The sequence below is a fragment of the Corvus kubaryi genome, unplaced genomic scaffold (genome assembly GCF_017639235.1).
Source record: "Corvus kubaryi isolate FWS band 111438036 unplaced genomic scaffold, C.kubaryi_AGA036_p1.0 split1-131, whole genome shotgun sequence".
NCBI classification, from domain to species: domain Eukaryota; kingdom Metazoa; phylum Chordata; class Aves; order Passeriformes; family Corvidae; genus Corvus; species Corvus kubaryi.
This window is the reverse complement of record NW_024582073.1, coordinates 15,616,052-15,760,230: the sequence shown is the minus strand read 5'-3', so window position 1 is coordinate 15,760,230 and position 144,179 is coordinate 15,616,052.

The following is a 144,179-nucleotide window of genomic DNA, read 5'->3' as shown; positions in this document are numbered from 1 at the left end:
TGTATAAAGGGGACAAATTTAGTGTATAATACCACTGAGAAAAATGAAGCTGAGATGACATGAGCATGCTTATCTGAAAATGCAACTAATTTTTTTTTTTTTTTAAAGCATAATAAGGAGGTTTTTCCTTTTTCCATGCATTTCTGCATACATTTCTGAATGAGAGTATGGTATCATATTGAATTAATCAAATATAATTTACACTGAGGATCTTATCTCTTTCTTTTGTTGTGTAATCTATTTATGAACTACTGAGGCAGTGCAAGACCAGCAGGATTACATAGCACAAAGCTACTGTGGAGATAGCTGGCATATGAACAGCAGTCAGGCTTAAATTGTGTTTGAATCTGTCAAATGAAGATACAATCAAAGAAGAAAAATTAATAGACTGTTATTCAACTCTGATTCATATTCATCATGTATAGTATCATGAATCAGTTGTACAGGTAACATGAACCTAAAACATGCTCAAAACATTAAGATATAATATAATTGTAGAGCTGTTTTGATACATCATGAACTATACATTTTTCATTGCTGTTCAGATTTTTTATAATAACAAAAGTTCCTTCTTTTGAAGGAATATATCATATCACACATACAGTAAATTATAATTACCCTTTTATTACACTAATTTGTCCACCCACCCTTGGTATCTCCTTTCACATAAGAACTTCATTCTTCATAAAAGCATTATGAAGCACTGCAGACATCATCTGAGATGTATTAGCTTTAACTTGCGGGTGGTTCCAATAGGAAGAAATAGATACAAACACTTTGCCTGGTTTTGTCCCATTCCTCTGGGATATAAGGACTGATAAGATCAGTAGCAAAACACTACAACATGTGAGTCTGAACATATGCTGCTTGTTTCTGATTAAGGCACAAAGTATTGGGAAGAGAGCAAATATCACTCATCAGCAGTCTGCATATACTTGTATGTGCAAAAACCTCTCTGTATGGATGTATGTAAAACATATGTGAATCCTGTATGGTGATTAAGGTGAAATCCTTGTACTACCTAAATATGATTCACAAAATCATTATGCAGGAACTTTCTCACATGCATATGAGAAAGGATATTAAAGAAATAATGTGCACCTTTGGCCATGGTACTTGTGATGCTTCCTAGCAAATAACTCCGTCCAAATATTCTTTAATTTAGGTCTCTGATGTTCAAGGTGATTGAGTCTGAAGTGGATTTACATTTTGAGAGCTTGACTGAACTAATCCCTCATTTGTTCTGCACTATGCAACAGCTTACACAGTGAAGGTTTTTGGGAGTCTTAATAAGAGCCCACTGTTATCTCTCATATATGAGCAATAAAGGGGAAACACCCTGGGTTTGTGTCCAGTTCCTCGGCAAATAACTGGAATGTTGTCATCTATATCCAACCTTGAGGCAAGATTTGCAGATGAATGATAGTTTTTTCTGTTTGAGGATTTCAGGCCAGATCTGACACACCAAAAGCACAGTGCAACTCATGCTGAGGAAGACAGACAAGGAAAAGGATAGTTCCTACCCTGTACTTCTCAATGTGAGAACTCTGAGTTGAATCTGGGGATAACTCCTCTTACAACAGAGACAAAAATCAGATCTAAATTTGTTCAATGCAGTTGGATCTGGTAATTTGAAAATTATTGCTATCTAATGCTAAAATGCATTGCATTTTCTATGACCTTTTTTTCTTTCAAGCCTGCCAAAGTCCATGGAATCTGAATCCCTGTAAACAAATTAACGGAAACCAGAGACTATGAAAATTAGTTACTATCCAGATTCCACGCAAGATTTTTTTCAAAAGGCCAGGTAGGTGAGGACTATTTCTCAAGAAGTAGAATATGGGAGTAGGTGAATTCCAGGAAAATCAGTTATACCGAGATTATAAATACTTCTTAAATAAACATAAGTAGCACTGGAGTGACTGCTGAACACAACAGTCTGAAGGATCACTTGCCTGAAGAAAAAGCTCACACAGTTTGTAGAAGTCAAATGAAAACATTTCTTAATACATTCTAGGTCCTCTGTCAAACTACAGGATCCCTGTTCTTATCAGCATAGATCTTGTAGTGTATCATGAAAAGCGCGAGAAGTGGAATGTGATTCTTATCTCTATTTGTGATAGAAAACCCAATAAATCTCAGAGAAAAGACTACAAATGAATTATGAGGGCCTTACTGTCCTATCTATACAATGCATTTTCTTCTTGTAAGAACGATGGTGTTGATATAAAAGTGTGAAGAGAAAAGAAACAGAAAATAGGAAAAGGGAAGTGTTTTTATCTTCTACCACAAAAAGTATGCTTACTGTTTTCACCTTTCAAGGAAAATTACAAAAGCACAGTTTTCTCATTTGTGGAAATTATGACTGTGGTAGAGCAGGCAATGTTTTTTATGGGTTTTTTCAGCTTTTAGCTATATAGTCATTAAGATATACAATCCCGTGTCTAAACTGTGAGCTTTCTGAGCTCCCCGTGCTTGCCACTGTTACAGACATGCTGTATCTTGCGCATGAGAATCCCTAAACTCTAGTTGTCCACAAGCAACTTGATTATGAAACACTTTGATTCTTCCCAGTCTAGCCAGGCAGCTTAAGTGTCCTGCAATGAGATACTTCTCACCTTGGCCAATAGGAAAAAGGCAGACCTTCCTAAAAAAGGAAAACTTTAAAGAGTAGCATTCTTTTATAATTGCCGCATATAAACTTACTTTCCTTTAAAAATGCCTAAGTTTCTCATAATTTATTATCAATTCAAATATGGAGAATAATCACAGCTGAAATAATATGATATAACTGGTACCTACTAAAGTTCTGAGCAATGTAGCTACCTATTGAATTCCAGAGCCATCTATGTAATATCTGGGATACCTACAGCCTTGCTGCCATAAACTTGGGTGTCTGCACAATTATGTAACCCCTTCTGCCAAATTTCTTCCTTAACAAGGTCCAGTATTAATTTCTGAGCACAACAAGGATGAGGAGCACAGGTAGTAATTTCCTAGATTCTTCTGGTAACAAGGAATAATATTGATAGGAATAGGCAGATTGATGGAGTCAATGCATGGCTCCGAGGCTGGTGTAAGGGAGGCCCTGCAGAGAGACCTGGACAAATCAGAGGGCTGGGCAATCACCAACAATGTGAAGTTCAACAAGGGAAAGTGAGGGGTTCTGATCCTGCAATGGGGTAATCCTGGATGTATGGACAGACTGGGGAATGAGGTGCTGGAAAGCAGTGCAGCAGAAAGGGACCTGGGGGTCCTGGTCAATGGAAAGCTGAAGATGAGTCAGCAGTGTCCTGGCATCGAGCAGGGCCAACCCTGTCCTGGGGGCCATCAGGCACAGCATTGCCAGCTGGGCAAGGGAGGGGATTGTCCCGCTCTGCTCTGCTCTGCACTGGGGCGGCCTCACCTTGAGTCCTGGGGACAGCTTTGGGCACTGCAATAAAAGAAAAACAACAGATTATTAGAGAACATCCAAAGGAGGGCAAGCAAGGTGGTGAAGGGCCTTCAGGGGAAGCTGTATGAGGAGCAGCCGAGTTGTCTTGATCTGTTCAATCTGGAGGAGACTGAGAGGAGACCTCACTGCATTTTACAACTTCCTCGTGAGGGGAAGAGGAGAGGCAGGCACTGATCTCTTCTCTCTGGTGACCATTGATAGGACCCGAGGGAATGGCCTGAGGCTGTGTCAAGGGAGGTTTAACTTTGATACTAGGAAAAGTTTTTTCCCCCAGAGGGGCTTTGGGCACTGGAACAGGCTCCCCAGGGAAGTGGTCACAGCACCAAGCCTGACAGAGCTCAAAAAGTGTTTGGACAATCTCTCGCCAGCACATGGTAGGATCCTTGGGGTGGTCCTGCACAGGACTAAGAGTTGGACTCAGTGACCCCTTCCACTTCAGCATATTCTGTGATTCTGTGAACTACAGTACTCGAATGCTTAGGTGACATTAATGTTTCATTTACAAAATTTTACATTTCTGTTAAATGTGACACTGTAGCTTGTTTTAGTTTAGTAAAAAGCCTGACAAATATTTTTCCAAAGGATTCAACTTTCTTATCAACAATAAAGTACTCTAGAGATGTCCCACAACAACCTATCATGTTACTAAAATTGCATATTTTAATATTGGGATTGGTTCACTTTAGCCTTTGGACTGCAGCTCCAGGATGGGTAAAAGGATTCTGAGATCTTATTTCCATTATTCTCTGTCCAAGCTCTTGGGAAATATGCTTAATTTGCAACTTTCAACCAACCTTTCATAGATGCCAGGAACCACAGCAGGATGTTTTTAGGGGGCATGTGAGGAAGGGCTGGTTGAATGTGAGGTCATGATATGAAATATGTAAGCAACTCCTTTCCAACTAGAACTCTATCCATTTAAAACATAAAACCTGTGGTTCTTACTATTGCTTTATTTTTTATTTTAAATGCATCCTTTGCTGCAAAGCCAAGTTGTCTCTCTCTCTCCTACTAAAACACTCCCCTAGAACAAATGAGCATTTTTGTTAAAGCATGAGGATAGTGGAAGAGTTATGATTCTCTTGGATAAAATCTCTTTGTTTAAAATAGTTGCCATTTTTCTACAGAGAAATAAGACACCTTGTTGGTGCTTTCTTATAGTAAACATAAGGTCACTGAGAGGAAACAGGCTAGATGGAAGATCATCACAGTATTAAATTACTTCTCTCTGCAAACGCTGTAAATTATGTAGACATAAAAAGAGAAGTTATGATAAGAACTCTGAAGTGTTGTGTATCTGGACTTTAAAATGTTATTCTGCTAAGGACTTTATTCTACTGCCAAGATTAAGAAACATGAAGTAATGATTCAGGACTTGGGCCCTGTCAAATGAATTCTCTAAAAATGTGCTCCTTCCTCTTCGATTTTTTTTTTTCATTCTCTATAGGAAAGATGATCTTGGATTATTGACTGTTTATTACGATCTTGTATATACACATTTTCTTAGCTCTTAGTTTGACACTAGTTCTAAGATCAAGGCTGATGGAAGTGTTAGAAAAGTACAAGCTTACTTGCTTTTTCTGTTTGTTAATTGTCTCTAAAGGGACATAGCCTTTTTTTTTTCAAATATATCTGAGGCTATGGACCCAAACAATCTGTTTCCTATATACACATTTCTGCACATACCAAGTACTCATATGAGCAACTTTGGCACCTAATTACTTTATAACATTTACTTTAAAAATTTAGTTTTTTAAATTTTCTCGCTGTCTCATCAGAGCTCTTTTGGTCACTCATTTCACATGGCATTGTCTTGCTTGATGGCTGTGTTTCTAAAACTGTATCTTTCAAAATTTTCTGGAAGAACTTTTACTCATGAAAATAATTGTTAATTATAGCTCTTTCAAAATTTTAATGACATACAAACACATGAATGAAATTAATGCAGTTCAAAAATTTTGTAATTCCTGTAGTATTTCTTGGAAAAAATTATATACAGATCAATAAATAACCACCATTATAAAAAAAATATTTAATCTCAACTGTAACTTTTTCTTTCTTCTTTGCTTCCTTTGAGGAAATTTACTTACAATTCTTCAAAGGTGTCTTTTTATACAAAAGGATTCTTGTGTTTTTTGGATTTTTATCAGTTTAGAACAGCATGTTCGTTGCAGTTCATTACATACCCTGAGAAAAGTTGATATGTGAATTAAAGTTTTTTCTCAAGGAGGTCCTGCATACTTGCCTAACAAAATACATTACAAGTATAACAAAAACATATATGCACAGACTAGAGATATAAACATTTTACAAGGGTAACTCCCATTCCCGTCTGTCTTCTCCTTGTGTATCAAACAAATTACTGTAATATAACAAAGGAAAGGCTGTTCTTTAAGTTGCTTTTCAACTGGAGCCTTGTCTTTATCTATGCACAGAGAGAACAAAAATGTTTATTTATACATGTGGCTCTTTATAGTTGTTACTAAAAAAGTGCTGCGTACAAACATCTAGGATTTCTCCAGCGAAAGTTACACAAATGCACACATTGAAGATAATGTCTATAGGTGAAAGTTCCATTTGGCAGTTGTCCACACAGCCTGAAGATACTAACAAGGAGACTTTAGAGAGAGATGCCAGATTTCTCTTCATCACTACCCAAAGCATTGTTACAGGGATGTCTGGCTCCAGGTCCAAGAATTTCCAGCTAAAAAGAACTCCAGGAGTTTTCTTTGATTCTGCTTTGGATGGGCCCCCAGTAGCCCTCCCGAGGAGATGATGATGAAAGACAGTGATGAAGAAGGTTAGATTTTTTTTAAGGAAAATCCTCTCTAAAACCTTCAGTCTTGAAGACTAAGCTAAAAAAAGAGGAAAAAATATGTAGACCCAAGGGGCCTTAAAACTGGTGGCTCTGCTGTGTTGGGAGACCAGCAGAATTACACAGTAGGAACAGAACCATGCTTTTTAGTCATACTCTTTCATTCAAATCTGGGCTTCGTCCTGAAGTATTTTAGCAATATAGAAGATACATTCTCTCTTCTGATTGAATTGTTTTATTCTGTCAAACTTTTCTCTACACTGATCTACTGAACAGTTGATTAGATTATAACATTTGAAAAAGGTTTACAAGAGAGGATCACTGAATCTTAGAATTTCCATGTAATCTGAAATAATTGGAAACAATGAAATTTTCTTTCATTCTACTTGAAAGGTCTTCTTCTTTCTACCTGAAAGGTTCTTCTTCTTTCATTTACCTGAAAGGTCTGTCTACCTTCTCATTCAATACAAGAATGTTTTTTAGTCAGCTAAAATTGTACACTGAAAGGTAGTGAAAGTTATTTCATTTTGTTGCTTGCAGAAAAATAAGCTGGTTTTTGGTGCTTGCAGGAGATATAGTGGAATATTTCCATGGCAAAATAGCAGCTGAGATATTAATATAAAATCTGATGTAAGTGGATCATGAAGGCAAACAGCAAAGTATTTTAGAAGCGGCCAGGCAAAGATCTGTTCTTTTATTTATAATTTCTGAAGTTTGTTCCAGCTATAAAACAGTTGAAATATTTATTTCAACTTCTACACCAACTCTTAAAACATCTCTGTTTCCAGCTGGTCAGTTACCTACCTATAACAGGAGTTATAACACTACAGAAATTATAGGGTAAAATACATCTCCTGCTCCCTGGATGAAATGCAGCTGGCATGCTCAAAACCTATTCCATGATGATTCCCCATACACAAGTTCTGCAACTGTAAGCACCAGCTAGAGGGAATGGAATGGAGGTGGAGTGGAGTGGAGACACCACAGCCAGGCTCTGTTGAAATCCTTGCGAGGAGGGGAACTCAATGGTACTTTGCAGCTGATAAACCACATAGTGCCTGTCAACCAGGGGAGATAGGGGAAGATGTCCTGCTGCTGAGCCAACAGCTGTGGCAAAATCACTCACCTCAGATGAACTTGGTTCATTATAGCCTAATTGTAATATTAACACACACCTCCATCCCAAATTTATCTGTCTGCAAGTTATTATCACCCCTCACCAGGCATGTGCTCTATATTCTTTTTGACTGTATCTTAAAAGCAAAGTGAGACAATATTACAACAATCAGTAGCAAAGATATGTATGACTAGAGTCAATCAAGTTCCGCCTAAACACAAAGAAATAGTATAAAAGTTGAGAATGGGGGAAAAGGTAGGGAAGACTCAACTGTAACTGCTGGGATCTGTTGATGGGCTGAATCTGTCTTCTCCCCAGTAGCATGTTGGGAAAGAATCATACTCTGTGAGGGCTGAATATTTTATTGTGGATTAGAGCTTGTCTGTACATTTCTTTGAATACATTTTTGCAATCAGGTACTATCACCAACAATCCTCGAATCTTAACCTGCCAAATTTTATATTAATGAGGAATGTTATTCCATAAACTGTTAGTGTGAGTCCTTCATGGGCATTAACAGCTGCTAGCAGCAGATAACATACTCAAATGAAGAGGAAGACCTGTTGAGGGTTGTTCCTTATCCTGTTGGCATATTTTCCTGACTAAGTCAGTCGAACCACCCCCAATCCCACAGGACTGCTCAGGGCAGAGCCCCCCCCCCAACAGAATGCTGACACTCCAGTTGGGTGCAAGGGTCTCAGCTTATCTTGGGGCATGGACAGACAAATTAAACACTAAGGGTCAAGGAAACCTCCCCTCTTCACATGCCAAAGTATAAAGTGAAAATGTATATACTTAACAAACTTACACACATAATTAACTACTTCTCAGAACAATGATCTCTGTATTTCTTTTATCTTTCCAGTATTTAATTAATTAGTACAGCTTTTTAAATTACTCAGCTTTCTTATATTCTCCTTCAAATATTTCTTAAAGACATTTCCTCAAGAATAACCTAATTATTGATTGGCACTCAGCAACTGACAGGCATCAGCTATCCCTTTGCGGTGTTTGTTTCCCTTACTCTTCTCACTCTTACAATTAAAAATGTTCTTGAATCTTCTTCAAAACAAAAAAAAAGTATATAAACAAGAACTAAAATGTATAAACAAAACACTAAATATACACAGAACTGTTCCTCTTTTTCCTCATACCTGCCTTCATATTTATACCCTCATCATCTAGACCTTATTTCATTTTTATCTTCTGAACTTCTTGCTGCACAAGACAGAGGACAACTTCTCATCCAGCTCTTGGAGTTACCAAGTTTTTATTGCAGTCCTCACTCGCTATTATGATATGAGCATTTAGTATTAACATTTCTTTAATGATTGAACAGCAATTTTAGTCTCCAGTCAGATAGAGAACTTTGTTATCCAGAGTTCTCAATACAGTATCCTAAGTAAAAAGTTAACTATCAGTAAATTAATCAATCAATAACAAGTAATCAACACCCTAAATAAACAATTAAAATAAATATTTTCTTTCTCCCTTAATATCTTAGGCACATGAATACCATAGTGAAGGCATGCAAGGGCAATAAAAGTTTATTATTAATATTCATGGATTGAAGGGGATTAGAAAGAAAATGAATGAAAGACATGAAGTGTTTTCATTGTGCCTGCTCCAAGTCACTGCAGAATTTCACTTTCTGTCTTATTTATTAAGCAAAAGATAAATTACCCTGATGTTAAAGAAATATAGCAGGGAGGAAAATGAAACAAGCGGCCAGTGTATTTAAGTATTTAATGTTGTTTCCCTGTAGATACAATTTTCATTCAAGTTTTGCTATCACATTTCTTTAATAAATAAATAAGTAATTAAGCAAGGAAGACTTTGTGGAATCGCTTCAGCAATTAAAACTCCTCTTTTTCCTGTCATCTTTAACAATAAAAGTTTACAGCAGCACTAATGTCAGTTCAGTCTTATCACACCTTTGGCAACCTGTACTTCTTGACTTCAGAGAAATGTAATAAAATGGATGGTTATTACATTTTCTTCATTTTTTTCATAGATCCTAGATTCTAATACTAGTAGAAATCAAAAGATCATCTTGTCTGACCTGCTTTATATCATAAGCCATTACCTTTCATATAGGTACTGTATTTTCAACCCTGCTGCTTCACTTTGGTTAAAGTGCATTTTCATGAAGCATCTCATCCAGAAACACATCCTCCCTTGATCTGAAGACAATAAAGAAGTCCTATGCAGAATCCACTGTTTCTTTTGTCAATTTGTTTATATGTAACCCCAATTTTTAAAATGGACCACTCAGGCTCACCTTGGGGCCCGGCAAGATCATGGAGCAAACAGATCCTACTGGAAACTGTGCTAAGGCACATGGGAAATAGGGAGATGGTTGGTGACAGCCAAAATGGCTTCACTAAGGGCAATTTATGCCTGACACACATGACAGTTTGTCACCCTTCTTCAACGTGGTTACAGTGTTGTTTGGTAAGGGAAGAGCAACTGATGCCATCTGCTTGGATTTGTCCAAAGCATTTGACACTGTCTTGTGTGACATCTTTGTCTCTAAACTGGAAAGACAGAGATTTGATTGATGGACCACTCAGTGGATACAGAACTGGCTGGATGTTCCCAGTTAAAGTCGTGAGGTCAACAGCTTGATATCCAAGTGGAGAACAGTGATGAGAGGTGTTCCTCAGGGGCTAGTATGGGATTAAAACTGTTTGACATCTTTGTTGGTGACACGTACAGTAGCACTGAGTGCACCCTGAGGCAGTTTGCTAATGATACCAGGTGGTGTGGTGTGGTGTGGTGTGGTGAACACTTTGGAAAGAAGGAATGCCATCTAAAGGGCAGGCTTGAGAGGTGGGCTTCTGCAAACCTCATGATGTTCTACAAGGCGAAGTGCAAGGTCCTGAACCTGGGACAGGGCAATAAAAGGCATAAATACAGGCTGGGGTGGAGAATGGATTGAGAGCAGCCTGAGGAGAAGGACTTGGAGGTGTTGGTTGACAAGTTCAGCCTGACCTGGCAATGTGTAGTCACAGCCCACAAAGCCAACCACGACCTGGGCTGCATCAAAAGCAGTGTGGCCAGGAGGTTGACGGAGGTTTTCCTATCCCTTTATTCTGCTGTCATCAGAACTCAGAATACTGCATCCAGGTCTGGGGGTCTCAACATAAGAAGAATGTGGACCTGTTGGAACAAGCCCAGAGGAGGGCCACAAAGATGATCAGAAGGCTTGAGTACCTCTCCTATGAAAACTAGCCGAGCGAGTTGCGTTGCTCAGCCTGGACAAGAGAAGGCTCCAGGTAGACCTTTTAATCTACCAGTATGATGCAAGCCACTGTATCTGGGAGAGGACCAGTGCTACGCCTTCCCCGAGTGTCCGCCGCAGATCTGGAGACCTCTGGAGTCCCTATCCGCAGTTGGCAACCCTCAGGAGGGGCTGTAGAGCCACCACGTAAACACCCACTGACCCAGGAGCGATGACAGGCCCAAATGCAAGCGGCTATTTCCAAGCGTACACACTGAAGATGAAGAGACAGAGAGGGGTCTTTTGTATGGGTTCTGAAGGGTTTGTTCCAGCAGAGGGTCCAGTGACAAAAGATATTAATGGGGAGGATCCAGGGGTTTTATAGGGGTGCAATTAACCAATCAGGTTTAGGCAAAGGGGAGGGGAGAGTACAAACGGACCAACCAGAGACAAGGTGGGAGGGAGAAGTGGGGGGGGAACCAATGGGGTATTGAACAGAGAACTTTCTAGAACTTATACATATTCAATAGGGTGATGCATATTCAAGAGGTCGTACATAAAATGGGGTGGGGAAATGATGAACCAATTGTAACTGAGTGGTTAGCACAAGGGCCTGTGGGTGCTTACTTTAACCATCAAGGGAGATGCCAAACCTCTGAGCCGGCCCACCATGAGTTTAATGCTGCAGTTCGGCCCTGTGGCTTGCCAACAACTTGGGCAGCAGCAGCCACCACTGCAACACCAGTACCTAAAGGAGACTGACAAGAATGATGGAGTGGGATTTTTTACAGGGGCCTGAAGTGATAGGCCAAGGGGTAATGGCTTTAAACTGGCAGAGGATAGATTTAGATTAGAATTTGTAAAGAAATTCTTCACTGTGAGGGTGGTGAGGCACTGGAACAGGATGCCCAGAGAAGTTGTAGATGCCCCATTCCTGGAAGTGTTCAAGACCAAATTGGAGGTGGTGTTGAGTAACCTGGTCTAACAGAGAGTGTCCCTGCCCATGGCTGAGGGGTCAGAACTAGATGATTTAAGAACCCTTCCACCCAAAATCATTCTGTGATTCTTCTCTACCTCCTTTCTGATAGAGAGACCACATCACCCCTCAGCAGATCAGGTTTTTCAAAGCAAGTCCCATGGTCTAAGTAGCTGAACTCCTGGTTGTGGCAACAGTCCTATAACCATTTGTTGATTTGCCAGATTTGTTTGGCCCTTTCAACCCTTATCTATGACTGGGAGGATTGATGAAAACACTTCCTACATCCCAGAGTCCCTTGTCCCACCCAGGGCTCTGTAATCTTTCTTGCTATACCTCAGATTCTTCCTGGCACCAGCATCTATGTGAAACTACAGCAGCGGATAATAATCAGCAAACTGTGTGACACTTCATACTCTCTCAGCAACATCTCTGAAACAGACCCCTGGTGAACAGCACACCTCTCTAGAGAGTGTGGCATGTCAACAAATGGGGACTTTCATACCTCTCAGAAAAGAGCTGTCTACAGCTATCACCCATTGCCTTTTCTTTGTGCTACCTGTTATGTGGGGAGCAGATGGGGCTGCTCCAGCATCTCTCCTGAAGTGATAAGCCTTTCCTCTTCGTTCTGCAGGACAGTAAAGTGAGTCTGCAAGGGCATCTCAGGCTTTGGGAGGGAGTCTCTTCCTCCTGAAGGTCCTTGCCATTGCAAGTTCCATTCTGCAGGTTATTGTCCTGTCTCCCTTCTGTGTGTGCTGGTGGGTGAGTTTTTGGAACTGCAGGTTCCATGAGGTTGGAACCTGCTATCTCATTCCTTTTCAGCCTCCCTATTGCTACAGTCTTCTCACTGCCTCCTGCAGCTTAGCCACCTGCATGTCCTCCATGTTTCCCTGACCCAAGAGAAAGGTTTTGGCACAGGTCATCCTATCTGGCTGTCATAGGAAGATGATGGGCACTCGTCTGAGATCAAAGGCTGCTGTTCCCTCTAGGGACTTTGCACCATCTGTCCTGGCAGTGATCCTCCACCCAGATAGATCTGCTGAAGGAAGAAGCTGAAGGTCACACCTCAGACTGCAGAAGTGCCCTTGAGCTGTGCGGATGGTCACAGACTGGTGTCCAGTTACTGGGCTGTATGTACTTCAAGTCTCTCCCATTGCACCTGGACCGTGGAATGTCCCTCCTTCAAAGGGGCTCCCTCTTGCTCAAACTGCTGTCTGAACCTCCCTGGCTGATGTGTCACACCGTTTGCTCACTCTGGTCATCTGGTTGCTCGTGCTCCTCAGGGCTGCCTCTGTAGGAGTGAGGGGCAGCCACCAATCACTCTTGGCCCCACAGCTTGACAGCTTCTCTTGTGTAAGCTGCCAACTCCTGGCAGGTCTTGGCACTCACCTGGCATTTCCCTGGCTCAGGGAACCTGCCCTGGATTCCCAGTTCTGCTGCAAAACATTCCTGCATTGAAATTAAATAACTTGAAATTCATCTTGAAATCATATTGAAAAATTCCTACTTCTTATTCACGCTTCTCCATTTAAGTGTTCCTCTGCATCAATTATATTCCTGATTTTCATCAGATGTGAGAATCTGCCTTCTTTGAATCATGGCCTGTTTCTGTTATTTCTGCTGATTTTCTTTTATTTGCTTACATCGAGTAGAAGTTTTGACCACTATTCAACCATCATTTTCTATCTGAGTGATTACTACATCGTCATTATCTCTTGTGATGAAATTCAATGCAGCATGATCCATGCAAATACCTTACAATACCTTTTGTGTTAAAAAATCATCCTGTATGATTACTTAAATACTTTAATGCTGTTTTACTACTGCCTGCCTCAAACCTGCAACATTTCTCTGAATGTGAGTTCTCCATTATACATTTTTTTCTTTCTGCACAGTCTGGACAGACAATGAACATATCATGGTTTCCATATGAGTGTATAGTCTGTCACAAACTCCTACAGATCTTCCTTTCCAGGCAATGATCATGAGTGTGCTTATCTGCAATTATTCTGGGATCCAACCGTCCAAACTATTCATAGTTTCACAATAGGGAATGCCTGTCATAAGTAATGCCATCTGTTATGCCCTCTGCATGCTCCATTTTTTTCTATAAAACTCACATGATTTTTGGGATAACAACTGAATGAGCCCCTCCAACTGATTTCACTGGCTCCATTCACTTAACATCTTTCTTGCCAACAAGAATTGCAGTTTTTCTTGTTTATTACCCATTTTCCTACTATCTGGAGGCTAATATCTACCCTTTTCTTTATGTCCATCATTGTTCATGATGATCCACATCTCATTTTGCATGTTGCCTGCTTTGCTCTCAATTTCATAGTATGTAGCTAGGTCTTCGTGGAGTTTACAGCATAATGCTGCTGGAAGGTAACCACAGCAAAAGCTGTGAGATTAATAAGGATGTCCTGAAAACATTCTTTCTCTATTCTCTGGTAGCAATGCCCACCTTTTGGGTATGAGACTACCAGACGGCCCCTGCTAGACAGGAGAATGAGGCAGTTTACTTAAGTCAGAAATCTTGCAAAACATCTCAAAAAAGTAAAGCCATTTGACAGCTCAGGGCACTAAAGAGAAACAAATTGTCTCTGACACACACACAAAAAAAAAAAAAAAAAGAACTTTTAAAGTTCTGCTGATGTGGAGGGAAAAAACTAGTACTCTGAAGCCCAGTCTTAGACTAATATGAGTCAGCACTGTGCCCAGGTAGCAAGAAGGCCAAGGGCATTCTGGCCAGTGTGAGGCTAGTGTGGCTAGTGTGGCCAGCATGAGGAGGAAAGTGATTGTCCCTCTGTACTTGGCACTGGTGAGGCCACACCTCAAGTGCCATGTCCAGTTCTGGGCACCTCAGATCAAGAAAGACATTGAGGTGCTGAAGTCCAGAAACAGAGCTGGTGAAGGGTCTGCAGCACAAGTCTTATGAGGAGAGGCTGAAGGAGCTGGGGGTGTTTTAGCTTGGAGGAGACTCAAGGGGGCTGTTACCACTCTCTATAAATACCTGAAAGGAGGTTGTAGCCAGGTGGTCAGTCTCTTCTTCCAGGCAACTGTGACAGGACAAGAAGAGAGAGCCACATGCTGTTCCAGGGGAGGCTTAGGTTGGACATTAAGAAAAAAATTTTCACCAAAAAGGTGGTTAACACTGGAAAGGGCTGGCCAAGGGAGTGGTGGAGTCACTGTCCCTGGAAGTGCTCAAGAAATGACTGGATGTGGCACTTAGTGCAATGGTCTACTTGACATGGTGGTGTTTGGTCAAAGGTTGGACTCAATGTTCACAGAGGTCTTTTCCAGCTTTAATGATTATATGTTTCTATGATTTTATATACCATTTTCTACCTTCATCACTTTAAAATAAAACAAATGCTGGTAAGTGAGATTCAGTGCCTGAGGACCTCTATCAATGTGTTTTTATGTAAAGATTTTTCTTGTATTCTACACTGGATTTCTTATCTCACTACATACATTGTGTGTTTTTGTCTATTGCTTACAAGGGTCTGGGGCATGGGGAGGGTGAGAAGATAGAAGTGATAAGAGAGATAGGATGTTTCCTCATGAACTGCTTAACAGATTACTTGTCTTTCAGTAGCCACTGTCAGAACCTGGCAAAAACATGCTTTTGATTTGTCTTTTCTAACATGAAACATGAAATGCTGCCAGCGTATATTTTTCTCTGCCAAATATCTAACATATTTTGCCTCATGTGGAACGACTGAAAGTGAAATTATCTCCTTGTATGACTAGGATGATGTCCCCTACATTTTTCAAGTCATATTTGGACCCATAAAGATGTTTTCTGATCAAGGATTGTCTGGATGCAATCCTGTGCAATGTGCTCTAGGATGATCCTGCTTGAGCAGGGAGGTTGGACCAGATGATGCATTGTGGTGCCTTCTATCTTTACCCATTTTGTGATTCATGGCAGAACCTGCTCTGATGCAGTTTGGCACTGGCTGCCCACCTGACCATTACCAACATCTGCAGAGAAGTAACAAAACTGGGAATGTAATTCCAGTGAGTGGGAGGTCAATGCAACACCTTTCTTAACTTCTGCTCATTGCACATTTTTTTTTTTTTTTTTTTTGCATTGGTCAAACAGTCTCTCAAGCATTTCAGTAATGCTTGCTTCACTGCACGTTTTGTTAGGTTGTCAGATTTCTGCAACTCATTTAGAAATTGTTTTATTTTAAACAAAGTGGATAAAGTGAATGCTGACTTTTCAGCTTATGTATTTCTTCTATATCTTCTGGAGTTTAGACTGTGAGGATCAAACAGGTAGGAAGCAGGTTTATGCAATTCATGAGTATCAAAATATAGGTCAATGTAGTTTCTGCTTCTACATAGTTGAAAACATATCTAATACAACATTAACAACACTAAGAAAGAGAAGAGTATGTAAGTGTTAGGCTTCATTGATACTATCCTGGTATCTTTTTCCCTAAAGCTTTATACTCTGTCATTGCTATGAACTAATAAATTAGCATTTGATAAATAACACTATATTAGAGGAACCTGGGTAATATTGCTCACATCTCACCATTAAAGGGTAGCCTAGTTACCCAGTGTTAGAACACAAAACCGCTTCTGAAGACGATTTCTGAATCCTCTATGTTCATTAGAATATGAATTGAAATTGTTGAAGTTCAGATATTAATAAGTTTAATTACCATTGTTGGTGCTTTAAGCTGTGAAAAAAATCTACCATTCTCTGCCTTTATATTGCCCGCACAAAGCACAGTTGCAAGGATGTGGTAAGTGCTAGATGTACGTCTCTCTCTGTGAAGCATTCAATGTCACTGCTCCTCAGTGGCCTCTCAGAGCAGGCTCAGATGTGGGTACTTGGGGCCATCATATTCACAAGACAGCTCATGAGGCAGCAAAATGAGCAGAAACCGGGGATGAGGACATGCTGAGGACTTGCTTCTCTGCAGGCAGACACATGCATTGCCTTGCAAACGTACTTGGTGATACTGATTATTCAGTGAATTAATGTGACCCCTTGATCTTAAACTTATACATTTGTGGGTGACAGAGCTGTGAGATAAAGTTGTAAAGAAAAGGTGGAATAATATGTGATTATTTTTTTTAAGTGTCAGCCCAATATATATAATACTTTGCATTATATTATCAAATCAGCAACAACTAAAATTAAACTATTATATTTTTCAAATAGTAATTAAAAAAGCCTTAATTTTATATAGCCAAAACATTTCACACATGCCAAAAATTTTTTAGTGTGCTTCAATTTACAGTCATTACATAATACCAGAAAGAGGGGAAACACTACAGATGAAATTAATTGGAATTGGAATGGCAAAAGATGGTAGAAAATAAAGACTTCTTGGGAAAAAAAAAGAACGTCTGTGAACAGAATGATAAAAGAGTAAGGAATGAATGGAATTTCCCAAAAACAAAAGAAGGTATTTGAAATTATTTTGACTGAAAAGTAAAAAGAAAGAGTTATTCTACTGAGATTGCTTAAAGGAACCAAAACAGCTTTCAATTAAAAGTCAGAACAGATAGGAATTTCTCTACTAAACATTAACCTTCTATTTCTTTTCAAAACAGGTCAATATTGGCAGGCAAGGGAATCCACAAGAGGCACAGTACAAGACATGTTAGAAATATGGTTGTGGATGATGTGCAGAACCTACTTTTCCAATGAGAAAAAAGAAGACAAATGCAGAAAACAAAAATTTATTCTCAATGCCTGGGAAATATGCAAGCATGATGTGTTTCTTTAGTTGCGGAAAACAGTCCACCTGAGAAAGGAATTCAAAATTCAAATGAAAATAAGAACAGAGAAGTTTTGCCCAAGCATAGGTAAATACAAATACCTGTAAGGAAGAAAGAAAAGTGAAAAGTAGTAAGATATCTAGAGATCTGTGCAGAAAGTAGAGGTTTATGTACAGGAATATGTAGCCTAAAAAAGTCAAGCAGAAAGGCAAAGAGCATAGCATGAAGTAGGATAGGCATGTATTTAAGATTTTTATTAATTTGTCTGTAATAACACAGAAATTGTTGTAACTAACAAAATTATAGTTTTGGTGAAATATTTGCTAAAATAAGTGGTCTAGTAAGGCTGGCTGAAGGACAAGATAGCAGAAATATTTTGGAGAGAATGGAACCAAAAGACAGTGCTACTCTAGATGAGAACTAAGTTTGACTGGCTTGAACTAATGAACTAACTTGAAAAACTAAGATTGATCTTGCTGAAATAATTAAGAGGTTTATGATTAATTCTAACGAGTTTTGGATATGTTTTAAGCAGGATTTTTTATATGTTAATAAGCAGGTAAAAATTTACATGACAGGAAATATGTCCAACACAAAGTAGGACAGAAACTAACTCCAAATTAGCTTAGGGTGTATAGGAACAGAAAATTGTCTTGCACAACAGTCTGCATGAGAGGGTAAATGAAGGAAGAAACAATTCTTTCAATGGTCACCCAAGATGTAGAGCAGAGACCAGGCACACTCCAGTCGATGCACTTTCTTTAGGGCTGCAGATTTCCAAGGTACTATATAAGACTGATAGAAGCGAATGATGTGAATTTCTCTGTAATTTGCTTCACAGAAACATCAATGTTAAACTTTGTTTAAACCACATCCAATAAAGACTTGTGGAAACTAATCGACTGTGAGGAGAAGGTTGTAAGATTTTACTGAGGTGCCAGGATACAGCTTTGATTAATTGGATATTAAATGACACTCAGTAATTTGACTGGTCATGAATTAATCTCTTTTCTTCCTGTTGATAGGTCTCATACCTCACTTATCACTATGTCAGACATTTGATATAAGGTATTAAATAATTTTGAACATTTTTTAGATTACTCAGTTATAAGACTTGTGACTGTTTAATCTCATATCATTTGTTTGATGACAGCCCATTACATTAAAAAGTCTAGAGGAATCTAATGACTCAGTTATGAAAATTTTGCACTTAGCAGCAATTAGCAGGAACACCTGGTTGCAAGACAGAAAAGCAGTTTCTTAGAGATGCCCTCATTGCAGAATAGAAGAAACATCAGGATTTACAGCGGGCAAAAAAAAAAGGTGCAAATCTAGAGAGACCAATGAAAAAAGTGGAAAGACACATTGGAGGACAGATCGTATTTTATCCTGCAGTGCTTTGTTATGACAAACCATGAACAGAAATAGTAAAATGACAAAACTCTGTGTCCATGGAAATGTCTAGAATTTGTCAGAGTGGATACATTCCCATTTTAAAACTAGTCCAAAAGAAAGGTATTTAATGGAGGGGTAAAACCAGCAGTGAATATTCATACTGAACAGCTTATGTGAACACACTAATTTTTCAAGTGGGTAGAAAATTTTCAGCTGTATTAAGGTTCACAGAATTTTGCTTCAGTTTGGGAATACTGTTCTTAAGTACAGATTAGAAACGCAACCTCTAACCTTGCATTTTAATTTGCTTAAATTGACTATCTGTGTCCTTACAGATCACCACTGATATCAGTTGGGCCTGCAAATATTTATGTAGAATGAATTGAAGTACCATGGCTTTTCTGCCCCAAGATGAAAGGCAGGAGAGGAGAAAGAGAGGAGAAGTGTGGTAAGTCCTCCTTATTTGTATTGCATTGCATTGCTTCTGCAAGGGGATCCGCATGGGATCTAGTGTTGCTCCCAGAGAGAGAAATGAGACAAGGAGACCCACACTCATCTGTTGTCCCCTTAGGCCCAGGATCAAGATGTCATGGTATTAATTGCCAGTAAGGAGAATGAAAACATGTAAGAACGTAATTAAATAGGAAAAGTGAAGTAAAATACTTTTTAAAAGTCCGTAATAATAATGACTAATGTAATTGACATCTGGCACCAATTTACATTTATATAGAGTAATTAAGATGACTAATTGAACTTTTGTTTCTTAAACTTTATGACAAGTTAAAAAGTTTGCTTAGTAAGTAAAATGCAAGCAAAAGAGGTTTGGGTTTTTTTAATATAAATATATCCATTATTTATATTGTGATTTTCAGGAACTGCTGGAATGATTTATGACCTCATGAGCTTAGTAGTCTCAAAATATATAATTTGACCACAAGGACAGTAAAATTGCAGACCAAAATTGTCCCTGATTTTATCCCATTTCACCATGCAAACTCAGAAACTTTGTTTCCTTTTTTTTTTCTCCTTTTTTGCTGCCATGGGGATGATTTTGCTTTGGGAAGTAAAGCCAAAGAGACTATCTAGGTCTGAGAAAGTATTATGTTAGAGCATAGTGTCCAAATTTAATTTCCTTACGTAGTGTCAACACAGAACTATGTTGTACTATTTTAGAGGCAGACTCTGATTTTGAGCTTTTAATTTCCAGCTGTTCTACATTTACTCAAGAGAAAAGGTGGTAATCCACATTGGTGTGTGTCATTTGAAACAGTTTGAGTCACACCACTATAATGATAATCAGAATCTGAAATTAAAAGTTTAATATGTTAGGATAGTAGATGTGAATGTAGTTTAATAGTGCATTACATACATGATCTTCATCCAAGCTGAAGAGGAAATCTACTGCAAATACCATTTACAATTCCAGCAAATCATGGCTGACCCTGTTTGGGGAAACCCATAACTACTAAATTCACAGATAGCTTCCTGGAGTATCTTTCATGCATACAGCTTTGTCTCTGTTAAGATAATTAGGCCAGGCTAGTAATTTTTGCAATAAAACATTTACCTCCATATAAATAATGCTAAAAATACAGCTACACAAGACTTGAAGATTTTTAGCATGCAGCCAGTGGTGAAAAAACACTCAGTAGCACTTAAACTGTAATTCAAAGAGATGCTTCATTCAGCAAACACCTGCAAACAAAGTGTCCATTGCTTCCCTCAGATCTAATAGGAGAATTACTCTCATTCATTTCCAAACTTCCAGACAACACACATCTTGCACTATCTCAGAAGATTCCTTTGGAACCATGTAGGAACAAAAATGGCCCAAATATGGGAACCAATATTCAGGGAGAACTGATAAAGTTTTGTTGTTTAAGGCTCTGTACCACTACAGTAGTATGGCAACAGGAGAAAGTCTAGTCCTTAGTCAGGTATACTTTATACATCATAACAAGAACAGCTGTTGACAAAAGGATACCCACTTTGGATACCAAAATATTTTGTTACATGGTCACATAGGAGCGCTTAGCTCAAGCTCAAGATGGTGCACTGTGGAAGAGCATAAAGCTGGGAATGTTCTGAAAACTATATCCCCGTGTTGATTTTTTATAGTCTGACAATAAGGAAGTCAAAGATAATGTTGAAAAGTTATGTGACAGACTGTAATTTCCAGTTAGAAGCTCCAAAAGCTATGAAGATGTATTGCACTATATCTTCATTGAAAGCAGCAAAGCCAAAGAGCTGTCCTGAGTTAAAATTCTTTATAAAGGTCGAAGTGAAACCATTTTTTCTCCTTCCTGGACCACTAATGGGAGACTATATTGATCTTTGTCCCAGCAATCCCTGATACAAAGAGATGACAAGGTAAGCCAAGGTAAGCCTTCATGAAATGATAAACAAAAGGGTCCCAAGTCTTCTATCTGGTGTGCACTTACAAGGCATAATACTGGAAATAGGGCCAAATTTGGTGCGCATGATACCCATGGCAGCATTTAACAGATAGAATGCAGCTGGAAATAACAGAATATAATGGACTGGCAGGCCATATTCCAAACAATGCAAAATCTTAAGCCTGTTACAAAGAAAAGTGTTTGACATAAGGTTGTGATGTACGCATGGCTTTGTAGCAATACAATTTAGTGAGGCTTGTGACAATTTCTCAACTGAAGTTTATACAGTTTGTTTCAAATTATTGTAGGTACTTATATGCAACTCCACATTTAAGAGATGGTTCACATTATAGTATCATTACATTAAGAAGAAAAGCAATTAATTTTAAAATAGTCATGCAGAGCACATAATTTTCACTCCAGTTGAATCAACACCACCTTAGTATAGTCCTCAAATCCCATTTAAACCCTCGGAGCCATAGTACCCACTGTGAAGCATTTATAGACTGACTGTCCCTGCCCAGCCTCACCTCGGCCTCCCATGCCACCCTGCCATGGCCCCATCTCAGCCCAGATGAGGCCATCAGTCCCTGCCCTAGTGATGCTGGTGGAATGTTAGTGTTTGGTTCTTTTTTTCTGCTTCTCCTGGACACACCCTGAGCCTGGTTTCTCCCCTTGCTGGTTCTGCTGTGGGACCTTGTGCCTGGCACCCTTCTCTATCCATCACTCTCAGATGCTTCTTGGAGTGGGCATCACTTTGGTGGATCACCCTTGGCTTCTGGCCCATCCTCCCTTACTGAGCAGCCTGGAACTCATTTGCCCTGGCACACTAGTCAGAGTCCTTTGAAGCTACCAGGAGCATAAATGTTCATCCATTTCAATTCAAACTGCCTCTGTGGGAACTTAAAAAAATATTTTGAGTTCAGGACTGGGTATGTATCCATCCAACCTCACCTTTTAGTCCTGTAGAATTTTTAATTTCATTTTGGTCTTCTGGGGTCATTTAACTACCAATTCTTTTATTAGAAAGGGAAGTAGGACCGTTTGGTATTTTTAACACTTTTCTTATGTTTCATTAACAAATTTATGCTTTAGGAAATTATGTTATTTACAATGTGTTTACTCCTCCACCCAAGATGCATATTCTCTGCACAACAATTCACAATAAAAACATTATAAACTGAAAAAATGCAGATCTGATGGGGTAGGTTATTGCTGAAGTGAAGGAAATATTTGTCACAAGTGTTTCTGCTATACTTGTGAGAAGCCTTGCAGGATATTTTCTTAAATGGGGTTAAACTACAGCATGATTAAGATGAACTTTTACTTCATAAATATTAGATGTAAAAAGTGTTGCTTGATTAGAAGGTCCAAATGTATGCCAGAGAAACGATGAGAGAAAAAGGAATGTCCTTACTTCAAACAGCTTCCAGCAGCTGCTGAACAATGAGCACCCTGATGCTTTGTCCTTCAGCAGACCCTCAAATGTGTATCTTGTAGAGTTAGAAATAGGAAAGGCCTCAAAAAGAAGAGTGAATGAGACGTCCCTTCAGCCAAGAATAACAGAGGCAATGTACAGCAGTATCACTGGATTCTGGATAATTAAGCACCAAGACACTTCTTTCCACTTCGCTGAATGAATGGAAAAAGAGAAGAAACTTCTGCTCACCTTGCAGAGCAAGGATAAGAGCTCCTAAAAAAGCCAAGCCATCTCCTGACCTGACCTCTATGCCATTACACTCACTGAGATGAACAGAGGACATTCCTACTTTGAGAAGGGAATATTTCTCCACTGCTGTGTCACCTTTGGGTCAGCAGTAGGGCAAGTGTTCGTGCACTGCCACTGAAGATTGCTTCAGAAGGGGTGCAACTTCCTACAAGTGCCATAGAGCTTCCTACTTTTTCTCCCTATACCTTCTCTTCTTAATGGCTAGAATACAGGACAAGGAGATAAAAACACACGTATTTTTTTAAAAAAATGTTACTTCAGCAATCCCTTTTTTGTGTGTGTTTATCTAGCTGACTCCTTTTACTCCAAACTCTCTCCTTTAGTTCTTGAAAAACAGCATTAGCTGCAAATGTATCATCAAATGGTGTATCAAATGGAACAACAGAATGATGTGTTTGGCAGGGTTATAATGGTGAAGGGGGATCATTTAAATGTCCTGTACATGTTTCCTTTCCTCTCTTAGTGCTAAGATTCAGAAATTAAAACCTTGGCTTGATGATACAGAAACAAGAACAAGTAAACAAGATAAAAAGGGAAAAGGAAAGAGGAGAACTGCGAAAAAGCTTGTTGGCATTACAATGAATGATATTACAGTTTTGTGATCCAGTCATGTTTGTTATTTATAAAGTATAGTTTTAACGAAGTGTTTTAGAAATAAGCACAACTGTTGCATTAAAAACAGATACCCTTTTTGTCTTCTAGTTGACTCCACAAGATTTCTTAAACTTGAGGGAAAATATATTATGCCTACTCTTTACTATACGAAGGTGAAATTTAAAAAGAACAAATTAATGCCATCTGTTTACAGTGTATCACAGTTTGTGTTACTATCTCTTGGTTTATTGTCATAACAGAATGTTAAATACTCATAGAATGATGGACTTAACATCTGTGCCTATTAGCGGCTACACCTTTTAATATACTTGACTTTGTTGTAGATTTTTAGGAAACATTTTGTTGCCTGTAAGGCAGGAATATGAAATATTTACTGTTTGAATTTTTGTGAACTATTAATATAATGTGACATAAATGTGGCTACCAGTGAGTGTTGTAAATATCAATTGCATTTGATATTCCTATATTCTCTTCCTTTCTTGTGTTTCCGTTTGTTGTTTTGGTACACCAATAGAGATAAGACAGGTTTAGTGAAGTCAAAACACATTTTCACTAAATGCCATTTTGACATTTAGTAATGTCAAAAAACCAGAATCACTCATTTGTTGATGCATCTCAGAAAGAAAACACTACATTTCCTCTTCAAGGCATCGAAGATTAAAAACGAATTCCATTCATGAAGTAATTAAATAATTTTGGGGAATTGTTATTGTATAATATGGTTGATATTAGTCTGTCTGTTTTCATAGTGGGAACAGGCAGGGATATTTTGAAAGTTCCTCTAATGGAAATCAGCTATAATTTATTGTTAAGACCAAAATCAATTACGTACTTTACCAGAGACAAAATATCCATAAAGAGAAAATAACTCCTTCCTTCTGCATAACAGTAACAACAGCACCCCAAGGTCATTTCTACTACTAAATTCACAGGGGGACACACTGATAGTTTTAATTCAGAGAGGGATTTTCGTCATTAGAAAATGCAATAGCACAAATGGCTGCCTTGTCCTACTCACACTGAACCCAATGGCTATAAGATGGTTTGGACTGGATTTATAATTTAAAATCATTCTACTAGTTATGGGTTTTACAGTAGTATCTTTTGATCTTTTACCACATTGGTTTTGTTCATTTGTTTGGATTTTTCCTGAACTGGTGTGTTTATTTAAAAGTAGTATTGCTAGTAATATTAATACTTTAGTTTTTAAAGAGGCTTCTTTCAGCACTGTGCTGCCGAAGATGCCAAAACATAACAAAAGTTTGCTTAGTAGTTGTTCAATTTATGTAGGAACACAAGATTCTTTCTATACCCTGGAATTCAAATTTAAAGTTCTTGGTCCTCTTTATGTCACAATTTCACAACCTCTCCCATGAACAGAGTCTTTTGAGCCTGATGACTTAAAAAAAGAGACAAGCTCTTTCTACAGAGGAAAGAAAATATGCCTACTCAAAACAACAAAGACATTTTTATGGATTTTTTTTTTACTAATAACCTTGTATATATTTGAAGGACTGTGTGTTGAATAAATAGGAATAGACATAATGCTAAACCTCCCAAGAACATGCCCTGCCCTTGTAAAAAATACTAGGTTAGGTCCTGTGACAAACATTATTTATTGTTAAAATATTTATTATTTTATTAATATTATTAAGTCACATGGATATGAAAAGTTAAGATATGCATCTATGAATTTATCATATTATTCTCAAAGTAGCTTTAAATTTATTTTTTAAATGCTATAGCATTTTTCCTTCTTTGGTAACAATTTTGCATGTTTGTTTTGGAAGTTAATGGTGTAACATATGCTTCTGTCAGTGATATATCAAAAAACTGTATTTATATTGAATTGTATGTTCTCCTAGCCCACCACAGCTGAGGTCTGATTGAGACTATAGCCTCAAGTGACTATAAACCAAACAATTATTTTTGAGACTAATGTGTATGCTTCCTAATGATTCACAACATTAAACTCTCACTTGGAAAGACAGCCAAAACTCCCTTTTTGTTGCTCAAGGCACAGAAATTCTGTGGAACATATTTTAAAATGGTCGTGGGTGACCAAAATGCAATTTAAAACTTCGATGGTCTTTGCTCAGGGTTGCTTGCTTACTTGTAATTGTTTCCAGAATGTTTGTTTGGAAATTTGTTAGATTATATATCACATGCAATAACTCTATATGCCAAATTCACTGCTGTAATACTTGGCACAGCAGTTGGTTATGCTTATTTCAACACCACTTAAAATAGCTAGTTCTTTATGTAAGCAAGAATGAAGGTGATTTCAACCTATGGTTCTCTTTTCCACATGTAATAGCATTAAATGAGTTGTAGCAAGAGATATTTCCAACAATATGTTTTGCAATTTATTGTGGTCACTTTTCCTCCTTGCTAACAAAAGTAAACATCTTTCTTTTCATTTTGCCTTCCTTTCTTTCTTTTTTTTTAAATTTTTTTTATACTTGCAATTGACTTCAGATTGTTTAAACAGAAAAACCATTTACACATAGAATATATCTCAAATCTAAAGCAAGTTTTCTAACACCTTAAGCTAATATAGCTCAGATGCTATTGTAAAGTATTTGATTTTAGAGAACAACAACATAAGCATTGAATTTTAATATTAATTTATTAAATAAAAAAATATGTTCTCTATTACTGTTCTGAGCAGCAATTACATGTCTGTGGTAATTCCTTCTAATATCTGAATTTATAGAATCAGACAGTCATTTAGATTTGTAGGTACCTCTTGAGCTCATGTAGTCCAAACCTTCTGTTCAAACAAGGACAACTAAAGCAGGCTGTCCATGACTGTGTCCGGATGGATTATGAATATCTTCATGGATGAAAACTCCCCAACATCTCTGGGCGACTTGTGCCAGTTGTAACAGCTCTCTCCATTAAAAAAAAAAAAAAATTCCTAGTGCACAGATGGAATTTCATCTCTTTTAATCCGTGTTGCTTGATACTTGTCCCATCAGTGGACACTACTGAGAGGAGTGCAGGCTGAACTCTCAGTACTCTAAACCAGGCCCAGTATCAGTCCCATTATTCTCAACCTCTCCATGTCTGACAGATGCTTCAGTCTTTAACCACATGAGCGGCCCTGCACTGGACTGCAGTCAAGTCAAATCTTTCTTGTCCTGGGGACTCCAGAAATGGGCACAGCACTACAAATGTTTTTCAGCAATGCTGAGCAGATCACCTCCATCAACCTACTGATAACTTTTTCCTCAAGCTGCCCAAGATACTGTTGGCGTTTTTTGCCATGAGGGTGAAATGCTGGCTAATGATTAGCTTGTTGACAAACTGGATTGTGAAAACTAGATATCTATGGATGACATAGTTTTCTTTGGGGAATATTTTTCATCTCAGCCTGAGAAGAGATCTAAAGAAGTATAGATGCAGTATGTTTACAGGGGTTTATTTTCCCTATGTAGAAAGCGACTAGACAGATAAGCCAGGTTGTAAGGAGGGATTGTAAGCCAGATTTGGCTCAGAGGTAGTTATTATATTTTCATGGGAGCCCATAGGGTGCTGTGTTTTGGGTATGTGTCTAAAACAGTCTTAATGAGCCATTAGTGTTTTGGTTATTGTTGAGCAGTACTTGTACAGCAACAAAATTTTCCCTTTTTGCCACACTGACATCATAGTGAGTAGGCCAAGAGTGGACAAAAAGTTCAGAGGGGACACAACCTGGAGAACTGACCTAAAAATATTCCATGCCATATAATTTCATGGTCAGCAATAAACACTGAGGGGTGGTGGTTTTGGTGTAGGTAAAAATTGCTTGGAGGCTGTCTGTGTGTCCGTCTGCTTATGGAAGTGACTACCTTTGCACAACTTTTTTCCTTCCTCTTTCCTTCATATATTGAACTATCTTTATCTTGACTTACTCTGTCTTGCTCTTCCTGTCCCACTGGGGCTGGGGGTGTGAGCAAATAGCTATGTTGGGCTTAGCTTGTTGGCCTGACTTCTGAACGCATCACAGATGTCCACACTGTAAGTCTGCATTTCCCATCCCTGCTACTGTTCTGATTTCCAGGTAGCAGAAGGTTTAGATAGTTTGGCTCAGTAGTTTTCTGATACTCTGAAAACATACTGCTAAGAGCATGGAGTTTCCAATTGTATAAGCATTTTGTATGAAAATACCTTTCAATAAGGAAGATCCAGATCTTTTAATTAAAAATAATCATAAAGATTTAGTGTGAGCAAACTGCATATCAATTTTGTGCAGTATCAGCTAAGATAACTTACCTTCTCTGTCAAAACAACTAAAATGGTAGGCAATTTACTAATGTGATTTGCATAACTTTTCAGACTATGCAAAATAAGTTAAATATGTATTATTCATAATAATCTACTGCAGAAACATTATTGTCATGAAGACACTTTGTTGATCTAGCACTGTCATATTCACTTCCAATCTAATATTTCTAATACAAACATCAGAAATTCTTGGTTCAGAAAGAAGTTATAAAAGGAGCCAGAATGGGGTACTTGCCTTTAGAAATCTAGAACTTCAGTAACCTGGAGACACAAATTTAATTAAATAGTATTACTATTCCCAAAGCTGTGCAATAAAAGTTAGGAAGAAAATAAACAAAAAGTATGTGTTTTAATACAAGAGAAATCTACAATACTTTTTATCACTTTATTGCTGTTATATATTTGAAGGAGTTTTTAGCTGAAGGGAAGTAAAGCCTGTTAAATACAGAATTCTGTATGTGTAGCCTATCAGGTCAGGAAAGAAAGACAAGTCTTGAATGTTGTACTCAGGGCAGCTCACCTGAGAGTGGCCATTTTTGAACAACAGGTAAACAACACTTTTCTCAGTTTCTTTTTTTTAACTTTTAGATAATTTTAGAGATATCTACGCCTTAAACTAAGGGAATTCAACATAAAAATTAACACATTTTTACAAAAACACAGATGAAACATGAAAGAAGCATAAGCCAAGTGAGAGTTTAAGTAGTGCAAAATCCTTATTGTGAAATAAGGTTTAACAGAAGTAAAGTTCAGAGTAGAAAAGATTTGATAAATATTCCTCTGAATACCAAAGGTGAAGGTAACAGTTCTTTTGATGTATTTTATTTCATGAGATATTCACTCTAAAGAAGTTCTGATCTGATATTACAAGTTACATTTGTGTAAAAGACTTGGTTTCAAAAATCATCTATAAATGAGGCTACATTTATTCATACAGGGTATTTCTTTATTAATTGGTACAGAGAAGGAAATAGGTGACAGTTTTTATAATTTTGGACCATACTGGTTAGGAGTTTCTGCTAATACAGAAGATGACAGGGTCATTGTGTAGGACGAATTAAATGACAGTGTTGACTAGTGCAAAATAGAATGAAATTTAATAGTACAAAGTGAAAAGATGTGCATTTTTTCTATTTTGTGGAGAGAGGTTTACAAGCTTCCATAGGTTTGCTTCTCATTTGAAGGCAATATGATGGCATTTCAAACAGTTTTGGAGGATAAATACCGAGATACAGATGAACTTCTTAGGTTAAAATAACAGCAATACAAGATCAAAAATTATAAATTAGTCGTGAATATATTTTGATGACAAATTGGAAGACAGTTTCTAATGGTGTTGAGTGATATTCTGTAAGTGTTTCAATTATATAAGAGAAATCTTAATGAGTTCAAGATGGAGTTTGATATGCTTATGAAAAGGATGAAAAGAGGTAAGAAATAAAGTGTGCAGAGTCTTCAGATAGCAAATCTAAGTCAAGAGGTTTGATTTAAAGTGTGGGACATTGGTGTCACAGTAAAGAAATATTAGAAGATGGTATAAATCTGAGTGTAGAGCATAGTCTACTTCCTCAGTTACCCTGGAAGATATGTTAGCAAATTCTTCACCTTTGTTGGGATATAGAACATAAATGAAAACTGTCATCTACTTCGTCTTCCCATGATACATTAGAGTTGTGACTTTGGTCTTTTATTGCAGGTTTAAATTTGTTATAGGATATTCAGCCAGGCTTCATGGCCACTCTGATGCTAAGTGAAGTAGATGTTTTGTAGTTCTTTTTAAGTTAGACGTATTTTACTGTTGTTGTCTATGCCTGATAAGTTAATTGATGCAGGTTGTCTCTTGCACTCTTTACCACCAAAGTTCATTGTCTTGGGGTGACTTTATGATGTGTATCCCCTATCACCTGTTCTATGCCCATACATGAATCCTGTGCCTTTTCTGTAGCTTTAAGGCAGACCTTGGCGGGGGGAAGCCAGTGGAATTCCTTCAGCGCTGTGTTCAAAAACACAGATCAGCTCGCTGGCTTCTTCTGCCCAGCTGCTCTGCTTCTGCAGCAGGGAAGAGAGTGGCATTGCTTTTGCTTTTTAGCTAGTTTCTTGTTTGTTAGCTAAAGTAGGGAGCCCTGGGACTCTGGCTTCTTCTTTTCTTGTGGACTGTTCAACAACACCAGAACATCGGCCAGGAGACCTTACACCTCGGCCCAGAGGGGCCCAAGCCGACCCAGCTCCAGGGAGGAGAAAGCCACACCCATAAAGGACTCTCAAATCTACCCAGGTTCTCTCCACAGACAGAGGTTTTATTATTTAGCATTATTCTTTTCCCATGACTGCATGCATTGTATTTATTAAATAAATAACTTTTTTTCCTTTTTCACTTTCCTCTGAGGAGTTTTCTTTCCAAACCTGGTGGCAGAGGGGTGGATGGAACCTGACTTCTTTGGAGGGGATGTTCCTTCCAGAGCATTTCCCTTAATTTGTCTCAAACCGGGACATTCATCAACTCCATAACGTTCATCATCTATCAAATATAGTGTCATGTCAAGGAATTGTTTTCCAGATAAAAGTAAATTACATATGAAATAAAAATATTGTCTGTTTATCCAAGATGAGATTTTATTAAATACTCATCAATATAATACTTTATAGACATTATTAATATTTTTACTGTGGTACTAAGGAGGTGAGAGGAAGTATCAGGAATTCACTTTACATATGGACTAAGAGCCTAACCTAGTATTTTTTCAAAGTTTTAAGAAAAATAAAAAATGTGAGGACAAGCATATGAAAAAGTGGTTCTGTGAGATATTGCCTAGTTCGGCTTTGTTTTGTTTTTAGGTTTCCCAGAATAGATGTCTCTTTGGAAATCCTTACCCAGTTGTTACCTAAGGGATGAGTAGATTTTGGAGTTTCAGTATAACAGATGATTTTACTCATAGTCTAAACAGTTTAAAAAATGCTGTAATCACTCAGAATGGTTACATATTTAAATACATGAAAGGTAAATCATCTCTGAGAGATAGAAGCTATTAATTTCATTGAACACTTCTTGCCAACACTTTCATACAGATAAGGAAATATGTTAGTCTTACTTGAACTTAACATTCCAGTAAGAATATCTGCTTAAGAGTGAAGCCAAAAAGGAAAAAGTACATCCTTATGACTAGAGAAGCATTCACAAAAGTAAATATCTCTTTGTAATGCTATGCAGAAATGGAAAAAAAGTTTTACTTACCTTTTCTGAATTTCCTTTTTGTTCCTAAAATATTCCATTTTGTACTATTTAAGGGCGAATAAAATGTATACACCTTTAAATGTTACCAGTCATAAAAAACCCCACAAATACCTGTATTGGGTCTGACTGAGATAGAGTTCATTTTCCCTTAGCAGCCCTCACAGTACTGCTCAAACCCAATATCCCCGCAACACGCGACACAAACAAACCAACAAACCAAATCAACCAAACAAAAAAAAGCATTAAAAAATCTGTTATCAATTAAACACAATTTAAAAACTTTTAAAAGACATTTTTTGTTTATAAGCTCAAATTTACAAAGGGAAGTATTTGGGGTTCATAAAAAAATCTGCCTCAGATGTCTACTATCCAGCAGGAATATTCAAACAACTATACAGTAATTACTAAATTTGTGAGCATGTGCATCACTGGTCTCAGGACTGCTCAAGTATAACTCTTAGACTTGTCAATAGTTTGAAATTTTCTGAGACCAGTGCTGTAGATCTGTGGTTTAGAAGATATTATCTACCTTCTGGTCTAGCTTATGACATTAAATTCCCTGTGTCCCTGCACTTCTCAGGGCAGCAGTGGAGTTGAGAATGAAGGAATGAAGAACAAAAGCAAAGGATGGGGGAAGGTGTTTTAAATTTTGTCTTTCATTTCTCACTATTTTCTTCTATTTTAAATGGCAATAAATTAAATTAATAAGGCAAGTCTGTTTTGCCCATGACAGTAATTGGTAGGTGATATTCCTTTCTTTATCCTGACCCACAAGTTTTTTCATGTTATTTTCTCCCCCTGCCCTGTTGAGGAGGGGAAGTGAGAGAGCAGCTAGGTGGGCATCTGGCAGCCAGCCAGGGACAATCCACTTGAAACTTAAACTCAGATATGAGTGATTTGTGAAACTCACGAGTGTTGTGGGTTTTGGGGAGTTTTTCCAAGGCTGGACAGACCAGAGGCCATAAAACTGTTAAACACTATAGATCTAACAAACTTTGCACAGGATTCCCACGCCGGGGTTTATCAAACATATTCCATAGACTGTTAATTGTATTCTGGAATAGTGAACATGCTGATACTGACTGTCCTAAATATGCTTTTCCTAAAATAAGAAATTCACACTCATGGCATAATAAAAAGAACCTGAAATGTGTACTTAATATTTATATTTGATTTAGCCCTTGGTTTCACTTAAAGACACATAAATTTTTATTTAAATAGAGATATAAAAATTTAAGTTCTTTTGGAAGAAAAAACATGGCAATCAAAGATAATTTTCCACAGCAGGCAGATCTTTCACTATGTGAAATAAATGGGAAAACTGGTATCTCTTTAGGTGAATCGCCACTTAGGCCCAAATCTGTAACAGTATATGAGAATAAATTCAATATATTTTGTTTAATACTCAGTAGACCCTGAAAAATTGTGCTCATCCATGAGGCATAAAGATAAAAATATACATTTTAAATTAAAATATAGATGCCTTAATTAGAAAAGGCATTTTCATGGACCCAGAGCTTGTTATCTAAAAAGGATATCAATTCTCCTTAGCTAGAATTTCAGGATAGGTGTGGCAAGACACTAAGTGAAAATGAGGGGTGAAATAAAAAGGAAAAATGCTCGCATAGCAAACTTTGTCACCCTAAGAAAAACATGAGAAGTCCAAGTGTCACTTTAATACTTGTGTTTCTTCAGATAAATTGATTTGTCTTTCACACAGCTTTCAGTGCAACAAAATATACTTTTTAAAATATGTAATATCTTATTTGTGTCATCATGGTTAGCCCAATTTTGGAAAAGTACTGGGTTTTACATTTTTACCTTATCACTCATAAAACAGGTTTGGGTTGAGTATAATTTTTTTTGAAGTAACACCCTCAATGACTCAAAATGGTAGTGTACCTGCATTCATTTGAGCTTTTGCTTCCATGTCTTAATCTTGTTCTTTCCCAGCACAATATCAATAACTTGGAAGGGAGGCAAAAGTTATGCCCTTGGCTTTAACAAAATGAAGTAATTGGAGTATTAAAAGCACAACACTGGAATAACAAGATAACCTGTGTTAATTTTTCTAGTTCAGTTAAAGCTTGGTAGCAAAACTAAGGTGTTGCAGTATATCACACCAATCTTCCCCTGATCAAAAGAAGTTTCTAAGCTTTCTGTGTAATCAGGTTTTTGTGGCTTTTAGTCTTAGAAGAATATTAATGTGAATCCTGGGAACTCTCCATTATCCTGAGTTCAGGGAGATCTCCACTTCTGTTAATTTCTTTGCTGCCTTTCTCTTCTTAATCTGTTAGCCACCAAAAAAAATTCCATATGCTGGGTTAAATTCAAAACTTCTGGTAAGAAAGTTTAAAATTCACTATATTCACCTGTATCCCATTGAAAAGTCTACTCATGTATTGTTACCCTGCATTGTAAAGCTACCCTGAAGGGCAGGTGGAGTAGGCTGGAAAAGAAAACCATTAACAGAAGAAAGGAAGACAGGAAGAAAATGAGAAAATCGTAATTTGGACAACAGAAAAAACAGTTTTTCTTTTTGTTTTTATTGTATGTTCTAATCCACACAATGATTATCTTGAGCACTCAGCACTGGAGAAAATCCAGATTCAAAATCAGCCTTGGAGTTTTATCCCAAGCCCATCTCTAGTCCAAATAGAGACTTCAGTGACCCTTCTGTGCCATCCTGGATCCTCCCACTATTCTTACAGATGCAGAGAGTACAAAAATAAATTTTAATTTTCAGTCCTGAAAAGCCTGCCAGAACTAATACAACAAATTACGGGGTTAACAGCTGTTGTGCTCCTCACCATGGCACGCAGGAGTGACATGACTGCTGACTTCCCCAAGGCATGCTGCCGTTCTCTGAATGATAACTAACAGCACTGGGGGGAGGACAGTTGCCCAGGCTGTCAGCAGGCTTTGACCACTCAGCCCAAACCCAATACAATCATTTGAGTGAAACATCAGTGATCTAAGAAACACATCTGTGTCTTTAATTACTAGCTTGGATAAAAACAATAGAGACCATATTAGTATGCTGGCTGTGGAGACATAAATGCTCATTATAAAATGTTAAAATGTAATAGAAAAAAAAGAAGAAATGGCTTGTGGTTAACAGGATTCCTCCGGGCGATTGAAATCAAAAATTAATTATTTACCTTGGTGGAATTAATTACTTTCTTCCCTCCTTTTAACTGAAATGCTTCTTTTTAATTTATTAATCATTAATTAATTAATTTTGGGGTAATAGATGTTTAATATCTTTCCAAAGAGTGCAATTAAACATAAACGAGAGGATTTCAGTTTGTATTTGTGCATCTGTTTTTCTCTTCACCAAGATGTTGAAGCACACTTTTGCAATTTTGTTGGTATTATCATCATCCTTTTTGCTTTCTTTTTATTGTCTAGTGATGCTGCTCCTCTGTGTTCGAGGCAATGAATGTCTATAGCAAAAAAATATGGACTTTGCCTTCAGAAGAAAATTTAAATAAAGATGAAGAACCCAAGTGGAAGGCTTTCCTAAGGTACAACTTCTGTGAACTTCTGAGTGGTTAAAAATGAAACTTTCAGAATGAAACACATATGATCCTACAAATGCTGGAATTTCAAGGGAAGAAGACAGCAGGACTGATATTGAGTCAATGCAATTTAATTTTTTTTCATAACTCCTGCACCCCTCATTGTCTTCCACGAGTCATGTAGTTCTACTGATTTCTTTCATGTCTTCGTTTTTCCCTGCTACGCCCTCATCTGTTCATTTGAAAGATCATCCTAAACTAGACTCAGTAAAGAACACAGCCAAAATATATGAAGCTTTAACTACCACAAGTCCTCAATAGGATTAGAATACTTTAACTGTCACAGCTATGCAACACAGGATATGGAATATTCAACTCTCTCCAACTTCAACACACATATATATAGATTTACTTTGACAGTATTCATAATAATATATTTAAAATATTACTCATGTTACTCAGGAGGCCCATAGAATTAGGGGATTTATTAATATATAGCTCTATCAGACACATTGTTGATCATAAAAATCCCATATGAATAATATCTTGCTTTCTTGAAGGATAGTATCATTTATATTATCATGTTCACATAATTGCTATACTATATGGTGAGCAAGACAATGTATATATTTGTGTGCACACGAGTAAGTATGTAGACAGATATATACACATAGGAGCTTTTCACAGCTCCCCAGAAAATACCTGATCATCATCTCTAGCCTCTAGACACCATTTTTAGATCCTTCTTCACTGTCAAGTCTGAACAATGTCTGTCTAAAATCATTATCAAAAACCAGTATGACACAAATCTTCGCTCAAACCATTTCATTATGCTACATAATTAGACAGCATTATGTGAATCCTGTCATATTTATTATGAATAGTATTAGACATTCAAAATAGGCATCTGAATGTTCTTATGACACCTAGCACCTTTCCCTTCAATGAGTGTGCAACTGTAACTTCCTTTTCATAAGCACAGTGCACTCAGAGAGTATCCAAGAAATGCCTAATTTTAACCTGTCAAAGAAAGAGATCAGTTGAGTGAAATGCTGAATTGATACCAATATTACCTGAAAGTTTCATTCAATTAAAAGATTTAGAGGGAAAAATATCAAATTACTTTTTTGTTTTAAATTATTAATATCTAGATAATTTATTCAGTTCTGGCTTCATCTTGCTCTGTAAATAAATGAGAAAAGACTCTAGTTCATTAGTCAATCCAAGAAAGTCACATTTTTTTGTCTTTTAACTGTACAATTCACTGCTTCACCACAAATCTGTGCTTCATTAAGATCAAGTTGTAGAGCATGTGATTTTTTTCCAGTAATGGTGTCATTTGCCAGCCCACAAAGGAGATGTTGTGCACAAAGCAGAACTAAAGAGACTAAATCTGAATCCTTGAGTTGCTTTTTTTTGTTCTTTACTAAACTAGAAGTAATCCAGTGTAACAAGCCAATCTGCTTCCTCTTCATGGATACTTTAGCAATGAATGATTGATGTTATTTTCCTCAACCTTTTTGGGAATTTCAGGCAACTGAAGGGTATGATCTACCTTGTCATATGTCACAGGCAGGTAAAATAGCAATATTGTATTATATCCCATTGGGGGTGCTATTAGAGAGAAAATGAGAAATTATATATGTGCTGTAATATATGCCAAGGTAGCATTTGCAGCAGTTAATAGACAGAAGATTAAAGTATAGAGAGCTGGAAAGATACCAGCTTTCACAGGTCCTGTTAATAATTCTTGCTTCTTGTCACAGCATTATCACTCTGCAAGAATTCCAGGATATGACTGCTCTAAGACCTTGTCCTCCCCCTTAAGATACAGATTACATAATAACACTCTTTCCAGCTCAGCTTGATGGACAAATTTCGACTCTATCTCTTTTTCTTTAACTTGCCCTAACTTGTGCCAGCCTTATAAATATTGAAGGAATTGGTAGACCTAAAATGAAATCTACCAACTTCATCTGGTTTGCAAGCATGAGAGAGTGCCCCTCTTCTCTGTCTGCTTTGTTGCTGTGAACAAAACCAAAAACCAGTGTGAATTGCAAGCACACCTCTCTTGAAATTCAGTGGTGTCAGTGTGGGTGCCAATGCAATCTGCATATTTGAACAACTTCAAAGGATTAAAAAGCGAATAGGGTGTCTTTTAGTCTTAAATCAGTCACATTATCATCAGTCTGCTTTAGGTTCCCATCTTTGCCTGCTTTTTCATTGAATTCCAGGTAGGACACTTCCTATTCTTTCCTCTTTTTCCTAAAAGCAGCTGCATGAACATTGAAACATATGAGGAAAACATCCCCTTTCTTGTACCCAGAACAAAAGCAACCTCTAAAAGCATGAAAAATCACTACAGTGAAAGTCTTGACCAAAGTCTACATGTCTGGTACAGCGCACATTAAATTTCCCAGAAGAAAGAAAACTGTTTATATTCTTATTGCCATACAGATAAACACACAACAGAGAACCTAGGTGTAAATACTCCATTGAGGAAAATTTAGTCATCAGATTTGAAGAAAACTCTGTTTACTAAGTGTGACCTGAGATGCCTCAGGGCCTGCCATTTCAGCAAAATTTTGTTGCATTTTCTTGAAGATGCTAGCAAGGCCAAAGGTGTTCTCTGGCATCAGAATAAAACCAGTATCAAATCCCTGTGCTGTGGCACAAATTGATGCTGGAGTGTCTCCATAGAACTGCTGCAGTAACAGCCACATAATGTAATAAGCATGTAACAAATATTTTATAAATAATACTACTTTAGATACTCCCTCCCCCCCAAATCTTCTCACTTAAAACTTTCTCTAGGGTATTTATTCTTCTGCTTTATTAAAAATCACCACATCTCACAGAATGCTGCAAAAATTGGAAAAGTTCCAAAATATTTATTAAAATGTCCTGTATTGGACAGCTTTATGCAAGCTGGTTTTAATACAACTTAGAATAGAGGGACTTGTCTATAAAAAATCTTCATGATGTATACTATGGAAAAAAATGACCTTCCCCTTGAATGAATCCATGTTGTCAGTCTTCCCAGCAAACTTCACTCCTTCCATACATATGTGTGGGGGTATGTGTTTAGAACAATGTACAAAAAGTGGTCCCTAAGCAAGGCAATGTCAACTCAAAATAAAATAAAAATATAAAAGTAGCAAGGTTCCTGTAAATGATAAATTAAAAAAAAAAACCAAAACTGAACAAACAACAAAACCAAAAAGAGGTTGCATTGAAGAAATTTAGGTCATTAAAAGCAAAAAGTAGCTTAATAAAGAGCTGTATGCAATAAATTTAAAGTAAATGAATGTCAGGTTTTTTATGTGAAAGCCCCAAGATATATTTGTGAACTTGGAAATTTCGTGATATTTGATAATCCTGTTTTGTAAACCAGAGGATATTTTTAAATTTATTAATCTTCTTTCAGAAGTTCTACATAAAGCTAGAAGCAGGATTTCTTATAGATGTTAAAACTAGGTTGCTGCAAATTCTAACCAGAAGTTTTCTGGGTAGTTGGAGCACTTCTAAGCAGTATGTTCTGTGTAGATTCTCTAGTTTTTAATAATACTTGAGTTATAATGCTGGTTTTGCTTCAATTTGGAAAGTTGTGTTGGAGATTTACAGAGTATTCCCAAACACAAGCATCTAATGCTTTGTGGGATATCCTTATACCTGATACAGTCAGAGAGGGCCCTTCTGTTATGGTAGCTGGAGACTAGGCAGGAAACTAGGATAGCACAAATATTAGTACAGTCCATGCTCAGGCAAGTAAATCATGCAAAAATCTCCCTCCTACTTCTAACCAAGTTTTTATGAAACTTAAAGAAACCTAATATATCTGAAACTTTTGTCTGTCAAATTTTGTTTAAATCTGTCAACACTTTCAAATACATAGTTTTTGAAAACACAGGCATGATGGTGTCCCAAGACTCATTTTCTTATGAAATCATGTTCAAATGCCACACTGAAATAAAGTGTAAACGCTCCAACCCACAAATGTTAGATTAGGAACAAGCATGAGGAAATAAGCTCCATTGAACTTCTAGGGGTTCTCCATGAACTGCAGATGCCCCTCGAACATCTGAATAGTCTTAGCAAACTCCAGATGCTCACATAGAACTGCAACAGCAGCCCAAGAACCAGTTGGAGTCTCATGGGTCTTTGCTTGGTTTTCTTTTTCATTTTCTTTACAAAACAGCGAATATCTCACATTCAGTGTCTATCCTCACACCGCTTGTTGCTCAGACAAGACTGCCTGAACTATTAGTATAAAAAAATACCCTTTAAGGGTGCTTGCTCCTGAAAAGCTTATGCCACATGTCTTTTGATCTATTGCTTAAGTATGGAAAATACACCTTCACTTTTGTTAGGTTCCCAGGTGGACAGAACATCCTACAAAATGTGATGGTTATGTTATCATCAATGACTTTATTTTCACAAGGGATCCATGCCTCCTGTTCACTAACACCTTGTAACGTAAATAACAGCTGACATCCACTGCTGACTCTCCATGATCCCCAGCAATACTGTGTAGCTTTGTTAACTCAGCTATGTTATTTGCTATTTTATTTTGACGAATTCTTTTTAAAGGAGATGTTGTTAACCTACCTTGGTGTGTGACTCACTTGTTACCCTGACCTAGACAGCATTACTGGTGTATGTATGTGCTGGCTTTTTCAGAGCATTGACACAGAAAGAGGCAATTATCTCTGTACACCACCAATTAATTGATTAGCAAGATATATTGCAATATGAAAAAAACAAAAAACAAATAAAACCACAAAAGTCAAACCAAACAAAAAACCAAACTAAACCAACCAACCAAAAACAACAAAAAACAAACAGAGAAAACACACACACACACACACAAAAAAAAAGCCCAACCACTAAAATAGTCATTTTGCCATAGTTCCAGTTCTCTTCCTATGGTTTGGAAGGTGAAACTAAATAACACACAAAAAACCTGATTGCTTCTGAAGCAAGAAGCTGCAGGCTGTTTTATGGGAATCTTTAACCATAAACCACATACCGAGCCCTGTAATTTGCTTACACTGCTTACTGGGAAGATGGTGTCCCAGGGAGTTTACCCTGACATTCAAAGGGTTCCAAAGACTCCTAATTATTTCCAGAATATTGACAAAGTATATGTATAGAAGCAAATTGAATAGGAAAAACAGAATTCCCAAAACCACTATTTACTTTACCAGAAGGAGAAAGGATTACTTTTTTTTGCTTATCACTGTTTTACAAGATGTGAGTACAACTCATTTTCATCAGACTTTCTGAATTTTAGACTGGGCTGACAAAGTGGAAAAGGAAAAGAAAAATCTCTGAATCTTACTGCTATACATGAGAGACTTAAATTTTTAGTCTTAAGTTTTACTCACTATAACAAGAAAGAAAATAAAAGACAAAAAGCCACTGTTTTCTTTACTTCCTTGTGCCAGTAATAGCAGCTTCTGTTTTCTACACAGCAGATGATTGTTAATTTCTTCCATTTTTCTTATGTTTTGCTGTTAACAAATCCCCTTTATACTCCTCCCAGACTTAAAGATCCTATATTTTATTTTAAAACTTCCAGTCTTACTAATATTTGTTTTAAACAAAATCATATCTCATTTCCTTTTAAAACTCTGAAAAGTCATCAACACTCATTCTGTTTTTCCCAGGCTGTGGCTTCAGACCATTCCACAAGAATGAGGGCTTGGTAACCAACTTTATAGAGAGTAATTTGGATAATTAATGTAAACAGACATAAATATTATGTAATGTTTAAAAACATTATAATAACAGTAGAACTATAGAGAGAGATCCTAAGTCAACTGAATTGCCCTCTGGAGATGCCTATCTCTTTCATGGAACCTTGGATAACTGGAAACAACTCCAGCTGCCCCAGTTAAGTGCTTAAGAGTTAAGTGGGATGAATCCTGTCCCTGTCCTAAGGGTTTCCTACTGAAACACAAATGTTTTTCAAATGGTCTATAAAAGTAGAGGTATATAACAAAATCTTTCTTACTTGATCTTTGCTGGAAAAAAAACCATTACCAGGTTGGAAAACAGGTTAGGGCATGTGATTAATGGGGCACAATGAGGTCCCAAGTCTTCAATGACCAATTTACATAGCTGAAGACTGGGTCTTTTGTCATTAGATGTTTCCCGCATTGATATTTCTCAAGAATAAATTATTTTAGCAACTTTTCCCTGATATTTGTCAGATAATAATTTATCTGGTTTTTTTGGACATGCAAAAGAAAAAAACATTTTTGAAAACAATAAAGTACTAATCTCTGAAATTCTCTGCAAATTAAAGCCTTATTGTGATGTGTCTCAGTTGATGCTCAGAAGAACATAGAACACTGATTTAAAATATTCTGACTCTACCAACCCAAGGGGTTTTTTTTGCATCTGATTGTCTGCAGCACTTTGGTCAGTTGTATGTAAGAAAATGTTTTCTGGAGAGACTTCTTATGCACAGATTCTAAGCTACAGACTTACTCTGCAGTCAAGACAACACTGCATGAATCACCTTTTCTTCCTACTTCTTTTTTTCTCTGGCTCTCCAAAAAGATCTGTTTCTCTCACAGACCCAGAGCTTGGGAATTCACATTCTTTACTCTAGTTCTGTTTTCTTATGTATTGAATTTCTTTACTTCTATTGCCGTCACATGAAAGTTTGGTGACATACAACTATTTTTAAGAATATACTGGATGACCAGACATTAGTACTAATGCTACATTCAGAGATTTTGTATCATTTTCATAAGGATGATGAGAACCCATGAATAGGCTAATCTAAATACACATATGCTATATTCTGATAAACATTTCATGAGTTTCAAAGATGAGAGATCTCTCAGTTATCCTACTGGTAATGCTACAGTTAAATTTCAGACGGAGATGACAAGATCATGCAAGACAACTTTTGTTCCCCAAAGCTGTGACTAATTCACTTCAACTCAGGTAGCTGCATTCCAGATCAGTAATTAGTACTCTGGTTTGGGGTTTTTTTGGGTGGAGAAGTTTTTTCAATTTTTATCAGTATTTTGAACTGTTGGCAAAGGCAAAATAAAAATTCAAATTTCAAGGGAAACATACTTATTAGTATTCCCATTTTAATATAGCTACACCATTTAAATAGTCACAGTCTACCTAAATGCTATCTGAAAACCTATGCAAAACATAGGTTTTTTTCAAGGTATAATTAACTCCCATGCCTGTATTTGACATTGTGGTTGAATTTTAATTAAATCTGAACAAAGCAAACAAACAAACCAACCAAAAAAAAGAGGAAAGGTTTAGGTTTTGGTGGAGAGAAACAGTTCAGTGAAAAGTTACTCTCATCCACTAGAACTTTATTTATACCAGTAAGGGTTCGCAAGATGCCCATTAGCAGAGAGGGCTTCAATCACACAGTCTCCCCCTCCCCTCCACACCCTGTGCTGTACAAGCCTTTACTTCTGCACTGGGAGATCTTCTGTACAGGCTGCCCCACCCCAACAAGGATCTGCTTGGCACAAAGACTGAGGTCTGCCTGGAAAAAGCTCTAGGTAAAATGACTAAGGAAAGGGTCTTATTAGGCTTTTCATTATTAGAATGTGTATTAAAATGCACCATGATGTCAGGGTCTTATAGCCTTGTGATATAAGGCTGCATCATTATTCTAATTTCAAAATAAAAGGTTACTCTGCTGTCCTCCTTATTGGGCTTTGTACATTCTGTCTATGCATAAGGTCTGAAATTGCTCATTTGATATTGTTGGTATTTGCTTTTAGAAATCTACTGAAGGCACAACAACTACAAATATCCTATTAGGCAAGGAATGAGTTAAATACTGTGTTGGACTCAAAGTAGAAATGATTGTATCAGCTGAAGTCTATGTCAAATATGATGTGATTTGCAGAGCTGCACGTGAGAATGTCAACCTTCTTTGTTCCGCTTTGTAGTTTAGTGACAGTGACTTTATACCGTCTAGCAGCAGTGTCATGAATATTCTCAGGAGTAGGTGGATGGCATATTCATTGAGAGCTGTACAGTGGATTGCATACAAAACCAACAATATTTTTGAATAATGTTAGTAAAACTGTGATATATCTGCCACTACTTTCCATATTTTAAACTCATTTGTCTCCATTTGAATCTTAGCTATGTTTATCAGAAGCTCTTCTTTTAGCTATGATAGCATTATTTTCCCAGCAAAAATCTCTGAATTTGTTGAAAGAAATATATTTTAACCTGAAATAACCCCATTGCTATATAAACAAGTGACATAGCAGCAAAAAAGCTTAATTGCTCTTACATATATTTTTGTTCAAAATAAGTGTCCTTTGGGTCAATTAGCAACCTTAAATGTAGCATCCACAGGAACTCTGAAAAAAGCAGGTTCCGTCTAAAGAAGACATGAATTGTCTGTCCAATCTGGCAATCTATATAAAAACCATTTAGCAAAACCAAAATGATCCAGTTCTGGTTTACTCTGTAATTTAAGACATTATAACGAGAAATCACCCCAGAAGTGGTTTGGCAGATAAATACGAGGAATGCACTTGTGGTTTTAATGTAAACCTATAACACAGGAAAAGTGTTTTCTATTTTTGGTCTGGGCACTGACTTCTTCAGTACCCATGGGTGACTTACAGTTCCTGAAAGGTGAGTGTCCAGGGATCCCAGCAAGCTCATCTGAGATGTGGTCGCTCACCCTTTGTGAAAAAAATCCCTCGCCTTCTCTATAATTTAGTTTTTCTGTCTATGAAATGATGCTTTGAGATGGTCGCTTTGGGGTTGAGCACCCATTATTTTATCTTTTTTAACAGTTCACCCAGGGCACACGAGTAGAATAAAATGGGCACAATAGTAAATAAAATCTTCACACAAATTCTCACTATCTATTAATATCACTACAAACATAAGATGTGCTGTTGATTCCCCCCTAAAAACTTTGGTGTTATTTTCAATCATTGCTCATAGCAGTGGGTTTATGTCCTTTCAGCAAGCTTGTACTTCAGGAATAAAGCTCTTCTCCCAACTCCTCAGAAGAGCAATTGAGAAATGATGCATTAGGATTACAATTGTTTATAGTAATTATGTGAAATGGTGCATTAGGGTTACAACCACCCTCTTGTGAACATCTTTCATGTCTGAATTCTCTAGAACAGCTCTTTCTTAGGATAATAATTCTTATAGCAACTCTTTAATACGTTGTTTTCAGCGTTCAGTTCACATATATGCCGTACATATGGTATTGCACATTTACAAACGTACTCTCGCTATCATACACACACAGAGTGTAGGTGCATTTGTAGCTGTACACACAAATAAAAAGATATAATTTTAGCTAGTAATGAAAAATGGGATATCTCTGGAGTACCTATTCTAGCTTTCTTATCAATTTTACTATAGATACAGGATTATTTAATCTGCTAGAAATTAATTTACATTGCACTGTTAACATAACTCCAACACAGCAACCTATGACAACAGATGAGTATCTTGTCAGTACCTAGAAATCTTTCTGATGTTCCTTTCTCAAGACTCTCATCTTTATTTTGAGGTGTCAATGGAAAAATTACAAATATAGAACATTTTGTCAGTTTTGAGATTTTAAAACTTCCTCATCACCCTCTCAAAAGACTGTCACAGCTGTAGTAACCCTTATCAGTAAACATCTTAAAATATGGAACAATTTTTTTTAAATTGTGAAACACTTACTCCAAAATCACTTCAGTGGTTGATATAAGTCTCCCCAGAGAAAAACATTATTAATAAATGTAATTAATTTGGTGAGGCAATATATAAAAAGATATGCAACAGTGTACTCATTAATTTCTGTTGAAATAATTATTTACAAATATTCACCTGTTTTCCCAAGACATATTAATGAGCTGGAAAAAATGTTTACATTGTATGATTGGCTGAAAAACAGCTATGGGCTTTTGCCTTCAAAAATAGTACTCTTTTTCATGCTTTGAAACAGAAATGCTAACTTGATTGCACCTGAGTTAATGCAAAAAACTGCAGTTTTCAGTCTGCCCAAATTACTAATAGATTTACATAAACAATATTAAATAGGCTAGAAAAAGAATATCTGTCAGAAAATGCCATTTTGTCAATTCATTTTAAAGTAGTATCTTCATTGGTAAGGGTGCCTACAGCTAATTTTTGAAAGGGTTGAAAATTGACTTAAGTTTCAGTTTTTTATGCCTGAGATATATTTGCATTTGTTTCACCAAGAGAATTTTTGTTGATTCTATATAATTTTTTTCTGTAAATCTTGTATTATTTTCATGGTTTTGCAGTTTAGGCTATTTTCTGAGAATATTTTATCCCTGTTTTCTAGACTTTTCTTAAAGTAAACTGCTCCATCAATAACATGCAAGAGATGAGAAAGAGTTCCTTTGACTAATGCTTTCTTTCAGAAGGTATCAATTTACTAACTCCATAGAGAATTTCTGCATAGATTGAAAATCTCAACACTCTCAAATGTTGAAACCAACATTTGAAAAGCATATTTTAATTGTATCCTTTCACCATCATTATCCAAAATATTCCTTACACATAATTCTGTCTTTCCATTCAGTGACTACTGTGAGTTGACAGTATGAAAGTTTCGTTCTTTCTTTCTTTCTTTTTTTCATTTTTGGCTTCCTGCTATATGTTACCAATTTTCTGGCATTTGCTCAGATAATTTTATTTGGGGAATGTTGACCCAAGATCAAATCATGTTAATGGACTTCATCAAGGGTGAGATTCAGTTGCCTTAATGCAGGCACCTCATTTTTACCCACTTCTACCCTCTAGGGTATCCAGAATATCTGCAAAGAACTGGCAGAAAGGTCATGGGCCCCTCAGGATACCCATGCCTTTCTGGAGAGCCTGATGAAGGTCTGAGACACATCCTTAGAGGAAAACCCTAAACTAAGGAAGAAACAGCATCCCCAATTGTTTTCTCACAACATATATTTTTGAATCTCTTACTGAAAATGTGCAATGCCATAATTTTGTCTGTTTTGCAATGTGTAATTATATTTTTAAGGTTCTTTGCTGATTCTTCAGATTTTAGTGTTATTTAAGGAAATGCAATCCTTGTGGAAGCACCCAAATCACATGTAATGCTGATGTCAGTGATGACATAGATACTAGAGCAAGCAATAAAATAGAGAATCTCACTAATATGGATTTCACCATGTTTATAAAATAAAACAGAACCTTCACAGTCTCTTTACAGTCAGTCTTCCCCCCTGTCATAGGTTAGCAAGCATAGTCCCGGAAGGGACGTCCTTGCTAAGGGGTGCTTACAGTTTCCTCTGGGAACTGATAGAACCTATCAGCTGGCCAGTTTGAATATGGACAATTCTCTAAGCCACTTAAAGTTGTGATCACCTCTGTGATCCACATTTAAGAATAGGCAAACTCCCCCTCCAAGCTCTCTCTCGTTTCCGGCGCTGGGACAGGTGGCTGCGGGCCCCGTGTGGGGGCCAGCGGGCCCGGCCAGGCCCTGCCTGGGCCAGGCCGGGCCGGGCCACGGCCATCCTGAAGCCATGGACCTGTTCCAGCCATGGAACCCCCCCCCACTGCCTTGCCGTGGGCAGCCGGAGCGGCTCGGCTCTCCCCCCTCTCCACTGCGATAAGAAAAATTCAACATTCCAGCTGCAAAGCTGCAAGGCCGAGGTGAGATTAACCCTTTTTATTGCTGTGAAGAGCTGAAAACCTGAGGGAAGAGAGAGAGGAGATGCTTAAAGCTGAAAGTCTGTTGTGAAGCTATGATATATCAGAGTATCCTGTTGTAATTTCATGAAGATATGGGGGGTGGAGTGTTCAACTCGTGAGCAAAAGCACCTGCGCTGAGATAGGCAGATGCTGACGCAGCTGTAATTTCATGAGAAGTTTGGACAGGGAGAGATGAACCAGATGAGGACTTTTGCTCCAAACGGGAAAGGAGAAAACCTCAGTCCGTAGAGATGCTCCCAGAGATAGTCCTAAAGATGAAGATGATGAAGACCCTTTGCTCCCAGGGAAGGAGAAGGGCCTCTGTTTTTGTTTCTGAACGGCTCAACCTTAAAATTGTACCCCAAAAAACTTCAAGAGTGGACCCTCGAAGGCAGTTGCGGGAAAAGCTGCAAGTCGGGGGAAAGGACTCACACGCAGGCAGAGAGACTCCTCTTCCTAAATGGACTGAACGATATTTGGAAGTGGGCAGCTGTCTCGTTGTGATAATGTTTTCATAGCATGAGCAAGAAGAGACTTCTCTTTCTAAATGGACTGAACAAGGTTATTATGGAAGTGGTAAACAGACTGAACATCTTAAGGGTTGTCTTTTCACATTGTCAGTGGGAGAAGGGAGGAAGGTGGGGGGAGGAGGAGAGTTCTGAAGGTGGTATTTTTTTTTTTTTTCTTCTTTTAGGTCTGTTAATAAACTTCTTTATATTCTTTCAAGTTTGGTGCCTGTTTTGCATTTCTCCTAATTCTTATCTCACAGCAGATAAACAGTAATGAGTATTTTGGACCAAACCACTACACCCCCCTAAAATTTTTCAGCATTACGAGGTCATATAATGAGACAGTGCTGTAGGATTGTGTTCACTAAAACAGAAAGCCACAGTTACAGAAAGGTTTATGTTAGTAAAAATAAAACAAGACACAGGAGAACTGTTTGCAGATAAAGTATCATTAAGTCACTTATCCATAAAGGCAGTAAGTGACAGCAATAGAAGGTAGAAAACAAGAGATCAGGGTGTAATAAAAGTAAGCCACACTATTTTTGTAGAGTTTCAACATATGTACTGTATGTTTTATGAATTTTAAGCATGAATGGAATTCTGTGCTTGCCTAATTGGGGCTTCAGATTGGCTATGGGCCAGTCAGGACTATAGGGACTCAAAGGCTAATAACATTACAAACCAGTCTATGTTCTACACTGCTCACTATCCATTTTTAGAAAATGAACAGAAAATTTGGGACAGCTATGGTGTGTTGAAGTTTTCTCTTGACATTTGAAGCTAGATGCTCTATATGTCTTGTTTTGGTGTCAGTTATTGCAATTTCAAATATTCCTCTGAAAAAGTAATGGATTTTAACCTGTATTGAAGATGTCAATGACTCTGAAAGTGGGTATAGACTTTGCCAGAAAATTTGGGGTTGGGATTTTAATTAAGATGATGTATAAATAAAAAGAAAGTAGGTTCTTGGAGATGCATTCTGTTTATCCAAAGTAATAAGACTTGAAGGGGTACTAGAGGTATTAAATACTAAAACTGTTGTAGTTGTAAGGTTTTTTTTAATGCAGCTATTTCTTAAACGCCATTTCAGAGCATTGATTTTGTCTTAAATCCAGCTTTCATTGAAAACAAGGAAACCCAGTTTTCAGAAAACTGAAAATTCATACAACTAGAAATAACAAGATTATGAACTTTAACATTTTATAAAAATTACAAGCATTTTCATGAGCAGCAAAGCTAACAAACCAATTTCCTACATCTTTATATCTTATGGATGCCTTATCCATTGTCCCACAAGGTTTGATGTTCACGGCGGTTTTCTCCCACACAGAATCTTTTCTGTCTGATAAACTATTTGAGTTCATGTAACACAGGATACTTTCATGAACTTAATCCTACATACAACACACAAACGTGCTAACAGCAGAAATCTCATAGCTGTCAAATCCTTAGGAACTTAGTTTTATGCATCTAATCGCACATACATTTGTTCTTCAATGTCTGACCCTAATTTTAATTCATTGTGTTGCATTGTAACTATACCCAAGTCATTTCTGGGTTTTCCAAATCAGTCTCTTGAATAGTGTTCTTTAGAGAGCTAAAACAATTTTGGCTGATTGCAGTACTTTGTTTATAGTAAAGATCATAGTAAAGAACAGGAAGGAAAGAAATACACATTTTTAAAATTTTTTTTCACCAAAGTATATTCAAATAAAAAGTAAAATCTGAAAAAGCTAAAATGCTGGAAAGGGAAAATACTGAAGGTGCAGCCAAGGCAGTCTCCTGTGGCTCTCAGATGAACAGCATTTGTCCTAAGGCTGGAGGACTTAATTGCAAAGATCAACAAATAGTTCTTCCTTTTTCTCTACTGTAGCATACTGTCAAAAATGTTAATTCAGCTGGATTTTTTCACTGACTGTGGCTGTTCAGAACAGTGCAACACAAGCTATGTACTGTACATTGCAATGGAGTTCCAACATGAAAGCAGGAGCAAACAACACTCTTGGAAGGTAGAGCAAACATGGAAAAGTCAATTTTAGTTTAGGCATTAATGTCATTGTTCTGTGGATATCATCTCTAAACACATATCAGGGATATGACTATGTATCTGTAGGAGCAATGGCAATGAGTAAATCAGTATGAGCACAGACTCACTGCTGAGCCATTCATTTGGTATTCAGATACAGCAGGGGCAGGCCAAAGTATCGCTTGGGAAATGATAGCCAGCACACAATGACATTTTCAATCTTCTGCCTGCTCCATCCTGCCCTGAACTTCTCATTACACCTCCCATTTAGCTCATTCAGATTGTATTACTGGTAATGCTAATATTTCCATATTTCCTCCAAAGTGCATTTTAAAGCAATTATTAGAAACTAGCTTCCTATTTCACTTCTCATATCAAAGTCCATCATTTTAATATAATTAAAAAATCCATTGGCAGTCAAGGCGTGCCACAGATGGAACACTAATCAGTTCATATTTTCCTGATGAGAGCTATGTTTCTGCTCAATTTTGACCTGAAGAAAGTAAGAAAATGGATAAAATAATTAACCCTCCCCTGTGTTCCATGAGATTGGGAAGAGATGACAGAGTATGAACAGGCATTATGACTTGAGAGATGCAGAAACAGCACAATGACTACTCTGTACATGGCAATGACACAGAAAAAGATGACAGGATTAATTACATCCTCTCCACATGATCTCACAAATCTTCTCTTTCTGGAAGCCTCAAGAACTGTTAATTTGAAATCTGAAAGTTTGGTGAATTTTGTGGGTATTTCTGGTTTAGTTTAGAAAGAAAGATAAATCAAAAATTCTTTAGCTATCACTGAAAGGTAGCACACAATGTTGTGCAGGGATTTTTTTTAAAGTTTCACGATATTTGCCTTTCAAAATCCCTTCTGTTTTCATGTGTGGGAAAATATGCAATCAAGGAACAGGCAGTTAAACACTGAGTAAAATGATACCAGTAATAAATCTTGGGTATACAGAATGAATCTTAAGCCTGGGGTAAAATAGTAATACATTACCTGGTCAGATACAGAAGCAATCCAGTAGGATGAAACAGAGTAAAACAAATCCTGGAAATACTCAGTGAAAAAGGTTATAAAACGAGCACTTTTCTCTAGTGTCTTGAAAGTCAGGATATCAGAGTTAGAGTTGAAATGAGTTAGGCTAAAACATCTATCAGAATTGAGATTCCTGGAGTCTCTGTGGGCAGATCAGGACATTTAAAAGAAGTGGGCCAAGCATCAAGAAAGGACTATATTGTCAACATCATTAACAATCATGGCTTTACCAATGGCTTCTCACTTTTAATTATAAAGAGATAAGAAAATAGTTGAACTCGAGGAAAAATCCCTTTTATTCCACTATTTAGACAGCTGTAAACTTTCCAGTTCATACTCTTAAAGCAAGTTCCAAATGAAAAACAACTCATGAGCTGCTTCCCAATTCACAAATAGAGCTTCCAGGAGAGGGCTCCAAAGTAGCACTAGTACTCAAGGGAAACTGCCCAAATGTCACTGTCCAAATTTGAGAAACGGTTAATTAGTTTTAATTAATTATAGGTCTCATGCCCTTCTGCCTAAAATTTGAGTGTGACTTACATTAAGATGGAAAAATGAAAGCTATGAGCTAACATGGGCTGTTAATGTTTTGACTTAGAATAATATAGCTAAAATGGAAATATGAAAAAAATGGCTAAAAATTGTAGTAAACTCTCATTACTATTTTTAAATAGCATCATATGCATATATAAATAATATAAATGTGTATATAAATAACATAAAGATGATGGTGTAATATAGAATAAAAAACCAATTATCGCCTATGTATTTTCCTAACACATACATTTGTGTGTAAACAAAAGCTGCCAAGTTCTTCTAAGGAAATAGTGAGTAACAAGGCTGTGGTCAACACTTCAACAACTGGAAAGAAGGAAGACCAAGGGATACAGATACACATATGAGATATTTGAAGAGTTTCTAACTAATGACCAAATCAAAATAATAGTTAAATGTTCAAATGAAATATAACTTCAAATGCTTCAATGTTTTAAACATTTAATTGAGATCTAGCTTTAATTGAGATGAACTATTTTAAACTATGCCATTTTTTCCTCACTAATTCTATTACTATTGAGTGTAAGATTTGTTTCAAGGGTAGGTATTGAATGGCCAGAATTTGCACTTAGGATATTCAGTCTTAGCCAAACAAATAACATTTAAATTCAAATTTTGTTAGATGTTGAGTGTTTTGATTCTGTATTTAATTTAGGCCCAGCATAGCATCAGAATTAAGCGGAACAAGGATTTAGGTTTGAAATCAGGATCTAGAGTTTGGCTCTGTCTCCAATTAATTGCGTAAAGCTGGCTCAGGGATTTTTAAAAGTCTCTGCTGAACATTGTGAAAGATGGATGAGGTGAAATTCCCAGGCACAAAATATAGAGAAGTATAATATGTTACTGTATAATGTACTAAACTCAAAGACACAGCTTATTCCACTCAGACGCAGCCAAAAGAGCCACTGATGCCAAAAATCCCAAGGAAATATAAGGTTAGTTTTGAATTTTTTGGTTTACTTCCAAATATTTTCCATCTTCAGGCACACAACTAGCCAGAGCCTATAAAAAGTGCAGAAGCCTAAATACTGAGCCTGCCATGCTGACCTCCCATTTGTAACACGCTTCATGTGATGGGAAAGGTTTCTCCATGCAGTCCCTCCAGCCTCTGGAGCTGCAGGGGGTGACTGTCTGCTGGACCTCACAGTGAATTTGTCACAAGAATGTATATAGCAGCTTGTACAAGCAGGCCGCAGGGCTTCTCATGAAAGCAAAATGGGACACAAAATGTGCATGCCTGTCATACACTCATCTGTGAGCAACTGCTCAGAGGTGCAAATTTATGTCAGCTGATGCCTGAAGCAAGAGAAAAGCTAAGTCCCTGACCTGGACTTGTGTCCTTCAGGAACAGTATTTCTCTGCCTCTCCAAGGAGTGTTCCTGTCCATACACTTCTCTAGTCTTGAGGAAAGTGCTATTTATATATTTTGGGGTCTTCATGACAGACTCATCTAGTTTTCAGGTGGTACATTTCAAGTGAGTTAATGTACTTCAGTGTTTTGAAAATTCCTTGTAGCAACAAGTACAACAGATGTCCTCCAAGACTGTTTTGTGAAGCATGTGCATTTTATTAATGCTTATCTCATGATTTACAATGCCATACACAATGCTGTGTTACTGAATGGGTGATCTACTAGTCAAAATGCTGAATTTTGAAGAAAAGATACAGATGTTACCATTACAAAAAAAAAAAACCCAAACAAAAAAAAAGCCAGCCAAACCAACCCCTCAAAAAAAAACCCCACAACTATGTCTTTTGAAACATATTTCCTGATACTCATGAATCTCAAGGTTCATTAGTAGAGCCTAAGAAACCTAAGGTATGTTTCTGGGAAAACAGCTATTTCTCTTCAGATGCTTTCAGACTTAAAACCTGACTCATTTTAAATGGTTTTGGATTTTTTCAGTTCATCTGGTCAACCATCTATAAGGGTTGAGTTAATCCATCTGAACCCTTCTGCTCATTCCAAATGCTATTTAACTTTTTGATCTGACAGTTTAATGCTGTCCCATCACAAAATATATGTTCCCACAGAAAACAAACACTTTTCATATTAGCAATAGAGACAACTTCAAGGGATGAGGTTATCATGAGGCAATTACACCGCAGAGGGATTACAGGCACTTATATCATGATAACCTTATCTTTAGTGTGCCTTATTAAATAATTACAAGACTGCCCCAGCCAAATATAAATACCCGTAAGATTCCCGACCATGGGCTTATCACTAAATAAAGCTAAATGTTTATGTGAGCCTGGAAACCTCTACCACTTCTGCTAAAGCATCTAAACAAATCTCAGCTTTCCATTTAAATGATGACAAATGCTTAATGTTCAGCTGGTCTTGCTCTAACAGGATGTTTGCCATTAGAGTGTGTGATTTGCACAGAAGACTGAGCTCTTGTTCAAAATGTGCAGTTCTTTTTAGATTGGGAAAGATCCCTACAGGTTCACTCACTACACTATGAAGCCCTGCCCAAGTCCTCTGATGTGTATAGGCCTATGCTGATAGAGTTTATATTAAGTATGGGTCTGACTCAGGAAATCATTCTTCACCATTTTGTTTCCAGTGCTGTTTTCAATATCTGTGCTGTCAGTCACTCTATAACAAACCAAGCCTCCTCATTTGACCCTGTAGAACTGTGTCAGAACTGTGCAATAGTTACTCCTGGAAAAGTAGAAAAAAACAATTTCTATGCATACATATTCAAATTTCAAAACCATTGAATTTGTTGGTTTTTTTTTTTTCATCTTCACTTGCAATTAAAATATTAGTGACTGAATTTGCTGGCAAAACTAAATTTTAAGCTTTAGTAATCTAATGCTCACCAAAAATAAATTAACAATGATAGATAATAAATTCACCCTTTCCTAGTTGATTCTATGACCACAACTAAACAAGAAAATAAATTTCTAAATCATCCCAAATATTGATTTTTAATGTGTCCAACCATGTAGTTATATTTCTTTTGAAAAAAATACTTCTTTCTTATATTATGCTAACAATGCCAGTAAAAGGCTATAGTAATAAACCACAGTGTAAACAATGTCTCTAGGTTACTCCAGTTCAGTAGTGAAATTCAGATGCAACATATTTCCAAACTACTTACAGAAAGAGATAAATATTGTGAGAAAGTCACAAGAGCTGGGAATAGTAAATCAACCTGAGTGGCTGGCACTGAGAACAGACTAAGTAAAAGCTGTTTGTGGCAAAAGTTTCCCATGTTCCATGGTGTACATGAACCAGTAGATTTTACAGACTGTACAATGAGAAGAGATTAGGAGCAGAATTCCTTTAGCTATCCCACAGGTGGGAGTGGGGAGAAGAGAAAACTTTTCTCATAAATGAGGAACATGGAAAGGGAAAAATATTTCATGTTGTCTTACAGAGTGTAAGAAGCGCAAAATTGTCAGGAGGCAAGTGTTTTGTTAAATGGAGAAGGGCCTCAAAACGTGTTTTTATGTCTTCAGTGGTTTATATCAGTAGATGCTAACACAATTAACCATGTAACCCTAGAAAAAAAAATTCTAAATGGTGGGAATTTGCCCCAATAAGCTGTGAAAATTTAACCTGGTTGAAATTTAAATCAAGGTAAAATTATTTGACCCCTTTTGGTTTCCTGTCAACAAATCACTGCCCTCTGGGCATGTGACATACATGAACTTTTCAAGTAGTTCAACATGTTGATACATTTCCCACATCCAGTAGTGATTTGAGATAAAATGTAACCATTTTATCATCTTCAAGCATAGATCCTACTTGTTAAAATGCATACAAGTTTGCACTTAAAATCTGTTCTGTACCCAAATTTCCACTTTTAAAGTACATATGCTTATTTCATTCTAAGACAAATCTGGTTAGAAGAGGGACATTTATGCATTGTATTTGTTTTTCATAAATCCACTGTGCCTAGACTGATCAACATATCCTCCTTTAATTGCTTACAGACTGACAACTACTGGTGTATGAATCATTCAGCTTGCTCAGTACAACACTGCAATTTACAGGTCTGTGATTTCTTGTGTCCACTTGTTTTCCTTACCAAAAATAACTCATAGTGTAACAGCAATAATTCTGCCCAGGTTGTTTTGGATTTGTTTGTTTTTTTTTTTTTCTCCCCCAGTTTCTTGACTAGATTCTACTGCAAGGAAATGTCAGAAATAATTGACTCCTTTGCTTATGTGTTCAACATCACATAAGGAATGTAATAAAGCTTTCCTTGCCTAGAAAAAAAAAAAATATTTTCATAATATTTCTTTTAAGGGATAATTCTGTTTGATTTAAACTAAGATTCCTAAACCTGGGTCATAATCTGATGGTCTTCGTATCCTCTCCATGCATACAGTAACAACATTTCCTTATTTATACCATTCTGGAAAGTTAACTTACACCAATAGTAGTCCAATTTCAGTTGAGATTCAGCGGGAGAATGTCCAGTTGACGCTGATACGAAGCACTGAGGAGTAAGGTGCGATTTATTAGCCTGTGACTTTTCATGACTTAACCCTTCTGTGTCTGCAGTAGACCTGTAGCAAAGAATAGCAGCTGAAAGTCTATATGTCTTAGGTAAAACTTTCAGAATTTTGTGTTATGTATTTGACATCCTTGTGGGTCTAATTTGGTTAGTTCATAGTCTGAATTAGCAGCACCTGCATAGGTGTGTCTCTGTAAAAGGAAACAGTAATCTTCTGATGGCTTTTAGCAGTAATATGCGATCATGACTTCTGTTGGCTCAATTAACTCTGGCTAGTAAAGAATAAAAGTTTTTGTCCATTTGTCAGCTGCCTATCTGATGGAAGAGTAGTGCCATTCACTTGCCTGGATAGTCTCTTTGACTGGTATCTGTAATCTCTTCAGGCTGATGATGCAACTCAGACTATATTTGCCCTATGTATGTAAACATTTTCCTCAGAACAGCCGGCAGTAGGTTGAGGAGGGGAATTTACTTGGTAGGGGTATTCATGTAACTGTAGTGAAAAAATCCTCTCCAATAAATAGAAAAAATGCACTTGAATCCACAAAAAAATCAAAAAAACAAACAAGGAAAATACTGCATGGTTACCTAGCTGACAATGTCCATTTAATCACTAAAACTCCTAATGCATATTTTAAGAAACCAGCATTAAAGTAGGACAATTTATTTTGGATGATGCATAATAAACACATTAAACTTTCAGCATGGTGCCTTTCACAATTCAGTCAAATATGGATTTTTTTCTGTGTTAGCAGCATATTTAGTTCTTCAAAGAACATCCAGTTTCGATGTGTTTCTGTTTTTACATTCACTAGAGACCTGTGCGAGGATCTGGAGTACATGCATGAAGCATTCAGGACCAAATGGACCAAAAAGATTACAACACTAAGGAGGACACCTAAATTAAACATTTACTCAGCAATGATGTAATCTTGCCCACAAACACACACAAAAAGATGATTTAAAAAGGGATAAGATGACATCCAGTCTCATAGTTTTTGAAAATGTGGGTTGTGAAACAATTTCAGAATATTTATCAGCTAATAATGTGTGCAGGCATCACAAGATACTTTATGCATTTAGACATCTATTTTGAGTTCTAATGCAGCTGTTTATGTAAGTAACTATTCATCAATGTGAATAAAATGTTTTCAAACTGTCTCTCCAAATTTTGGTCATTACAGTATAACAGTTAACACTTTCACTCAAAGGGAGCATTTTGTATAAAATTTATAACAAATCAGTGGTTTTGCAAACATTACCAGATGCTTGCCTCCAGAGCATATATGTGCTGGTTACCTGCAAGATAAACAATCATTCTCTATTTCAACAGTGTGTAGTTTCAAGACAGTTCATTTTTCAGTATCACTGAAGTACAGATTTAAACATGTATAATACACATACTTAAAGCCAGATTTTTAGGAAGACTATTACTTCAAGTGATTAAGCTTTCTTTGACAGCCAAACTTCTTCATTTGAGCTTGAAAGGGGTACTGGGTCATCTGAAGTTTGAGCTTTGAAGGGGCTTGCTAAGAAGTTTTGAAAATCTGGAGATGAACTCAAAAAGTGTGGCTAAATTTATACTTTTGCACTCGGGTATATGGAATGGTGATTGCTGCAAGACCTGTGCCCGAGTTTAATCTAGCTTTAATTTTTAATTCATTATGGATGTGACTTTTAATTTGTGTATTTAAATTAATGGGCTTGTTTAACTTAAGACAGTAAAAGTTAGCTAAACTTACAATCTTCTTTTCCTGGAATCCATCCTTATGGACCTGGGTTTTTTTGCACCCCTTGCTTAAAGGCATCATCTGCTTGGAGAGAAAACTCCACTTAGTCCCCAGCAACAGCTTCCACAGCTCAGCACTATGGGTCCAAATGATCTCAAACCCCTTCACAGAACCGGTGATATGTTTTGTCATTTCACAGATGGATCAAAAATTAGGTGGAAGATGTAAACCTGACTACCTAATTTGGTATCAAGTGTAGTAGTCTGGAGGTAATACTTTTATGCAAGAAGAGACTCAATTCCATTATTTGCAGGAGACTGTCAGAGTCGCTACTGGATTTAAATCAGAGCTTTAGTCATGGAGTCTTTACTCTTGAATTTGCCAGAAATTTAGCCACTCTTCCAGGTGTTTGGGAAATTCCTTTATATTTATTAGGTTCAAAACATATTATCTCAGATTAAACCTGAGAGAAGTATCAGAACATTCATGCATCTCCTGCAGCTGAAACAACCTATCTCCCTGAGGCCAAAAGAGCCAGAACTTCTTCTGTCCATCTTGGGAAGCATTAATTCTTGCTGTCAACTCTTCTGTTCTTTATTTGCTATTGAGCTTGGATACTTTAACATATTTCATCCACTGTGGCCAAAAACTGTTAAATGTTTTAGCACATCAACATAGACTGTATATGGAAAGTGATTTGATTACTAAGTGATCATTCTCATTACAGCAGTTGTTATCAATCATCTCTCTTCAGAAATAAAAAAAAATCCTTTCAAATCTCAATAGTTGGTCAGACTAAAAAGGCATAGAAGGACACTATTGACATGAATTCCTCACCAAAAAAAGAAAAAATCAAAAAAGAAAATTCTTCTATATATAGTCCATGGCAGTGAGGTTAAAGAATACATTTGTCTTGAGTACTGGATCTGCTAGTGCAAGTATCAGATCTGGTAGTACAAACACAAAAACAAAGGATGCCTAACTTATTTTTCTGTGTAAGGCAAACTGGTACTGTATTTATACTCTAAAGGAGTGAACAGTTGATTAAAACCAGCCTTCATATTTTTCATATGCTTTTAGATCTTTTAAATACACATGTGGAAACAACACTTCATAAACTCTGTTATAATTTAATGACAATTAAATCCCTTTTCTCTTATTAAAAAAAACCTTAAATGAATTCCTTCATGTTCTACTATTGGGTTAGCAGCTTCACACTCATGCAATGCTGTTCAAGCCTTTTCATGCCTCACCTAGCAGTAATAATTCAATTCAATGACTCTGTTGTACTCCACATTGCAGAATGTCAGAATGTGTTTCATGCAATGTCAATCGTGCTAATTTGACAAATTATTTCAGATTCAAATAGTGAGAATTCCTTTGAGGATATTTAAGCCCAAAGCCCAAAATACACATTTGCTTCCCAAAACTCATATTTTTTAACCCCGGAACTAGAATGAGCAATGCCAATTTCACTACAGACGTCAATCAAGTTATGTGGGGACTCTTGACCTCCCTTCCCGGAGGAAAATATACCCACAGCATACAGACTGTATGTTTAAACATCAGAGGACATTGCTAGTTTTAGGATACTGGAAACTCCAAGCTTTGAAGAAATATTCTTGCATCATACTAAAACCCATAACATGTGAAACCATCTCTACCTCCCTTTAAAAGTTACACGAATTTCATATTTTTAATTATTTTTAGTGTGGTACAAAACTTACTAAAGTCAAATATAACATTTTTAATTCTGAAAGATATATTGATAATTTTGATATTATCAATATTATAATATTAATAATTGTAAGAGGAAAGAAGCTTTTTTTCTATTACTAATTGCTAACTCACATTGCTTATTTAAGAAGGAAGTGGCAAGAGTTTTGCACACTTCATTGACCTCTAATTTAGCTTTCACCAGTTATTGATAGCAAAGATCATCATAAATGCTTAAGTAAAATCACAAAAAAGCCTCAGACTTACAAAATATGCTAAACATCTTAAGCCATGGACTTTTTGCCAAGACAGTTAAATCTTCCTACACTAATTTCCTTTTCTGAAGAAAAGATGTGTTTGAAATAGAGACAAACTGGATAGGAAGTGGAACCTACTTGCCAATGGACAAAACAAATTTATAAATTGGTGGATTTGTATTTTACGGAAGTTAAACAATTCCTTGAGGAGGCAAGAGCAGAAGGGTGAATTACAGAAAGGCAATTTTCATAATAATAAATACATTTTAACTTGCTCATAGCACCATGAATCACCTTTCAATCTTTGGCACTATGAGCAGCAATTGCACAGCCACAAGCATTACTTCTCTCAGAGCCATTGATTCCATATACAGCACTTATATCATCCAGCAGCATGACCGTGAAACATGTGTCATGGGATTTATATCAGATGTTAACATGTAGGAGGTTTCACGGCATAATCAAAAATTGAGACCTGTAAAACTAACCTTAAACAGCATTGACAGATCTGTTGTCCTTTCAGTTCACTCACACCTCATGAAGCTAAGTACAATCACACATATTTAAAAGATCTTTTAAAGATGATAAACACCACATAAGTGTTAAAAAGCCCACTAGGGAGCCATCAATCTGAAGAAGGGAATTTAAGAGAAAGCATACATGTATATGTATAAAACAATCTCAGCTAGAGGGAGCATATGATATATATCTAGCATAATCTCTCCAGATTTGTAAAAAGCCTCACACATCAGACTGAAGGGAAGTTGGTTTCCTCCAGCAGACAGAGCAGCTGGACATGTATAGTCATAGAAGTTCTACCTTTTGTGGATGGAATGTATTACATGATGAGAAATACTTGCTTTTTCACTAATTACTTATATCTGATTACACTGTGGGGGAAATCCTTGTGCCCTATTAAAATCTTATTTTCTAAATATGGCTATTTTCAAGGCCAGCTATAAAAATAATAATGAAAAAAGTTAACTTTGACAGAAGTTTTTGAAATGTCCTTTTCTGCTCATCACTATCCATCATATTTTTTTAGGGTCAGGTTGTGTCATATATGACATAACTCAATGTGACATTATAGTTCATAAGCTAATGTACTCCACTGAGTGATACTGTCCAATGAGTTTGTGCTAGACCTGTAGAGAGCAGTGTACCAAATAGGCAAACTGGGTAATGAACAAAACCTTCAGAAGTCCTCAGATAGTTGCTGCAAGGTTCTCTGTGAGGACTTGATCTTCATTTTTTGCCTGAAGGAATAGTCAGGGAAAGTAGAAATTCAACATATTTAGAATCACAAGCGGCCAGATTTCCAGGATTTATTAAATCAGCAGTAGGGATAAAACTTTTATAGGAGGATCCACAGCTTTTACTACTTTTTTAAAATAATTTGTTGAAAACATCAAAGTGGTTTGTTCTTGAAAAAAAACCAACTTTGTTACTTGAAAAACATTAATATCCCAAGGCCTACACCATGACTCTTCTGTCTTCTAAGTGGTTGATTAATTGTGAAAATCCAACAAGGCCTTACTCAAACCTTTCCACCTCCAGGTCTTTCTGCAAAGGAGAGACAGATTTCCACGTGCATTTAGCTTTCACTATGGCTTCTAATTTATACGTAAGCAAGATTTCACTGAACCTATCCCACAGTTGCCTCACAGGTTCCCAGTCTCTTAACTGGGATTCCAGATTTATTCAGACTGTGGACAAGCAGCAGTGGGAAGCATGCCATGCTTTCTATAATTCACCAGCCTAGACACAGAGAGACTCATCCTTGAAATAAAAGTTTATGTTTGGAATATCTCCAATAGGAGCAAAAGAACAACAAGATGATGGATCATTCTAGACAAACCTCACAGAACAAGGAAAGTTTAAGTAAACATTTCAATAACAAGGACTTCTAGGTTGCTCACCTTTATTTTTGAGAGCAATACCAGAGTTACCAGAGTGATTCTGGCAGGACCAGAGTTACAGCCGTGTGGTGATCATAGCTAGGTTAGATTTTTCAAGTAATACATCTGCAGCATCCAACAGCTCTTACTGCATCACCTGAAGCTAAATTTCCCAAAGGTTATTTCAGTACCTGCTGAGATAGACGTTTCTGATCAGGTAACCACTAATCTTGTTGTCTAATAAACAACAAGGCATTTCTTAGTTTGTCACAAGTCATACTAAACCTGTTCCATTATCAAGGCTTCAGTCATGCGTCATCTCCTCCAACCAAAAACACAGCGGAAAACATAGAATTCATTTGTGATCTCCATGTTTTCAGTTCCTCAGAGTTGTTTATGTATGTTTTATTAGGAAAAAAAACCATTCCCCCCAAAAATGAAACCACAACCATCAAAACATTGTTTTAATCTCTTGGATATTCCTTTGATTTTACATTCTTCATTTTACTGAGGCATGTACAATTCTAAGGACTGCAGCTTCTGAGCTTGATAAGGGAGGAAAAAGGAAATTTGAGGATTGAATCTGGAGACATTGATCTAATCCAGTCTCTGACAGAATCCTACTTTGGTTTTGCAGATTCACAGGAATCAAGAGATCCCAGTAAGAAAAGCTAGCTTGCTGCGCTTCAGTTGGTTTCCCCAGCTAAGATCCCTGTAATTAGAACAATGTTTCTAGATGTAGATAATATGAACCAAAATGCATTTACATCAACTTATGGTGAAAAAGTAATTTTTAGGTATGTGCTACAGTGCAAATTAAAATTCAGTTCTAATAAATATACTAGAAAAAAAAAAAGGTAAAATTATATGCCATTGGTTTTGAAAAAAAATGAGTATTCACATGATGTCTTCAAGCGCTGGAAGTTATCTGTAAGGAACTTGCCAGAATAATAGTACAAGGAGTTGCTGATTTTTTAATGTCATTGTACAGCATGGCTAGTGAATTATTTAGTGGATCAAACTGCCCATGGCATCTGGATACCAAATCCCTCATCCAAAACCTTCTACCTGTTTTCACAGGATATTTTCTGAAGTAATTAGAAAAAAAATCAACCCATGGTGATTTTCTTACAAGGAAATATCTAAAAGTGGGTTTAAAGAAGAATGTTATAGCACAGCCCTTATGGACTTTTAAAGCAGGCCAGAACTGCAATAACTAGGAAAAGAGTGAGACAGTAAGAAACAGAAAGAAACAGTTCTATTGCAGTCAAATAAAACAGCATAGACAGAAAAATAAATGCCTGCGTGGTACCATACAGCAAGGTTGTGTGCTAGTCTGCATTTATGCCTGTTTCTGAGCCTGATTTTTATCAGTTTAAGGAAAGAATAATTCCCTTACAATGACTGGAGTAAGGATAGTAACTTCTCATTCAGGCTAAAGGTAACTGTGCACTGCCCACAAATAACTCTGAAATCTCGTGTTACTTGTAGAGAAATAGGAAGCAATTTCCCTGTTTTTTCATTACCTCCTGTGTACCCTAGTTGGTATAACTCCTTATTATGACCAAAAATTCACATAAGCAAAGAAGTATAATGAGGATTCTTACTTTTTCCTATTAGGCAGCAATTCTTAAAGAAGAAGATGACATACCAGTGTAGATACTTCAAAGAAATATAGAATCAGTGATGCATTCTAACAGGGGGAAAAACAAGCATACAAAGGTTTGCAAGCAACAGGGCCATGAAGAAAGAGCATTCCAAGCAGAGTAGAATCATTAGAGAAAATACCACCAGGTACATAGCAGTGCTTTGGCAACCTAAATCCTGTGGGAATTTTTGGCTTTAAATCCATTATTTTAAATGTAGGAAAAAATATCTATTAAGAATTACAGGTCTGTACTATTTTCCTCCTGGATGGCTGCAGTTATATATCAATTCTGACACTGGCCTCAGTTATAAAGTGCTTGCAGTTCCTACTAACTTTAGTCAAAATTGTCATTACTCAAGTTGGTAGTGTTTGTTGATGATGTCCAAGAAGATTTTTATGCCAATGAAGATGCAACCAAGGAGAGTTTTGAATAAAGGAACTAGTATATATTGTATAAATGAGGAAGGACAAGAGGGAGGTTCTGCACACTACCGTGTGCACTACCGTGACTGTCTAACACTGCAACATCATCTTTTGAAATGTAAATGTTCAATAGCTCTTTCAAGGACAGTAAAAACACCTTTGAAAATCCACTCAGAGAGAAAGCTGTGAATGTCCACCCTGTGGGAACATCACCCATGGGAGGAATGAGGACAGTGCTCACCTTTTGTCTTAACTAATAGACATAATGTAGCAATGAGGCTTTCCACAAGTAAGTATTCCGCTGTAATCATCCACCACAGAGGGATAATTGTGATAACCTTCACCATAACTCCTTTTTTTCTATAGACACTGGAGGCAGCATGAGCTTTTTTCTAGTCTGACACAAGTGCTCTTGATCAAACTCTCACCTCATGCCTCTGCTATTATCAATGAATAATAAAATTTAAACACAACCTTTTTATCTGCATATGAAAAAATTATTGAAAATTTATTTTAAAGCATAAATATAAATGGAAAAAAAATTTTTTTGCTAAAGACCACAGTTATGAGATGTTAAATATTGCTCACTGAGCTCAGAAATTCAGGTATCAGCAAATAGAAACATAATCACGCTTTATCATTGTAACTCTGTCTGTGAAAAAGAGTAGTTTTTCTAAATTAACAGAAAAATATTTGAATCCTTCTTTTTATTAAAGCAATTTTGTTAAAATTTTGATGGATAGCAGAATATCATTTGGCAATTTTTTTTTCTCGTTGCAGCTATTAGAAGCCAGGAAATTGGTGTGCAGAAGGTACAGAGCTCAAAATCATAACAGAGTAAAGCATTACCATAGAATACATTTCCAGAACTCTTCCCATTTCATAAAAAAGAGTGACAACTATTTCCTCCTTTCATTCAAATAAATTATTTAAGAAGGAGAAAAAATAGTGCTTCAAATGGACTAAATTTCCCTCCATGGCATCTGCAAAAACTAAAATTTAGATATATTTCAACTGCACCATCAATACAATCTTCTAGCATTTATTAAAGAAGTGTTTTGTGAGTATGAAGCTGAAATAGTGATCTGAAAAAATGTGTGTTTTCTGAGTCTACTGGAACAGATCAATGATGGCAATGTCATTCCCTGTCATTCCCATGTCTCTAGAATGCCATTTACTGCTCCCATGTAGTTCCTTTGCTACTTAAAAAACAAACACTGAAATACCACGTATGTTGTACACTGAAAAAATCACCAAAGATATACACTGGAGCTGAGAGTTATTCTTCTGAGCTGTGTTTGAACAGCAGCCTTTTACAACCATTCATCATGCCCCCTTCACTGCAGACCTATTGATCAGGCAGATGTAGGAGAGAATAAACAGAAGTGTAAGCTTTTTCCAGTTACGGGTAAATTGATTCTTTAAATCTGTCAAAGAGCAAAATATTCAAAGGCATGGCAAGATTCAGCAGTCACCATTCAGCCCAAACAAGAATGTTATTTATATTGCATATTGTGGCAATTCAATTTGCTGAACTGTTTATTTGACATTAAAATATAATGCAAGAAAGATTTAAAAGGCCACATTCTGGCATCTTCACTCAAAATGAATAAGGATTTTTCTGGAGGCAGTGAGGCAATCTACAGCACAGAATTAATAGTCATGGGGAAAGCAAGCAATATGTTAATGAAGAGCATGATAACAAACTGCAAATATTTTACATTTGTAATCGCTGTAGACTGAAAGGAATTATTAACTTTGATTAAATGTGTATTTTATAACTGAAGAATGTATAGCTGGAAATAATGACAATAAATTAGAATATATCACAAAGAAACTGATGACAGTTATAGCAATTATGTTATAGGAAATTCTTTAAACTGAGTTCTTGTTACGTAGAAATTACAGTCTAGATTGGATAACAAAAATAACAGCAGTAAACCTACAAATATGGTACTGGCACTGAATTGAAGCCAATAATTTATTATACCTGATATTTTCTACCACTGTTTAATTTAAGGACATTTGAGGAAGAAATGAGGTATCAAAAGGTTGCCATATTGAAATTTTTTTCATGATGTCACTCACTGAATATTTTATCATTTAAATATGTTTACAAAAAACCCCAAACAACTAAACACCAACTTGAAAACTTCCTTTGCTACTAAACCAAGCTGAACTCTTTATCTATGTCTTTCATGTGTTTATTTTCAATAAAACTAAGAGTGTGACAAAAACTTGCAAATGAGATGGGAGAATAAACCATAATGGGGGAAGAACTAGTTTTTGTTACTTTTTGCTCATGCTTATAGTGGCAAACAGTGAAAAAACAGTCTGAATATGGATATGGATCATGTCTTAACTTCATAGGAGGTACAGGACGCACTGCAGTAGAAACCCTTACTCAGCCACAGAACCAGTGTTACATGTTGTGAGATCAGACAACCCATATGGGAAATAACTCTTTTTAAAAGGATAAAGGGATAGCATCGTGTTCTGGTTTTCCAAATCTAGTCTGAAAATTCAGTGTAGCGGAACTCTAAACCAACAATATTTATGTGAAAAAAACTTATTCTCTTAATACAGCCAACAGAGGTAGATAATCCAGTGTATGCAGGGAAATTTGTAGTCAAAATAGCCACTTTATCTTTTGCCCTCAAGCTCCCTCCTGCTGCTAGCAGGGTCATTTCAACCTCCCCACAGTGGAGTTACTTCTTTCAAGTACTTCATAAAATGAAGAAAAACTGCAGGTGGTCATTTTCTTCTCTCTTCTAATACTTTTCTTGCTTTTACAGGAAAATCTGAGAGATATTACAAAGAAGATGAAAAGCTTTGAATTCAAATTAATCTAACTTCATCAGCTCTGGGTGATTTCTGAAAACACAGGCTAAAGTTCCACTGGTTTAGATCCAAAACACAAGTTTATGGCTCCCCAGGTCCAAACAGCGGGTGTAGCCATGACTGCAGCTCGAAACTACAGTCCCAGAGAAAAATTTCCTTCTCAGAGCATAGACATGTTCAAGACCAGCAAACCAGTGAAGTGAAAACTGGTTCTTTTGGGGTTGGGATAGAAAATTTAAAGAAGACACACACATGCATCCATGCTGCTGACTGTGATGCAGGGATACGGCTGAGCCACCTTCCAATTAGCTAGCTGACACACCAGAAGCAGGTGTGTTGAGGCAACATGGACTTCAACTCACATGTCCAGCCCATATGAGAAGCAGAACAAATTAGCTCACAATGAGTTCTTTGCTGTCTTGGCTAAACCATTTCTTGTTATGTGTAAAATACGCTGTGGTCTGCAGAGCAGACACGCCCACAGTAAAATCATTAATTACTTAATATTAAACTTTGAAGGTTAGAGGCAGGAGTAAATCTGAGGCCATATGAAGGGTGAAACACTGATAATGTGCAACAATCCTTGTGCAGGTAGATATCAGGTGATTCTTTTTTCCAGACCTTAGCCTGGAGTCCTTGGCCAAATACGTTTCTTTCTGCACTTTGTTTTAAACTGGGATGAATGCTTAACCATATGCCATAAATGTTTGAGAAAAGTACTGGAATGTTTTGATGTCACACCAAACCCAAAGCACACCTGTACAGATGACAAGGGATGCATAGGGAAGATGGTAAGGGATGCATAGGGAAGAGCAAAAGAACTGGACAAGTTCCCAGGGCTTTCTCCCAGTGAATTACAGAGCCAAGGTGGAGGCCAAAGAATATTTCTCCCATGAAGTATTAAGTCACTTTTTCAACCCATACAAACTTGTTAATATATGTGACGCCCTTCAGATAAATTAATGTTAAGATGTACCTTGTTCTTAATTTTGGTTTGCTTTAAACTGTGCTTTACTGAATTGAATTGATGCCTCCCTAGCTCTAGTGGCATAGAGCACAAGGAGAAGTCCTTCCCTTGGCATTTTCTCCATGCTACTTTGGTTTTGATAAATATGCTAAATTCTTCACAGATTATTTCTTTTTCATTCTAAAATAAGAGATCCAGAAAATCTAAATAGTCCGTGTCAACTCAGCTGTTCCTTCTTATTTTTCTTATTTTTCTTATCCAGAATTTTTCAATTCTCATGCCTACGTTTTTGAGATGTGGGATGAAAACTGTACTTAGTATGCAAGATATGCTCATAATGATACGTGTACGCAGTGAAATTAAAATGTTTTCTATTCTTTTTTTTTGCAATTTTTGTAATTATTACTGATTTTTCATTATGATGTATTTTTTATTGTGATAATTTTTCATAGAACTATTATAAATCCAGTATTTAATTCTTGAATTTCAGATCAGATCTGAGCCTATTGTGTACATAAATTTTGGATTTTTCTCCATTGCTTTACATATACACTTATTCAAAATACTTTATTCCATTTTATGACTCATTGAAATTTGTATGTTTCTTCTGCAAATTTTTGTTAACACCTCAATTTATTACCTTGATAACTTGATATTTCTAACAAATATATTTAATTCATTGTTCTTTCCTTTTCCCTGATTTTGAAGAGCACATACACAGAACAGATTCCTGTGGGACTTCATCCTCTCTATGAAAACTACTGCTTTACTTCTACTCTTTATTTCCTACATTTTAAACTGAACACTTTTAGAATTATTTTTACTTGTGGCTATATTCTCTCTCATCCCATGACTTTTTTAAGAGCAAAAGATCTTAAATATTCTCACCAAAATGAAACAGAGGGAGTTTTTGTTTTAAAATTAAAGTATACTTTAAACCAAAGGTATATCTAAAAGATATTATTAATATTAGAATGATAACAATGTAAACAATAAGATAACAAGAACATTAATAAGGCAGCCAGTTTTCCCGTTGTGTAACAAGGAGTAAAAGAAACCATCAATAGTGATAAGGATGGTACAACACACAAACACCTTTAGTAATCTTAGCCATTGAGAGGAGTGTTAGGACACTTAGGTAAAGTGGCTTCTTTCAGGCAATAAAAAAGTCATGAATGGCTTTTGACTATGATAATGAAATTAATGGTGCTTAGAATAAATGAAATAACTTAAAGTTTAGAACAAATCTAAGATGCAGGTCAGTAGAGTCACATTTCCATTTGTGAGCTCCACAGAACACAGCCATAAGGTCCTGGGGACAATGTACAGACATCTCAAACCCAGAGACAGTGTAATGTCAGATAACAGCAGAACCTGGTAAACAGTCAGAACACAATTTCAAAAGTTTATTTGATATTCATATTCACAAAACCAATGCATTTCTAATTGCACATTGTTACAGTTCCTTTAGTTATATATTGTTTCATGGTTAACCAAAAATTGACCACAGACTAATCACGTGTAGCTAGCACGTAAATTAATACACAGACATCGTATGGCACAATCTTTCTATTAGAATAATATTGCAATTCCTCCAGCTTTCATTATTCTCATATTAAAGATCATAAGAGACATAAACCATTCAGCTCTGATTCCAGATCATTCTCATCACAGTGTGCTCTTGAGATGTAAGGACTGATTTCTTTTTATCTGAAGTTCAAATATCATTGAGCAACCAGACAAAATATGCAAATCTTCCATTTCATTCTCTGTGACTTAGAAGACATGGATTCCTTCTATATGCTACACATTGGAGGAAAAAAAAGTATAAATACATCTGACATAGATTTCTTGTGTGCACTTGACCAAAATTCCTGCAGGATGATTATCACCCTACACACCCCAATTAAGGTCTTATAAAATTGAATTTGTGTATGTATATACCTTTAGCACTTATTCAACAGGCAGATACTCTGCTCCTAAACCGAGAAACATGATTTCCCCTTTGTAAACTCTGTATTACGTTTGTCTGTTTTTGAATTCACTTCATGATGAATGAATTTCAGTCCACCAAAAGTGAGAGCAAAAAGATTATATTCTTGCCTTGCCTTGCCTCTCTTACAGTTTTGAAAAGTTCTGTTTCATTATGAAAATTTGGACATAAATGGATCCTTTGAAAAGAATGTTAAGAATAAATCTTACATTATCAAGGGCAGCTGTCTCTTGTTTGTCTGTGAAAGTAATCTTCTTCATATCCTGATATCTCAGACATAAGGAAATGATTCACCTTTGACACAAGAGAAAAATGTGTTTAAGTTCTAAGGCTGCATTTTTTGTAATACTGGGATATATGATTGAATTATATGCACTGGTATCCACATAGCCATATGGGTCAAATAATAAAAGTAACTTTGTAGATTAACATAACAAATATTTATATATCTCATTGCTTTTGAAAGTGTAAGTTTCACAACCACATATTCTGTTTTAGTTCAAATTCATGCGGCCCTCTTCCCTGCTCTCCCAGGAGCTAAAGTAAAACAACAACCAAATATTCTAATAATAAAACTTGTCAGACAAGTGGACTGATATGTCTTTTCTGGAAAATAATACTGTTTAAAGACTAAATCAAAGCAAAGTTTTCTGTCATTTCAAAGACAGTGTGCTGTCTTTGATACTATCCACTCCCATAATCACACTTCTCAGACAGGGAACAGAATTTGATCTCTAGCAAGTCACTAAGCTTTTATGTTTGATATCAGAAAACTAAAAAATTGATTAAAACATGTTACTAAATTAGTCTGTTCTATAGTTCAGTTTTCCAAATTCTTGCTATCAATTCAATTAGAGAGAGAACGATTTAGATATGAATTTAATACCACTTCAGGGAACATTCCAGATAACTGTGAAAAAAATCCAATAAACAATGTTTAACATATTAAAAATTACATTTATGGATTGACTTGCAGTAAAGACAAAGTAAAACATCCTAAGCACTTGGAGTAAAAATGGCTGTAAACTGATTGTGCATTCCAATCCCAGGATGCTTGATAATTTAAAAAGAGGAACAAATATAAATGGTATGGTTGATTCAAGGACCATTTATTCTTTCTCCATTCCATGTGAAGAATGTCTCAGGACTACAACGTCAACTTTAGCAAAATAGTCTGCCATGAGCTTACATGAAATTAATTTAAATGAATGTCAATGATATTTTACTGACATTTCATAAGCATTAGCCGTGAGTCACCAACTAGAGCAGAGAAAAATGTAAATAACAATATGGTCAAAAAAGTATTAACCTCAGGGGCCTTTTCATAGGAGTGTGTACTCAGAGTGTTGTACAGTCACAGTAAGGCCCAGCTCCCAGCAGCAGAGGATTTGTGGCCACATTCTGGCTACCATCAAGATGGTAAACAGAATGAAGAAAGTAAGCACTTATCTGGCTTCTAAATATATGGTGACTGTGTATTTTCCCAGGTGATGTTCCTGAGCTGTTCCACCACCCACTACCGTTTTTTCATCACCATTTCTGTTCCAACTCAGAATTTCTATATTCAAAGTGCAATTTTGCTTGTATTGCTTTGTATATCTAGATCTACAATTTGGAAATTGTAATGTTGCCTTTTCCAAAAGAGCTACCATTTTGAAATGATATTCTTTCCCCTTTCTTCAACTGTGTAAATGGTAGATTTACATGTGATTACACTGTTAGCAGTTGTATTCATGTCAGTGATTACGCCGTTAGCAGTTGCATGCATGTCAACATTTGTAGTCATGCAGATACAGTTCAGCATTTTGCTGCTGGTGACAATCCCAAAGGCAGGTGAAGCCATGTGAGGAAAGGAAAAAGGGAGGAGAGGGAAGGTACCTCATTACAGGGTTCTTAGAATAAAAAATATATTAGCTCCCAAAGCAAAATGAAAACTACTCCTTCCTAATTTCTATTATTTAACTGAGCTGATAGTTTCCTCACTAATCACGAAACACTTTTGTAGAATTTGTTGTTTTAAAAGCTTCATACAGGCATGTCGTCATTCCTGATGATAATCTAATCATATATCTAAATAGATAAAAACATTGTCCTACTCAGAACACTTCCAAACCTTATATTCATATTCAATAAATAGTTTCAGAATACCATATTCAGCAGAAAGGGGTCCTTTGTTTTCTTTCTTCTAAAATTATCTTTTATTTGCAGGAAGTCATTAATCTGGAGAAGTAATTAAAAAAATAGACAAGGAGAGTAATATTTATTGAATGTAGTTGCAATAAAGGTTAGAGAATGGGACTGGAAAAGTTTGATTTAGCTTTTATTGTTGCCATAGTGCAAAATACATTGAACAAAAATAATTCTTTTTCATGCCATACTAACCAGCTATTTAGTTTTAGGGAGACTTTTTCGTTCCAGTCACAGTATTATTTAAAAGACTTCACCCTCTCCATAGACAATTAGAGGCTGGAACAAATTAAGGTCCAGTTTCATATAATTCCTTGTCAGAATATCCAGCCTCACTGACCATCTTTTAGGCAGAGAACTCACCTAGTTCAAAACTATTCAATGATAGAAGCGTGTGTAAGATATTGCATCTCCCCTAGCATGGTGCTAACTAATGATCACACTGGCCACTTTTTGTACCAGTGAGGAAGGTCTCTTGGAGTTTCTTCAAAAGGAGGGACATGCTTAATTTCAACTGTTCATGCTCTAACTTTTTGCAGAATCAAGGAAATCCATCTCAAAATATCAGCTTTCCAAATAATAGCACAGATTTCTTTGTTAGTGAAGAGTTTCAAACTAAGAGCACAAACTGCTTTATTACTCTTTATGCTTCCCCTTCATAACCTTCAGGAAATTTAGGAGCACACAGATCCTACAGCTCCTTGCCTCCAATCAATTAAACTCTTTCTCCAAGTATCCCCCACCAACCATTATCAGAGACCAGATATCTCCTAAACAGAAATGATAGATTTTTTTCTGTGGTCACTGAGACTTCAAATAGTAGTTTAAACCCACATTTTGCTAGCTGCTCCTTACAGGAACACTGAATGGGGAATAATCTACTGTCAGCTTATCTTCACAAGAGCAATGCAACATATGGAAAGTTCCTTAGGATGCCTAGTATAGGAGAATATGCTATAGCTGTATCATCAATTGGTCTGAAGACAGAGGAAAATAGTTTTCTTCTCTTTGCTTCAAATGCCAAAAAGTTGGGGAATTATATTGCATTTTGTCATGCCTATATGTAAATGTAGAAGAATGTTTCTCTACTCTACAGTTGAAAGAATCCTAAAATGTTTTCCAGCTATTAGAACTACTTTTTTATGATACAAGATAGGGATTTCTCATCTGCAGCTTTGGATTCCTTATGCATGACAAAATTGGAGACCCTTGAGAAACATTTTCAGGGTTTAGTATTTCATTAAGCAGCTCATTTGTTATAAATTTAAAAGATAAAGTGCAAAAAATAAAATATTGAATGAACTGAAATGTATATAGTAATTTTTTCAGGAAAGAAAAATACTAAAAAAAATATTAATAAGTGCAACTACTAAATTAAGGATATGTAATGTCACAGGAGAAAGATAAAAGGAATTTACAGTCAGTACTACATACTATTATCCAAATAGCTGACTTCGTGTTTTGATTCCAGAAAAAAAATTATCTTCATCTGATTCAGTCACTTTCTCACAAAAAAGTGTAACTTTTCAAGAAATCATAAATATTACAGAAGAGTTGATGCTTGTCAAAAAGTTAAATATAGAATGCTTGAGGAATATTGTGCCATGAAAGACTTAAGGATGTATGTGTGTATGCTTCAGCAGCTTAATGATAGAAATGTTCTCTCAATACCTTAAAACTTGTGATATATATTATATTCACTGCTGTCACAAACTCAGCAGTGAAATATATATAATAACTACACATACATACATATGTTCCTTGTATAAATAGACTTGCTGAGATTGCAGAGACCTGCTAAATATTCTGCTAAGTCTAAACTTCTAATTAAAGTGATTTTCCTTCTATCTGAAAATACGTTAATATATGTTTCCACTACATGTTTATGATTAGGGAAAAAAAGGATTAGATTTTTAAAATTACAATACCACTGGTTTAAATTCTGAATTGACTTCACACTAACTGAGTTGCGAAACTGAGGTCAAAAGATGCTTATCCTAAAGCAATGAATTCTATGTAGTTAGTAGACCACATTTTGAAGCTTTTATTAGATTTCTTCTCCCACAGGCATTAACTTGCCGGTTGCACAGGAATCATGTATTCAGTGGCTCTGTTGACAGCCTGGCTATGGGAGTGAAAGCAAGTGAGTGAGAGGTATGTGTGTATTCCTGTGTGTAAGGTCCAGTCTTAGTGACCTGAGCACACGCCTTCTTGAATTTTGAAGGTGAGAAGACTGGAGCAGAGACAACCACATACATAATATCTCTTCAGAGTCATGCTGCAGACAGCCATGACTTCTCAGTATTTCTAAGCCCCCCACTTAAGAATGAACAAGTGCTAGAATGAAAACAAGACCTGGCTTACTACCTCAGATCCCACATTTTATCACTGAACCGCGCCGAAACAAATGCTTTTACCCCTTCAAGTCAAACCCCAGAGCATCTGAGTGTGAGAGGACGCATAAAGGTGATGTGGATATTAACCAAGTCTAAAAGCCTGCTTAGTAATTTTGCTCTATGAATGCTTTGTTGCCATCCTTATTCAGAAACAGACAACTATTTGAATTGCTAGAGACTGCCTAGTCCAGCCAAGGTGCATTTCTCAGGAGACCTTTGAGGAACTTACCTCACACCAACTCAGTTTTGCAGTGGTGGTTACAGTCTAAGTGTCAGACAGGCACAGTAACAGATGAATACAGGACTTCCCATCTGCTCGGAAAATGCCTCTCACGGATAATTATCAAGGATAATTTAGGAGGGCTGTCTGGATGTGGTGTTTCAGTGGAAGGAGGAACATCGGAGTAGAGCCAAGTTCATGGGAACAGTTTTTCTGTAGTTTAGGAGTAATAAGGGTTCCCAGGAAGGTAGCAAGGACTAGGTAAGATATAAACACAACTTTTTTTTTTTCTCTGTCTACGAGATATACAGCTCTTGTGCCTGGAGTCAAGTAGTTGTTTAAAAACAACAAGTGAACCCCATTTCCCATTATTTTGCATGCTGCAGCTACAAACCAGGATGAGAATAACCAAAAATGAGTGGCCATTCTGGACAATAAAATTATCTTTATAGGACACAGTTTGCTATATATCAATAGCTTTTCATGTTTTGTAAAAGAAGGATGTGTTGAGCAGCAATAAGAAAAGCTGACTGACTATGGGACCTGGGCTGCTGCGCTTTGGTTCAGGTCAGCCATTCTGGGAGGAAGGAAGATAGCTTCTACCTGAGAACCTGAGACATGCTGAATTTGAGAGTGAGCCAGAGAGGTTTGCTAAACAGGGTGAATGAAAAGACAGTTTAGAGTTCACTGGTAGTAGACTTGCTTGCAGTAAAGCCACAGCTAAGTCTCAATGCAACAAGAGAGTAGGGCTTATTTTTAGAGACCCTGAGGAGATTATTTAAGCTTTATACCTTCAGAAAGTCTCCCATATCTCCTGGAAAGTCAAACTAGAAGAAAAGAGATTTTCTTGCAAATGTACAATGGACAATGTACAATGTACATTTGAAAGGAATAATTTGCAGACACAACAAAGGTATAAGCATCTTTTCAATGAATGGTGTTCTCAACCCTAAAGTTTTTGTCAATTTTTAGCATTTATTTAATCTTAAACATTTATTTTAAAGAAATAATAATTTAAAAAACATGTAATTCAAAGTTTCAGCATTTGAAGTCATGTGATGTAAAAATCAGAGCCCAACTCAAAAAAACCCCAAGCAATTTTATATAACTTTAACTATGATTCGGTTGCAAGCAGCTAGTTAGAACTAAAGCATCCAAAGTAAACAGAAAACTTAAAGTAATATATATCTATAAAAACACAATTTCATGGCTCAATATACTTCATTTGACAATTGAACACCTCGCTTTAGAACTGTGAGACAGTATAATGACTATCCCCACAGAAATAAGAAAAGATTTTAACCTTAATTTTAATAAAATTAAAACTTTTGAAAAATATTAAATAAATTAGTTGCTAACACTAACTTCTAAAATATTTTTTTTAATATATAAAGAACATATATTAAACATCTGTCACCCTGCTTCAAGAATATACATATATACATAAATAAATTAGTGGAGGTTAAACATTTATAGGTCTGGGTTTTTAAACAGCCAACGCAATTACAAGAAAAGGGCAAGAGCATATTTAGTATGGGCCTGAAGTGAGCAATTTTGGATGCAGCAGTACCACAGACAGAAATGCTTTCATCTTCATAAGCAGTACCATGTTGTTTTATACAAACAATATCTGGATCCAGTCCATAAGATTGGCCATATATATATATAGATATATAGATATATTGTAACTGAAGAGAAACTAGCAAGAGAAACAATTGGTTTAGCATGCACAGATGGTGCTTTTTTTGTTGTTGAAACCCTGTTAGCTAAACTATTTCCTTATGTTGATTTACGTAGTTTTATTGCTGCAGATTGTAGCACAGCCCTTGACAAGAGACAAAGCAGATCTCAAAACTCAGGGGGAAGATGGAAAATCACAGCTACTGGTACAAGGAAAGAAATGGAAACAGTGCTTCCATGTCCTGTGAAGACTATGTAGGTAGTAGTCATAATTTTGCGCTTAAAACCACTACAACATGAAGTTGTCTTCTTGGTATCAACGTATCTTCTAACGGTCCTTGCTTACAAATTCCCATAAAGACTTTTGAATGACAGTTCTTTCATGCTGCTCTGCAGAGCTGGCTTCTGCATCATTACAAGTTCAGGAATCATCATCTAGAGGATGTTTCTAGCTAATGTTGTCTTGAAGTTTTTAAGTAGAGGGACAATGGACAAGGTTCTCGCACACATTCTTCTGTTCCCTGCCCTCGTTCTGGAGGAAGACACCCTCTTAGAATTGCAAATGGCTTTGAGCTGGAAAAGGTGTTTTATGGAATAGACAAATTCATACACAATTAGAAAAATGAGTTTATAGCACTAAGCATGGAATGTTCAGTAAAGCTAACAAATGGACATGGAGCAGAAAAAATGTGGAACCTTTGCTGAGTTGTTTGAGATTTCCTATACTAGGCTTGCAAAAAATAATCTCAAATCAAGGGGATTTTTCTTTTTAAAATTCTTGCTTGCAAAATCATGTTTGAGAAACAGGAACCAGATATCACTGCCCCTTGTTCCACTTTCTACATTCTACAATGAAATAGTTTATTCTGTTCTTGAAGGGCTAGTGCTGGTTAACCAGTATTCAATTGTTTTAACATCTACATGTGATCATATACTATGACAGCTGGTGAGGGGTCAGTAGCTCTGACCGAGGAAGCTGTGACCGCTCCGGAGAGATGGTCCCAAAAGAGATCGTCTTCCCAAGGCCCGGTGTCTTCCGTCAGCTGCTGGCCAGGAGGGCCCGTGCAGAGTCTGTCAGCTCTTTAGTGATTGTCAGCTCGTGATTCCAGCTCAGCTCTGCAGGGCAGCCTCCAGGCCAGACCAGAGAGAGACGAGAGTCTCGTGTAGCTGTTCCACGCGAGGCAGCTTTATTGGTTCGGCAAAGGGGAGCCAGGGACGAGCAACTCTCTGCCCTTGCAGGAGCAGGGGCCTGGCTTTATAGGGATACAGGGGGTGGGTGTCAGAGGGTAAAGGCCAATGGGCTACAAAGGATCTGCATAGGGTCTCCGAGAAGATTCTGGATTTGTCTTCTTCTCACTGTAAATGAAAAGTGGTTGCCTTCCCAGGGGGGTCCTGCTGGGAGATTGCTCAATCTCCTTATCTCAGCAGACATCCCTCCAGGGCAGTGGCTGGGCATACCCTACAATCTACCATCACTTATGAAACACTATTTTGCAATATAGAAGAGATACGCTTCTTTCTGGGTCCCTCTTAAGTTTCAGGTGATAGTAGATGTTACTGGATATCATTATGAAGTGAAAAACCAAATACATGTGCACAATTTTTTTATTTGTTTAAACTGTAGAAGGAATGATTTCATACAACTCATTACGATCTATCACTTGCATATTATCTCAACGTAAATCAGCAGTAAATACTTCCATGACTTAAAGTAGCAGACATATGTAGTGAATTTGAGTAGAGGTTTTTGTCCTAATGGAGAAAAATAATAAAAAGCAATACAGTCTCATCTATATATTTATATAGTCTCTTTTATACACAATTTGTTCTCAGAAGGCTTAAAAATTTATTTCAAAATAGCAATTAAATAATGATTTCATAAGAGATTTAAACTAAATTATGTAGCAGAAGCTCAAACTTAGAGATGGAAAGAAGGGGACAGTTCTGTTATCAAAATCTAATGACAGTTTTACCTGCCTCTATTACACATATCTTTATACTATATTATTAATTAGGGATATGATTGATCCCTGGGGGATTTTAAAATAGATAGAACCTTTTAACATATACCTTGGAGTGGTAGAAGTGTCTGAGATTATTCAAAATTTTGATTATAAAAAACATGCTCAGACCATCTGATGTGCAGTACCAGTAGGTCTTCCATTTTTTGCATGCAAGCCTGTGGCAATTTGTTATCATGAGCAAATGGAATAGTAACAGTTCTCCTTGGAGTTAAGTAGAATCTTTTTGATTAAATATACTTGTCATAAAGAGATCAATCAACTAAAAAAAAAAAAAAAGCAGAACTGTGTTCCTCAAAACTTTAATCACAAAAGGTTTGTGGGATCCATGACGGAGTCTCTCATCAAAGCCAGGTGCAAGCAAGCTAGTGGCTGGTCATTCCCAGTTTTTGTGTGAAATATGGGTACCCCCAGTGCCATCATCTCCACCTTTAACCACCCAGTAGTCTTACATTCATGGAATATCAAACAGATACAAAAGGACACACTGAAAAAGTATTTCAGAAGCTAAAAGAGTAGTTAGAATACATTGTTTCTCCTTCCCCTACTTTACACTCCCTCTGCCGTCCAGTATAAAACCCTGTTGTAGATTTTGTGAAGATACGAAGTGAGACTGGCACAACTCCAATAAACAAATCATTCAAAAACCCTTATTCACCCAGACACAGTAATGATAACACATTTAAGGTGCTCAAAGTTATTCCCATGCTAAACCTTCCCGTGTGTCCCTCTTTTCTTCACTCCTTAGCCACAGCTACACTCCTGCAATATAAAACTTCCACATACAAACTCAGATTTGTAAGCACTCAGTCTGTTCTCCAAATTTCTCCGGCTGTGAGGTTATCATTTCTCTATCAGTACAGTATCTGTATGTATATGAAATATCTTAAGTTTCAGTACAGCCTACCAATGGATACTTTAAGGAAAAAAAGCAAGGCATAAGACTTTAGCTCTCTCACTTTCATTTTTCCCAGAGGGGAAGTAGCGAAGGTCTCTTCTGCGCAGGCCAAATGCTCTAATAAATCAGTTTCTGGTATAGAGTGGAATTCTGCATCACTCATGCTGAAGTGCATGTATGAGCTGAGGAAAGTATGTCCATTCTAAAACACTGGAAAAACTGAAGAGGATATTACCGAGCAGCATGTGCTCAGAAAATCTATAATGCATGGTTGAAAAAAACCTTGTAGGTGTTGGAACAGTTTATGGCTATACAACTAAGAACCACTCACTTGCATTGCAGCCTAATATATTTAAATTCTTTAGTTTAGTTATAAATTAGGATATAAAGGTGTAATAATGTTGTAAAATTTATTATTGACAGGACTTCTTGATGCCAGTGGAAACTGGTAAGATCACATCACATGATGATGATATCAGTCATATGTAAATTTGCTTTTACAAATTTGCCAAGGAGAGTACTGTCCCTGATTTTCTTACATATTTATTTTACTTAATAAACAACTTCTATTTCATGATGGCCAAGACAGTCAGAGAAGTGAATTGTTCTGACAAGGAATGTTATAAAACATGATAAGTCCACCAAAACTTAGACTTGTTTCAGGTTTTTTGTTGGGTTTTTTGTTGTGTGTTTGTTTGTTTGACAGGTTGTTTTAGGGGGCTTGCAAGGGGATGGGGGGATGTATGCATGTAATTTGCTACAACTGGGGGTCATAGGAAGATAACTGACTGGAAGAACACAACACCATCACCACCAGAGTGGATAAGATCTGACTAAAGAAGAGAAAAAGACATTTACAAGAAATTATGTACTATTATGCAAGAATAAGCAAGGAATTCACGTGCAAGGTGCAATTCAAGGCGCAAATAGTTAGCCTGGAGCCACTGACACAGACATATATGATATAGGGACCAAAGTCTAAGATAATGGGCTACTTTACATATGACCATTTGTTTAAGGCTGTGATCAATATTTCCTCTCCAAAAAGACCACAACATTAGCAATAATTAAAGTACATGTTCAACCATGCAAGGTCAGTGACAAAGTCAGCAGCTTAAGTCGTATCAATGAATCATGTGCGTGCAAGACTAGGCAATATAAGGATTGCTGAGGAGCAGATTAACTCACTGTGGGCAGGTAAAGACTTGGAAATGTGACGCAGAGAGCTTCTAAAAGAGACTACTCATATAAAGCAGGAGTCTTCGGTTAAAAGAGAAATGATGTTACAGGAGCTAGGTTTTGTGCCTAGTGCCTAAGCCAGTTATTAGCAGGGAGGAAGAAATGAAATATGAGGTACTCACTGTGCAAAAGTCTTGGTTTTGTACTGCTTCTTCTGTCCCTTAAACCAGACACTGTCATAACCTGGTTGTTCAAATCTGCCATGAGCAGTCAGGTAAAGGAGAAAAAAATGGAGCCTTAGGATTTAGGTATAAGAGAGCTGGTATAACAAGCCAACTGAAATAGTATTATATGAGGGAGGAACTTGTTCTGCAAAGACAAAGAGGGAAAAAAGAAGGGGTAGGGACATGGCAATATATATTATAACTTAAGAAAATTTTGTCTTTTAAGTGCAGAAAAAATCATGGGCAAAGGCAAAGGTGAAAGTATGGTGTTGCTATAATGGAATCATCTGCTATATACCACCAGAGCCAGAGGAAGGGAATGAGTGGTTTTGTGAGCAACAAAAGAAGTCATTCAAACGACCAGGCTTACAAATAAAAGTGAATTTGTATAGCCCATTGTAGTATGTTGACCGTGTCTGGATGCCAAGCATCCACCAAAGCTGCTCTATCACTCCCCTTCACAAGTGGACAGAGGAAAGAAAATATAATGAAAGGTTCATGACTTTAGACAAAGACCAGAAGAGATCACTCAACGAATATCATCAAGGGCAGAACAGACTCAGCTTGGGGATATTAATTGAATTTATTACTAATAAAATCAGAGCAGGTAATGTGAAGTAAAATAAATGTTAAAAACACCTTCCTTCGACCTCTCCCTTCTTCCTGAGCTCTGCCTCCTCCCCCACTGGCACAGGGAGTCAGGGAATGAGGGTTATGGTCAGCTCATCATACACTGTTTCTCTCGCTGCTCAGGGAGAGGAATCCCTCTGCTCCAGCATGAGATCCCTCCCACGGGAGACTTTTCCATGAACTCTTCTGATGTGATTCCATCTCATGAGAAACAAATCTCTGCAAGCTGCTGCAGAGTGGGTCACTCTTCCATGGGGTACAGTCCTTCAGGCACAGCCTGATCCAATGTCAGTCCCTCAGAGGGTCACAAGTCCTACCAGGAAATCTTCTCCAGTGTAGGCTGCTCTTTCCATGGGCCTACAAGTCCTGCCAGGAGCTTGTTCTAGAACAGGCTTCCCATGGGTCCAAAGCCTACTTTCAGGCCTCCACCTGCTCTAGTGTGGGTCTCCTCCATGGGCTGCAGGTGGATCTCTGCATCCTCGTGGATGTCCATGGGCTGCAGGGGCACAGCTCCTCACCATGGTCTGCACCACAGGGTGCAAGGGAATCTCAGCTCTGGCACCTGAAGAACCTTCTGCCCCTCCTTCTCCACTGACCTTGGTGTCTGCAGGGCTGTTCCTCTCACATATTCTCACTCTGCTGTGCTCTGGCTGCAAGTAGTCTTCACAATAACTTTTCTTCCCTTCTTAAATATCTTTCCACAGAGTCATTACTATTATTCCTGATTGGCCAGCAGCCAGTTTGTCCTGGAACCAGGTGGCATTTTCTCTGCTGGACATGGGGGAAGCTTCTGACAGCTTCTGACAGAAGCCACCCCTGTAACTCCCCTTCTACCAAAATCTGGCCAAAGCACAGCACTGTGAGGGCTGCTATGGGAAAATTAACTCAGTCAGACTCAATATACACATTCACTCTGTGAAAAGGAAGATGGCAACTCTCAGTTAACTCATACACATTGGTAATGACTTCTAAATATAAGAGTAGGAGACATCAATAGACAGAAAGTGCAGAAAATGGTTATTAACACCTAAATAGAAAATATCTAGAGAGAGAGTGAAATGATGGAGTTCATGATCTTTAGGGAAAAAAAAAAAAAGAGGAACTATAACAAAACAAAAACGAAGCATTTATAGAAAGTGGGCTTCTATAAATTCATAGAACTGGTAAACAAGGAGTCCTAGGAGAGAAAAAAGAAATTAAAGTGAACTGTCAGTTCCATAAAAAAATAATATTGAGGTCATGGGTGCAAAATAAACTATAACAGAAAAAAGATTAAAGGTGCAGTAAGAGATGAGCTTGATGAAATCATGGGCTTTTTGTGAATTTCAAACATAAAAAGAAAGTGGAAACTAGGTTTGGTTACTATGGTCAAATACAAAAAGCAGAATAAGTGCATAGGGAGAGAGCAAGAAGAAGATACAACACAAAACTGAAGACCTGTAACTAGGAAGCTAAATTATATCAAGAAATCATTCCATAAGAGGAAAGACTGGTTGACTACTTGTTGACTACTTGTTGTAGTGTGGTATTATTGCAGGCTGATAGAGGAAAAGTGAGGAGTTTAATAATTTTTTTGCAATTTATTCCTGAAAATGTCATAGGGCAGTCATAATTAATGCAATTATCAGAGGGTAAGACCTCTTCCTCTAATAAGGAAGGAACAGGTCAAACCATATCTAAATATTCTCAAAATAGTTGAAGCAGCCAGTCTTCACTCCAGTGCAATTAAAAAGCTGGCTGATGAAATTGCGGTATCATTAGTTGTTATCTCTGAGAAATTAGAAAGAATGGAGAGACAGGCAAACATAGCTCGAAGAAATGGAAATGCAAAAAGGAGATGGCAGAAAATAACAGACTAACCAGCTTAACATCAGCCTCTGGAAAAGTACAGGAAGAGCTATGTAAATTGTTTTTAAAAACCTAGACAGAAACACAAAAATTAATAGCATCTGGCGTATTATCAACCAGAAATTATACCAAATCAATTTAATATCTCTCTCCCACGGGCTAGCCAACTACATGGGTAGAGGAAAACTGGCTGATACATAGCCTGACTTTAGCAAATTTTCAGCACTACTACTACAAACTTAGAGATGAAAGAATGGCCTCAATGAAAATATAAGAAGAAAGATAGAAAGCTAGTTGTATCAAATTCTGAAAGGAGTTATGATGAGCCCTGTGTCAAAACAAAGGAGTGCAATTGTGAAATTCTGCTGGGGTCTGTCCCAAGTTAGAGTTCTCATTAGTTATGAGGTTTAAATTTATTTAAATATTGTGCTGGTTTTGGACAAATTTGGAGGAAAATATCCTCTGATAGAAGGTAGGTTACAACCACACCTTCCCCACCAGGTTCAGGAAAAAGAAATTTTCCTCAGAGGAAAGCGAAAGAGATAAAAACTATTTATTTAACAAACATACAGGAAAAGGACAATAATGCTAAATAATAAAACCTCTCACTGTGGAGAGAAACCTGGGAAGATTTCGGCGTCCTTCTGTAGGTGTGGTCTCTCTCCTCCTCCTCGGAGCTGGGTCAGTATGGGCCCACCTCCGGGGCCTTGGTGGAAAATTCTCCCGATGTGTTCTGGTGTTGAAAGAGTCCAGAAGAGATGAAGGGAAAAGCCGAAGTCCCAGGAAAACAAAGTTCAACTCTCCGGAGAAAAAGAGCCGAAAGCTGGCTGGAAAGCAAGAAGGGTGCTTTCTCCGCTCTTGCTGCTGCAGCAGGATGCAGAGGAGTGTGTATCTGTGTCCTTGAACAACTGCTTTGAAAAGTTTGCTCAGTTTTTTTTCCTCTCCCCCCTCTCAGGCTCAGTTGAAAGGCACAAATTAATTTCTGGGCATAGAGCAGCAATAGGGAATACACATCATAAAGTCACCCCAAGACAAATATGTAGATCATACATGGGGGGTGAGAAGATGGCCAGTATAGCTGAGGATATACCTAGACCTCACAACAATCAAGACAAAGTGCAAGGTGTCATTTGAAAGACAAGACCAAGGTATTAATGCAAGAGGAAAACATCAACTAGGCAGTAGCAGTAAATAACTGCAACCATTTTCAGGTTTGCTGTAGCGAGCAGCAGATTTGTCAATAATAAGTGTTCATTGTAAGTAGAAAGGGTCTCAATAAGTGTTTGTCATCACTGACCTACATAATTCTGCCTTGGACATATCAACAGGCTGAAAGATGTTCTGTGGTTTCATCTCTCCAGTGGTTTTATGTCTACCCAGAAGCTACTGCAGCCACCTTCAATGGCTAAGAGGCAAATGCATATTGCTTTCCTATGTGAGAATCCAGCTGAGATGCAGGAATGCATGACAGGATCACCATATGCTCCACTCTCTCACAGCTCCTTCCTGCCAGATCTAAAGTATACTTCATCCCTTCTGTATAAACCATATGCACAGGGAGTGTTGATAAGGAGACACCCTGCAGCCAGTGTCTGTAGGTTTCAGCAGATGATGCCTTCAGTACTTGCTCAAAATTTGGATTTACATTTAGGATTCTGCAATGTACCTGCAAGCACCAAGCACAAGACCCTTGCTGGTTGGCCTCACGCAGGTACAAGGGTCCATATAAAATTTGAAGACAGAACAATGTAGAGATGAAAGAGCAGGAAAAACCTGCCGCAATGCAGGATTTCCTAGTCAACCCAGGTATAGACAGGATGTTTCTATAGGCACAGCACGCATTTTCTTTGGCATCTCAATAACCTTCAAAGCATCTTTCAAAGGTATTAGAACATCATTAGCTTTTAACAATGCAGCAATATGAGAAGATAAAAAATTACAAAAATATGTTTGCATTTCTTTTAAAAACATTTGCATGCCAAATCTAACGGAAAAGAGCCACTCATCTATCACAATTAGGAGAGATCTACTCCTCAAGTATTCAAATCATTAAAAATGTATTTTAAATAATTTTTTTGGTAAATCTGTTACAGGCTACCATTTAGTGTGGGTACACTGCTAAGATCTAATAATTAACAAGCCCCTGTCTGGTTTTTTTGGCATGGCACTGATATCTGAAAATTAATAACAGTCAATCTTAATTTCCTGTGTGAAGAAAATAAACCTCTCTTTCCAATGGTATTCTGATTTTGAGCTTTAATCTAGTGCAGAATATCTGAACTCTTTAAAATGAAGAAAGCTGAACAACATTCAGTCTAGATAGAATCTCTCTACACACGTGCTATGATAATGGTAACATAACCAGTGGGAATATAACTTCACTGCCTGTGACTTTGTCACAGATATAAAGATCTTACAGGGAAGGTACGTACATCAAGCCCAAGAATATATGACATTTCTCCGCCACTGCTGGAATCAGTTAATCAGATAATCTTTTTAAGGAAATTCCAGCACTGTAATTTGCCTTTTTGCTTTTAAGCAACAATGTGATAATGCAGAAGCCACGTTCAATGATTCAGAATGATTTAGTTTGCAGGAAGCCCATTAACTTAACCATATTTTCCCATACTTTTCATCACCATGTCCTGTCATCTGGAAATAATAGAAACCTTAGCAGTAAATTCTGAAAGCTAAAAAAAACCATGCAAGTACAGTTCACATGGTATTTACTGTCATGCTAATGTTAGCCCTGCCTAACTAAAATTAGAGTTTCTTGGTTAACCTGGATTAGCTTTCTAGTGAAAAGGATACTGAATTGATAATAAAAAGCAAATGTGTTGTATTTCTATATTTATTTACATTAAAGACAGATATATGGAACCTGAATGAAAAATATATGGAAAGCAAGAATTTTCTTGTTGCTGAAAAATTTATAATAATAATAATAATAATAATAATAATAATAATAAAATAAATAATACTCTGTGAATGCAAAATAGGACTAAGAAAGAGAATGGGGATCATCATGATTCAAGTGTGACTAAGTTTTCAGTACTGCTCACTCTTAAAAATGTAGGTCAGAAATTTTTATTTTATATATATGTGATTACAACACTCTTATTGTAAATTTATCTTTCCTGCATTCTGAAAGGAAAAATTTCTATAAATTTTTTTAATCTTTCACTTGTGCCACTAAATTTAGTCTCCCCACAACATTTCTCAGTCAGAATATCAGCCTAAAATCAGGAAAGACTTTCTAGTCCAGACCCATAACAAACCTCACATATTGCTTTCTGTAGCTCAGTTATAAGCAGTAAATATTTTTAGGCTTTGACTATGGGAATGTGTTTCAGGTGGATTTTATGTTCTCTAAAGGCAATTATCTAAAAAAGTCTTTTTCATTTTTTCATTAAAAGTGAAAAAAAATCTCTTCATACAAGAGGTGGAAAAGAAGTTGAAAAGGGTGTTTCCATTGTGCTAATTATGACTTGTGGTTTCTAGGAAAAGTCATGAATTAGAAAGTCTTTATACACTGGGCCAGTTCTGATGTTCTTTAGTTAATTAAAAGGTAAATACCTTCTTGTATCCCCCAGTAAATGTCTCTATGTAAATATATATGTGTACATCCACACACAAATATATGTAGATTTTTGTCTATTTATTTGAGGACAGGCAGACAGGCAGACAGACAGACAGATATACACGCACAGATTATGTGTGTGACAGTGTCAGACCTGGCGATAGCTCTGTTTGGGATAGACGATGAAAGAAAGGAGAGGATAGGACATCTCAGAGGCTGCAGTGCCCTCCCTACTTACATGAACCTTAATGGTCAAATGGCTCACAGACGTGAATTATTAATATACACTAGATATTGATTATTTTAGATCAGTCACAAAGTAGTTGCATCACAAACTTGATCACTGTTTTACTTTGAAGTAGAAGAGCTTTGAGTTCCTTTTCAAATTTCTTACCAAATCCCTGCAAGGTATGTAGTAAACAATGATAAAGAAAATGCATAACAGAAATTCCCAGGATTACTTGTTTCTGTAATGTGTACTCAGTTCTCTCACACCTTCCTTTTCTGTTTTCCTAATTGTTATATATGCCTATGAAGGTGATGTTGCTAGCAGAGTGGTCAGTGAATCTGACCTGAGTGTCGCTGCTTTCATTAAGGTGTGTGCAGCCACTCTGATCAAAACCCAATTCCTGTAATAGGGAATTTGCACTTAAACTATCTCTCCATTTCCATGCCTGCTATCCTTAGACTGTTACAACTGAAACCTGAAACTTGTTACACTGCTGAATTTTAGGCACATGAATAATCTATTTGTGAAGAGACTACTCAAATTTAAAGTGATTTCCTAGATTTAGGTCCTACCCAAAACAATATGGAAAAATTGATAAAGCTGTGAAGATGAAAAGAGGGATTTTCCCTCAGCACTGTAAGTTCAGCACCTTAATAAATAAGCCCTCAAAAGCTGAAAAGTGAATAAAGATGAGGAATAAAATATTTTATTTTCTTCTCTATTACTGCTTGAATAATGCTCTCTACTAAAGAAGTTTATGGCCCATGAATACATTTATGCTGATCAGAACACCTAGCATGAAGGACAAGTTGATATATATTTTTATATAATTCAAGAAACTGAACAGAACAGAATAAATTGTTTTCCAAGATATTATATCTATATTATGGAACTGGGAGACAGTGTCAAATCAGAAACATACAGTGATGATTTTTCTTAGTTTTATTTATTTGCATAATCAATGAAAGAAAGACATATGAAAACACTATGCAAATGTCTGCCAGAAATTAGCTTGGGTTTTATAAAATGATTTTCTCAAATATTACAACATATATTTTTCTAGAAGGAAAAAGTAATTTATCATAATTATTAGTGAACACTGTACTCTTTTACATTTTGCTCTTTTGCTCTCCTCATGAATAGTGGGAAACTGAACTAAAATGCACAAAATATTTGAAACCCAATTCAAAGATGTAAGATGACAATGAAAACACTCAGATGCAGAATTGCACCTACTCTTTGATTCCTTTGACACTCTATTTAGGGACACACTTTCATTTTAAAAAGGTAGTCTAATAAGAATTCTAGGGAACAAAGTTGACTGAAATCAGAGACAACTCATAAAATCTGATTAAAATGGATTTATCATCCATTATTTTTAAGAACTTTGGTACAAAATGAGAATCTGATCAGACATCTTTCTCTAAAAATGAGAGGAACAAATAAATTTTCTAAAAAAGTTAGCAACTTATGCCATGTAAAGAATGTTGTTTATATTAGTTTGAAAAAATCTGGTTTGAAAGGAAAAGAAAAAGCTAACTTCTTAATTTACATGTGCCAAATATTTAGATTGCATACATATCTTTGTTTCCTGTTCAGCAACAGAAACTTAGTTAAAGAATTCTTTTTAATCCTGACAGTCCTAGTGTGTGAACAGAAAGAACCAGTCTCTGAGATACTGGGATCATAGGATTATGTTCAGCTTGAGAACTAGTTATCAGGACTTTGAGCTGGAGGTACAGAAGCAGGCACTGTGTTGTGCTTGTTGCTCCATGTGCTTATAAGATCAGCAGTTGTACTCCTGGGGAGTTCTCAGCAGATAGAATTCCCTTCTTTTTTTTGTGAAGGACATCCCTAGTGACTCTAAACAGCCAAAAAAAAATCTGAAAAGACACTTCCCTATGTAGAATGCAAAAAAGTAGACAAGTTCAGTAACTTACAGTAAAAATGGAAAACATATACTCCCAAAAGACTCTGAATTGAGAATGCCAATGCAAGACCATCATCATATAAAGAATAAACTGAATTTCCTTATAAGAATTTTTTAAAAATAAATTCTTATAAATTATCATATAAGAATTTTCTCTTACATGTGCATTAATATGCCTGGAAAATATCTGAGTCCTGATGCACAAAAATTTAGTGTCTGACAAACATCTGATCAACTTCTGATCAAATCTTGGGAAATAGCAAAGATTCTGGCAAAGAGTAAGTATGAAATCGTTAAACAAAAAATTATGAATTCATTTAATCCATTTTAAACAGTCTTCATCTGGTAGCACATGTGATAATTTTATTGAAGACAATAGATAAAACGATGACAGGCTGGTATGCATGATTTGTATCTACACCACTGAAGAAATCCTCCTTCAGAACAATGAGTGTCCTACAGTGAGCACTGTCATCAAAATCAATAGCTTAGATGTCTGAGGATATGCAGATTGCAGGAAACCAGATGTTCCTGGATTTTACTCATCCTACGTTCCCAGAAAGTGAAGACATAAGCATATGATTATCTATGTTCCAGATAAAATAGCAATTCCATGCTTTATACATCATTTCATCTTAAATTCCTCCTCAAACACTGGTTCAGAATACTTGTCTGAGTGTACATCCTCACACCGATCTTCTTCTGCGGGCCTTTACTCTGGATTGTTCATGAGCCCAAATAACAAGTAGCAGGACAAGAGGAAAGGGCCTCAGTTTGCTCCAGGGGAAATTTAGATGGAAAATTAGGAATAATTTCTTCCCTGAAAGTGTAGTAACACACGAACTAGCTGTCCAGGGAATTGGTGGAATCACCATCTTTGGAGGTATTTAAAAGACAGGTAGTTGTGGCACTTAGGGACATGGATTAGTGATGGACTTGGCAGTGCTGGGTTAACAGTGGGACTCGATGATTTTAAAGATCTTCTCCAGCCTTAATGATTACACGATTCTGTGAGATCAAACTGCACATGGTAAGGCAAGCTGCTTTCCTCCAGAACTGTCATGTATTTTCTTCCATAAGCAGGAAAGCAAGAGACTTTGTTCTCACTGGAACCTTTGTATTTGAGAGATTTTTGAAATGACAAGATGGAGCTAAATGTTACAGCCAGATGTAAAGTTAGATACTGACTGCTTTAAGTGATGGAATAAAACCTCTGTACACTAATCTTGTGTCTGTACCAGCACGTTGGGACATAGCTGTTCAAGCTGCTTACTGATCTGCTCAAACTCACTCTGTAGAATGAATCAAGTCATCTATTTCTCAAGGCCAATAAAACTCCAACGCACTTGAGTGTGCCTTAAGTACAGCCACCCAGAGGAAATAGAGATAGCCAAAATATTCCTTCCAATCAATTAGGGGATAGCTGCTTGGAAATTATATTTTGTCTTGGAGGCAACAAAAGCTTATGAGGAAATGCAAGACCAAAGCTTGAGAGTTGGTTGCTCTTCTCAGATTGAGTGTTTTGGAAGAAGGAGGGTTTCTGTAAAAAAAAAAGCACTGAGATTGGAGTGGTGCTGGGATATGTTTATGTGTCCAGGAGTAAAGGAAACAAGCTAACTGTGGCTGGACATAGAGTCATGACATTAATATGAGGATCTCAGATTATTTTTTTGATAAAAAAACATATTACAGGGCACTTAATTTTACCTGATTGTGACAGTTTTCTGAAGGAAACATCTGCAATGGATTGAAGAATACCTTATGTCACTAGGCAGTGATTTTCAATGACCTTTGATCAATAAACTCAAAAATGTTTCCTAGGGAAGATGAAGGCCATTATTAGAAAGACAAGTCTTATGGCATACAGTTATGAGAAATATTCTCTGCAATTAGGATTTCTTATGACTTTTAGTAGATGGAGTGTAGAAAATTGATCTATCACCAATCATGCATTTTCCTAGTGAATGAAAAATGCTCCATAAAATATCCTCATAGCAATGCATATTTGCTTTGCATATATTAGTAAGGCTGTGAGGAAACCAAGCTGAAATAACTGGAGTCCAAACACTCTCTTATGAACAAGATGAAGACAAATATTCTGCTGTGTCCTTTGTATATATGTATGTATTTTGTCCTGTATATATATATATATATACATATATATATGTACACTGTCCTTCAATCCAGGAAGGACACTGAGGTGCTGGAGCAAGTCCAGAGAAGGGCAACATAGCTGTGAAGGGTCTAGAGGGTAGGTCCTATGAGGAGTGGCTGAGGGAGCTGGGTGTGTTTAGCCTAGAGAAAAGGAAGCTCAGGTGTGACCTTATTGCTCTCTACAGCTTCCTGAAAGGAGGGTGTAACCAGGTGGGAGTCAGGCTCTTCTCCCAGGCAAACAGCAACAGGATGAGGGGACATAGTCAGAAGCCACACCAGGGGAGGTTTAGGTTGGACATTAGGAGCAATTTCCTCACAGAAGGGGTGATTAAACATTGGATTGGACTGCACAGGGAGATGGTGGGGTCATCATCCCTGGAAGTGTTCAAGAAATGACTGGATGTGGCACTCAGTGCCATGGTCTAGTTGACATGGTGTGTTCAGTCATAGCTTGGGATCAATGATCTCAAAGGTTTTTTCCAACCTAATTGATTCTGATTCTGTGATTCTACAAAGGTTTACAATTTATGTAGGTAGCAGCCCCACATGTGCTGAGATGACTGTAATATTATCAGGGGACCCTACACTGTCATTTGCAAAGTGGGGAATCTACAGATCTCCAGTATTGTTCTCAAGGGACAGTAGTTATATTTTGCAGACAGTTGTATATTTTCTCCTTCCCCTAATTTTTTATTATTTTAGTTCTTGAACTATATATATTATTAAACCATGCCTAACATTCAGCTCTACAGTCAGTGAGTGTTTTCAGCAAAGTTTCTGGTGAAAGAACAATGTTTGTTCTGGAGAGGCTCTGTGATGCTGTTGCAGCTCTCTGATACCCTTAATCAAAAATAATTATCTCCTGTTTGTTTTAGGGTCCTTTCAGTCTCAATCACTAGCATACATTTTTTTATTAAGCTATTTAAATGAAATTTTTCCATCTTTGCCTGCACAATGTTTTAAAGTGTCACAGCTTCACTTTGTTACTTTCTGAAGTTGAATCCTACAAAGTGATAGCTTTATTTTTCTCTATACTATCTGTAAAAATTGTATAGTTGTGCAGACATTAGTAGCTTGGGACAGCTTGTGTTGCAGGATTCCTTCAATGTCTGCTTTCTTGGTTAACCGAGTCATTAAGACGTGCAGCTGATTATAGGTTTTAGCCCCCAACAGAATCTTCCTACTCTTCATATCACCAGTAATTTCATTAGCTATATTGTTCAAACCTCTTATTATAAATGGACAAGTTTTTCACTCAGCTATCATTAATCCAGTGTTCCCCCAGAAAATATATTTAAATCTTTTCACCAGTGCTCAAATGTCATTGCTATAGTTTTATAAATGCTATCCTTCACTTCTGTGTTTGTTTCTTTCCTTGCTATCTTCCTAGAATAGATTCTCACCTTCACTATCTGGGATGTATACAACACTCATAATGTAAGGAAACCACATGAATGTGTTTGAATTCTAAATTACCATGATTATTAATCATAAACACAGAAACAGTTATATATGACATAAATAATAGCTGGTTTGCGTATTAAAGATTACAAATATAGTAATTTGGAGTATAAAATTTTAAGGGACCAAAGACAAAATCCATACAGATGGGATGGGAATTTAGACAAAATATTTTCAACAATATAGACGTAGACTAGTTTTGGGATGAAAAATGTTCATTTTCTATTCCTGCAATTGCATAGCTAATGCCATCTTCATAGCTGGATAATGCTATTTATGCTCTGTATCATTTGTTTAGTTATTTTTCCTCCAAGCAGTAGAAAGGTTGATTTAGGGATTGTCCTAGTTTCATCCAGGACAGAGTTAATTTTTTGCAGTAGCCATGACGGGGGCAGAGCCTGCGGCCATGGGCGTGGCCAGTAGGTTATTCTATACACCCTCACCTCATTGCTGGGCTCCGGGAAAGGGATGCTCTCGTTTTGGAGAGGAGTGCCCCTTCTGATGGGAGAAAGCATGGTTGGGAAGAAAGAATAAACCAGTTGGTATTTGTCACCGACTTTCCTTGTAAATTGTTTCTTTCTTATACCTTTTGTTACTAATATTGTTGCTGCTACAGTCCCTTTTCTTAGCTCCTTACTCGTTTCAGTAAATTGTTCTTATCTCAACCTGTGATTTCCAGCTTTTGTGCTTCCAATTCCCAGCTCCATCCTGCTGTCCTGGGAAGGAGAAGGGGAAGGGGGGAGCGAGCAAGCAGCATCTGGTTTGGGAGAACCTCAGTGGGGGCACCTAACTGGGGGCACTGTATTTGTACTGTCAGAATGAAAAAAACAAAATCAGCTATGGGCCTTCTAATTAGCTAAGAATTTTTACATTGCCTATTAGGAAAATGTAACTTTCTGAAGATACTGATTCCCCTCCTACTGTCATTGAATATGGCCAATATTCTAATTCAGAGACTGATCAACTTCCTTTTTAACACTCAATAAAATTTTATTTTTAACTGATGCTAGAAATGCTTTAATTTCTGACATAAACGTTTGTAGATTTTTTTTTTTTACTTTTTTTAAATAAAGGTGTAACCAGACAATTTCTTTCCAGTTGTAGGAAACCATGATGACCATGATTTTTCATTAATGTTTTCTATAAAGAGGTTTTCACAGATAAGCAGAATCTTGATTGTCTACTTTGTTACAACAAACACAATTATGCTATATCCCAAATGGCTCAAGATTCAGTTAAATAAGGGCTTAGAATTCAGTTAAATAAAATAATATTACGTGCTTTTAAAAATGTTTTTAACTGTGGTCCTTTTTTGATACTAAAAAAATGTGGGCTCTTTACCTTGTTTTCCTACCCAGGGAATATAACTTCTTGTCTCCTACTATTCTGGGCAATTGTCTCTAATTATTCAGCAGAGCACTTACAGAAGAGCTTGTGAAAACCACTAATGCATTGCACTGCAGGATTTTATAACTATTTTTATAATGATTTCATGATCTGTTGAGTTACTTTTGTGTTCTCCTACCTGAAAACATTTTACAGAAAGCTAATTTTGAAAAGATTTCCAAATTTTTAAAGGTACCAGATGTATGTAAAGTTGTCAGAACACCACCAATGCTCTCTCATTTGTATTTTGGGTAATACTGTGTTTTTTACATGCTTCAGTCTTCCTTCAGACAGAATTTTATTTAAGATGTGATTTTCATTGATTTTTTTTTAACTGTCATATTAGCTTTAATATCACATAGAAACCATATAAATTAACATGAACAAATATTTTCTTTCATCACTTTACGTTTTCCTAAAACTTTCTTGAATGAAAAGGAAGTGCCATTTCCCCTCCCTAGCTTCACATGCAGTTTTCCATAGTAAGGTGGAATGTTCTATTGAAGCAGAGCTCTGTAAACGTAAAGTAGTAAGAGAACTAGTACCCTGGAAAACTAGTCTTTTCTCCCCCCCACAGGCTTACAGTACAAAATAGAACAGATTTTAGAGCTTGTTGGCAAAGGAATTTTTTACAGCATTTGATAGTATTTACCAAACCAACAGGCCTTTTCCATCAAATAAGACTACCTCTGCATGGGCACATGTATATCAAATGTTGATATAAAATTAATGAACATGCTTTCTTGACACACAGGCACCAACTCATTAATCTTCAGGATACTAAAAAAATCTTTGTAAGGGAAAGTGATATTGCCTGTCTTGTATTTAAATTGCCAGCTCTTTAGATCAGTGCCCTATTCAGCAAGAAATTCTGTTTGCAGGGGCCTCTGCCTAACATGCATGCAACCAATTGTAACTGATAATAATCACTGCTATAATTGATCATTAGTGCAGATTATAATTGAAATAATGTCAATTCACTTTATACTAAGTTTGTCTCTTAGAAAAGATACACGCACATATTTACAAAGAAGAATGTTTTCTTTTTCATTCTTTTTGTGATCACAATGAGGAGAAAGGAGATAACAATCAGCAAACATATGACACTGCATATAATATTTTAAATTAATCACCTTGGCTAATATGAGAATGTCTTAAGTCTGTGTGTCATACTGTCAAGGGCAAGATTGTTTTCTGCTTACAATCAATCTATTTTTCCCAGGGCTAGGTCTGGGGACAATTCATGTGCAGGCAACTCAGATCATTACTTTTTCGCCCATCTTTTCTGAACTGTGATCGAGCTTTAATCTGGCAGCCACAAAGAGGAAACATTACAGGGATAATCACAAGAAAAATGCGCCATTAGTCTAGTGAGAATACTGGTAAGTACACGTGAATCTGAATCATGCATAATACTTTCCTGCCATATTTTTAGTCAAGATGTGCAGAAATCTGAAATGTAAGGGAGGACCGAAGATCTAACATGGTTAGACTTAACGGGATAGCATTGGCAGAAAATGAGGTAACAACTGACAATAAAATGAATATTTGATGCAGAAAAATTATTGAAGAGACTACAAAGGCTTCATAAGTGCCATGGTCTTGCTAATATAACTCCATCTTTTTTTATGTATAGCAATAAAGATTTTGACAGCTAGACAGAGTCATTGCAAAATATGCTTTCAACCCTGAGGTAATTTATATTATTAAAGCATTGCCTCTGATAGATATTTAAGAGGTACAATAGTAGTCACGCTTCATATGGTAATATATTGCATCATTGCTAGGATGTAATTTTAGAAAAACAACTTGAAGATAAAGAGCTTCAAACAAGGGAAACTTTAAAGTGATTATGATTACATGTATGTGTTATTAGCATGTTCAAAAAATGTCGTAATTGCTCTTCACCATTGCCATATGTCCCATTTCCCTATCTGTATACCAAAAACTGTTGATGTGTCTACTAAAACACTTACAAACCTACTATTACAGACAGCTGTTCATCTGTTTTCTGCTTTCAATTTAATTTAACTTCAGATTTAGGGGGAAAAATGCACAGATTGTAGACTTCCCAGGGAAAGATGTGTTACCATTTTAATTAAGAGGCATAGCATAAATACATAAAATAGTATATTTAATTTACCGATAATATCAGTGTAAAGACAGCATGAGTCGATTTTGCTCTCTTTTTACTTATCCTGGGATCTAATAGAAAGGGGTCACGTAATGGGGGATCCTTTGGTAGAAGGAATATGAAAGTGTCACTAAGATCAATGAAATGAGAAAACTCAGGATTCAGGGAAAAAGAGGAGAGGCACATAGTGGAGTAGGGCCTCAGGGGAGTAGAGCAGAAGCCTGAGATCCTAATGATTGGCTGCTCTCCTGTGTTCAGACTGGAACACGGTTTTCCTGGGGTTTTGCCTGCAGCAGACAAAGTTGGAGAAAAGGTCCTAACACTGTGACCAGGGGATAAAGAGAAGCCCCAAAACAAAGGATATTTATTTTAGATGGCTTGCTTTTTCTTTTTTTTTTTTTGTTTTGGTTGATTTTTGAAGAAAAAAGGGTTTTTTTGGCTAGCAAATTAAAATAATTTCATTATCCCATCACCCCGATAGGACTGTGGACCACTCAAGAACCCAGACATTGTCTTTTTTTCAGTTTTTCTCTGTGTTCAACAAGAACAGGATCTTCAACATGTAACAAAAAAAAACCTCTTGAATTCAGCATTCTCCCAGTCAGAGAAGCAAATCCTTCTCAAAGCCTTTGTTTGCACAGCTATGCCTGGAGATAAGCAGTGTATCATGGTGCAGCATATGCCCTCACCAGAAACCTAGAGTGGTATCAACTTGTTTAACAAATTCAGCTGCTGGGAGTTACAGGACTTTAATGTCGGCTGGCAGATTATAAGTTTAATATCCCTTTATAACAGGGAGATGCCTTGCTACTGCAACAAGCTGCATATATAAAAAATACAGTCATTATCACATGAAGCTATTCCACTCACACCCACCCACAAATAGCATCATAAACAGTAAAAATAGTAAATACAGCATAATTACCATGTTTCTGCAGAAAACCTACTCACAAATGTCCTATGGGAAGAGAGTCTGGCATGCATCTTAGAATAATTTTGTTCCATTTCAGAAAAAAGATTTAAAATGAAAGATTATCATATTCAAATTCAGAAAGATCAGAATACACAAACAATCATAGGCTGTTCTATTACTAATATTTCGTTAATGTATTGAATTATTTCTTAGATCGTTACCTGGGGTTCATTCAAATTTTTAAGCCCAGATTTTCATGTAACATTGCCTGGATTCATTTCATATTTGAGGTTGAGTGACAAAGTGTCCAGATTTGAACATTTTTTTATTATTATGCAATGACATAGCCTTTCTGAAATATATCCCTTTAAACCTTGCACACATATTTGGAACTAAAATTTCATATATCAATATTTGATCCTGAACGGAGGAAAAGTAAATCCTGGGGTTTGCCCCTGAACTGGCTGTATTTAGAAGAATCATCAATTGCTATACAAATAGAGATTTGTTTCCATTGGAAACAATTATTGTTTACTTGTATATACATCATTAATTATTTCAAGACTTAGTGGGCCTTAAGAATTTGAACTACATAAATAAATTGACATCTAAAGTGTCTGTCCAGGTTTCATTTCAAAAATAAAACACTTGTAGTTAGGATGAAGAAAACCAGAAATCTGTTATGCTATCAGTAAAATGAGGCACAGTACTAGGCTGGACAATACCATATTGAGTACCAGCTTTTGGACATTAAATACAAATGTGGTTTTTTATTTTTTGATTTTGGTGCTGATTCTGAGAGTGCTGATAAAACTGCCTGTATTTACAGTACCTAGGGCTAGGGTGTTGGCCTCTTAGAGCAGTTTCTACACTCATTCTTATTATTGTATATCTGGTGTTACAAAAGTGTCTTGTTTCATGGAGGATTGACTCTGTCTGTGTAACACCAAATGAAATCACTGTGCTGGTACAGTGAGGTCTACAAACAAGCACCTATCATCAATTTCTGTGTTCTTTCCAATCAAAGAGTGTTCATATCAACTACCAGACTGCTGACAAGTTAACCAAAAATATCCTGCAAATATGGACTCCATCTGCCTTTAAGGTCTAATGAGTAATGTGCATCAGTAATAAGATGTTTGCTCATGGAAGGCAGCTGGAAATGCTCTTCCTTTTTTGGAAGGCACCTGAATGCATGTGAAGGTGGCAAAAAATATTTACAGCCTCAGCCTCTCCAGTAAAAGGAGTGCAATTCTGGTTTTGTTCGTTTCCCACTTAATCTTATCTACCTGCTGAGATTGTTTCTCAGCTAAAATTACATTTAAAAGAATGCAAGAGACCAATTTAATGGCCTGCCCTTGAATATTTAGTCTTGTAGTGTTTTTATGACATTTGGTGCTTGAAATATCTTATTAATTCTCTTTGCATTTAGTTACTGGTGGACTCCTATTTTTTTTTTTTTTAAACATGGAAAACAAAAACTGTGAGAGTTATTGTATGACTGAACTTAAAAATTTTTCATAAAAATAAGCGGTCCCATACAGGTGACAAGATTAATCTGCCACAAGGCTTACAAAACTGTTACAGAACAGATTATACAAAAGTTTTTGATAATCAAAAGGAGAAAACTGATATGATTTTTAGAATATGGTACCAAATTGAAAAAGCCTGCTTCTGGTTTCTTGGCCTGTAGCAGACAAATGCTTTTACCTTGATCAAAATCCAACATGTTTGGACTTCTTTGCAATTTGCTTCTGCTCCTTTCCAAAAATACATGTTCTATTTTCATAAATATATGCTCCCTCTCCACTCAACAGCAGATATTTCTTCCCAGACTATAACAGGTGGGGTATTGTCCCTGATCCTTGGATGTTCCAGCTGGATACACCTGACAAGCCCTAGGAGCAGAATCTATTTGCATGACCTTAGAACTTGATATGTCCAGTGTCTTACTTCCTCATGATGCAGACAATCATGTTTTGATGGATAGGACTAATGAAACATTATTCTGTAGTTATGAAGCCCTCTTGTGCTAATAGGTGGGTTAAATCTCTTTGAAGCTGATAGGCATAATAGTGGCTTCTTAGAATAAATGCAGAGATATTGAACTCTTAAATAGAAACAAATAGCTGAAACAATATGAGCCATGACCAAAATATGGCTACAAGGGAAAACTGCTGTGGAAGTGAAACCATCTGTCAAATAGCCAATATATGGGAGAGGTTGTTTGGTAGAAAAAAAGTATAAATTTACCCAAGGACACTATCACAGAAGCATCCTTGAAGCTCTTGTGATTCTCAGAAAAAAAGCTATTCTATAAGTCGAGCCCTAACTTTAAAGAAAAACATGCTGGGACAAAACATGGAATCGTGACCACATAAAAGCTTCCTGCTTCCTGGAAGAAAAACATATGCAAACATGGTAAGCAAATTAATTTAATACTAGCTAATAATTTAGCACAAATAGAAGAAATTAGCAAACAAGGACATTTGAAAAAGAAACTAAACTAAGTTGAATGTAAATTACATGATAGAATTTCATACTTTTCCTAGAGAATTTCTCTACTGACAGTTAAAAATAACACCCAAAATAATTTTTGCAATACTGTCAGAGTGAAATGAAAAATAACATTACAGATTTTCAGATATAAATAACGCCAAATTAACTGATCTATTATGATGCCAGCAAAGTTTAAAATCTTGCTTCTAGAAAAAAAAAAAAGAGATCTGAACAGCATCTAAAGACAGCTATTTTACTTTAAATTCTCACCTTAGTTATCTTTCAGTAACTTTCCAGACTTTCTCCTTTTAAACTAGCACTAAGCATAAAAAGATTCCCTTTAGTATAAGGTTACTTCACTAACAATTTGCTAAGGCTTTTTTGTTGTAATTTTTCCAAACTGTTAACCTTTAGTTATTGAGTTGCTATTCTGAATATAAATTATAGATGTTCTTTCCTCTGCAATAGTTTTCGGAATTCTTAAAAGAACATCTACTAATCATCTCTCTGTCACAAAAAAAATAGCTTGTCCAGAATAAGATACCACCTACCTCAAGGTCAAATTATGGTTTTTGGGAATATTTCTACAAAGATGTGAAGGTAGATGTTTGCCACGAATAAATGGATAAAACCAAATACTTCTTAATATTTCTTAGTATTCTAGGGAGAAGCATTGACTGACTATGTTTCCGCACTTAAAATTTCTTCTTATTTTATTGGTAGAATATTCACCCTGTAATATTGCTGCTTTAACCTTTAGACATCTGATTTCAAATGCAAAAATGCAGGAATTGTTTTTATTATATTTTTAGCCTTATTCATTCCAAGTACTTAATAAAATGGAAGAATAAGCTGAGGACTAGGCAATCAGCTCTGCTGAGGAAACTTGGACATATTTGTTTCATTAAAAGCAGAGACTTGGATATGTCCCTAGCTTTCCCTGCAGTGATAAAACAAAAATGCCACAACTAATTTACTTCAGTTTTGCACTGAATTTGTCCACAATACTTATTGTTTTGTGTCTTTTCTTTGAGAGGCTTGATTGAGAGGTGGAAGCTCTGATTCACAATGAATCATAATAATTCTTTCAGTCTTGATTTTTGAAATGGAGTTAATATGTCCAAACACAGAAATGGAGTTAACATTCTGACTTAACATCAGTTCAAATACATGCATGGATTCACTTGGCTTTGAAGTGTAGCCCAGATAGTGAGACCCTGTGAAAGATAGACTCACTTATTTTGTAACAAAAGTTTATAACCTAAATTACAGCTATACACGAAGACCTGGTCTAGCCTGGACAGAATGGCCAGGAGGAGGTGGTTGCATGTCACCATCCTGGCTGATAGAAAGCTCAGATTTATCTAGTTATCACAGCCTGAGAAGGGCTTCTACATCCTGCACTTTAGATGCAAACTTAAAGTAATGACAGACTAACATACAAAATGGAAGGGTCCATCAGCTAAAAAATACAATTAAGAAAGTATTTCACTCTATGATAATATGAAAAATCCTTAGGTCATTTACCATAATCATGCAAAAGTTGAACGGTTCAGATCAGATAGTGAATAAAAGAAGCAAATGACTTTTTTTGTTCTGCAAGAGCAGCTGAGAGCACTGCAAGAGCACTGTGTTGAAATGGAACTAAGGGAACAAATTTGAGCTATCCAATTGCACAACACTTCTGAGCTGCAGTTTGTGAAGCCTACAGTAATTTAACACATGTCATGAAGCACTTAGAAATGTAATAAAAATCCTGTTTATTACCAGTGCAGCTCTGGGCCCAAGCATTCATGTGAGACTCATCTGATCCTTATAGTTGATGACCTTAGAATCTATCTCCATCAGGAAGAACAAGAAGATTTATTGTTCTAGGGATTTCTATACCTTGCAATATTTTCACAGCCAGAGTCTGTATAAATATGATTGTTTACTAAAGCTTAGACTCCTTCGTGTGTCTCAAATTGCCCTCTGCAGATCTAATATTCTTTTAGGAAAATAAGATTCCACTGCAAGCACGACTTATCCCCCACCCTTTGTCAAGATGATTACCCTCCTCCTGAGGAACAAAGACAAAGAATGGGTAAGCTTGAGTGCCTTCACTCATAGAATTCAGCACAGAAAATTCATCTGTCAGGTAACACAGCTGTCCTGCTTTGTTCCAAATCTTCCCTTAATTTGTCTTCACAAGGGAAAGATATCTAGCCAGTACATGTGCCAGGGGATGACTGAAGATAAATGAAAAATCAGATGAATAGAATAGCTGGGACCCTAGCATGAAAGTTGTAAGTAAGCCTACACTTCAGGATTTGCCATCTCTCCAGACTCATTCCATTCTAAGAGTTCCTACATGGTGCAGGGGAATTTAACTACCTGAAGCTTCTCTTTAGTATTCCAGCTTCCCTTAAACTTTCCTATACAGTATACCATAACAAAAACTCCAGCAATGCAAAAGCTGTTCCAAGAGGAACTTGGAGACATTTTCTCACAACTTCTTTTACATGTTTTCCAAAGTGCTCTCTCAGCAAATTTTTGGTTGTTACAGCTCACCCTTTAGGAAGGGATCGAAAACCCTGGAGTTGGGATAATGACAGCTGATCCTTCTGATGCATCTGACACCACATGCTCCTTAAAACAGCTTTTCAGTCAGGATCAGACCACTTTGGTGATTAATAATGCAGCTTAAGGCTGAAGCTAAGGGGATGAGATATGCATGTTCTCTGGCCTCCAACATCTCACTCTATATGGATATAATATCTATGAAAAACAAGTTATTGATGCAGAAGGCAAAAATATACCTGAAACTCACCTTTGAGCTTCCCATCTATTGCAGCACTGCAATCAGAGTAGCCATGCCTACTCCTAATTCAACAACGTCATGATTCTGTCACTCTGGAGCTCTAGTTCCTCACATTGTTTCCCATGCTGCATGTGTTTCTGTACAGACACCTGCAGTATTTCAGACAACTACAGCTTCTTGTTGAGTTTAAGCCTGGTGTAACATTAAAGACTGTATCCCAACATGTCTAGGATAGCACCTTTCCTTTAAAATGCTGTTTCATTTCTTCTTTGTTATTTTTTTTTCCTTTTAATACCAGTTGTGATTGGGGTGGTATATGAGAAACACCACTGTTCTTCTGAGTAGTAGTTGCTCTTTTTTTGCCATAGATGGACCTCAAGTGACAAAGCCTATTGAATTCAACTGGTGCTATGTCTATTCAGGGATAAAAAACCAACCCAGACAAAAAAAAAAAAAAATTATAAGTAAATTATTTTATTTACCCTGAAATCTTCCCTAGTAGTGGATTCATAATTTTTAAAATCTAAGCCAGTTTTCTGGCAGCAGTGTAGGACAATCTCAAGTGAGAAAAGCCGATTTAAAATTAGAAAAGAATTAGCAGATTTTCACCGTGAAAGGTTATTAGAATGCACAACATTCTCTAATAGGGACTACTATATTCCTGTATTAAACACTGACAAAAATGAGCTGAGGTTGGCATTCCACAAAGGTCCAAGTAATACAATACACAAAGTTTCATTGTTCTAATAAAAATTTACAACCACAAATACTGAAAGTTTAGAAAAGCAATGGCTAAGATATTTAGCAGTCTTATACTACTTTAATAATTCATGTTTCGTTCTTCATTCACTCAATCTTAGGTTTGTAAACATATAAACAAAAGGCCAAAATAACAGCTAGAGGATAAATCTCTTGAACAGAAATAGGAAATGCAGTCACTTGTATACTGGTGAATGTATCATTTGCAGTGATAAGAAGATTAAAAATGCTAAATGATTAGAAAGAAAATATTTTATCCGCTCAAGCACTGAATTTGAGATGGTTTTGCATGTACACTTTGGCCTTTACCTCTCAGCCTCTCCTTTTACTTGCCAGCTGCAGCTTTTTTTAAGTATGCCTCACTGTCAGACAGAAAAAATCCTGTTAAGACTTTTGAGTGAGGCAGAGAGGCTCTTTGTTTTGGGTTCTTCACACACATTTATTTCTACAGTGGTGCTGCAGAGTTAGAGAAAAACATTTTTGAAGCGCCCAAAAAACTACATACTTCCTTAAAACAAACTATTTTAGGAAAAGAACAATTTCCATAAGATATACCTTCACAATTCTCTAATTTATATTTGTCTGTTAATCTACATTTTTACTTTTTTTTCCAAGAAAGATCAAGATTTGTCTCTCTGTTAGCATTCTTATTAGATTCTATATCTAGAGAGAAAAAAGTAGCCTTCCCACACCTTCGCCATTCAACTGCTGAGGTGTTTTTTACAAACTCTATGTTTAACATTTCTATATTAGGTCACTCCTCTTCCTAAACCTATATTTTTCAAATCTTAAGTATAGCACTTCTCCAAATCTCTATTTAACCCTTCAAGTTAATTGGTTTCTGTTGGGCTTTGCCTATTGTTTTCAAGGAAGCAGCTTAGTTTGGAATTTTGGAGTGTTTTTCTAAAGCTAACATTCAGTTCCTAATCTCTCTCGATTGTTAAATATTAATTTATTGACAGACCACAGCCAGTGTGTCATAATAATCTGATATTTCCTGTGCCCAGAGGACCAACAAAAACTGAGTTCTGGGAACAAATGCATGCTGAGCCCTGCAGCAGTTCTCTTTTTTTTCCGTATGTGTTTATATAACTGTTGTGCTTAGCCAGGTCAGGACCCAATTACATTAAGTGCTGTATAAATATTAGCATCCACTTCATCCTTCACAAGGTTCTTGACCACAATGAAAGGTGTGAAAGACCATAAAAAGGGGTAGATTAATTGAGGACCTTGGAGTGATGTCATCATGGTGGTATGCGTAATTTACTGAGTAAAGATAGCACAGTATAGATGGTTAAGATACCAAGACCTGTTCTAAGGGTTAGTCAAATCTCTTTTCATTTCCCTTTTTTTTATGACCACTCCCTCTCATATTAAGACTTACATCCACATCAAGTACTATAGTATCTTACCAGATCATTTATTTCTTCTTTACGTTGTAAATATTTCAGTAGTTTCCTACATGAATTTGATTCACTTATTGCAATAAACTATTTATTCCACCATCCAATTAAAACCAGCTTCAGTCTGAAAATAACAGTGTTCATGCCAGGAAAACATATCTAAGCCTTTGCTAAGTCTTCCAGCTGTAAGGAATTCATAAAGCTTAATTAAACTCAGGACACAAACATCAGTGAAAAAAAGTCTTGAAAGAAAACTGGAGCAACGGCCACTTTTTAGTCTGAAAATTAAGGCAAATGGAAGAAAAGCTTCATATGTGAATAAAATGCTTCAATGGACTCTTTATTCTTATTATCTCACATTCCAGTTATCCTCTTATGTATTAATTGAAAGGTCGTGAAGTTTCACTTCAGCTTTGAAAGTCTGTCTGCACTCTGTTGAAACGTCCTATAACAATACTCCTCAGTGAATGGCAGGACCTCTCCCAGCTGCAGTAACCCAGGGAAACTACTTTCTTGCGTTCCTTCAAATAGTGGAACAGTTTCACAAACAGCTGACTGAGGGGCAAAGCTACACCTCACTGGCAACTGGTATAATTAATTATTCCTTACTCTGTGCTTTGGAAACCTCAGACTGTGCAAAGTTATCCCAGATAATTTGATGCATTCACTTGGTATTCATTGGCTATAATAACAGGCTTTCAGGTGAGTATGATATTATTAGATGCTTTAAAAATGAGATGCCTCTTACCTTAAATCAGATGTTATTTGAATTTTTAATGATGGAATTTCTTGAAAACTTTTAAAACAGATAGGCATTTTTGTTGTTCTTCCAATCTGCAAATGCAAGTTAAAAAACAAGATATACAAGCCTTGCCCCAGAGGAGTGACATTAATTTACATTTAGTCAACAGTATACATGGACTACATAATTATTCTCATAAATTTTAAATCATGTTTTGCATAAAAATACAAAGTACAACAATACTTCTTCCATTGAGTTAGTTACTTGATTTTATTCCAAAACCTGTAAATGTCTACCTTCTGCACTGTCATTAATCATTGTAGGATTTACAAAAAGCAGTTATGATATCTTGTAAAAAAAAAATCAGAATTATATTTTAACCGTTATGTAAGCTTATGTAGTTCATCATTCTTGTTTTATTTGACTTTTAATCTTGTGCTTTTTAAATCTTTGTGCTCTAAAAGCACTTCCTGATAGAAGACATATAACAAAGTAGTAGATTTATATTCACTTCCTCTCCTTCCAAAAACTTTCTTAAGATTTGCCTGTTACTTTGACACATCAGCATTCCCTTACAAGGCAGGAAAATCTGAAACTCAACAGTGCTTCTTACTCTGCCTCTGATGGAAAGTGTGAAACTAAAGCAATATCCTCTTCAGGTGGGACAGGTAAGCTTCAACAGTCTGTGAAAAACATGGGAACGTCTCCTGGTGCCAATTCATGTGAAGTAACTCTAGATAGTCACTGCCTAGTGCTTGTATTTCTGCTAGGCTGCTGCAATAATGGCTGTAAGATACCAAAGTAGAGGAGCTCTGCTAGGTTACCCTTTTCCAGCTGTACAGCCTTTTCAAAAGTTCTCTGCTACTAAAAGCTGGCCTCTTCCTAGCACAAAAAGAATTACCCTTGTGACATTGGGATCCAAAATACATGGAAGACTGCTGAAAGAATTTTTTCAACTCTATCTGCCTGCAGACCACAGACAAGTGCTGGTATAACTACTGATATCGCTTCCCTTCCTGGTAACACTCCTCACTTATGAGAAATCATATTTATAAGCCTAGTAATGGAGGACAGGAGTGGTTGCTATGAAGTTCTCTTCACTAGATCACCTATGGAGCAGACTTGGTGTTGTTTTCTCAGGGAGCTACTTATTCTGCTTGCTTGACTGGTTGCTATGGTTCAGAGAAAACAGCAGCTGCTTGAGGAAAAGGAGGGGGAACCTCTAACAAAAGGACATGAAAACCATTAGTCTAAAAAATTGATTAACTGTTAAGGTAGTGATATCCTGGGTCTATTCCTCTGACAAAGTCGAGAGAGCAAACAAAAAAGATGGGGAAAAATAAAGGACGGGACCATTATTTATTTCTATTCTGATATGAAAACTTATTGGTGTTATATCTCTGAAGTCTAAATGAACAATCAAAATGTGACAGTGGAGCAGTTTATCTTTCTATGCCCATACTGCTGATAATAAGTAATCAAAGGCATTTGATGCAAAATTGCTATTTCCTTTTGGTAGCACTGAGAAAAAAATGTGGTATTTTAGATGCTGCTCTATGGTCACTGTAGGGAAATGCCATTTGTTTCAGAGGGAAAGAATATATCTTGTAAATAGATTAAAACCTTTAATATTTTCTTACTTAAAATAGCATGCTTCCAAAATAAAAATAAATAAAATTTTAAAAAATATTGAGGAGTGTTGTGAAAAACCTCAGCAAAAGAAAATTTTAGTTTACACTTTCCTCCATCAACAAGTTGACATAAAAATCCACAGTATTTCATTACAAAAAGTTTTCATTAGTCAATTCTACTCTAAAACAAATGGGATTCAATTTTAAAAAGTGGAAAAACTTAGCAAAACAATGTCTGTAAACATTTTCTCATGTAGGAAAACAGGATTGTAATGAGAAACTCATCAAAAATGAGGCATGAAAAGGAAGAGCTGAGAATAGTTCATGATGTTCATGACTCAGAATCTTAGAAAGACTTAATGTTTTGCATTGCTATTTTCACATTAAAATTGCTAAATAAGCTTTCTAATAGTGTCTGAGGGATTATAGAAAATGGTTTTCAAAGAAAGGCAATGTGGTACAAAATCTCTTGAAATTTTTCCCCATAAAAATTAGTTAATCATTTGGCCAGTAAAGGGCCAGTTAGATAGCATTTGGTTTTGTAGTTTTGGGCAATATTCCTGATGAAATTTCCATCACTTTTCTTGGGAAGATATTCCAAACAAACAAATATGTAGAGCTATCTGGAGACTGTACCTGAAGTACAGAAGTACTGAAAGTAACTAACAAATATGTAGATGCTATAACTATCTTTGGAATAAATGCACAGCATTTCTTTTGTACTGGAATAAGCATTAAAGACTTAAGGTACTTGCTATAGTTCTATTCACAGAAATGAGATAACAAATATTTTAAGAGCTGTTTATGTAATAAGGGAACAAAAGTCTAACTGAGCCACAAATATCAAGAAATATTGAGAGTGTACTAGTAAAAAGGGTTTTTTTCAATTTCTTGCCTTGAATTTCTTTTAATGTTGATCAGGTAAGTTAAAATATTTTTTTTTTGTTGTTCTCAGACAGAATCTTGTTCCACTTGGGATTGACAAACAATTGACATCATTTTAATGATATTAAAATTAGTTCTTTAAAATTCTTGTATCCTAGAAATAGGAACCAAGATTTTGAGGATTCTGACCACACTGTGATGAAATCCTAATTTTCATTGCTAGTTCTCAGTTATGTATTTTCATTCTTGTGAGGGTAGTTATCTAAAATATCAAGTGAATTGTGGGAAAGCTTTGAGAAGTGAAAATCAGTATGCAGAAGGTGGCATAGCTGAATGGGACAGATGGACAAGAGAAATATTTGTTTTACCTTCTAAATGAAATAGTTTCTAGAGAAATATTTTTCTGAGCCATGTCATCTTCAAATGATTTTGACATTAACATAAAACAATTACTTTGTAAGAGAAAACAGTATTAAAATAGTTAGAGATACCAGAAGTATTATATTAAGATAAATATCTGGAATGTTCTTCTATCACTCTAAGAGTGCATACTGCACTGTTACTGACACAAGCAAACTACTGTTTCTGCCCTGAAAAAATGGAAAAAGTGTTTTGAAGAAACAGATCCTGGGAGGAAAACAGCCCCAAGGATAAGGCTGAAACTTGGGTTGTTTAGCAAAAGCCGGTAATTCACAGTTTTGGAACTACTGAACTTACTCCTCAGATACAACCCAATGAAAACTCTGGAAGGACAAGCAGTGTGGTTGAAAATATTGTAGATAACAGAAGAGCAAGGATAAACCTCTTAGAGACATGGCCAATGATTCCCAAAAACCAGAACTGTAAGTCTAACTTTGAGGAGTGCCTTATTTTTACTCAAAACCAAGTTACTGAATGCTCCTGTTTTCCCTACTATTTATTTGTGCCAGATGTTATGTAACAGTGTGATTGTGATTACAGTATGACCATTCACAACTATCCCTGGTTAGGAGATGTAAATCTCCTTTTTAATACCAGTCAACGCTGCCAAAATGACTTAGGAAATAGAAAAGCAATCAAAGATTTCTAAAGTTGAGTGGATCCTCTGACTTCAATGCACTTGTAACTAGGCCCTGGTTTTGAAGTTTAGAGAAAGTCTGTGTATATAGAATTTAAGTGTTACAGAATGCTTGTGTTTGTTTTATGATTCCACATCTTTCCACTGTGCAAGAAGTTGCTGGGAGTTTTTATGTTAAAAAGGAAAGATCTAAAAGTTTCTTTAACTACGCAATGTTCATCATATTAACAGGTAACAAGAAAAAAATGTGGTTTTCTTTTATTCCTCAAAACATGGTTGATTCAGATGGTCACTGTTGTTAAAATAGAGAAAATATTGGAATGAGAATTCAAAGTTGATGAAAAATAAACCAGAACAAAACTTGAAATATAATTTAATAGTTAAGGAAGACCACCCCTATATTCTCTCATGCACTAGCATTAGAAATTTACGACTGTCAAAGGAAAAGTTGAGAGGCAACAAAGCTGGTTATTAAGTGCTCTTTTGTGAAATCCCACTGTAGCCACAGAAGTTCCTTACTCTCTTTAAAGTTTCATCTGTATTTTTTCCAGTCTTCAGCAAAAGTATTCCATCAAAGAAAAAATCATTGTCATACATAGTTAGTTATTTTCACACAACTCAAATTGAAACTGCTATATCATATACAGTAAAAGCAGAGATTTTGAACTTTGTACGACTATTAAATAAATACACATTTTAAAATATTTTGTACAAATGCCAAATCAGTCCTTAATCATCTTTGTATCTGCTTACCATATTTAATATTTTAGCTGCCAGAAGATGTGCCAAAAGGTAAAGTCTTAGAGATATTAGCATGCTTGAGAGTCACATAAATTTATATAATCTCCTTACATCCCAAAAGTAAAGTGGAAGTGGTATTCAGAGCAGTAAAGTGCAACTGCACAGTCCAAAGAAATTGGAATTAACTCTGAAGGAGTACCAGGGCAAAAAGGGTTATTTTCATTCATATGACCTAGAAAATTTTAAAATTCCACAAAGAAAATTTATTCAATTACAAAAGTGTGGGAGAGAAAGAGGAAGGAGTTTTTCTTGCCAGTCCTGGTTTAGGACATTTTTCAATCTTCTAACAAATTAAAATAGTCAAGTTTAAAAATTTTGGTCTGAATCTATTCTGAATTTAATTAAAGAAGAACAAATATTTTTAAAGTGTTAGAAAACCTAAAAAACCTTGGTTTTAATTTTTCCTTCCATCAGAGGAATCCATGCAGACTTTCTCTACTAAATAAACAGTCACTGGCTAAGGTGTTTAAGAATGAAAACCAAAAATAATAACAATAACAAGAATTCCTGCCAAGTTAATAGCAAACATCTGTAATCTGATTTGTATTTCAACTCCTCAACAAACTTCAACAAGAAAAACTACCCAAGAAGTAAGCCTTTGGAGCATGTATCATTGCTGAAATTTGCATCTCTAAAACAGTCAAAACAATTTCAAATATGATTTTCACATTTCTAGCAAAGCAAAATATGGAGAAAAATTGAAGAAATGTCAAGCCAGTTCTTTTCAGGATGTTAAATAAAAGTTTCTGGATAGACAAAGGCATGGGGGAATGTTGTGTTTTGTAAATACAAAATGGAGTAAAAACAACACAATGGGGCACAGAGGCAACAGAGTGAAACAGGCTGGAATCCGGCTGTCTTTGCATCCAGTTGAGTACTCTAATGATTACGTTATGCGAAGCCATTCATATTCTCTTACTGAATTAATATTTAGTTACATGAAGTAGAGCCTCTTCAAAAGGAGATTGATATTGATATTTACTCATTCCATAGTACCCTACAAGCCAGAAGTTATCATACTCTCTTGAGATGTAGAAAAGCTGAATTCAAGTCTGCTCTAAATCAAACGTAAAGAGAGTTTTGGCCCCAGCACTTCAGCAGAGCAGATAAGTGCTCCAGCAACCTTACAGGCTGTGCATGGAAGTAGCCACTGCCTCCTCCAAATATTTTGCAAATTATGTTGAAACCTGCAGGTGAATCCCACTGCCTCTATCCCCATTTCTCAATAGGATATCACGTATGATGAACTGTACTTCATCCTGAATCACAGAATCACAGAATTAACTAGGTTGAAAAAGACCTTTGAGATAATTGAGTCCAACCTATGACCTTACACCACCTTGTCGACTAGATCATGGCACTGAGTGCCACATCCAGTTTTTTTTTTAAAATACCTCCAAGGTCAGTGATTCCACCACCTCCCTGGGCTAAGATCTTTAGTCACTGGGAAAAAATTAGAGGTCACGATTAAAAAAAATATTGTTTCTGCTTATTGTAGAATAAAACAATTACAAAGAGCCATGAATAAGTACCAACACTTTTAAGTACTGAAAGTGACAGGCATATAGGAAGTTTTTTTTATTAATCAAGTCCTTTCTCTTCCATCTTATTTATGGGTGCTGTTTTATAGGTGCAGAACTGTCCATGCCAGACACCTATCTAAATTTGCTTATAAACAACAATAAGCAGTTTACAAATTAGTTTGCCCTAAAATCTATTTTTATTAACAAGCCACCCTAGCAAAGAAACAGGATTTTGCTCTCATTTGACTGTGTTCAGAATTGTTTGAAGAGTGAGAACTGTTGAGTCTTTCACTTAGCAAAATTGTTTTCTTTTGACTGCTAAGAGATCACAAATAACTACCTGGAAAAAAAATGCCAAACCTTCCCTCTGAAGAAGGGAGGTTAGATGAGGCTTTAAAACAAAATAAAAGAAAGCATTTTACAATGCTAACATGGATTATATAGTTTGAGATGTTGACTTTCTTGGTAACGGTTGCTAAGTAAGGTAATCTGATTTGATGCCATCAACTATAATGAGGAAATATTTCAGGATTATTGCACTTCATTAACAAAGGAATAATGCAGAGACTCTAAACAAAAAAGTACAATGAATTTCAGCAGTCAGATGAGAGGAAATACAATGGTGACTTTAAAACTGAAAAAGGATAAGAAAAAGAAAAGCAAGATGGGTGATAATGCAAAGATATTAGGCACAGATTGCATTTTGGAATCTATTTCAGTAAATTTGACATTGAAACCATTATCAAATGATAGATACCAAACATAAACAAATAATAATTTTGTCTTCAAGCATTATTGCATTAACAAGAAAAAATTATTTGGTGGAAATTCACTTATCCTTTATTCACAGATTTCTTCAACGTTTCATTGTTCATTAGCCTGTGGACATAAGACTAACATTCTCTTCATTAAAGTTCATTAATAGTCTTTCAGTTCTCCAGCAGCTCTTTTTGAATGTTCAGCAGATACTGCCTTGATTTTTACAGCATACATTCACCAACCCTTACTGGTCCATCCTTTGTATACAGAACTGAAATTTAGCTATATTTCATAAGCAGGCCATCATTCAACTGTGATTTTTTTAAACATCTTTTATTACAGTAAGTTTTTAAAAATCTGTATACATAGTTTGGACATGACTTTGAGGATTCTCAGAATCTTTTTTTGTCTTTGTTTAAACCCATTATTACAAAATTATAAATGAAAAATCTCTCAGCAGTAAGCTTTCTTACAGGATATCCTTACTTTGGCTGTAATATAAAGAAGATATTCCTTCAGACTCTGATTTCATTCTACAGCTGGGGATCTGGTATTTCTGGTCATGCAAAGATGTGAAACTAACATATTGATTAAAAGGGGAAAAAAAAGAAAATAAGCAATAGCTTACAAATTTTTTTAAGCTTACTTTAGAGTGTTGTAGATACATCTTTCTTTTTTTTAACTGTCATTCAGTTCTTTAATTTTCAAATTAAAACCTTTTAAGAATTTTACAAATTCTTACTGCTTCAAATATTTAGTTTTCTGTGGTAAACTTTTAGGGTATCTTAAGTCCAATTTTTTGTTATCACTGTCGATTTGCATACCAATAGTTTGTCTATATGACTCCTTTCTCTGAAGTAAACAAATAAAGCTGCGAGTCTTTCTGGCTGTTCAGGCAGTGCATATTGCAGTGACTCTCAAATTAGCCCCTTCCATGAACCACTTCATGGTTTTCATATTTTTGAAATGTCAGAGTAATAGAGATGCTTTATTGTGGGCATTGTAGTGCTTAAACTTCCTGGTTTAGATTGTCATTCAGACCTACAAAGTCTTCAAAGTTTCCTGCAATTATTTTCTTGGCATTTCTACCTTTCACTGCAGTGCAAATGGTTTATGCTGGCAGGAAATCTGCAAATGTCATTCCTTTCTTCTGATATTCTCCTTTTATACATATAATACCTCATGCACCAGTTCTCCTGACTCACCCTGATATAACAGGTTTTAAATCTTTATATATTAGGTCTCTTTTCAGAAGAACCCAAAGTAATTTCTATGTAATTCATCTTGTTTTGCTAAAAAAAAAAAATTAGAAAAATTGTTTGTTTATACATAGAGTTCAGCTACTGTGTTCTTCTTATCCCTTCTTGTATCTGAAAGGAATATTTAAAATTGGTTTTTTACTCTTTCTTTAGGAAACCACCATATTTTTCTTTCTACTTGTTACTTTTTTCCCTCACTACACTGTTCTGCTTTAGCAACACTTACTTGCCATCAATTTGCTGCTGTCTCTTACTTTCTCATTCAGATGCAGTTCCTGTTCAATAACCCTCAGCTTCTACCTATGACTGGCAGGAAAGCTTAAAGTACAGCTCTGCACCTTCTTCCCCACAGTCTCAAGATGAGATGTCTGAACCACGTTTTCAAAAGCTTGAATCTCCACTCTTTGTCATTTATACCCACATATACATTAGCTGCTTTCCCTTGCCATCTAAATTATCTTATCACTGAGCTGTCTAGGACTCTCTTTAGTGTAACAATTTCATTTCACAGCAAGTACTGCACTTTCCCTGTCAGCCCTTTAATTACATCGTCAGGAAAATTGGTGGAGATTGAGGAGGAAACGACTATTTCTCTTCTGCTTTCGGGTGTGGAACTTGTGTGTGTTGGGAGGGGGGAGAGAGAGATAACAGCTGGTGGGGGTGAGGAGCAAAGAATCTACCTAAAAAAGAGAAAACATTTCTTTTACTTAACAGAACAATCTCAAAAGAAATTTTATGCTCTTTCCTGGACTTTGAGACTCTCTTACCCAGGAATGTATCTACATGTCTCTAAAACTGTCGGTAGTATGTATCATCGATTAACCAGGTACTGCCTGTAGTTTTGTTGTCAGTTTTAAAGTTCTTGGAAATAGCCAGCACAAACTTTTCCCTGAATACTTTCATTCAGATTATTCTTATAAGTAAACACTTTGCAGATTCCATATTTCCCTTATGTGAAGGGCTTTACTATTCCGTTTCCAACTTTAAAGTCTCTGCTTATTGAAGTGATTCTAAAATTGGTTAGCTGCATGAGCAGATACTGCTGTTTTCCAGATCCATGGTGAGTTTTCAGTATTGTAGCTTCTCTCTTCAGTGTAAGCAATGGAGAGAAACTATTTTGCATTGTTGAGGAGTCAAGCAGCAAAGCTACAAACCCAGAAAGAGCTGACAGTTTTTCATTTTCTGTGTCACTAAGCACTGAATAATGTAATTTGAAAGGCAGATCTTTTGACCTTCCCTATTACTTTTCTGATAATTATTCACAGAACATGATGCTGTGCAAGACCCTAATTGCAGGTAAGAGATCTTGCCTGTTAATTTGAGAGGGGGGTGTGCAAGTATCAGACCTACAGAAGTTACTGGAAAAGTGGTGATGGAAGGATAAATGCGTAATTACAAAGCTCAGGATTAAAGGCTCAGGAGCTTTTTGCTATTATTATTCCCTTCATAGATAATCAAAGAAACAAACAAGCAAATGCATGCTATATAAAACAGGGTTTACAATTTTTTCCCCATGAACATCATAAATTCTCTTTATTTTCTGTTTGTTGATAGTGTTCATCTCTCTTCTCATTTTGGTGATCATACAGTGAATTTTAGATAATTTGAAGTAGAAAAGTATTCTACCAACATTTCTCAAGACTTAGAAGTTTATGTGTGTGTTATGTATATAAGGATACAGGTTAAAACAATTGTTTACTTACCTTCAGAGCAACAACAGTCCCCTGCACACTGCAATGTGTTGACCTTGGCTGGATGCCAATTGCCACCAAGCCACCACTCTCTTCTTCGACTGACAGAGAGAAAAAATATGACAAAGACTCATAGATTGAGATAGGGGCAGAGAGATCACTCAGCAATTACCATTTCAGGCAAAACAAGCTCAATTTTGGGAAATTAATTTATTAACAATCAAATGATAATAGGATAATGAGAAATAAAAACAAATCTTAAAACACCTTCCTCTCATGCCTCCCTTCTTCCCAGGCTCAGTTTCACTCATGAGTTTGCATCCTTCTCCCCCAAACAGCACAGAGGGATGTGGAATGTGAGTTTTAGTAACTTCGTCACGTCTTCATCCCTCCTTCCTTCTCATACTCTTCATACCTGCTCCAGTGCATTGTAGGTGGTCCTCTGTAAACTTTTCTGTTGTGGGTCTTTGCCATGGGCTGCAGTTCTTCACAAAGTACTCCACTGTGGATCTGCCACAGCTCCACAGGTCCTGCCAGGAGCCTGCTCCACTGTGATCTTCCCATGGGGTCATAGTCTCCTTTAGGCATCCGTCTGCTCCAGTGTGGGGCTCCTCAATGGGCTGCAGGTGGATCTCTGCTCCCCTGTGAACATCCATGGGCTGCAGGGGCACAGCTGCTCAACCATGGGCTGCACCACGGGCTGCAGGGCAATCTCAGCTCTAGTGCCTGGAGCACCTCCTGCCCCTCCTTCTTCACTGACCTTGGTGTCCACAGAGCTGTTCCTCATATATTCTCGCTCCACACTTCCAGTAGCTGTTGCACAGCAGCCCTTTTTTCCCTTCATAATTTTGTTATCCCAGAGGCACTACCACCTGAGGGGCTCGGCCTTGGCCAGCAATGGCCCTGGCTCTACTGGACATTTGGGCACCTTCTGGCATCTTCTCAAGGAGTCACCTCTGCAGTCCCCCTCTTCTGAAACCTTTCCACACAAACCAAGTACTCACACAGAGCTCACAGCCAAGATTATGGGATCCTGAACACGTATACTGACACAGATGTGAGAAAGCATTAGCCTGTTGTTTCTGTTACAGAGATCCGCAGCGGTGGATGTAAGGAGCATGTTTAGTAGTCACTATAATTCTTTCCTCTACTTTAACTGGATGAAATGGACAATAGCAGCCACTTTCAAAATGTTAAGTGTTTAAAATAAATAAATAAATAAAGTTGTCTTATAGTAAGGCAAACAGACAGATGATTTATTATATGCAAAGCATATCAATGCAGCAGTTCATCCCAGACTTCAGAGATCACTGAAGGAAAGAAACTTAAGACATAGAAGGCTGATGATGAAGTCCATGTTAGACCTTATCACAAAAATAATAAAATGAATATATATTCCGGAGAAATTGGAGAAATTGGATAGGCCAGGAAGATGAATGAATAAGACATTTGAAGCAATAACACTTGACCTCTTAAAGGATGTTTGATAACTTAAATGTATAATAACTATATTAACTCTGATTCAGATTACGCATAAAAGTACAATGAAAGTCAATTTCCTTTCAATTAATTGTTTTGAATATCTTTTGAAGCACACACCCCTTCTTAGAAAGCTCCTCAAAAGCTTCAGTCCTATTACATTCTGTTATTTCCCTTTCTTATTTCTGTAGTGTGTAGGCTACACCAGATGGCACTCCTTCATGCACAGGTAGTGTTTCAAGGATAGGTCTCATGATCAAAGTTAAACCACACCAGTCTATATGAATCTCCTCATACTCCATGACTGTGGGTCCAAATGTATGATGTCATACACTGATCTGTGACTGCCTTCCCAGAGATGTGTCACTGTTCTCAGCTGACATAATTGAGTCAACCTCCTTGGACTGTATAGCTCTGATTATTCCATGTATAAGTCAAACTATGCTATTGACGAAGGCGTTTATTTCTATGCCAGCTTTTGCTGCATTGTGGCCAATATTTTCAGCAGAGTTAAAGTGAGACTAAAAAAAATCTTCAAATTCGGTTTAATATTAAATAATCTGATGGATCTGGGGGAAACCAAAACCAAAACCAAATCAAACCAAACCAAAAACACAAACAAACAAAAAAAACCCAAACCAAAACAAACCCCGCCCAAAACAAAAAAAAAAAAAACAGAAGAAAAATGAAACAACAAAAACCAAGTAAACAAAAAAAACCCACAAAAAAACAAGCAAACAGAAAAAAACCCCCAAAAAACCCCACCAAAACTTTTGAAAAATGTTAATAGCTTTTGAAAAACATTAGACACTGTTTTCTTCCTGTCTTACCTTTGGTAAAATATTTTTAAAAAACAGTACTTCATTAATTCTTATGCTTAGAATCCTCCTTCTGTTTTACTTTCTTGAGACTATAGAAGAGACATAATAAATACTATTTTGAAAGCCTAAGGCAAGTAGCAAAGCAATCCACAACTCCTTTGTGTTTTTGAGAGAATGAACCATATGTGTTTTTCATCCAAGTTTCTTCCAAGGTTTTGTATAAACAAAGAACAACAGTTTGATTTAGTAACAGTCTAATATCAGATTGTGCCTGGACATCTGTGGTAAATGCCTATTAAATTTACAGATCTTGATCCCAATCCAATGGAAAGACTCCTGCAGACCTGCAAGCAATTAAGCCTGGTTCTGTTTTCTTTAAAATTGGGGAGCAGAGAATTTTTAATTCAGGTGTCCTTAAATCCACATCCTACTCACAGACACAGAGTAGGGGAAGAGCACAAGCCCAAAACGCAGCTTTGTGCACCAAGAGGAGGGGGTGGGATTTAGGCTGGTCCACTCATGCTATGCAGTCTTACAGAGCAAAAGCATTGTGCTGCACCACTCAGTTATTGACAAACTGGTTTTTTACTTCACCTATTTATATATCAAACTAAGTATAATGAGTATAGAACACATTGGTCTATGTCGACCCAGTATCCTGAGGTTAAAGCAGTGGAAAGTCAGCGATTTGCCTTTGCAGTGAAGGTGGCCAGCAGCACAGCAGGCTGCATTGGTAGGAGTGCAGCCAACACATAGGGAGGAATAGTCCCTTCCCTCCTTCTGAAGGATGACCTGCAGTCCTGTGTTCAGTTCTGGGCTTCCCAGTACCAGCTGGAACATGCCATGCTTCAGTCAGTGCAGTCAAGGGCTCCCAAGAGGGTGAAGGCACTGGCACACCATGTACAAGAATATGCAGGGAGAACTCCAACCTCCTAGTTGAAGCATAGGGCAGGCAGAGCCAGACTCTCCTCAGAGGGGCACGGTGAGGCAGTAGTCACATGGTGAAAGATGGGAATTCTGCTTAAATATAAGGACATATATTTTCTCTCTGAGGGTAATCAAGCTTTGAGAAAGGTTGTGGAAACTGTGAAGGTATTCAAAGCTTGATTGTACTCGGCTGTTTTTCAGGCCTTGATTGGACTATCCGCCCTCTAGAGGAAGCTTTTGGGATAGTGTGACTATGATGACATCAGTAGAGTAAGGGTTGAGAGGAGGAAGAGGTATTTCCGGATCCGATTGAGCCCTTTGGTTTGGAAAGGGGGAAATGAAATATTAATCCTGTTAAAATGTTCATCCATTGTCTCAAGAGCCTGCCAGGAAGCAAGTCCATCAGCTGTGTCTCTTTGTCCATAAAAGTTCAAGTAATTCCTTATTTTAAAGACAAGTGTCCTGTTCTGCTGTGGATAGGTTCTCTAGATATACCAGCCACGTGCTAATTCTAGTAAGTACGTAAGAAAAATATATTCTTGATAGTCTGAGAAAAAAATTTTGAGCACTACACCAATTAGACAAATTTGTTTATGCATTATCTTAAATATTTATTGGCTCACCTAAATATACCACAGAGTTCAGTTTTAGAATGTATAAAATTCAGAACTCTACAGCAAACAGCAATAAACTGTGAACTTTTTCAGTAGGACAATTTAACAGCATGCTCCTTGGGACCTGCTGAAATACTGTGTCTAAACTACAATAGTGAGTAAGCAGCTGCATGGTGCTTAGTTGCCAGTTGGAGCTAAACCATGTTGCACTGGACAACATTTTAGCTCTTTTCCTCTCCTGCAGCCTTTTATCACTTTTCTAGAAAATAAAATATTGTGACATTTCTGGTCTAATGCCTCAAAGAGTCTATATTTCTAGCTGTAGGGAGTTCCTGCTTTTATCTATGTGTGATTTCAAATACCATACAGTGTTACGCCCTTCATACTGTTTTCTCTGGTGTAGCATAGGTAAGGGAACATTGGCACTGAGTCTCATTTTATAAAGAAATCCTGTGAAGTTTAAAAATTTAAAAAGCTTAAAATCCTGGAAGCTATCCTTCTGGTGACAGCCCAAGATCTGTTTGCATAGAAAAAGATTTCTCTGGTCAACCTCAGTGCAATGCTTGGGGAAGAGGGAAAAAATTATTGATAGGCCAGGTACCATTTTCATTAAAATTCCTTTTATTTACTCCAGTAGCTTTTTTTAGCATAATGACAAACAATACAATCTAAATGAAAACAAGCCTTGAAAACATAAGGGATAGCGAATGCATGTATAAGTAAATATCTATGACAAGATTTTTTTCTTCCTATCCATGCTCATTACATTCATAACACATCTAATTGATTTGTAATTTGATTCTAATGGACTTTACAGGTATTTTTCTCACCTTACTCAGTTTTGGAAATCCCAGCTTGGAGTATGACTGCAACTGACAGGAGTAGGGAATCTGGGTGCACTGATGTCCTGAATGCTCAATTTTATATATAATGGAATGTATGTTGTGCAAGTGTGTGTGAATATATTATCAAAAAATTTATAAAATGTCACTGTATGCATGAATACCTCATGGGTAGTGGTTTTTGGTAAAAAAAAAAGAAGCTATTTAAGAACCAAAAGTTAGTTAAACAGGAATGGCAAAATAATATTAGAAAGTATATTACATAGGATATACATAGTCCATTTTTTATTACATGTATATAACATACTTTCTAGAAATGTGACATTCTAGAATATTTTATAAGATTTTTAAAATGCTAACAGAAATAAAAGAATAGAAGTACTGCCTGTAAATCCCAATATTATAATTGTTAAAATGAATCCAAATTGCAAAGGGTAAAAAGGGCTCATAAAACTTCTTTAAATGATCTAAACTAACTATTTTCTTCCACACCTTAAATTCTAAATTTTAAAAGTTAATTAATGGATCAGACTTCAAGCTAGTTTCTGAAATCTCCTCTATCTCACTGAATTAAATTTCATTTTCAAATTTCATGGGCAACTGGTATGTGACTTTTAAATGAGGCAGCCATAATGTCCAAAAAAACTCCCACTGGCCCAGATCTGTACCTAATGGGACAGCAAGGAGATGTGAGGCTCTGTGGCAGGCTGATTAATTTTTAGAAGAAAACTTATTGTAACTGTTGGAAATTTAGAGAGTTAGAAAACGTTCTGGTAAGGAAATTGGTATTCACAGAGCAGATGATACAGGCCATATAGGAGAATATTACAGTACTGCAGTAATTTGAGCTGTATAGACACTCTTTCCACCTGTGAATTGTAAGACACAGATTAATTTAATAGACATGCACAATATAATGCTCCATCTTTGATTCAATAAGGAGTATAGTTGCATTTGGGTTCTTTTTCAATAAAATCAACAACTGTGTCCATTTACTGGGCAAGTAAGGAAACTACAGAAATTAAACTGTTCACCTTGGAATCTGCCTTCCAGCACTACATTTTCACTGCCAGATTTCCATTTTTTGAGTTTTCCTTGGCCTTTTTTTGACTTATTTTTCTGTGCTGGTCAAATTATTACACTTACAAACATGATATAAAAAGGTTTAGCAGCAGCACAAATTAAAAATTTGTCAAATGCCATATTTTCATTTTCTTCTATATCTACAGCGAAGAAATCAGAAGTGAAAATATATTTTCCCAAGATAAGGGGTTGGGGGAGAAGGAAGATCAAAGCAGCGCTGCTTTTAGAGTGATGATTAATGAAACATATGGTGGGCTGAGGTGTTGAAGAATTTATTTCTATAATGCCTTGTGGGGTCTCAGCAAATTACCTTTGGGTATGTGACAGACAATCTCATTGTGACAAGGGATTTGAAGAATGGTATCCACCATTATTCTATAACTTCACTTTGGTTTTTCCTGTGTCAATTTAGATGGTCTCGCAATTTCTGGACCCAGACCATAAAGCTAAGCTCAAGTTTGTGGACACGGCACTGGAACAGCCAGTACTACAAGCATAAAATATAGTTCTTATCATGGCAATCAGTATCAATGAGGATCATAACATTCTAACATGGCTTTAATTTGCTTTCAGGTGAACGGCAATGGTGTAGAATGGAAAAATACTTCTCATCAGGTTGTATGGACAAGATGAGGACTGTGAAGTTCAGCTTTTTTTGTAAAAATGAAATACATGGCATACTTGCCTTGAGGTTTTGTAAAAACAGCATTTTCCATGCAACCAGTTTGTTGTGAGGTTTTTTAGGAGATTTCTTGTGAGGTGTTTTGGTAAATAAGAGGTTTCAAAGACTTAGCAAAATAAATTTGCAATAATTTTCCTCTCTGTTAGACCCAGAAGAAACTATTTTGATTGTAGTCCAAATTCCTGTTTGACACAAATATCTGATTCTTACTCGGAAATATCTTAAAGGCCTTATCTTCTGTTTTGCTATAAAACAAGTTTTCAAAACAAGCTCATGTCCTGGAGAGTTGGGATGATGGAGATCCCAGTGTCACTCATTTAAACTTAGTCCTAAAGCTAGTATCAGGAAGGAAGGAAGGAAGAGAAAGAAAGAATGAAAGCAAGAAAGCGAGAAAGAAAGAATGAAAGCAAGAAAGCGAGAAAGAAAGCAAGAAAGGAAGCAAGAAAGAAAGCAAGCAAGAAAGAAAAAGAAAGAACCAATTCTCTTTCATTTCTGTTGCAAACTAGCTAGAAATTTTCCAGTGTATTACTTTTTAAATTTTTTTTCATTGGAAATGGCAGTTTGTTAAATGCAGGGCATTTATTAGAGTCCTACTGCTCTTCTAAGGAAGGATTTTCAGATGCAGGATGGTGAGATCTTACAATAATCGAAACCCTGATGATTCAGAATTTTGCACTGAGTAACAGGGACACCAGTTTAAGCTCTTTATGATTTGCAACAGGGATACAAACAATATGCCACTTGGGACACAGATGTGCTAGATATACTGACATATATTCATACCTTTTTCTGAATTACGTGGGAACATCTTTAAATCCAAATACAACTTAAAAGAAAATATAAAAACAATGAACCTTACTAAAATTTTTCTTGCGCTCCTTCTGACCATTGTTTTTGTACACCTTTGTACCTGAGGAGGTACCTTTTTTTTACCTTCTCTCCAAAGTTTGCCATCAAATCTTTGCTCCATAAAGGGTCTGTAAAAGACCAACATTTTAACTGAACAGGGATATGATGAAATGAATGCCAAGAAACTCTTAGGTTGTTTTGGGAATATTCAGTCTCAGTTGACTGAGGATGAGGTAAATTCTAGTTTACAGTCAGCTTTCTTTCCACCATTATTCTGTGCCAAACACAGAAATTCATGCACCAGGAGAATTCACACCATACAGGGGAAGGCTATGACAGAGGCAGAAAATGGAAACTGTGGCTGCTTTAAGGCTCTGCTTGTTCCATCCCACAAAGTGAGTGACTGGGGTTTAGACAGATGTATTAACAAACAGCCAACTTCCAATTGCAGTAGTTATTCCATATCACCCTGACAAATGCACAACATTCCTCAGAGTGGAACCTGTGAGTAAGTTTGCTGTGAGAATTACTACTATCTGTGAGATAACTGAGCTGCAAAGAGACCCACTATACTCTGTGGTACCATGTAAATAAAAAATCCACTCTATATGAATACGTCATTTTCTTCACTTGGTGCTGACTTGGTTTTGTCTCTTGTGGACTGAAATGAGAAGATGGCACGACATACTTCTCTGATATATGTATGCATCACTAACTTCCTGAAATAACAAGTACTCTGCACGTCTGCACAGGGGCAATGGATGGTTCTTAAAATGGACATGCATATTTTATAGCCTCATTATAGCAGACTGGCTTTATATTTCTCTTTTAAAGTATTGTATTTTTAGTAAGGTATTTTCCCATTGTGACAGTCAATCTAACAAAATTATGATAATTGGATTTATCAACATATCATTTGTTGCCCTCTGGGTGAAATTCACATGTTCTCTAATGAACTGATGAGATTTGAATGAATCACATATTTCTTAAGTGTAAAGGAATCAGATATTTTCCAGCAGCTTAAATATATGCACTTATAATTATTATACTTGATTTTATCTGAAATGCGGGAAGAGCTCAGGCAGAGAAAGAAAATAATTTAATGTACTATTTCATTTTAAAACATAACTGCAGGCATAAGAAAATCAGACTTACTAAGTTCTGGCAACCTGAAGAGTGGGGTTTATGCATCCAAACACAGGATCAAAAAGGTTTCCCTGGAAAATTTGTATTTGAGTATGTCGTCACAAGATTAGCAGTGACTTGTGCACCTTAAATCATGTGTTAAAGGTAGAGCTCAGAAGAATCAGCTTGCTGCTGGGAAATTTACCTTCTAAATCACATTTTCCCAAATGTATCATAAGAGCAATGCCTCTCCTTGGAGGAGGACCCAATTCATCAGACACAGAGAGTAACATTAACTGTCTGGCCACTCTAAAGAATTAACTCTTTGGGCATGTTGCTCTTACCCCACTGAGGATAAATATCCCATAGAATGGTTGAGGAACCATATTATCTGGTATGCTTCCTAACACCTTGCAGGTGGCAAAGTGACTGAAATATTGTTCTGCTATATTAGTGGAAGGATTTGTCTGTTTTAACTCAGCCAGCTTGATCTAAGCTGTGTGTGTCATAACTGATGAACTATGATGAGAGAAGAAGGAAAAAACCTGATGTCTAGGTTGGTGATGTACAGTACCTTTTCTAATTCATAAGGCGGTGAAATTGATGTAGACCTCTAATAGGGTTTCTAAGTATAGATTTTCCAAGTATAACTTCAGGCTTTTATCACAAGGCAAGACAGAAGAAGATATCAGGGAAACAGAAGCAAGAGAAGTGATAAATCCTTTGTCCACGTCAGATCATTTTAATCACAAGCAACTAACTGGGACTAGCTGCACCCAGTTATAACCATGTAGTGATTAATGAAACTGGTAAAACTAACCAACATATTTGTATTTTAATAAAAAAATTCAAAACAATGTTTCCTATTATGAAACTGTTTCTCTGGCACTGATAGCCTTTGCTTGCAGATGTCCCATCAGGTATCAGAAAGAGCTTCATTTGTTAGGGCTCTGAATCTTGTCTTTTCTTATGAGCTGAGTTTTATGAGACATTAGGACTTAAGTTTGTTTTCTTTTGGCAGGTTGTTTAAATTTCCCTTGTTCATGCCAGAGTTATCAGAATTAAATTTTTTTCCCAAAATTCTCCAAAACTCTGTCAGGGGTTCATTTCTGTACCTAGACACCTGACCCTAATGATTAAAAATGGTCTTCAAGAATAAGCTGGTATCGGGGCTGATCACTAGAGGCAAGATAGCTGTGTAGCTGAAGGAAGCCACGTAGGACTTCTGGAAAGATCAATCTCAGCTATTGCCCCACAGCTGCCATTTTAACTGCATTAGAGAGGAGCAGACAAGCACTTTGTGCCTGCTGGAGCTGAGCTGACATAAGGCAGGGTTTAGAACACACCCCCTGTAAATGACTATGGTACCTGGAATTCCCTCCACTTGCTTTTCAAAAGAAGAACACACAGCCCTTCTTGCAAAGCTACTTCCCATTGCTGTTGTAACATTCCAAAGCTGAAGAAGAGGTCTCCAACACAGCTGTCTTGGAAAAATTCTGTTCCTGGATGGCTGTATCTGATTCAGATTGAGGTCAGAGTTTTTTGAATCTTAAAAGCAGATAGTGAGGGAATGTCTTATGTACTCTGAATTAAATCATCACATAAAAAATAAATGGACAAAATCATCATTCAGGAACACTTAAATCTGTTATTGAGGAGTACTGGGACAGACAGAAGTCCAGCTTGCTGGCAAGTTATTGATCAGGAAAGCTTTATTGTAGGTTTCTTTCTTTTTTTTTTCCACTTGGCATTAGCATACCAAACTAAAAAATGAACATTTTCCAAATGTATGTGCCAATTCATGGTACTAAAAAGTATTGCATAAAATATATTATTTTGTACTTTAATATCTAGGTGGGACACACAATGCAGTGTTGCTCAGTCTTAAGTACTCCAAGCATTTAAAATTACTCTGAAATTCTTATTCATGTCCCAGAAAAAATATAAAATCCTGTTCCTGTAAAAACTTCATAGGAAGAACAGTAAGTTGAGTTTTTTCTAGTGAATTTACACAGAGTAGACAGAGATTTGCCTTTAAAACTTTATTTATGGTAATAAAAAATATTTTTCTTAAAAGTAAATAGGTAACACAAGTCATTGTGCCCTTTTCTTATTCATAAGTCTTAAACACATAAAGATGCATGTGCATGGGTTAATAAATTCTACCTTTTTAAGTTTTTAACTTAGTTCTCTGTATACAAAATGGGATGTACATAGGAAGGAGGTATTATTTCTCTCCTTCTTCACATATTACAGGGTGTTTTTCTTATATCCAAAAGAAAGTCTTTTATTAAATGAAGTTTTCCTTTTATATATGTATGAATGTGGCAACTGTTTTCATATCTACGTAAGTTTATTTGTTTAAATAGCTCCCATATACAGATGAATGACTTGAAAGGAAATGGGAATACTTGCATGATGGGATATGGTTGCTGAGTGATGTCTGCAGAGACTGCTTAGTGTTGATAAATAACTACGGAATTTGTCTATCAACATTTTGCATAAATGTCAGTCATAGAACTTGTGGTTGGGTTGAGGCAGCCATGAATGACAATGTATTTCTCATTTATGTACAAGCTTTAAAAGGGAAGAATAGGGAAACAGAGAACTTATCTCAGAGTAGCATACGTTTTTTAAATGTAGGTGTCCTCCAGCAGTCTTCTGCAGTTGCTTCCTGTGAGATTTTGCAGAATCCAAACAAAACCCAGATGAAATCATGCCTTTGGCAGGTTAGCAAAGTAATATGAATGTGTTCCATGCATAAAATATTACATTTCAAAGACTCCTTTAAGTCAAATCCAATATCAGATTTGTCAAATCTATAGGCTCTTAAAAATTCTTAAATTCAAGACTCTCATTTCAGATGTGAGAGAAAACTAGACAGAAAATGCACCTACAATAGCCTTAAGTTTTATACTTATTAAGACAATTAACAAATTATATGTAAGAATTTGAAATTCTCAGATACCTCTGCAGAGCTGAAACACTAACAAGAAAGAAATACTATAGGGATGGAACATATATTTTGAGAGCCTATTATTTCTCCTTGTATTTATATAAAAACAGACCTTTTCATGTTGGAGGAGTCTGAACCAGCTCACCCAAAAAGCACATAGGGTAGCAGTGTGTTTTTTCCAGTGCACAGAGCTAACTCTGGCTTAGCTCTGCCTCCAAAGCAGATAGAAGCATGCATATAATCTTCACAAACAGGCCCCAGTGAGTTGATAAAGCACAGCCTGATATTATTTCAGATTAGGAGGCCCTAGAGCATTTCTTTTGTATTCAACTTTTCCGTAATTAGTCAACTTAAAATAGACTGAGACTGGTATGCATAATAGCTATGACAACATCTTCATAGCACCAAACAATCTCTTTGCTTTTAAGATCCCTGGTAAGTGATATGTACAGGCTTATCTCTCCTCTCTTTGAAAATGCTGTAAAGCAGGGATAATTTCAGGTTGCTCTTGGTTTACACAAATAGCAATGAGAACAGAACCAGGACCAAAGGTCTTACAGGTATTGTCTACCAGACTGCAAAACTACAAAATGCTGCATCACAGAAACCACAGAAACCACTGCTGGGCCTGAGAAGTTCCTCCTTTCATAATTCCTCATCATGAGAAGGTTTTTAAGCTCTAAATGATCCAAGACTCATCTTTTCTATGAGTGCCTCAGCATTTCCACAGAAAATAAGCTGTGACACGTTGAATCTAATACTCTTGCTACTATATACAACTGGACAAACTGCAAAAAGAATATAACTTTTGTTAGCTTAGGTGTTACTTTAGTTACATTCATATAACCTAAAATCCCAACAGAAATAGAACAAGTTAAAGCTATCTTGTGTGCTAAACAGGGAAGAAGGCTAATAGCAGAGAACGTGACTACAATAAAACTAATGGTAGTGATCTTCTATCACAAGGCATCTTTCCTGTTGCAATAACCTCTGCTTGGTGCCCTACTTGATATGGAGTAGCATGATCTATCCATTACTGAATTCAGTAGGACTTCAGAGGACCCGGACAAGGAAAATTTTGGATATTTGTGGGGATGGATTTTTGAAAAAAAAATTAAGAATTTAATAGATAATAAAAGAATAAATAATAAAATAATTCATTTATTGTGTGCATATTAATAAATACTCTTTTTATTGAAAAATTTCAAATTGGAATGAAGCCATCAGAAGGATATTTTTAATTAAGTTTAGAACTACAATGGGATTGATGGAGACAATAGTGCTCATAGTGTAAACTCAAATACGCTCATTCAGTATAAAGAACAAAGTTATTCTTGGTTGCTTTTCCCTGGACATCTGCAAGTGTTTTATTTTTATTTTTTATCCCAATTTTTGTAATTCTCAGAATTTCTATTTCTTTCATTGATTAAAGTGCAACTATTGAATTGAATAGAATGATGGTAGCTACCAAAAGCTTTTACTTTCATATGCATTAACTGAAGAAAGTCCTTGGATAAGATAAACAGCATTCAATAATGACTTTATATTCTGTCATCAACTCTTATCCCAAAGTCAAACACCTAAAAAAGGTGAAAATGTGCATGAACATGTACACTTCAGTTTGGTGTGCACTTTTTAGTCCGGCGAAATAATTTTCAGAGTAATCCGAAGCTTTAAAAAACAACTGAAAACCACAGAATTATTTAAATAAAGTGACAAGGAGAATGGTTGCTTAGGGTCAGATGGATGCAGAAAGAAAGTTTCATCTGGTTTCAATATCATGGAAAATAGGACAATAGATTTCGGAAGAGTGCCTAGGGCCAAGCATTTACTGAGACTGAGGAGTTTACTGATATAATAACTTATTAGAATAAGTGCCAGTGCTGTTCTTACTGTATATTTGTATATCACTAGTAATTTTATTTATTTCAGATAAGCCCTGAGACTGGAAATACTGAAAACACTTCACTTACTCTGTTCTCTACTTAACACTGTTAACATACTCAGTACTTTTCTATATTCCAGTCTCTCCTGAAACTCAAACAAACATCAAAGATGAAACAGGAAACCTGTGGAAGAGACTTACAACTCTTTTTAATGAAGCTTATTTTCAGGTTTGTTACTTTAAAAAACCCTGGGTCCTACATTTGCAGACAAAAAAAACTCCTGAGGAAGTGACAAATCACATGTCTATGGAATATAATTTCAGATATTAGAATAGCTCAGCTTAAAAGCAACTCCTTGATGTCTGTAACAGACTAATTATACATATATACATATATATAAAATTATTAGTTCATGTAATATCACTTTCTTTCCTATTTGCTATGTATATATCATTATAAGATTGATTCTAGATGCATTCTCTGCTTTATCTGATTAAGATTTCACATAACCTCTGTAGAAAATTGGGGAGGGAAAGAAATATAATTTTCTTTAAACTTTCCACCAGTGATTAAACATGTCAGCTAAGATAATTTAATTATAAGTAGACTACGATTTCAATTTTAATTGCTTGACTTTAGTTATTAAAAAGAAAAGAGTTGTTTTTTCTTTTTTTTTTTTTTAATATTCCCCTGTAGACATTGTGCAGGTTACAAAATGGTGTTACATCCAGTTTGCATCTATTTTATTTTTTTGGAGAAAAGCCATTCTAGACCAAGAAAAAATATAGTGTTATTATCTGAAACTAAAAAATGTTGCTATACTAGTTGCCATATTCAGTATCAAGAATCAAAAAGGCAATGGGATGTAACAGGTAACAGCTAGTTAACCTGTAACTCTGCTGACTCATTATGTTTAAAGACATCTTACTTTATTACTTAACATTGCAGTGAAGCAGAAAATTAATGTGGTCATTCTAACCTGGTTAAACCAGAAAATATGTTTTACACAGATGTATCTAATGTAGTTTCCTGACAGAGGAATTTGGTTAAAATCTTAAGAATTATACAGATGCCATTCTAGACCAAAAAAAAGTTACGGTCTTATGCTACTTTTAAAGTTTTTCTTTCTTTCTGCCTTTGGTTTTCCATCTTTAAGTTACACTTAGCATCCTTTATTCATCATTTTAAAAGCTTTTATTTCAGTGTTTCCTTTTTTTCTCTCCAACCTCTTGTCCTATTGTAGTATTAAAAAAAAAAAAAGAATTTTATTCAGAATTGGAGGATTTTTTTTTTCATTTTCTCTCTGCTGATTCCTTCTGAACACTTTCTTTTTCCCATAAGGCCTTGAGAATTAACTAAGGATTTTCTCATTTTTCATTGAAATCAGCCAAAAAATGCTGCTGATTTCCATGTTACAATAGGCAGAACTTCAGATGTGCCTAGATACTCACTCAGAAGTTGTCCCTGTGAAGCATCCTGGGCTGAACTACTTCAGCTGCGTCACCAGTTCAGAACCTTGGAGGAGCACTGCAGAGCTCCTCTTGCATTTGGGTTCTTTGTGGAGACAGGCAGCCCATAAATTCCACATACATTTCCAAGTGATACAGCCTTTAACACCAGCACCATGTGGCGCTTGTTCACACCACACACTACTCGTGCACAAGAACCGGGAAGGAGAGGACATTTTGTGAGGGGCAGCTGGGTTCCCTGCAGGCCCACGCAGCATCACGACCTCGGCAGTAGCTATCAATATCGCTACACAGAGTGAAGACACATGGACACTCACTTAAATTACTATTACTTTAAAATTTCAGTTAAGATGGATTGTCATCCTCTAACATTCCTTTACATGATTCTTTGCCCCTGTCGGTCCAGACGTACACAGTGCTCTGCATGGCAGGCACAACTGGCCTCTGTGGAGAGGTGCTGGTGGCTGGTGGGCTTCAGGGGAGGCCTTCGTGAGGAGACATCAGGGGCTGCCCCATACTGCACAGTCAGGTCTGCAGTGGACCCACTACAGACGACATACTGAAGAAAGGACAAAAAACATCAGGGGGAGAGAGAAGGAAGGAATAAAGAGGGAGAAACAAAAGCATGGAGCCTAGGATGAGAGGAAGGAAGAAGACACTCCAGGCTGGGGAGCAGATATTTCCCTGCAGCCCAGGGAGAGGACCACTCCAGAATAGATATCCATACTATTACCATGGACACTATGGTCCATGAAGGACCCCACACTGGGGCAGGGGGATGTTTTCTGAAGGATCTGCAGACATTGAAGCACCAACACTAGAGAAAGTTGCAAGTGTGAGGAAGAAGTAGCTGCAGAGAAGAACTGATAGAAGGTGTCCATAGATTCCCACTCTCCCTGCACCCCTCAGGGCTGGGCAGAGAAACCTGAAGTGAAGGTGAGTCTGGGAGAAAGATGAGAAAATTTCACATTTTAATGTTTGTCTTCATTTTTCACCAGCCAACTCTATTTCAAGTGGCAATAAATTGAATAAATTTTCCTCAACCCAAGCCTCTTTCACCCACAGTAGTAGCTGGTTATCAATCTCCCTGTTTTTATCTCAGCCAAGGATCTTTCTCATCCTGTTTTGTGCCCCTCCCCGCTTAAGGGGAAGAGTGATTGGGTGAGTGAGTGAGCAACTTACTGTCTGAGTGGCTGCATGGGATCTGGCCATTTGTCAAGGCTAACCCACCACACAATCCCCCATTTAAATTAGCTATCCAGACTTCTTTGGGAACCTGGAATCAACACAATCCACAGTTGTGGGTTGTTAGGGTTTGGGGGTTTTTTTATTGAATTGTTTCTTTGTGTCTGTCTCATTTTTGATTACTTCAGATGGCTTTCTGAGAAGGCTGGTTGGCAACCTTCATTCAACCCAGACCCATGATGTCTGTGAGGGCAATGCAGGTGAGTGTAGGAGTTTGCCCAAGATTCACAATGCTCCTGGGCATGCTCACTTATTTTTGGCAAGCGCTGATTTTTAAATGTTGTGACATTATTTAACTTAATTACACTGATGGATGTGTATTGATCCTATGATCAATACAGGAAGGCTTTGATCCATTTTTCATAAATATACAGATTTTTCACCTGTCTTATAGCAATGATGGGAAAGTGCAGGGTTTGTAGGGTTTTTTTTTCCTGCGGCAGAAGAGGAATGAAATAACTTTGCATGCCTTAAAAGCATGATAAAACTGTCTGATGGGTTATAGTTATATCACAAAAATGTATTAAGGCACTCCTGAAAAAGTACAAAAGTATATAGTTATAGACACTATTGGCTATGAAGATGTTTTATAGTGCCTAAAATCTTACAACACTAATTTAATTAGGAATTAGTTTGTTTCTGTAGCCAAGAAACCACATCAAAGTCTCTGGTGACACTGTAGAAGAGATGAGCTCCATTACAGGTAATACAGTTACAGTGAAATATTTAGGCCAAAGTGACTGGTTTAGATTGATTGAATTTGGGTGCAAAACAAGCAACCAAAGCTAAGTAGAAGTCAAATTTGTACAAGACCTAATCTTGGATATGACTGGAGGAGATGCTCCCAGCAGATGCATTTATTTGGATGGTATCACCTGCAGCTAGGGGACGGGAGGAGAGTCCTGATGATAAAATGTCAGAGGAAATAACAAAGAATGGTCCTTGGGTTCTAGAGACACATGTGTTCAGCCAGGGTATGAAGCTAACAGAAAAGCTTATTCCAAAGTTGATTCATGCCTGAACTCAAATAATGTCATAAGGATTTAAAATAGGATGTATAACAAACAACCAGGTGGAAAAACTTTTTACTAAAAAAAACCTGAGGCAGTGTTAAATTCTGAAAATGGATCAATAATGAAACTGCGAAAGTGTGATTGTGAAACTTTCAGACATGGAAACTACCAGCCCTTGTTTAAGAACTGTGGCCATTGGCTTCATGTCCTGCCTCCATACAGAGAAGAGAAGGAGCCAGGAAGCAACTGTGATCTCTTAATCTCATCAGTAAAATCCAGATCTTGGACTTTTTTCCAAACACTTGACATTTTTTCCCAATCTCTGTTTCCACTGGGGAACAGCCCTCTGTTATCATCAGAGACCTTCCTCTCCCTCTTCTGTTGCCTTTCCCAACCTGTTCCTCCCTCTTTTAATCCTTCCCCCTCTCAATTCAATTCTGATCACTTCATTAGCATTCATCTTCTTTTCCCTCCCTGAAAACTATAACCAAATCACTCAATATATAGACAGACCTTCAGACTCTTAGTACCATTGGCCTGCCATAATCCTGGACATTTTGTTGGTTTTATCCATTTGTTTTGTTATTTTTATCCTTTGTTCTGTTCTCTTTCTTTGCCCATACTTTATTTTTTTACATTATAAACCTTTTGGTTGGTGGGGTTTTTGGTTTGTGGTTTTTTTTTTGTTTGTTTTTTTTTTTTAGGAATTTGTATAATGTTTCACCTGAAAAATAAAACTTGCACAACAGTGAATATGAAAATATGTAATTTGGAAGCAGAGGAGTAGAGGAGAGTTTGTAGAAAAGAAAATCAGGGTTCAAATATATCACAGATTCCAAGGCTTGAAGAAAAACGTTGTTATAATCCAGTCTGACATCATCTCTGCTTGGCAAGAGCTGGAAGATTTTCTTAATTAATTGATGTTTTAAGTCTATGCTTTTTAGAAGGAAAAGCTTCAATCTGTTTTTTAAAATGTGTGACAGAGATGCACATGTATAAACTGTTCCAATTCTTAATTAATCTCATTGCTATAATAAAATACAATTTTATCCTAGTCTAAACTTGCCTGTTTTAAACTCTAAGGCATAAAAATATTTTGTGCATTTATCTTATAAAGAACATTTTAATCAATTTTTCTCCCCCATTAAATACTTTTACATTGCTGTCAGTCCATCTTAATTCTCTCTTATTTATATACTTTTGTAAAGAAAAGATTATCCAGTCTCCTTTCCTCCTATTTTTTCCTTGTAAACCTCCTCAATTTTCCCTTAGCACTTTATTTACCCATATTAATATTTTAACTCTTGAAAAAGTTACTTGATTCTTCAATATCATTTTGAGGTCAACAGAAGGTATGGAGGAGACTTGTCTCTTTAAGGCCTAACATTGTCATTAAACCTGGGATTATGAATATACCCTGAGTCACATATTTTGGAGACAGACATTCTAGCTATGTATTACACCCACAGAGAGCCATGTTCTATTGTGATTTCACCTGATTTGTATGAGAGTAATTAAGATTAATTTTTTTTTAAAAGCAAACTTGCAAACTCTTGCCATTGATCTAATCTCATTTTAATGTTAATATTTAATTTGTGCAGAGTCTTATCTCCTCTGTTTCAGTGGTTTTGCTGCATTATTGTCAGTATTTTTAATGAGGAAACAGCTGATTCTATAGTTGCTTCTACAAAGTAGAAGGGAAATGGATATTAAGTATTTTTTTCTCCAAGGTTGCTATTTCTCATCTAACTCACACAAATACAACATTCAAGTCCTAACCCTAGTGGTGCCCTCTGGATCTGTTTTGTTGATTCTGTTATTCCACTGACCAAAGAGAAATACATAAGTCTGAAGCGTTAAGTACATAGGATTAGGTCAAGATCATTTTCTTTTGGTGTCGTTTTGTATTTAGAAACCAATTCTTGCATTATCAGGTTAATCTAAAAAAAAACCACCAACCAACCAACCAACCAACCAAAAAAATCCAAACAAATAAAAATTTCATAGCTCTTCCAAGTTAGTCTGGACAGCTCCTGAAGCTTCTGTTGAGTATGATAAATTTTCATTCTTCCTAATGCAATATGTAATAGTAGATATTATCTAACCTATCTTTTATCTGTGTAGTTTTTAAAATCTATACTAAATTGTAGCAAAATTGTTGTGTGTAAGTAGAGCTAGAGAAAGAGAAAAATGAGATACAGGTATAGCTATAAAATCAAGAACTAATAAGAGCACAATTGGAACAGCTCACTAATAAATTATGGGGGAATTAACACTAATGCTATCTCACACAAAATTGCAATTTTTTTTAGGGAGTACTTCTCATTGAGCAGGTTACTTATGTATTCAGGCTGAATGACCCAAAAATAATTTCTCTATATATACACAAATCCAAAGAAAGAATGACTGTATGTAAGACACTGTGGTTGGATTACTTTGTTGCAGTGGCTCAAGACAACAAAAGGTGCCTCAGAGACCACTAAAAGTTGGCATGCAGTAGTTTCCAGGCTGCTCTGGTTTATACTGGGAATGTTAAACGGTTCCAGGGCTTCTGGAATCAGGGCTTCTGGATGGCAAAACTTAGAGCTACTTCTGCCCCTGGTCCTTGATTTCTGCATCCAGGAGAGACTGATCTGACTCAGAAATGGTAATGCTGTGCAAGTTTGCAGGATGACTATTCATATTTGCATACACCTGGAGATCTCAAGACGCTGAACGTTGTGTAGGAGAACCATCAGTTCAGAAATACTGTTGTATCTTTTCTTCTTTTTATTACCTCTCCTCTCACACTGGTATTCACAGATTTGTTCCTTTTTTCTATGGTCTAAGTTATAAAATACTTTTAAAAATTGCCTTCAACATAGAAGCAGAAATAAAAACATTCTGGAATGCAATTTTCACTCATTTATTCATATCTCACCTAGCTTTGCTGTTTGTTTTTAAGGCAACAGGATCAGTTCTACTGTTAATGGTTTTAATCAAATACTTATAAGAATGATATATATATCATAGATAAACTTTATGTATAGATATAAAGTTTCTATGACACATTATAGTGCCAACATAAGGGCACTTTAGTGAAGAACATCATAAGCAATTTCTGATTATTGCTGGGGTTGCAGTGTGGCAAAAATCTCTTTCTTCATTAACACCTGACACTTCTTTATTTATGTATTTCTTTGTGAAATTTTCTATAAACAAGAGAGATGATGAGAAATATGTATTTATATTTTCTAGTCTTTTCAAATTTTCTTAGCCCAAGTGAATCACAGGAAAGGGTGCTTGTTTTCATTGACTGAATCTTTAAAGCTTAAGCAAATTCAGTAATTAATGACTTCTAGTAAATTATTTGAAGCATGATTTCACAAAAGCTGTTAAAAAATCAAAAAAAACCAACAAAAACCAAAGAGAAATGGGAATGAGTACAGGGACTGAATTTGTTTAGCCATTTCTATTTATTCAAAATCAAATTTTTAATTACCAACTCTGTTCCTAAACCAAAATAAGCTTCAAGAAATCACATATCATTCTACAAACTCAAGTGCAGCATACTGTAAATGTGAAAACTAAAATCAAACTAGGCCATGTTTTCCATGTCCAACATTGGCCAGTGGAGACTACTTAATTCCACATAGCAAATTCATACTGTATGTCCTGCATATATTTGAAACCAGAATATACTTCAAATCACTATGAAGAATGGATTCCTGGAGAGATGGATTCTTGGAAAATACTGTGTCTCTGTGCCCCCGAGAAAGGCGTTCCTAGAAGCTGGATGTAGTAATGTAAGACGTTGAAATAGTTGTGATTAAATCACAAATTTTGAAAAGAAATTAAATAAATATTTCTAGTTGACTCCTCCTGTTCCTTTATCTTATATGAAATGCTATAGGCAACAGAAATAATTCTTTCCATTTCAACAAATGCTGGACTGCTTCCAGGGCAGGGCTAGCTCCTATCATATGAGTATTGTCATACGAGTGGATGTGGCACTTGAGGACATGTTTTAGTGGTGAATGTGGTGGTGGTACTGGGTTGGCAGTTGGACTTGATGATCTTAGAAGTCTTTTACAACTTTAATAGTTCTGTGATTCCATTAAACCTTTTTGACACAGTTCATTGAGTCTACAACCTCTTGTTTTAGGATTAAGCTGGTCAATGAAGTCACTCTATGTGATACTATCATATTGTTACCATCACACTAGCTATCATTCCCTTTACAATGTAACAAATATTAATACAAATGGGTACAAATAAATTATGAATCAGAAGAGTATTTCATGGATTATCTCCAAAATAATGCAAATATCACGAGAATATCTGATAAAACTATTAAGAGTACAAGATTTTTTTTTTATTGCTCTCCTAAAATTTTTTTCTTTCTATTCAAGCACAGTTGAATCAGTTGGTTTTTTAAAAATGTATATAAAACATAACTCTTCCTTCCTGGGTTTTCTTTAAATATTCATCCAGAATCTTCCTGATGAACTTAACATGGACTTTTTCTTTGCATTATCCATGCTGTTAAAATTATAAGCAAGTTTCTGAGAGAAATGAGGTAGGATAAAGAAAATTACATCTTGTAATACACATATGTATTTTATCAGAATAATCACAGATGCATTATTCTTTCCTAAGCTATATTTTCCAAAATAATAATGCATTTAAATAGTGAAGTAGAGATTAAAATCCATTTTTATTCTCTCTACTTTTTACTTTCTTCTGCTTTAAGAGTAAAATGCCAAAATTCTGCTTTAAACAGATCAGAATCTTATTACATGAGATTACTGAGATAATGGTACCTGTCAAGTCCATATTTTGGAGGCAAAAAGGTCATTGGTCTTATAATACCAGAGAAATACATTATTACATCATGCTAAATCATTCACCAAAGCCTTTGATCTATAATTCAGGATAACAAAGGAATTACTGTTAGAAGCCATTGTGATAACTGCATCAACAATCTGACCAGCACTGACCACATTCACTGCATGTTCTGCAGCCTTCTCCCTGTGTGCCAGAGTTCCAAATTCCTCTTTCAATAACCCTTCATCTCTTTTTGCCTACTCTTGCTGAAAGCTTGTTTTCCTGTGCCAGTTTCCACCTGTCACCTTCTCCATCACATCCCTGTTCCATCAACACATCATAAAAAAGCCTGTGCCATTGTGCCTTACTTACTCTCATATGTCTTACACATATCTGCATCTTATAGTTACCTACATCTGTATTCTCTACCCTTCTCCCTTCTTACCTCTATCTCCATTCTTTGCTTTCTTTTGACATCTTCCTTTCACTGTTTTCTCATGGAAATAAATAATTCAGGGACTGAAGATCTGTAAAGTGTTTAGGATAATGAATTTCAATTGCAGGTACAATGCTGTTAAGCAACTGGACATTTGCAATTAGCAATTGATTAGCTGACAATTATGCAGGTAGGTGAAACAGATGGCTGTGCTAATCATATGCAAGAGCTGAATACATTCCTTTCTTCCATTTCTGTATACACCAAAATTGACTAAATTTCTCTCCCACTATATAGAAAATCCTCTGCAGCTTCAGAATTGATTAGATAGTTTACAAAATGTACCACGCTACTTCAAGGCAAAAAAGATACATGAACCCAAGCCTCAGCTCACCTGACTTTGCTATATCAGATAGTACAGGTAATAAAAGCGAGGGTGAACGCTGTACGTAAATGTTTTGATAACGTTATTCCCTACTACTCAAGAAGAGTTAGGCAGCTGCCTCATCGCAAGTCAGTGAGCACTGGATGTGTCCTTATGAAAAATTAAATTAATGTATGTGGTTATCCTAGCAGCTGTCCCTGTTTCTGCTGAAGTCTGTAAGGAAACTTCTGCCAAGATCTGTGGAAACAGGCTCAAGTCCTTAATATTATCCGCTATAGTAATTGTTATTCACAGTTTTCTGTCAAGATTAAACTGTCTCTTTAAAAAGGAGGGAGAGAACAAAGCACAGAAATAATTGTTTTAAATGGAAAAATGCTGATCCTATATTCTGAAATGTCCATACACTGCTGATGAAATTTTGCAACTAGCTGATGCTAATTGGTTGCAGTGAAGTAAAAATTATTGCCTGAATATAGATATATTTTTTTAAGAGCACATAGTTAATTTAATTACATCTATACTGTACAGGCACAACACCTGAAAACCAAGAAAATCTAAATGAGTATTATTCAAATAGTTAATCTCAGAAAGTGTTTTGGTAATGCCTGCTTCTGTAACAATATTCCTGCACTGGTTGACTCAATCTTTCAAGGAAATCTTTTCCTATTGAGCCAAGCCACTAACTTTGTTACACTCTGATAGGTCAGCTTTAGTTCCTCTCTTGTGCGGCTAGCAAGGGAGGCAGAAGGGTCCTAGTCCTGACGATGAAACAGCTGCATGCAACATCCACTTTTCTTTCTAAATAGGCTTTTACAGAAAAAAAAGAGTAATAAAGAAAACATTTTTTTACTGCTTAGTGACCTATAACTGAAAAAGTTGTTGAAACTATTACGATTAAAACTTTTTTCAGAAAGATTTCCTTCCAGGCTTGCAAAACTATGTTTTAGACTTTGGTACCTTCAAAACATCAGTTTTGAATGGAAATTACTACAATTATTTTATATTTCTGGTGCATATAATAGAGATATGTCATTCTGGAATGAAGAAAACAACAGCACAGAAGCTACTTCAATAAGGCCCTAACATTTAAATGTCACAATTTATAAGAATAATTCCATTCAGGTATTAGCCATAAGTTAAAAACATTTTTGTTTCTGTGATAAACATTAGTTTTTCATGAGCTTCTCAAAATTGTTCTGTAATGTGTATTCTGTGATTTCTGTGCTTTAGAGCAGAAAATTTTGGATCAAATAGGTACCTTATCTAGAAAGCCTGTAATCTATTATTTTCTTGCTCAGGCTATATCCTCAGGTAATTGACCTGCACCTCCATACATGCTGTCTTCAAAGAAATATAAACTTTTTTCTTGAATTCCATTTGCTGACAGATCAGATATTTGGAAGCCAGTTGAGGTTCATGGATCTATGCAAGTCTATGTGAGCTGAGTAGCAGACTGTAATCCACCATCCCTCAGTTTATCTGAAAGTAAAAGACTTCTTTTCACACACCAGTTAAGTCTGCTAAGTGACAACAGTGTATTTATCCAGCACGTCATTTACAAAACCCAAATGCTTAAAATTGAGGAAATGAAATGTTAAGGATGTCATAAATCTTAGTGTTCAGAAGGAGTCTGAACCAACTCTTACTTAAATCCACATGAGTCTTTCCACTTATTTCAGTCAGAGCTGGACTTAGTCCATAACAAACAAGTATTTTGTCAAATATATGGCCAGATACGCCACTAAGGGATGCTGATCTGTGCATATGAATGGCCTAATATGACAGGGGCAGTAGCAAGAGGGTGTTGTGTTCTAGACATTTGGTGTAAATACAACTCCATGGTGAGCTCAGGAAAAATTGCTGTAGTCAAAAAGCACTATTTCCCAAGTGTGGGTATCAGCTATCTTTTTCTTCTCTGATTTATAGTATTGCACGACTTATTCAGATCAAAGAATCTGAAACACAAGGGGAAAAGTCTGGCACTTGTTTCTTCTCACTCACCTAGAATCCTTATTATCAAAGGTATGAATGGTTTATCACTTTTCACTACCTGTAATCTATGTATTTCATAACCCTGCAATGAAATAAAGATTTTTTTCAAGAATTCGAATAAAAGCACAACTGTGTAGTAAAAAAATGTAGCATAGTATGTACAAAAGTAGTTCATCTTTCTCATTTGTTGAGTACTCAGTTAATTTTAAACCCGTAGAACCATACTATCTCTTAATAGCTTTATTTGAAGCATTCAAAATTAGCAACAATGCTATGCTTATGCTCTCTCTACAAAACTTGCTAGCACACACTAACTTTGAGCATCTTACAGTAACTAACCTTAACATAATAACCTTAATATTTTAAATGTAGGCAAAAGCCTTATTGATTCTACTGCATGGCAAAATCTTGTTAACAATATGATTAAGAAAAAACAACTTGAAGGGCTCTGACCATACATCTTCTGCAGGAGTGTAATTGCTTTGCATTTATTTTCTTCTTAAGGATTGTTTTTTAAGATGTTGTTAACCTTTCTAAATTCAAATAATAAAGATATAACTAAAATTGAGTGGAAATATTGGATCAGGACTCAATTTAAGAGTTAAAAGATTGTTTTGTACACATAGACTGCATACCTAGTGGCAAAAGCTCTTTAAGGAAAAGAAGCAGCGGGAGAAGCCCCCATAGAAACATCACTAAAATGCAGCTGATCCAAACCTCTGGACTTGTCAAAAAGTATGTCAAAGAAACTTTTATTAGGCAGTGAAAAAATTAGTCCACCATAATTCAAATTACATAGATCTAAAGACCCCATTTTTTCTGTATCAAACTCACATTGCTAAAACGTATTTTTTTTCCTCTAGGTAAACTGCCAGTGGTTCAGTAGACTCAGTTTTCATTACTTTTCTTGAAGTAAAGCTAGTAATTAGGACAGAAAATGATAGAATAAGATATTCTCCAGAAACGCTTTCATAATAGTATAATCAAACGATAATAGAAATGATACTTTAAAGGAGCACTCCAGCTGGTTTTATTTATCCAGACAACAGAGGTGGCTTAAGGTTATGATCTTCAACAATGAAACTGATATATCCAGGAGAACAGATACTATCACAATATGCTGAAGAATTCTTTTCTCATGCAAACAGTAAAGATGTTAGATACAGCTTATATCACAGGAAATCCAGTAACTTCCTTAAGAAATAAAATAAATTCAGTCCCTGAACTACTTACATTCTTATCATAGCTTTGATAGAACTAGTGAGAGAAAAAGAGAAGGTGATGCAATATATATGTTCATTGTATTTCCAACCTGCTTACCTCCCATCCAGTTTGTGGTTTTATATATTCAACATATTAGTTCTGGCTCAGCTCTACAGGCTGCATCTGGCTCCTTAAATCCATACAGAACATATACTGTATTGTATGTCAAGCCTGATCCAGAGAGCGATATATTTTTACATATTTGAACCCAAACTAAAATCTTGAAGCACTCACTGGACATGGAGCCAGACTTTTGGCACATTGGATTGGCCTGCTTTTATCATGAATTTTAATGGTGAAAAAATTGCATCTGTTCCTAACTGCCTTTCAGCTGTTAGTCACTGCTGCATAGCTGATACCAGAAACAGATGGGGAAGAGGAGGAGAGATACTCCTTTTTGTAATCAGTTAGTGAACTCAGCTGGGACAACAGTTTGTGGAATAAATGGCAATGCTTCTCTATGCTTGATCTCAATCCCAATCTCAACATTTTATGAAGAGTATCTGAGATGGCTCTGATTGGTTGCACGGTGCTGCACTTGAGCTGGTAAGCCTCAGTGGAGATGGCACAGTTTTGCATGGAGTTAGTCCTTTTGTAGCAATTTCTGTATATATGGAGCAATTAATCTTCAACCCAGATAAACCATCCACACTGACTTGGGCATGTCCATACCTGAGAGGGCCTAGACATGCTCATTCACATGTACAATAGACAAGATACTTAGCATTACTTATATTTAGGTTTTTCTGAATTTTTACCCGATCTGATTTAGTTTTTCAGATATTGTGATGGATGCTACTCATTCCACTTGTAAAGTCTGTTGTGTTCAAAGACAGCACCTAGGAAGTGGAGAGGAAAGTTGCCTGTTGAATTTTTCAGATATGGCAGTCTATAACACTCTGGGGGATAGAACCTTCTGAATGGAAGTGAGGGATTAGCCCTGGGCTGAGAGCAAATGAGCACAGAAAATTACTTTGGGTAAAGATATTTCCAAAGCTTGGTATCATACAAGGTGGCAAAATGAAAGATTGATGATTATATATTCACAACTTGAATACAAAATATTTTTATGTAAGCCTAAAGAAAACTTTGGCATTTTTTTAACTTAAAACATAGCCCAGTGTGTGGTTAGCCTCAGTTGTCATAAGCATATGTCTTTGATTTATAATACTCAACCTGGAGGTCACCTTATCCTTTGGGCTCTTTTAAGCAACCTCCTTTTCAGCCAATCACTTCTCAAACATGCACAGATGCATGGGATTTGCTGTGCTAAATGCAGCACCTTAAAATATTCAAGGACTTTCCATAGGTGTAGGCTACAGATTTCTTAGGATAATTTTAGACTGAGGCTCTCATAATGTTCATGTAAACTGTTGTCTTAAATTAAAATAATTCATAGGATGTATTTTGTTTGATCATACAGGTAACTGATGAAAATGTTCAATAAAAATGGGTCCCAGTATTTATACCAGTGTACCCTGCTTATAATCCATCTGTGCTCATATTATTTTACTTGATGTATGTATTACATTTGATAAAATTATTATTGGTTTGACTTTGAGGGTTTCAAATAATTTTTTGTAGGCAGGTTATTATTAGTCTGTGGATTGTAAGGGGGTATGTTAAGGACTTTTTTTTGTTGTTTTGTATTTTGTTGTGGTTGGTTGGTTATTTGTTTTAATTAACTTGTATGTTATCTATTTGTTATCTATCTATATGAAAAGATTTATTATTGACAAAGGCCTTTTATTATCTTCTCTTTCAGTTGGAAAGTAATTTCTTCTACAATCATAAGCTCTTACTTTGTTCCCTGGCTTGACCAATGTCTTCAAATGACTCTGTGGTCTTTGGGACCCAGACACCCTTGAAAAGAACGTCTTCAGCTTCTGTGTTCCTCACTGTTACTCTGTCTGTCTAAACTTGAACTATGTCTTTGAGAGGAATAGCTAGCCATTTGGTCTGAGGTTCCTTTTCACTAGAGGACTTACAGGTATGCCATGAGCTTAAAAATGGTATTATGCTGCTTAGTACTTAGTTGGGGTTGCTACTTCCTGGTAAAATAACTTAAATTTTCATGAAAACCATGAAATTCCCCGAACTGGTACCTCAGACAAATCAAGACAGTCCGGAAAAGTCAGACTGGATTATTTGTTTATTTTCCATCATTATTACCTGTGAGGGCTTTGACACTTAAACAAGACCTTCTTGAATGCTGATGCTCACTTGTAATTTGGTGCATTTCACAATTACACTGTTAAGCTATTTATCCATTTCCTAAAGTAGTATTGTCTCTGCTGCCCTAAAAAGTACTTAAAGTTTGAGCACTGTATGCACATATTGAGAATTATGAACTTATTTCTTAAAACTCTCTTTTCAAAGTACAATACCATTTCAATGTATGGCTTTATTTGTCCTGTGACCTATTCCTAAAAATAAAACTTTGGATTAATGCTTTGTTCAAAGGGTTTGTATTTGAGTTGTATGTTATGTAAATGATTATAAAGTACCTGGGAATTTTTAGATGGGAATTTCTGTTTACTAGCTTTACTTTTGGATAATTGGTTATATTGGCCTTTGCTGTAAATTCACAATATCTTACGTTTTGGTGCAGTTGTCTGATTGTTTTATGCAATTTTCTTAAGATTTAGCTTAGAGTAGCAGTTTGCCTAAACATAGATTTTGGTATCTTCTACACAGTTATGTATACATTATTCATATATAATATGAAAGCAATGCAACTCCCGCAGACTGATAACATTTATGCTGTTCTTTTCCATGCAGAAGGATTTACATTTAGTTTAGGGCAACTACTGTTCCCTAGACCATAAGCAATTTTCCCCAATTTGTTCAGTGATTATCCATAAATTTTGTATAAGATGAGGAAAGGAGGACTTTATCCACAGTATGATTCTTAGATGTAGTGTAATATAAAATATTTTTCTGTGGGATTACTGAGTTAGCCCCTTGATTTCAGGAAAACTTTTTTTTAGTGTTTTTCATTTGGGTTTCTACTCCTGTATGTTTTCAATTTTGAGCTAATTACTTATTTCAAGTCTTCAGAGGTTTGGAGGAACAAACATTCTTTTACTATTTTACTTAGGAAATCTTCCCCTTGTGACAGATTTATTATGTTCTTTGGGTGTTAGAGCATTTACCTGCCTAATGCAAATTCCCTTTCTTTTACCTGGCACCTGTTTACTGTGTGGAAAATATTTTCTTTGATAATAAATTCAAATTTGCAATTAAGACCTCCAGAGCCAAAACTATATAAAAGGACATGAGACAGAATACAGTCCAAACTATACTATTTTTTTTAAGACTGTCATGCACATGCAGTGCTACTGAGCAAACACAGTTGAGTGTTCTACTTTTGTTTCTGTGTAGTGATCACAAGAGGAAAATCTGTTGTTTCACAAAGATCTTCTTCTTTTGCTTATTATCATGAATAATATTCTTCACCAAAGAAAAAATTTGACCTTAAGAAATGACAACGGATTAATACTGATTCTTGTTCTATATGTCTCCTTAGCAGGAACCTTTGTTTTGATATACAGTGTGGTGTGAGATTAGTAGACAGAAATAGACTTGAGGTTCCCCTACTGGAGTTAAGCTTTTAAAAGATAATTCCTGAAGATTTAATATAGCTGCCTTCTATTTGTACTACAGAGAAACCCAATGTAATTTCAATATATCTTGTAGAGTATGGCTGTGATTTTTGAGGGAATGTTTACATCCGAAGGACATGACTTCTTCATTAAGAGTACAATAGGATTGCTTGATTATAATGTAGGTATGTGATTTTATGTATAATTGAAAAGTAATGCTTGTGAAGATACTTCCAACTTTTTTAGATCCATTAACTCCTATGCCTGTGAGAAGTTAAAAGAAGAAAAAACAAAATAAAACAAAACGCTTACATGTTTTACCTGGATGAGATTATGTGCTTTTGACTTTTAGAATACAAAAGGAAATAGGACTGTGGATCAAACAATAGCTCACTAAGAATTCATTGCAATGCGTTGTAATTTCAAGGCCCTTCAAGGAGGGGTAGTCCACTTTCAGGACTTTATGAGAAGAGAATGGTAAATAGTGTCAAAATAAATCTCTATTCAATACGTTTATGGACTGCTTGGATACACATGCTTTCTGATTATAAATTTTTAAAAACAGATGTTAAATAGTATGGGTATTATCTAGGTTTTTCCTTCCTATTCACGTTTCTATGGATTGGGCGGGGCAAAATAATGTGCATTAGTGATAAAATTACAGAGCTGTTTAAGATTATAATGTACTTTGGGAAGATGAGCTATTTGTTACTAAGAACCTGATTTACATTTTTGGTTCCACATATGCAATCTTCCACTCATTTGCTTCAGTCTTCATTAAATGAATATAGTTTTATAGCACTGGTGTTAGACAGAGCTGAGAACCAATTGCAGAGATAACAGAAATTGTGACTGTTTCTTCCAGTGTGAGTTCCAGTCCATAAGTTTATGTGTGAGGATGTTGGTGGCTGGTTATTGTTAATTAGCCTAGCTGTTTAATTGATTGGGTCTTCTCTGAGACTCCTGCCTCACCTGTAGATCTGTAACTATAGAAAAGTGCAACACATGTTGACATCAGGGACTCAGTTTTCACACCTTTGAGGGCCAAGGACTGCTTTAAAGAGAAGGGATCTATCTGACCAAGTGAGATGAAAGTATCTTTGCAATAGGCTGGCCTACCTAGTGAAGAGAGTTTTAAACTGGGAATGAAAGAGAGAGATATGATGATGCCCAATTCAGTAATAAAGTGGTGAACAGGGCTGGCAATCAAAGGGTGCAAGTGTGGGTGAGAGACCTCTTAATCAAAAAAAACAACACTGAAAAGTGGGCCATCCCAAGTATTATGCACAAAGGAAGTGTTCTTGCACTTTTCTCAGGAAATCAGAATGAATGGAGCCCATCTGAAGTGCCTGTACACTAATGCACACCCTTCACATGAGCAAGCAACTGAGATGCATCAAGTTCTGCCTGTGGAAGTGTGATCAGGATTATTCAGCAGAACAGAGTCAGTGAAAGCTGTCTACCACCAGCTACCTGATCAGGAAGAAGTAGATGAGGCCTTCTTCAGACAACTGGAGGAAGCCTCATATCCACAAGTTCAGGTC